Source organism: Scomber japonicus, chromosome 6 (genome assembly GCF_027409825.1).
Source record: "Scomber japonicus isolate fScoJap1 chromosome 6, fScoJap1.pri, whole genome shotgun sequence".
NCBI lineage: Eukaryota > Metazoa > Chordata > Actinopteri > Scombriformes > Scombridae > Scomber > Scomber japonicus.
The window spans coordinates 27,619,922-27,764,100 of NC_070583.1; the positions used below are offsets into that span (position 1 = coordinate 27,619,922).

Consider the following 144,179-nt stretch of genomic DNA (forward strand, 5'->3'; position numbering starts at 1 on the left):
ACAGCTGAAAAGATAATAATAGTGACCGTATTTTGTCAGGAGCCTCAGGAAGACGTCACTGCTCATATGTGGGAATCGGGCTCCATGTACAGAGCTTCGCTAGCTTGTTGAGCTACATGTCACAACCTCTTGACTTTATGTTATGTTGTAAATGTCCAAAAGAAATTCAAAACAAAGTCAAGTGGTTGTGATATGTAGCACAACAAGCTCGCCAAAGATCTGTAAATATAAACTAACAAACTAACGTGATAGTCATTTTCAGGATGAAGGAACATGTTGCCCAATGCAAGGATATGGCTCACTGTTGTGTTTTTAATCGTTTTTGGACAACAATGGAGGTTTACAGCACAGAGGAATATGATATAAGACTTTGGTCATCCATAGTCAGTGTTTAACTGATTAACTGCAGTAGGTTTGGGTCTGGTTTTAGAGAGGTAAACAGGAATCTAACAGAAGCTAAGCGATGTACTGCTATGGATGAGGCCAACAGCGAAACATATTTTATCTTTATCGAGACTATGTTGGTCTACAAGGGAACACTGGGCTTTACACTGTACCTCATTTCAGTCTGTGGCACAGTGATATAATTCATACATATCCAATGATCAGTGACTGTTGGCAGCTCAGCACGTGTTCTTGCAGGCTGAGTCATATGACATGTTAAGAAGTGTGCAAATCAGCACAGCTGCAGTTAAAAACTGAAAATGGATTCATATCAAATTTCTAATATGAAAATCTATGTCAGACAGGGCTAGTCAATGTGTTGACAAATGTAATTTCTCCTGGATTAAAAAAGGTTGGAGTGGGTAATCAACACTTACAGACAGTGTTTTATCCAGTAAAGTTTCTTGCTTTTGACTGACAAGCTTGAATTTGTGTTATCATGTCAACCGAGTCAAACTTTCAAATTTCAGCAGCATAAAAAGTCAAACTTTGATCTCAAATGTAATTACAAAAAGAATTGCAAACATTACAACACCATGATCATCTGCCATTTCTTTTTCTGTCCTCTGAAATATGGTACCAGCCTGAAGTCATCTGAAATTATTTCAGCTCCAGTTGTGAAAAAACTCCCTTGTTTTTGACTAAGAATGAAACTTGAACTTGAACTTTATTCACCCTGTAGGCAGTTCATATCAGAAAAAACATCAGATACAAAGAAAGGTTTCATTAAAGGAAAACCTATGAGATAAGTTTCACCAATCATAGAAAGTATCAAAAAGGTAGTAGATATGTGACCTTAGAGGGAAGTCACCCCCAGCTTACAAGAAAACTGATCTGCCTCGTTTCTGTGGTTTAGCTGTTCATATTTTGCCTCCGCCTAAAAAACTTTTTTCTCACCAGCTGTACAATTTGTGCTCTTAGTTTCTCTGTGCGGTGTGTATCTGTGTGTGCTTATTCATCTGTACACCACGAAAAGCCACAGCAAGACAACCTGTTCTCATGACGAATAACAAAACAGATAAACAACTGTCCAATTTCTATGTATATGTATATTATTTCATTTCATTTTAATTCAATTTTTTTAAATTACATTCAACTTACATACAAATACCTATTCTGCATGCACAGTAGTATGCATTTCCTCTAAGTGAGAATTTTCGTTTTTTAAGTGGTTTGCATGGCTTGCATTGTTTTTAAGACACATATAAAAACAAAGTTGGTTAGGAGGTAGTGGTCCGAAAGCAAGATATCACACATAAAAGTCAAGTAACCCAAAGATAATATGGAACTTTCAACCTTGATATTCAGGTTAACACATCAGTATCACTTGAATTGAATTGAATTGAATTGAATTGAACTGAATTGAATTGAATTGAATTGAATTGAATTGAATTGAATTGAATTGAATTGCATTGCATTGTCTTTATTGTCATTGCATTGAGGTCAATACAACAAAATTTTAAAAAGCTCCATCCATGATTATAGCAGCAATAGACAAACAGGGACAGATGACATACAGGCTGAAATCAAGATGGGTGCAGTGTAGGAGGGTGTCAGACGAGGTGTGCTTTCCATTACGGTGGTCACAAAAAGCAACTGCCACAAAGTTGGATGTCATTTTAAAACGCTGCTGATGGAAAACGGCGGTGGAGTCTTCTTTAAGCCAACTTTGCTGTAAATAAAGAGAGAGATAAACAAACTGATATTTCCCTTATGACCATGTAGCAATGGTATATGAGGAAATAAAGTTTTGCATTTTAAAAGCATGTGAAGAAATATCAACTTACGTAAGCACTTTGTCTTTCATTGACGGCTCTACAGAAAAGGAGACAAAAATAACATCAATGTTTATATGACAAGAGCATGGCAGATTCATCATGTTATAATCTTAATGCTGGGTGATGTTTTCCAGTATAAGCATCTTCAAGTATTTTTAAGGGTTAAGGTTAGGGTTTCTCTATGCAGCCCATTAGTTCAAGCTATTTTAGTTTCTGTCTCTTTGAGGCCCCCTTCCCTGAGGAGCCTTCTCTGTTCTGATTGGTTAGCTCCAAGACACAACCAGCACCAGAGGCTATGTAAACAAACAGTAGTAGGTTTTCACATATTTTAATGTTCTTTACTCAAAATGTAGACTTCTCAAATACTTCTGTACTTAAATCCTATCAGAAATATGAGAGTGCATGACCAATGACAATCTTTTGTTATCAAAAAGAGTAAGTAGAGGTAACTTTGCAAGCAAAGTGTTCAGAGCAGGCTGAGGCCTTGGCTTTTGACTCTCGGGGAGCATTTTCACATACGTTCATCACACGTTTTTAGTTCACCTTTGACCAAATTTAACAGAAATGAGAATTCATAATGCTATGAAAATAACAGAAAAAAGTATTTGATTTCCCCTTTAAAAAGTCAATTCACCCCAATCTCAGCCTTACAAATAGCTCCGTCTTTGAGATGTGTGCCTCAGCCGTCTTCATAAACACACTCATTTGGTGTCCATTTACTCTGCATCTGAGAAATCACTGCCAAGAGTTTTTAAAGGTAACCTTTTGTCAGATTATACCTTGTACCCAGGTCAGTCAGATGTTGCTATTGGACTTTTTCAATGTAATTTCTTCAATACTGTGTTTAACACAAATCTCTCCACATGTACTGTAATGTGGTAACAACAAAGATACACATCTCAAAACCTGAGCAGATAAACCACCTCTGATTCAATACCTCCAGAGATAAGATAGAAGGATTTTTTTTTTCAATGTGTGAGTGTTAAGTGTTAAGGGGGTAGATGGGCTGTTGAACTGACACATTAAATTTCCACCCACCCTTTTTCTTGCAGCACTTTTTGCATTTGTACTTGCAGCAGAACTGCACAATGCCAATGGTGAAGAGGATCGCCAGAATGCCAAAACCCACTGCGATCCCAACTGCCGTAGAGTTTACCCTGCTCCCTGTAAATGCAGTGAGGTAATTATATCATAGCCATAGATATACACATTATCACTGATTGCCTTACTAACATTTGAAGAGCAACAAACAAGTTGATTAAATGACAAAAAGGTAATGTTTGTATATTTCAGAGCTGGACTTAAATGATTAGCAACTGAAATAGTCTGTCTGGCTGACTGAGCCTAATTGGATCAATATCAATATGTCTGTTCATTATGAGTGAATATTCACTCTGATGGAATTAGATTGGAGAATCAATCTCCTTGGCTTCATTAGCAGTCTTTGGAGAGGTATTAGAGTGACAAGTGCAGAGAAAGTTTAAGAGACAAAAATACAGCTGGCACATAACCTGAACATTTTCTATGCTTATGCATTTTTTAACTGCACAAGCATCGGCAGCAGAACCAAAACAACTCTATACTACTGCACTTTTTAAGCTTTATTCACAGTTTCGCACTTTCCAAGCAGCAACTAAATTATGTTGTATAATGTATCATATACAGTAATGACAATCCAATATACTGGCCTTGTGGATTCAAAATAATTTAATATTTTAAAAGTTACCAGCCAAAGCTGCATGTAATTTTCAGTTCAAAGAAACCAGCAGATCTCAGGGATTGTCAAATGTACAATCAGGATCCAAACAAAACATGAAGAGATAATAGATCCAGAAAGAAAAACATTAGTTTAACATTTGTCAGCAATCAATGTTGTAAAATTACAATTCGTGTAGCAAGAAAGTTGAGTTTCAATCACAGACAGAAGAAGTGTTTGTAAGTTGCATGCGTCACAAACACTGCAAAGAGAAATGAAATTAAGTGTCTCAGCTGACTCTTACCACCATTCCCCATTGCTGACAAGCCAGGATGACAGATGTTATATCTTGTCCGTCTTCTCCTTTCCTCCCTGTCCGTTTGGTGTTGAACTCTGTCACTTACTTCCTTGACTTTACAATAAATCAGTAAAGTCTTGATTTGTCTTGGCTGTGGATAACCAAAACAGAATACTCCCTCGTCTTTGTTCTTTGCCTACATCTGCTTATCCATGTCCCCATACCAGACATTCTTTTAAACCTGCCTTACCTGTCTCCTACCTTCCTTTCAGTAGCTAAAGTTGGAACAAAGTAGATCTGACGAGCCATCGTTCTCACATGATGGACAGGTATGCTTTTTGCAGGCCATACATTTCGATTCACTCTGAAGTGCTTTGATACTGTGCTAGTCAAAAAACAACATTTCATGCTTTGTGTGACTGTATCACACAAATTAACAGGAAACACAAAGAGAAACTCAACATGAAATGCACTCCTCTTGTCCCTCATACTCCCATCACCCAGCATCTTGCAGCCTTTCTTCTCTCTCTCTCTCTCTCTCTCTCTCTCTCTCTCTCTCTCTCTCTCTCTCTCTCTCTCTCTCTCTCTCTTTTGAATAACAAATCTTTACCAGACAGCCAGGTATTAACACCTGATTCAAGTGGTTTATGATGACCCCTGTTGGATGACTATGGTATTACACTTCTACATTATCATTGAAAATAATGGTGCAAACACTTGATGAAACCTAATCTAAATTGGGTTTTGAAAAAGTGCTGAAACATCTTACTGAAGGGAAATGTTTTTGACTCATAAATGTGGTATTTAATACATTTTACACATTAACACTTTCTACTTTAAGCAATGCTTTGTCATCGTGCTGTTATATATATAGGGTTGCTGGGTTTTCCTCACCAACGCCTCTTCATACAGTTCTTGAAACTAACTCTCGCTATATTATAGAATATAGAGTGGGGAAGTACTGTTGTCATGTACTTACTGTAAATACGATTATTTATATACTGCTATGATTCCAGGATTGAATAAACCCTTGCATTCAGTTTTATATAACTCATGTTATTCTCTACATGATTGTTTTGTGATTCACTTTATACTTCTTTCATAGATTGTTATGATTGTTGGAGTGACATGTAATTAGTGTATTCAAATTGTAGTTGGTCTAATATATAACGGCCTTGTACTCTTTAAGAAAAGAAAACATACACAAGAGTAGAAATAGACATGGTGCTTAATCATAGTAACCCTAACACTTAATGAGTTGGTTTACTAGTAAGATGCATCGAAGCTCAAAGCAAACAAAAGTGTCACCGCTTATCTTTGAGATGTTATCAGTTCTTAGTGGTGGAGAGTTTCCTGTTATTTAACTTACGTGGGTGATTTACACTTTGACATCACAAGTCCAACAGCAGAAAATTATTCAGAACATGTGTATATACCTACATAGTTTATTCCATTTGCTCACATTTACCTTATCCCATGATGTGGGTGAGTAACTGCATCTTATCTTACACTGATTGATTACAACTGAACTCAAATTCCCTCTTCCATTCGTCATATTCCTTTATGTATTTATTCATTCATAAATGTACTGTTAATCCAATACTGTTTTTTTCCTCCCTTGTCTACACTTAACAAATGAGTGCAGAGGAATTGGGGCCTTTTGTCAATTACTAGATTCAAACATTCTTATTTCCTCAGTCCTCTATTATCTCTCTATTATATCTGGAAAATTAGCTAGGTCAGTTGGCCATTTTTGGAGATGGCAACATCTGTCGGTCCACCGCTTTGGTTCAGAATGAAATACTACAACTGTACAACTTATACAGTCATGATTCCTAGAGGATGAAGCCTACTGACTATAGTGATTCTAATACTTGCATAGTACCACCAGCAGGGTTACATTTATGGTATTTTTGTATTTAGTGTCTTGACCACTATTGGATGGATTGTAGTAAAAATTTAGCACATATATCCATGGTGTCAGAATTTACCAGATGGATTTTTTGGTGATTGCATAATAAGTTGCATAATAAGCATATTGTTACATTTCTCAGCAGACAGTAAAAACACTTCCTCTTACTGTAAATCCATTATTTTATATATTATCAGTCAAATGCAGTGGATAGCGTCTGACACAATAACACTATTAACAAAGGTTTTTGTATAGTATATGGCCAAATAAAGCTCTACTTTGTGTTTAGTGCTAATTAGCTAATGTTGGCATGCTAACATATTGAATATTAAGCTGCTAAACATCAGCGTTAACATTGTCATTAGCGTTGCCTGAAATCCCTCCTTGTTTACTATATAGTGCACTATATTTTTTTTAAATGTGTGTGTCCTGCGTGTGAATGCGTACACTACAGCGTCATTGCTTTTCATCATGAATTGGAGAAGCTGAGTAAGAAAGAGTGAGTAATGGAAGATGAAGAAATTAGGATATATAGAAATAGAAGTTGTTAATTGTTTGGCCCTGGCAATCTGTGAGGCAAAGATCGACAGTAGCAGAATGGAAAAGGGAAAAAAATGTTTGTCAGTAACAAACTGTGATCTGCCTGTTCTGCAATGAAAATGTTTAGTTTTGGCAGTCATGTTTGGTTCAAATGGGCTACACTTATATGTAATCCAAATTTGGTTCTATGCATGACACAATTTTTCCACATAATCGTTTGAATTTAGATTTTGCCTTTGAGACTGTATGTTTAGACTTGGCAAAAGTAAACATTATGATATGCAATATAACAACGCTATTTAGCAATAATAATGTCATCATTATGCAGATAAAACATTAAAAGATATATAAGCTATCTCAATAAAAACTGAAATTATGAACTACATAAATTATAAATAGTGGGTCAACTTATATAATTTCATACTATAATACCTTGTTTAACTTGTTTGACCTTAAATATATGTCTGTATGTGTGCACCCTCTGAGTGGTAAATAGAGAAAAACATTTTCAGGAAATCTTTTTGGCATTTGAATTTCATATTACCGTCACATCACACAGACAAGTATCACCAATCTTCCTGACAGCAATAATACAAAGCCCTTTACCTATGATGATCTCATCTACTGTATCACTGTCATGGGATGGCATTGGATGCAGGGGCTACATGTAGTTTACTGACGTTGCATAATAAGTATATTGTTACATTTCTCAGCAAACAGTAAAAGCACTTCCTCTTACTGTAAATCCATTCTTTTATATAGTAACAGTCAAATGCAGTGGATAGCATCCGACACAATAACACTATTAACAAAGGTTTTTGTCCCCACAGGAGAACAACCAGACCAGGATCACTGAATTTTTGGAATTAAACATAGTAAACATATGATTTTGGATCAAAAACCTTGTTATAACTTTTGGTGTAGCTTGAATGTCTCTTATACAGACCAGATGTATCTTTTTTTCCCCTTCTTCTTTCTTTTGTACTTCACTTTTGTGCGTCACTTTCAATAATTTTCCAAGTTTCCATTCTCAAAAACCAAACTGATTTGTATGAAAACCTGCACCATATGTGGCTGTGTAGGCATGCAATCGTTAGAGTCCAGGGAACGTGAAATGTGAAAGTGTTAATCATTTACTTTTTATCATTAATGCTGCAACCTTGCAGTACCTCCCTATACCGTTTCTCCAGCAGAGGAGTCAGGTTTCACAAAATGCACACCTGTGTGGACAAAGACAGGTGTCTGGAATGGTAGGGTGACTTTGATGGTAGTATGAGGTAACGTGTCTGTGAAAGAGAGAGAGGGAGAGAGAGAGACACACACATTGAAGTGGAGGGCAGAGAGGTGAGGTGAAGGAACTTTTGAGAGTTGTCACCTGTTGAGCGGATAAAGGACGGCTGAGAAACTCTTCAGAGAAAGAAACAGAATTTTAAGGCACCGTTCACTTTTCTCCACTAACTGACTCACCAACCCTCAGATGTTCTTTGCAACGGACTCGTCGCTACATGTCAGGTGAGGAAGAGTACAGTGGTATAAAAAATCATGTCTGCATGTGTGTACTCATGATCTGTTTTTTTTTTTATTATTACTTCCTTACTGTCATGGCACCTTGATAAGTGTTGCAAGTCATAGATGATTTTTATATAAGGGATAGGTTTCTTTGAATCATAAAAGGACTTTAGTCCATCTTTAATCAAGTTTCCACTCAACTTAAGGAAATGTTTCTTATCAGCATGTCTGATAAGAATACATGATTTTTTATAGGTGCCCTTTGAGTCCTTAATTGTATTTTATGGTATGATTGAGGCCCTCCAAAGTTCTGGAGCACAATGAAAGAAACAAAGAAAGTTTTAGTTGTTAAATTGCGATAGATTAAACAACATTACAGATTAAACTGATTAAATGAAACCAAATTTAACACCTGATACCTGATTTGTATCCTGATAGCACGTGAGCTGTTTTCCATTTTCATGTTGTTTATTTTGTTAAAAAATTTACTTTTATATGACTCAAAAAGATATTAAAAAGAATTAAAAATGCTCCAATGTGACATAACAAATCTTGGTTTCCCAGTAGTTAGCACAGCATTTAAAGCTGTTGCTGTTTTGTTTCCTTTAGTCAGCAATAGATAAACTAGTTACATTTTGCAAAGATGTTTATAAGAAAATAAATACAATAAATGTTTGAAAATGGCTCTAACTGTTTTAGTAGGTAACACAGTCTACATTGCATTGTTAATACAAAAATCAATGCAATTGGCCTGCATTCATCTGTTAATATGTAACCCATTTGGAGGACTGTTTGTGTTGCTCAGGAAGTCAACAGTGGGTTTGGTTGTATTTGAACTCTGCATGCACCAAAAAAAAAAAAAAAAAAAAGAAGAAGAAAACACCCACATCTTAGCAGCAACATGAAGAATAACAAATAAATGCATTTCATGGCTCTGATGCAGACTGTGAGTTTGGCCGTCATACTGTGATGGCTGATTACTAGAAACATGAAGCAGTTTGACTCAGCAGAACAATAAAAGCTTAGAGTCAAATGACAATAGATTCATGGGATCTTTTAACTGCTCTCATCTTCTCTTTCATAGCATATGCAAACATCTTGTCAGGCATTGTTCAACCATGTCAGACTATCAGACAGGATAAACACTGCGACTGCACATGTAGTAATCTTTGTGGGAAGTGAGCTGAATTAGTAATTAAGTGATTAATCTATATGCATATATCATACACATTATACATTTTGTAACCCATCACTATAGAAACTGGCATCTACATGAACATATTGCCTCCTCTTTGTAATGTGACTTAAATTAAGTTCTGTCAGCTACACACAATATACTGCAACACACAAAACAGGGTGTAGCCTCTAAATGTCTTTTCAACTTTATGGCAATCTGGATTACAGCAAGTTTAACAGAAGCTATTGGTTGAAAGCTTCTTTGTTCTGAAAATGTCCAGAGATCTACCTACATTAACGTATCCATCTACTTTATAGTCTGAGACCATTTCTGAGCCCATTAACCAAGTTTTCGAAGTGGTTGGGAGTGAGCGTTAAGGTTCATTGCATTTAATAGTCCAGGTCAAGCAACACAATCAGCTGCTGTTTATAACAATGGGTCTTTTTTCTTCAGCCAGCCTTATCAGTCCTTTTATCACACTCACTTGTCTGTGGTCAGTGTCCCAAAACATCGGCAGTAGTTTTATATCTAAAAGCACTGACCTACAGTAGTCACCAGAGTGGTCATTGAACGCATACTTAAGGAGTAATTTAACACTTGACTCACATATAGGACTGTAATGTGCAGCTGTATTGGTCTCTGTGGGATGATACCTACATGTATGTTGCACTTCTGGCCACAATCCATCAGAGCCATTGACATCACAGATTTACAGTAGGTCCACCAACAGTTTTGACAAGCTGTGTTTGAACACAAAGAAATTGGTCTGCACACCTGTGTAATTCTATTTTGAATTAACTTTTAATTTTCCATATAATTTGAGTATTCAAATAGGAATTTTCAGTATATGTTGCACACCTTCAGCTGTCACATTCTTGTTATGATCATTCCACGAAACGTGGCAGACCATGAGTCACAATCTGATGTCAGACAGGAATTCCTGACTGATACTGACTTCTTATTACACTCCAAACCGTGCATGAGAAAACATGTCAGCCTCCAAGCAGATTACCGCACACACACAAACCATACCACTTCTTGTCACTTTTGTATGCGTGTGTTTGTGGGTGTGTGTGTGTACTTTGTCACGTCTACATTTTTGCATTTGTTTTCATGGCTGTGTGGGTGTATGTCTGGGTAAAATTTGGGTAGCAAAGAGTCTAAGAAGTGAAGGACAAAAAAGCAATAGTGTGCTTATGCCCAGGGGGGTTTTAAAAGTTGGAGGTGGGAGGACATGTGGGAGGAGGGACAAAACTGAGGAAGTTACACAGGTAAGCAAAGGTGGAGAGAGAGAGAGAGAGAGAGAGAGAGAGAGAGAGAGAGAGATAGAGAGAGAGAGGAGGGTTGAAGTGTCAGGTTACCTAGAATTTGTTTTGTTTTGTTTTGTTAGCAGGGCTTGGTCCCTCTGAATCTGCCAAATGTTGGAAGACAACTCTACACACTAGCAGTCTTCTTCAAGCCGGATTCAGTTACACTGCCGTAGAAAGGAAAGGTGAGGGAGGGAGAGAGGAAAAGGGGGAGAGAGAAACAAAATCAAACCAGGTTGTGCAGTTGAAGCCAGTGGAGTAGGAAGCTGCGAGGAATAGAACGAGGGACTTACAGGGCACAGTGAGTTTTTGGAGAGTTCCACCTCCAGGGAGGGAGGGCTACGTTTTGCTCTGTGCTCCACTTCTGATGAGGAGTATCTGGGCCTTACTGAGAGGAACAACTGCATCATGTGGGTGAGTGAAACTGGAAGTGGAAGTGGAATCAATGGTGGTTTGCGTTGGAGGAGGCATCTGAAGAGAAGCATTACTGTATTTTCCAAGTGACCAGTTTGTTCACATTATGGTAAAAAAAAAAAAAAAACATCTCAGCAAACTAGTTAGTCTGAGTTCACTTCCTTTTGCACAACCAGCTTCTGTAATGTACACACAGCTGTTTTGCATGTTGGAAATGCCATCAGCAATTACATCTTACAGCAGTCTGTTGATGTGTTTTAGCACGTTCTTCTTCACACGTAGAATCTTTGTAAAGGTGTGTGGCAGCTTCTGTTACCTGTAGGTCAAAATATATGATTTTGTTGTTGCATTTGGTCAGCATATAAAGTCATTAGTTATTATAAGTTATTTCATATGAATGAGCGCAAATGTGTACACCTGCTCCTGTTTGAGCGCAGCCCAGAGTAACTCAAAACTAATTGAAGTGGGCACTTCTGTCCATATAAATGAATACTATCTGCTTGTTTGTGTCTCTAAATATCTAACTTTGTGCAGACTACAGTGGTCTAGATATCTGCCTTTGATTAAATTTCATCCAACATGTCATGAGTAGTTTATCAAAAGGCCTTTTGTGAACGTTTCAGTTAAGAGTAACATAACCCAACAAAGCTGAGAAGCAGCAAGGGGAACAACTCGCCTGAACAAAAGGTTTACCATGTCAAAGCTTTTATTTGTTGAGGCAGTCTCCAACTGACCTAGTTATGCTTTTTTCACTGGACCTGTTCCCACTAAAACTGGGTTAACTGTCATGAAATGGTCACAGCTGGCTAACTGGTTACTTGTTTGTTTTTGGTCTGAATCATGAAATAAATTGTATTAGTCACAGCACCAGTGATGTTTTTCCAGTGGTGTCACCTTGTTGTCTTGTTATGACAACACAGAACCTGTATTTTCAGGTATGCTTTTGTACACTCTCGGCAACATGATTTTTCTTAGCCATCTATCTGGCTTCCCAGGTTGCTTGGACCTCCCACTTTTTCTGTGCTGTGTCATTCATACTGCCTTTATTCCTCTCCAACTTATCTAACTCATATGAGGCTTTCCTTCACTCCCTATGCTGTATAGCATGAGAGAATAAAATGCTGTATTTGACGTACAATAAATATGTTATAATTAGAATAACCCTTCAATTAAAAAAAAAAAGGAATTGGGTGAAGATAGGGTGCCTTAGAGTCAATTACATCCTGTTACATAAAGGGAATAGTATATGGCTATAAACTCATTAAATCAATCAACTCTCAGGTGCTGATCACTCTGTGTTCAATATATAAATATATATGAGAGATTTGATGACACAACATATAAAATGAAGAACAAGCTGTCTGACGCACGCAGTAGACGGTTAAAAAGTCTCTCAGCAAAACAGTGTCAGCTGATTGACAGCAGGATAAAGAGAGCTGCCTTCCAAACAAAAAAGAACCTGCCCAACATCGTTTTCTCCTCTCTCTTTACGGAGAGTACAAATTGTAGTTCATCCTTGTGTTTGAAATGACTTACAAGAGCTAACTGTAGACATGAAACAGCTGCATCGGCAAATTAACTTTCATATCTCTCTCACTTCAAAGTTGATTTGAGCATGTACAGTAGAGTTGACCTGCTTGTACAGAAACATGCAAGTGAAGGGGAATTTATCTAGCACAGTAAAGCAGAAGTGAAATTAGAGAACAGTGCATATCTGTGTTCCCAATTGGCTGTTTTATATATGCAGTTATGATTCTGGCAATTTCATGTTTAGTCAAAAAAACTCTGCACTATTTATATCTGTATCGTCTAGTGCATATACTGTAAACATGTGTATAGTTCAGTGAATGAAAAGCAGTGAGTAAGAGACAAAGGAAGAACAGCAGGTAGACGTCGTTCAGACTGTCAGTCTTTATCTAAACACTGTGCCATCTGCTGAAATCCTCCAAACAGGCCACTGATGACCTCTGTTTGTGCACAAAGAAACAGGTTTACATTTGAGTAAGTTCAGCATTTTAAAATGTGATGAAATAAATCAAGTGTTAACATACTGTTAATTCATAATTTATTGTTTTGTTTTGTTTTTTAAAGAATATTGTATTTCTAGAAACTGCAATATTCTTTTTGTTTAGTCTTTTTAGTGGAAAAACAAGAATATGAGTCATGAATTTATTGTTTTAGTAATAGTAAGTAATAATCTCCACAAAGATTCTTTTTCAAGGAATTGTTCAACAATATGAAAAATACAAGCAGCCTGGCTACGTCCAAAGGTTACAAAAATCTGTATACTAACACAATAAGTAATGTCTTATATCTTGTTAGTTTAATCCATCACACAAGTCCCTACTTAAAGAGATTGCCTGCACACTGACAAAAAAACAGAAGAGCCTACCAGGATGCAAAAGAATGAAATTGCACTGTTGCTATTGGCTACACACACCCGACGGGATTTTTGGAAAGCCTGGGTTTAAAAGCATAAACCTTGTCACGGTCCTTAATCCATACAAAAACTTGTACTCAGGTTTCCAGACTTTGTGCTAACCTGAGCTAACCAGCTGCTTGCAGTAGCTTAATCTTTGTTGAACCAAAATGAGCACAGTATTGTTCTTCATCTAACTTGATTGGAGACTGGAAAGTCAGGACATACCATGTGACAACACTGTATTTACCAGGTGTTTGCGCTCAGATAGTCATTAGTAAATGGTAAATACAAGCCTTGATCTAGACAATGAAAAGCCCAGTGCACTGCTAGGGTTACCACTTTACTCGTTAACAGCAGTGTAACTTCCTCATAATGAATTTGAAAATGTTTACTTATACACAAATCAGTTATAGTCTGTGCCAGGCTAGACTATCTTCTGGGAAGAAGCCTAGTCATCATATGGTTAGGCAACCATAGGAACCTCTAAATCTGACAGACTGCAAGATGATTAACAAAAGACATATTTCTGCTAGTTTTCAGACTTTTCTGTCATCTTGTTACATTTTTCTCATTATGTATGACATATTGTCATCTCTTCAGGCCTGAAAAAGGGCATTGAGCTCAAAATGTCACTTCCTATTAAATCTACCTGCATTGGGCATTGCAGTGTGCTGACTTTTGTCTTACTTTTATACATTTGTTCTTTGGTCCAGCACCTGCTTACTCTGGATGTGTGTGTCTAATATAAACTTTTTTTTAATACAAACTCTTCAGGCCTCCAATTTTTCAAATGAAAAGAATCTGGAGAATCACACGAACTGCTCACAAATATGCACAACCTGCGTACACTTCTACCTTTGAAGGGATCAAAACAAAAAAAGTTGGGAACCACTGCTTTAGGAGATCTCAACTGCTTGTTCGGAAAAAAACTGCTGTCACTCAGTGACACACAGTCTGTAATTTTTTCGACTGCATACACAATACAACTGAACTGACTGAACTGTGCAATTATGCAACTATGACACATTATATCTTGCTCTGGGATACGTAAGCAGCTTTAGTCTGGCTCCTGTCAATAAAGGGCGGTCACCCCTCTCACTATACCACCCCGTAACATCACAGTATGTACTATCTCCACAATAGCAATTGCGCTTAAATGGGAGAATGGGTCCCAGTAGACCCAGCCACAATACACCCCACTCTACTGTACATTCAGAGTCTATCACTTTCATGGCAGGGACAGGGATAAGAGATAGTGACAACAGCATATGGGAACTGCCCGCAGCACGCAGAGGGATAGACATATCCAGGAAGGCACATATATGTAATATGACAACTTAAATCCGCACACTATGTTCCATATGTACACAATTGATAATCCTTTGTGGCTCCACCCTTGGATATGCATTGTATTAGACATCTGTTTTACACATGGTTCAAGTGTTGTAGGTTATGTAGCATTTTGGACCTAAAGATGCCACTTATTCTAATATACAGTATATTTAAACAACGTATCACCTAAACAGAGAAATCACATAAGCTCAGATAACTACACACGTATGGAAACATACACACAAAATTACCACAGTCACATAGCTACACTTCAGCGAGACACACACACACACATACGTTTCCTGTATATTTTCATTGTTGTTTTGACACCTGTGTTGACACCTTTGTGATTGTTTCCTCAGATCGCCCAGCTGCCGGAGGAAAGCACCAGACCATTGAATCCTAGACGGACTGGTAAGCTGTGTTTTGCTGACAATATTGCTGATGGAATTAATACTCAAAAATGTGAAAATGTAGTGAACAACAGTACCGAGAACTTTTAGCCCATTTAGTGCACACTTCTCTTTCCATCTTGACTTCTCTACTCCCAAACCACCATCTTTTTTCTCTCTTCCTGTTTTGCGATTTCTATTCTCTCATCTTTCTTTCCTTTTACTTCTTTTATCAATGTATGATCTTTTTTTCCTCCCTTCTTTCTAGTGGTTCCACAGCCAGGCCGCCACAGAAGGCCCATGACGGCTCCAAAGACTCAGAAAGACAAGGCGTCTAAGAGGAAGAAAGTGTTGCTTACTGTCCTAACAGTTATTGTGCTGTTAGGCATACTGGTGACAGCAGGATACTTTAGTGAGTCACAATTCAAGCAGTTTTCTTCCAAGAAGACGTGTAAAATTTGTATTAGGATTCAGTTTCATTCACTGCATATCAGATCATTCAAGCAAAATGTTATCCTAATATGACTGTGCTCTGCCCGTCTCTTTCAAACTGTCACTCCTTCATCTTCCAGTTAAGCAGCTCATTGACAGCAAATACTTCTTCTGCAAGCGTTCAGTAAAGTTCATCCCAATAGACAAAGCCTGTGATGGAAAGGATGACTGTACTGGGGGAGAAGATGAAATTACTTGTGTGTCAAGCTTTACGGTCAACACTACATTCCCAGGTAAACAAACACCTGAGTCACCAAATCTCACTTTGTCTGTGTTACCACACACACAAAAACAAAACTTGACTTCAATGACTTTCTTTCCCTCATCACAATTCCCCCCTTCAGTGCGTCTCATGTCAGGCAAGAGTGTCCTACAGGTGTACAGTCCCGGCTCAGGATGGCGGAGTGTGTGTACTGACGACTGGACTGAGCAGCACACACAGACAGCATGTAAACAGCTAGGATACACAAAGTGAGTTTATGCCATCAAGGGATGAGTCCATCACATAGATTATGTTGCCAACTTAACAACAGGACTGTAAAATGTGTTTTGCCAGTGTGAGATAAATGACCTGAAACATTTCCCCATTTCATGTCTTAACAGTAACCCTCAAAGCAGCAGCGTCCCAGTCGACACTCTAATATCTGCCATGAAAAAAGGACCATTCACAGCTGTCAGGCCTGCTACTACAACTACACCCATACATAAAGCTACCATTGACCGGTAAGAAAGGCAACACATTAGGAAGCATTTCAATGCTGCAAATTTGTTTTGACAAAAACAAGAATTAATAATGCAAAGGACAACAACTTAAAACTAATGCTAATTACTTGTAAGTTACAGTTAAAACTACTGAAGCTAAAAGTGTGAAGCTCTAAGTAATTTAAATAATTATTCATGTGCAACTGTTTTCATGGTGTGAGCTGATGTGGGTTATTAATACCTCAAACCACAATTTGCAAGCTCCACTGCTCCAAGGTGCTGCTTTCTAGTGAGAAGGAACCTAGGTTAACCAGAGAGAACTGTGTGTAAAAGGCAGATTTAAACCTGCAGTGTCTCCCCCTTCTGGCAGTAAGAGTGAACAGTTACCTGGATGCAACTCTGTGTATAAGCCAGTCCTCGTCACTACTGTTGCAGTTGTAAAACAGTGGATAGACTGTTTTGAGCAATACAACCCCAGCAAAACCACTAATTTGATCCATTTGGTCCAATAACATTTGGAAAATGTAGAAGAGCCTTACAATTAACTTATTTTATCCTTCAAGTTAGCAGAAGGATAAACCAGAAGTTATCCAGCTCAACCATTGGAGGTCCCGTGTGGGCACTCTTCAGGTCTGGCCATCCAATCATTGTTGATATAAAAGCATCACTATGGGTATACCAGCATTTTAAAACTCCAGTATGCTGTGAAATACAGAGAGATTTATCCGGTGGTGACATGATTAATCAGCATTATTAGAATTTGAATGTAACGGATGTTGATTTATACGGAAAAGTCCCACACTCCTGCTTTAAAGCCACATAAAAATATACAAGCGACTTTTGTTCACATAACCTACTATAATGTAATGCCTAATTTAAAAAATGTGTCAGTTTCTAAAACTATCTAATTTTGAATATATGAGGAGGCACCTGTTGAATCTCTGCATACACGTCTCTCTTCTTCCCCCTCTACATTCCTTTTCTATTTCGACATTTCAAATGTATGTTTGTTGGTTAAATCTTCCTTCTTTCTCTTTCAGCCTTTAACTTTTGTTCTGCTGGCTTCCCCCTCATATGCCTCTTGTACAGATGAGACAGGGTCTGTTCTCACAGTTTCTGTTCCTAAAAGAAAAATAAAATTCCACAGTTTTTGTTCCCTTTATGTTTTATTCCCCATGAAAGTGAACAAAACTGACAAAGCAGAACAGAAACAGAGAAAAAGTTCATCAGGGTGTTGAGGTTAGGTCAGGTTTAGGTAAACATTTGACATGTGCCTATTTTTTCAGTTGACTCTTTGTTTGGACATCTACGGTTTTCTCATAGCAACTACTGTAACAAAAAATATTTGATATATGTCTCTTTTTCTCCAATAGCAGTGCATGCAAATCCAGATCTGTGGTGTCTTTGACTTGTTCAGGTGGGTTTTATCTTTTGAAAATACCTCGCACATTGTTTACATGCTTTTCACAAGTCAAACTGCGGCTCATTAGTGGTAGGTGGAAGATGACATGGTTGTGTGACAAGCCCATGTTTGAAGGAAAATTTTGTTTTTTTCATTTTTTTTGTCAGACTGTGGACAGGTGGGATCCCAGGACCGTATTGTTGGGGGTACAGATGCTTTCATTGCGGACTGGCCATGGCAGGTCAGCCTACAGCAGGGTGGCCAACATACATGTGGAGGCTCGCTGGTGTCACCACGCTGGATAGTCACTGCCGCCCACTGCTTCATTGGGTGAGCATAATTTCCATGTACCATTTACACTGAATTTTCTTTGTGGTTGATATTAATAATCATACTCATGCTTCCTCTTCTCTTCATGGGTCTTGCAGTAGTAAAAAGGAGTTGACTAGGTGGAGAGTTGTGTCAGGCCGGACCTACATGGCCTCGCTGGGAGGCTCCTATGTGGACAGGGTCATAGTAAATGGTGACTATGATCCAGGACGAAATGACTATGACATAGCACTGATGAGACTCAGTAGCCCCATCAAAGTGGGAGGTTAGAGTTTAATTCATTACTCAGTAAAACACAGTCACAGATTCACACCAACACTAAACATGGTGACTTCATTACCTATTTTCTAAAAATGTCTAACAGTCAGTAAAATGACCTTGAGGAATCAACAGTTTCACCAAAGTCATGGATATTGTAATCATACAGGCTTTACTCTGCTGCCCTCTAGTGGTAAAAAAAATAATTAAACAGCAAACCATAGGTCAGCCTGTGTAATCACTTAATAATTTTCACCTGTGGCTTTAAACAGTCAAAACTATCATAAAAATAAAAACTTTTTAAGAATTATAAGACTGAATTTTCATAATGAATGCACTGTCCTTATCTTGTAGAGAGCCAAAAGCCCGTTTGTTTACCTCCAAAAGCCCTCGGCCTTGCCGCTGGCTCTTCATTGGTTGTGACTGGCTGGGGATATCTAAGGGAAGAAGGTAAACACAAACAAACACACCACCTTGTGAACATGAAAACGCATATCTCCTTGTCTTTGAGGTTGCCACAATCACTCAAATGCTGCATATCTGCTTTCCTTTTAGGAACGGTTTCCCCTTCACTTCAGAAGGCCCATATCCCTCTGATAGATCAGGCAAAATGTTCCAGCCCCACAGTTTATGGTAGTGCCATAACCCCAAGGATGATCTGTGCTGGTTTCCTGGAGGGCAAAGTGGATGCCTGCCAGGTAATGAACCACTGATCAAATCTACAGTATAAAATTTACATTAAAACTACAAAAGAAACAAACAAATACTTAATATTTGAATACATTTTTCAACTGGACTTCTTCATTTGAATCCATTGCTAATGGTACTACTTCAGGCTTTTTGTATTAGCTATCATTAGTAAATTTATCCAATATTAATATTCTTTTCTTGAAAGTGGTTTGGGTATGATAAATTGTGCTGTTTTGACCTCAGGGGGACAGCGGGGGTCCGTTGGTACACTCCACCTCGTCTCGTTGGAATCTGGTTGGAGTAGTGAGCTGGGGCGTCGGCTGTGCTAGGGAGAGAAGGCCGGGCGTCTACTGCAAAGTGGAAGAGATGCTCAACTGGATTAATACGGTCATTGAGGTAGAGTTGAAGAGAATGATCTGATTACTGTGTCTGATGAGGGGAAGGTCAAATTGATCTAAAAAAACAGTTAAGGTTGCAGTGGTTTGACAAAAGAATCAACATCCACCTACTGGCGTTTTTTCCATAGTTTCCAGCTGATTGAGTTGGGTCAGCTGAACCGCAGTTTGATGAACAGTGCAAACTTCATCTGCTGGGGAGGCTCCAGTAAAAGCTAATAAGTAGAGCTTAAGTTAACAATACTGACTGAGAACTACAGTATAGCATGGGTTTTGAGAGGAAATGACATCACAACAAAATGATTTCTACTTGAGGGCTTTAGTTCTACTTAGGCAAAAGAAAAATTACAAGTTAACAATACCTGCATTGTACAGTTACTGCTTTTAGTGTTTTGGCAAAATACAATTAATTCAATGACACAATGACAACAACTATGCATCGCTGATTTTTTTACTTTCATCCATGCAGAAAAACTCCTGATGTCCTCCATCACAATGACCAGCCAACACTAGACTCCAATCCATACTACCTTGCAGAGACTGTGAAGCTAAAATGAATCTTTTTGGGTTGTTTTTGTTTGTTTGTTATTTTTTTGAAGATGAAGATGCATCTGCAACAACATAGATGAACTGTTAAACACAGCCATAAACACTACATATGTACACAAACACACATTTCATTCAAACTTATGTCAGGTGTTGCTTGTGCCATTTCAAGTTCTTATCTCAGGGGAAAAGTATATTTATGTTGTTATCTGTCATTTGGCAGTTTGGGATCTTCATGGCAGAAAGCTGCTATTTTCAAACTAAAACTCTAAACAGACATTATTGCCTTGAGTTGTGACATTGTTTAAAACTACTAATTTTACAGATATTTGATCACTGGTGCTGACACAAGGACATAGAAACAACCATACAAACTGTTTTTAATTGGAATACAAAAGAATGACTGTTCCACCGACTCAGTGGTATTGGTTGGCAGTCGAGAAACTGTCCAAGGCACTCTGATTATAAGTTTAATAAACTGTGGATCGGTGAAGAAGGTGGATCTTACTATGTGCTATAATATATACTGTAGGTGTGCAATACATAATATGAGGTTTCATAAGGAAAACTGCTATGCAAAGAAAGGCAACAAAGCTGCGCTATATTAATGCCAACAGGAGTACTCGTGAAGCCTCAGGTTAATATCACTAATACTGTCCAGATGTTGCAGCTTGGTGCTGATTCAGTTGATCTGAAATATGTCCTAATTCAAGGGTAAATGCACCTTTTTCACAGCACAGATGATGTGCTTATGTCCTACAACAGAATGAGTTCTATGAGCACTTTACGTGGAGAGTGAGAATTACTTGACTTTACTGTATATGCCGATAATTCAAGTAGTTTGTCTTATAATGCACTGAAACTCTAATCACCCTTTATGTGTTCACGGTGCCTTTAGACTGAGATATCCAATCAGGAATTCAGCGTGCCTTAAGAAAACTTGCCATCGCTTGAAATTTAATAGTTAGTTTGTAGAATGTGTGCATTCAGGCAGTGCTATCATTATTTCTTCACTTTTCATTTAATAGTTTAATTTATGGCAAAGAATATCCGTCACAAAACAAATAAATACAATTTGGCACTTTGTGATTTAAGAAAGTAGCTAACCCTGTAATATATTGCATGATATTATAATAGCTGGATATAAATAGTATTTCTGTTAAGGTTTGTCAGGGGGCTGATAACGTGTCTGTATATATGGTATTTTTTGACATTTTCTTAATGTTTTAAATTTCTGTAAAAATGTTGTAAATATAATAAAGGTGTTGTTCATTAACTTGACTTCAGAACTTTTTTGTTAAAAAGTACTACAGAAGGTTTACCAGACAACAGTAAAAGTGTCACACAATTAACTTGATATACTATGCCAGTGCACATGCGTTGGAAACTGGATATTTTTTGTTCCATTCAATGTCTTTGTCTTCCCAAGCACACACCCTCTGACCCAAAGTTAACAAAAGGAACAATGGGGGTTGAGTAAATCATTTTATCTGTTGTGGACAAAAGATGATTTAAATTACCATTATCAGCTCAAATTTCATACTCAACATTTAGTATGACTGCTACTGCACATTGAAATGCTAAGACCTTCAGCAATGAACTTAAATCAACTGATAAATGAGAAATACCTTCAAAATTCCTAGATCATTAGAAAGATTTAGAAAGAAGTTGTCGATTTGCTTTGCTATGTTCCATCTTGACAAGATCCTAATTTTGACAACTGTGGGATACTTTAAAGTTTATCAAGTTATTTTCTGTGTGAATCACAGCATAAAAAAAATAGAAATTCTGCATTATGGTTGTATGCCTCCACCAACCAGTGAAGTTAGTTTACATCGATGTCTATCCAATATTTATAATGACAACTAAACGTGTGAATAATTTCCAGTGATAAACATGCTGTCTTCACCCAATGATGACCTTGCCACATTTAGCATATAAATTCTCGAGTTATGGCCAAAGATATGTTTTGTGAGATCACAGTGACCTTGATTTTAGACTACCAAAATATTATCAGTTCATCCTTGAATCCAAGTGGACGTGAATTGAAAAGGGGGATGCATATCATAATTCAAAGACAAAGAGAGTTTATATGAAAAAACATTTTTAATTGCACTATCAGGTAGCTATGAAAACTATAGGAAACATACAGTACAGTCTTGTCTGAAAGCAACATCCACCTTGCCCCCACCCTCATATCTATTAACCTTTATCGTTCATACAAACAGATTGATCATTGTGAAAGCTGAGTGCTGAGAAAATGTTGGAGTCCTTCAGAACAGCACCACTGCAGCTCACTTACTAATTAGCATTTACAATTATTTTTGGAAAATCAACATAATGAACAAGTGGTATAGAAATAATGCAGTTATGGTTATCTTCGCGCACGATTGCTGGGGCCTTTGAAAGGATTATCCTGGATCAAGGAAAAGGGGATGGAGATGGAAAAAAAGATTAAAACACTGACCATGAGAAAATAAAAAAGTAATCACAAATCATCAGGTTTCAATAGTTCAGTTCAGTTCAGGCAAAAATCAAAGAGATTATGTGAATAAGGATTACTACAGTATGCACCCCAGCAGTCTATATAAATGCTATATGATTTGCTCTCATCTCTTTTTACCTCATCATCATCGTCGTCACTGTCATCAAATGCAACACCTCTAGACGACTGGCTCTGGCTCTGAGAGCTGGGCTTAGAGAAGGACGAAGATGATGACGACGTTGTTCTGAGGTAAGCAAGAATAGGAGACAGGTTAAAGAGCAGGGTAAAATAATATGTTACAATTTTAAAATGTGAGGCTGTGGGTGGGAAGGGATGCCCAATAGTAGACAAGCAAACATACCTTGGAGGAGCTCGAGAAGATTTCACTATAGGGAAATCTTCATCAAAGTCGTCAATGGTAATCTGAAGATGTATGAAAATACAAAGCAAGATTGAAAGATAGTACAGTACAGTTCACATACAGATAAAAAAAAAGGAAGTGTGTGTCTTTGGTAGCTTGCAGGCATTACATCATCGTCTACGTAGGACTTGGATGCTCCAGCCCGAGAAGGTCTCTGGGATGGTGCCTGAAATGCTGAATAATAAGAATTGAAAGGATGTAAAAAGGATAAAGAGGTATTGGACAGATTCACACACTGTTAACACGTAATGAGATTTCTGTGCATTCTTTGTGATGCATTGGTCTGCCATGTAAGTGCAGTGTGTATCTACAGATCTTAACACATATACATAATTTCACACTCCCCTAACCTTGCATAATACTTCTGCTTGGGGCTGCTGCTGAGGATTTCTTGGAGCGGCCGCGACCAGATGGCTTTGGTTCAGAGGCAGCTGCACCTGGATGGTGAAAAGTTGCTAACAGTTAAACAATAGTGGGACATTTTACAACAAATATTTATGATGCAGCAAGAATAAAACAGCTTTATATACACATTTTCTTTGTTCTCCTGTATGTACAGTAATGTCAGCAATATGAAAACACTGCAATGCTAACGAATAATCCACAGATACAATGTGTGTAGCAAAGACTGGAGTGTCATGACTGCCCTCTGCTGGAATTTAAGCAGAATGTGACTGGATTAAATTGTTGTTGGCTTCAAGTGAAGCTCCAAATTAGTCACGGTTTGTTGTAAAATCCACATTTTTGGTAAATGTTACCGAACATGAATTCATGTCAGAGATTTATCAGATGACCCATTAATTAAGCTCTTATAGGCCTAGCAGATTTAAAGGATAGATTCACAATTCTTCAAATCTGTCTTAAAACAATAGGCAGATGCCCAAATGAACATGCTTATCTGAGGCTTATATGAGGTTTCAGCAGTCTGAGTTAGTCATATCAAGTGGTTATGTGCCACTTTTTAGCATAAATTTTCTCTTCATGTTCCCTCGGACAGCCTTTCCCTGTTGAGCTATGGTAGAAGGGACAAAATATTGGACTTTGGCACCAAAAAGAGTAATATTAAAGATATCAACTTGATTTTACTTATTTGGATGACTGAAGCGTCATATTAGCTTTTACCTACATTTTTGCACAGGAGGCTTGTGGGTTTTGGCTCTCATCACTTACACTTTAAATGCATTATGAAGAGATCTTCTAATGGCCAGTATAAACAGAAGGAATAATTACAGCAAGAAAAATGTAATTCAGTGTTAATCTGGGTGCCTGTTTTAGGACAGACTTGAAAATTCACAAACTCATCCTTCAAATCACCCACCGTTGCCCAGAGCTGCCCACCATGAAGATTAACATATTCTGATTGACTGATAATTTACCTTCAGTGTTTGAATGGTGATGAATTATTTGAGTTAGCTGTTATTTCCTGTGCTATTAACTAGTGTGTACAAAGAGCATTAACACTGGTGATTGTGTGTAATTCCGTTAGCCCTTACACGTAGTATAATCTGCCACTCAAGCACAGTCGCAGTCACGTACTTGAATAAACCACTTGAGTGTGTATTCACCACTGTGTACCTGTGTACGTCTGCCCTCACTCCACTTTTGTATAACGTTAAATCACAACCCACCTCTGCCCCTTCCTCGGCCACCCCTCCCCCTGCCTCCTCGCCCTCTGCCTCTCGTGGCGGGAGGGAAATCTAAGCCATCGTCAGAGTCCATAGCAACATCAGCAAGCTCGTCAGATATGCCCTGGTCATCCCCACGCTCCAGCCGATGAGCCTTGGCTCTGTTTATTGCCTGAGTGAGAGAGGAGGAGTGTATAGTCAGACGCTAACGCTACAACAAACTAAACATTTCTGGCCTGTGTGCACCCATTTCACTTACTTCTTTGATCTCATTCTCTTCCTCTGTTGTGTTCTTTTTGGAGTCTCTGAATAGCCGGACCTGAAAATGATAAAATATGCAGTCTTACATTGAAATGGCACATCATCATCATCGGCCCCACTTCCCATGCACACCCCATCTCCTCACCTCTGTATCAATATCTTGCTCTGTGGTCACTCCTCTGGCCTGGAGGTGACGCTGCGTCTTCTCTAGCTGATAAGTGATCAGCTCCTCAATGGCGTCTTTCTCATCTTTATCTACAAATTCCTGAATGGCCTTCCCCATGCCCTGCTCGGTCAGCAGAGACAGCTGCACTGTCTGTGAAGACATGCATGTGAATACACACTTAATCAAATGAATGAATAGTATAAAACAGTGGATGAAAAAAAAAGACATGATATCCTCTAAGTCATTCTATGAGTTTGTGTGATTAAAATACCTTTTCGGCTGCCTCCAAGTACTGTTTAACAAGGTCCTCCACTCTCAAACCCTCAACTGCAGTGGTTTTTACCAGCTTGCCGTAGTCAATATTGACTTCATCTAAAAAGAAAGAAAAAGAAAACAATGAATAAAGCACTTCAATTTGACAAAACATTAAGTGAAAATACAATTACTAATTGTTGCAAATATTAGTAGGATGATCTATGGGCACACAGCAGTGTATTTAGACCTTTGATGTCCTCCTTTTGCTCTCGGCGTCTGAGAAAGTGAATGATGTCTTTTGGGTTGGCCACGCGGTCCACAAACTTCTGACTGAATCGAGAAGTGTTGAATGCCTCAAAACCCCCACTGTAGTCCACCTGCGTAACGAAATGATGATTAATTTAAAATCTAGTGTTAAAAATTGTTTGTGCACATTCAGTGAGTTTGTCTATCTTACCCTGATGCGAATTAGAGGTTTCTCTGGAGTGAGCGGACAGCCCAGTCTTTCTCTCTCAGCTTCATCTAGCATCTCATTGACCTATAGAGCAAGAGAGAGGGAAAGATTGCGGATGTGTAAATATAAGAGTGTAAGAATTACAGATATAAGATTGGGACTGGCATTTTGTTACCTTGGCACAGCAGAAATTCTCCACTTTCTTTGTGACCTGGGGTGTATCTGGTGTGAAGAGGTCTTGGTAGTCAGCTAGCACCACATCCTGGATGAAGAACTGGCGCACTGTCTTTAGGGGGATCTTCTGCAGGTTCATCTTACGACCCTTCACCCTGAGCAGCCCTATGTGCCTAAATACACATAAACAGAGTGTTTGACTACTGTAGCCTTTCAAAACACAATCAGAACATATTAGTTCATCATCCATTGGGTGTATATGTACTTCTTGGCAGCCTCTCCAGGGGACAGGGATGTGGCTACCGAGCTGCCCGGCTGTGTCACGTAGAAAAGCTGCTGTTCATTTCTGGTTGGTTGTATCAAACACTCATGCTCATGACCCCACACCACCAAGTCAAGAAACTCATCCAGGAACTGCTCAGGAATATAGTTGGTGGGACCGTGCTTACTCCTGAAAAAAACCCACAGACAATAAAATGTAGAATTGAACATTTGAAAAATATAGCTGTTAATTAATATCACTATCTGGGGCTATCTTTATGAAGTACAGTACAGTAGGTAGTAAGGTTTACTAAACCAAATATATGCAGAACATGTCAAACTATGAATAAGACTGACAAGACAAACTATTCATCAAAACACTGCCACAATTTCACTGCCATTACTTCCCTCACCACAAACATCCTGCATTCTGACTTTATTGAAGATACAAAGACAAAGAGTATGGATGCTTTGATAGTTAGTAGTTATTATATGACTAAGCTCTTCACTCCAAATCGATTAGAATATCCAAAAATCTGCACACAGATGCACACACCTGTTCTGGTGGATGGTGAAGAGGTTAAACCACTCATCTTGGTCTTCTTTGGGACGGAGCATGGTCACTTGGTTGTTGACGAACATCCTGTACAGACGCTCATCTGGGATAGAACCTACACACACACACACACACACACACACACACACACAAGCATATATACTGTTTAGCAATCTGTAAACAACTTGGACAGAAAAACAAATGCCTATTTTTATCTACCAGTTTGTCAAAACACACACTTACCAAGACCATATAAGGCCAGTTTAGTGCTGCCTTTTTGCATGAGGATGGGGCTAATCTCTATCCTCTCCACTGACTGGGAGTGACCAAAGTGATTGACAAGACCAGAGGCACTTAGCAGATCCAGCGCACACAAACCTTCAGCCTTAGGGGAAACAAAATAATCATGACATAGAATCAATAAATACAGAGGAATAGCAAAACTGACAGAAATGCAAATACTTGCATGTTAAGATTGTGTATTGTGTCTGACAATTAATGTTATTGTGGAAGGAACTCACCCCAGTTGGGTCATCATGGTTACCATGAATGCTGAATACAGGAATAGAGATGTTCAGGTTTCCATCCTGATAGTTAACCCAGGGGAACCTAAACACCATCAGACATATATAAAAACATTAGTCCTTCATTCACCAACAGTGTTTGTAAAGAACGACGACATAGACGCAGAAGGACTGACTGGGTGGTGTTGAAGTTGACAGTCTGGTCACTCAGTATATTGAAGTGTATGGGCGTGTCTCCCATGCAGTACTTTCTTAGCATAGTGATGCAGTTGTGAAGGCATCGCCTTGTTGGCTTGTTCTCGTGGAACAAATCACCTCCCAGCAGGATGAAATCAACCTGCAAGCGGACAAAAAAACAAAAAGACAACAGAAGGTTCAACAGAAGACAGATAGACAGGAATGTTCATTTAAGCAGAAAAAGATATACACAAAATGATTTGATGTGGAGTCATCCCTGTGACTCTCACATCTATCACACTGCATGTACCTGATACTTTTTGGCATATTCCAGGATCTCCTCCAATGTGGTATAGGTGTCAGCACCACGGATGGCATCCTTCTCCAGGTAACCCAGGTGAACATCTGTAGCAATCAGGATTTTAAAGGTGTCCTCATCATCCCTAGAAATAGACACAGCAGGCATGAGAGTCATAACAAATACAACTCATACATTACATTATTGTGAACCTGGATATATCTGGTACCTATATGCTATATCAACACTTTTCATTGTAAGTAACCAGCACAATCAGAACATGTTTAGTTTGAGTTTTCTTCAAGAAATCATAATTTAAACAGACTCACAAGGTGCTCTCCGAAGACATGATGGTGGGTAAATAAGGGATCAGTGGACACCTGACAAGTTGCACAGAGAACAAAGTTCATTTGAGGACATGGAAATGAAACATCACTCACTAGTGAATCTCTGTTTATAATAGAGTCTCAGCACATTGCACATAACATTACAAATCATCGATATATTGTGTGATAATCAACGTTAGCCAGCTAATAATACGTTTATAAAGTAGTAGCTAACACTAACATACACGTGAACTCAATGGTAAATTAGCTTTCACTTAACATTATGCTAGAAACGCATGTGTTATTTATGCAAGTTATTTATGCGCTAGCTAACATGAACTAAGTTAAGTGCACATATTGGAAAGTCTAATCTTCAGTTAATACGTCTGTCATATGTTAAATGGATATTTGTTGTGTATACTAATACAGAAAACAACCTGAAATAAACAGTACTTGCGACCCACCTCCTTTAAGTCCTACGTCTGGCGTGTTTGCCATCAAAATCCCGGCAAGTCTTGCAAACCCTCTCCCCGCCCCCCACATGTGGCTCAGGGTTATTGTAGTTTTATTTTGAATTCATCGCCGTTCCACACTAAAGAATCTTCGCGGAGAAAGAACTACATTTCCGGTATGCGAATGTGGTGCATTTGTTTTAGTAACAGAGGTACACCGGTAATGCGGTGTGTCACTTAACCGGCTACGTGCGATCACTGCTGCTTGCCCTAACGGGACACGCTGAAATTAATATCATTCCCACCCTGTAGAAACCCTGGATTGTGTAGTTTGTCAAGTGATGTTTTTTTGTCACACTGGGAGCTGTAGAAACGGCGCGGAGCTAGCAAGCTGTCAGCCGTAATAATAAAGGGCTGGGCTTTAGTTTTACTTTAAGCCAACATTAGCGCTCTTTGCATCTTTTTTAACTCCCTGGTTCAGCAGCAGCAGCGACACAGACTGCTGGGTTGGCTTCACTTCAATGGAGAGACTGTCAAAAACATCCGCTGCTGATGCTACGCGGGAGAAGGTAGCTGTAATTTAACTTAAAAAAGAATAATAAAAGCTGGCAATATTGGCCACAGAGGTTGCTAAGACTACACAGAGAGCTACTTAGCAGCAGTTGCTACAACTCAGAATAGCTGATGTTGCACCATTAGAAAGTTGTACTGAATTATCGCCTTAATATGTTATATTTGACTTGAGCAGGAAAACTGTTTTATACTGTTACATTGAATTGTAGCATGTGACTCATACATCTATGTTACATTTGCTGATTATTACACGCAATGAGGTGGCTCCTGTCACATTTTCAGATATCAATATTGCAGATATTGATGCTTACAATATCAACAATTGTGAGTGCTGTTTAACATTTAACTATGGTCATCTGCAGGGGCTCCATCCTCTACCAAGTGGAGTTGTATCTGACAGCCTGTCACTGCCATCTTATAAGGAATATCCTGCACACCGCCCTCTCATCAACACACCTCTGCATCACACAACCCAAACGCGCACACATTACTCAAGTCGTCCATCATCACCCAGTAAGGCCTTTCCAGAGACCAACAGTGCAGGTAACATTAATTTTGTGCATCTCCTTCTCTCTCTGTGTGTGTGTGTGTGTGTGTGTGTGTGTGTGTGTGTGTGCATGTATATGTGTATGAAGTTTCCATTCCAGGTATTGTAGTGTTTCAACGCTCCATGGTTACAGCATGTGCAACATGATGCCACACTACTTGAATGTCTCATCTACACTGACATCTCCTCGTTCTTCCACATTATTCTTTCTAAGCTCCCATCCTGCAGACTTACTCTTCCATCCAAACCTTTAAATCATATCGTATAACACTGTGACTATAACCTTGCACTAAATATGTTTGAATTCTATCACTATATCCCCTTATGGATTGCATTTGTGTGTCTTGTGTGTGCATGTGCAGCAATCCTATCAGCTTTGAAGAACCTACAGGAGAAGATCAGGAGGTTGGAGTTGGAGAAAGGACGTGAGGAGCTCAGTCTGCGCAGTAAGGGGAAAGATGCGACACACAAACATTTGCAGAGTGATAAAATGAGACAGAGACTCATAAATACTCAAACGGACACAAGGAGAGAGACAAGTGACGGGTCCAACTGCAACCAAGGTGAGTATATAAATGAGGTATAATGAAACATTTCCAATTTCCTTTAATCATATTGTACTGTATCTCTTTATCCTATATTATAGTGTTCCTTTATTTCTTCCACAGTTTTGATCACCCACCTTGCGGCTGCAGAGTCTCGCTGTGTGAAACTGGAGCGACAGTTGGATTACATGAGGAGGATGTTGCGCAATGCTAAAGCAGACAGGACGAGTCTGCTCAAACAGCAGGTTAACACGTTGTTCTGTCATTTAGGCTGTAATACAGATGCTAATACTATTCCTTTAAAATATACCCTAATATCCATGCATAAATGCTGTGTTTTTGAGGAAATGGCTTGTTGGTATGCATGCAGGGCTGCAACTAATGATTATTTTTTTTATTGCTGAATATTTTCTCACAATTAATCTAATAATTGTGTCTATAAAATTTCAGAAAACAGTGAAAAACTATTTCTGAGAGCTCATAGTGACATTTTCAAATGTCTTGTTTTGTCCGATCAACAAAATCTTTGGATTGCATGACACTGAAAAGCATTAAGCCTCACATACCAGTACATATTTGTCATTTTTGCTTAAAAACTTATGTTTGCTTAACAAATAGGAAAATGATTATTCAATTATCAAAATAGTTAGCGATTCATTTCTGCCAATCAAGCAATCAACTAATCATTGCAGCTGTGTCTGTGAGTAAATTTGGATTAATTGTTCCTCATACTGTCAGGTCTCCATGGAGACAGTCAGGTCAGCTGACCAACAGCCTGGCACAGTGTCTGAGCATGCCCATTTGGAGAAGCTGGAGCGACTGGAGCAGGAGTATCTCAGACTGACACGCACACAGAATCAAGCTGAGGTACACATAAGGACACAGTCAAATGTCAGTTATAAAAATAGTGTAAGAACTCATAATAACCTTAACTACTGGGCTGCCTTTTCTTGTATTCTTGTCGCTTTCATAAGAAAGAGCATATTGTCCAGAGACCACACACACACACACACACACACAGCCTGTCTGTCTATTGTCTAAGAAACTAGGGCAGTGATTTTCACTCTGGGGGGCAGGGCACCCAATGGGGACAGATCTCACAGATCACAAGGTCAACAAAGGGATAAGGGATTTTTTTCTGTTCTTATTATTGCTTTTTCTTGTAAAATACAAAACACTTTCCACAACTCATGCCTCTACAAATCCTACCAATTAAACAATATCAGAAGAAAAAGTCACTCTTTGAACTGCTCACAACCCAACAAAGTCACTGACTGGAGGGCTATGATTTACACTTAAAATCACACATCAACACAGCAACCTAAACATCATTCTTTCATTTCAGAAATTTTACCAGGATATAGTAAAATCCTTTTACTGATGCCATACGATACAACTAATTCACCTTTTAATATTAAGTAGACAGTGACACATGAAAGTGGAATTAAAATAAAAAACAACCAAAATATAAATGTTTATTAGTATTAATACTCTTCATAATAACACTATCTGTGTTTGTGAATGTGCCAGATGAAGATTCAGGAGCTAGAGATGAAACTACAGGAGGAGGAGCATCAGAGGAAGTTGGTCCAGGATAAGGCTCACCAGGTAAACACACATTCATATTTAGTTTTTAGCTACCATTTCATCCTTGTACTCATTATTGGCAGCTTGCAATATTCCTGACAGTATTTAAAAGAAACCATTGTCTATTGCTTTATATACTATATGCTAAATGAATAAATGCATGTATGCGTCATTCTTCGCTGTGTTCCTCAGTTACAGACAGGTTTGGAGGCCAACCGGATCCTGCTGCAATCAGTGTCACCGTGCCTGTCCAGCACACAGTCCAAAGACAAGAAGTGTAATTCAAAGGTAAAGACATTCACCTGTTTGAGATTTTACTTCTGTTTGAGCAAACTGGCAATGTTTCTTTCCCCCTTGATAAGTTAACGTTCAAACACAAAAAAGAACATGTCTGGATTCAGGTGTTTTTGCACAGTGTTAGTACATCTACAGTATACAGTATATACTGTGTGTCATTGAATCAAGCAGGGATGACTTAAAATGGATTAAACTAGAATACAGTAAATACTTAACAGTTTTTGCTCAGAACAAATAGTCAATTTGAATCCATAATGTTGAGCTTTGGCAACTTATGATGGGCATTTGTCATAGTTTTTAACAGTTTATAGAGTAAAAGATCAGTTGTTGAATCAAAACATATGATAGATGAATTAGAAATAAAAACATTGCATTTTCTTGTGAATCTTATGAGTGTCCATGTTGACCTTCAAAAAAGTTTGTGGTACTGTAGACGCGCACATCAAGAGAAAGAAAGCAGGTGTTGGACCAAATAACAAAAATATAAAAGCAAGAAAAAAGTCTGCACATTGCAGCTCCCAATGTAGGTAGATTTAATAGGATGTCACCAGTGATGTTTCAAGCTCAACGCTCTTCTTCAGACTAAAAATCAACTAGATAGTCGCCATCTTTAATCCACAAAGCACAGGTCACATAATGTGCCAATCCCACTCAACACTTTTCAGGGTACATATAGGTACAGACAAAATAAAAATAAAAAAATAAATAAAATCAATAAATAAATACAAAATAATGATAAACCATATGTGATAAACAAAAGTAGAAATATTTGAATAACTATAATTGAATAGTTGTAGTAGTAGTTAGTAAATAATGTATATACATATATGCACAAAATATATATATATATATATATATATATATATATATATATATATATATATATATATATATATATATATGGGACACCCGGAGCACATAAAGCAAAGCATTGGGTCATATAGCTGTCATAATATCAATAGAGCTAGATTTAAAAACATCTTTTTTGTTCATGTTGATATTTCCAGAAGTCGTCACCACAGCAGTCATCCTACACAGAGCCACACTACAGATTGAGCCTCCGAGATGTACCTTTTGTTACTGGAACGGTAGTACCAACATTCATGTGTCTGCAGGTTTCATAATGTTTTGTAGTTTTAATGCGGCACTTTGCTCACGCTGTCTCTTTTCCACTCTCTTTCTCTTTTCCTTCCTGACTCTCAGTCAGTAGGCTGCAGCCACTCGGTCAGGGCAAACGTCCAGTCAGTTCTTTCTCTCCTAAAGCGACACCAGCCACACCTCTGCAACAAGCATGTCCTCTCTAACAACCCAGACAGCTCTGGGACGGGTTGCAGCTGCAGACATTCAGACAGCTCCTCTTCCTCCTCCTCCTCCACCAGCGGGGAGGAGCTTTCAGAGCTTCTGCAGGGACTACAGGAGGAGCTGCGACTTATGAGCTTGTGAGTGCAGTTGCTGAGCTTCATTAGGAGTGATTTGCGACAGATTTTACAAGTGGTATTAAACGTTGTCGTGTGTGTGTTGCAGAGAGCAGGATGAGCTGGTGAGGCAGCTGGAGTACAGTGTGTCTGATGAGGAAAGAAAACAAGTTCACAGAGAGCAAGAGAAGCTGCTTCTGAAAATGGAAAGGAAAGGAGAGCAGATCAGTAAACTCTACAAACACAAAACACAGGTGGGTGTTTTTCATTTCACACACAGAGCAGTCAAAATTAATGATGTTCTCTTGTGTGACTCTTTTGTGACTTCTTAACATTTTCCTGTCCATCTTCTAGATAAAGAAGTTAAGGAAAGAAGTGATGACGAGGCGGAGCAGCAGGAATGAGGTGAGAGTGACTACAACAGTGTCCACTAGAGGTCGCTCTGCTGGAGCACTCAAACTTAAACCAGGAGAGAGAAGCAGGAGGAATCTGAGGTTGCTGAGGGACATGAAAGCTCTGCAGACCTCATTACGGACCTGAAACTCACACAGCAAGTAACATTAATCTTTTTGTTGCTCAGTAACTACTTATGGTCATCATTTCAAAAGCAGCATGGTCACTGACTGACTGACACTGCAGGAAGTTGGCAGATCACTATGACTTTTGACACCATAAGTTCCCTCTTTTTTTTTTCTTTTTTTTTTACTTTATTAGGGAGACTCTAACACGTCTAAAAAATGTTTTACTTCAACTGATTTGCTCTCTACCAATCACCTATGTTATCAAAACAAAGTAAATTATGTGATATCTTTGCCCTTTGTCACCTTCATGCCAGATGAATATTCAGAATGGTCTAAAGAAAGATGAAGCTATATATACACAACAAACTATGCTTTTTGTTCATGGTGCATGTTACAGTATGTATTTATTTATTTATTTTATGTTTTTTTACTGATGTTTATCTTTTCTACCAGCAGAGGGCATGAAAGTCCATCAGCAAACATTTGCTGTCTGTGTAACTGAAGAGTACTGGGAAAGCCAGATATATTTTAGTTTTTCATGTAGTTTTACAGACATGGAAAGAAACTGTATTGGACAACCTGGACTCAGATAAGTACTAGAATATTTACCAGAAATGATGCATTCCTCAGGAGAAAAACAAATTATGCTGGATTGCTTGATATTTACAGATTGTTACATTCAAAAAGGAATTGCAATGTAAAGAAATAATGGAAATGAAAAATATTACAATAGATACATATTTCTGCAGATTGATTAACCTAATGATGTGCTGAAGGACCCATTTGGATAAAATGACTGAATCTCTCTGATTGCAGACTCTTAATGTGTGTGTGTGTACATGTTTGATGTTATAATCAGAATATTTTTAGAAGTCTACAATCACTTTCACAATTATTTCTAGGAGGAATTTGTTACTTTTTGATTATCATGATATTTTTGAGTGTGTTTTTCTCAGAAATATATTCATGTTTACATATTACTACAGTATTCCTGTTTTTTTCTGAATAAACACATACATTCACCAGCCTTATCACACAGTAGTGGGTTTCATTTTTGATGGTATTCATTCCCATGATTTAATATTCCTTTACATGTACCTTGCTGTGTTGTGTAAGAAGCGCTCCACTTTGTCACACTTGTCTCATCTACTTTCAATGCTGGTGCAACAGACCACTACCATGACGTCAGCAGACATCAGACTTCAATAAAGTCATAACAACCAGTAATCCAAACCAAATCAAAAGAAGAAGAATTTTACCTATTTACTCTGCTTTTAATCCGGTCTGATCACTCTTGGTTCCTCTGATTTGTTTTATTTTTAATACATATTTGATGAATTGTTATTAATGTAATATAATGTAATGTATAGTTTTTCATTGTTAAATATTTAGTGTTAAATCTGCCTATGCAGTTACTCACTCTGTCAGTCATTTTGATGGCTTTGTGGAAAGATTGTACTTGGGATAAAAGCTTGCAACTGTTATTAAAGAAAAGTATATAATTCCATTTTATACAATATGCCAATGAATTACACCAATAACAATAATTATGTTCAGATAACATTAACTGCATAACTATAAATGTTTGAGAAGAAATAAGTTAACATTTTGCTGTGGTTTCTATTTTGATTCCAGTCGGTAGTCCTTTATTAAATTGGTTAGTTGATATAAAAAAACATGATATATATGAATACTAATACATAGATTCATTTAAATCCATATACAGAGCGAGAATATGTGTAAGTAAAATAAAATTATGCACAAAAAACAAACTAGGCTTATACAGTCAAGTCAAATGTAAAAACGCTCTAGTAAAACAATGCTTTTTCTCTCTGGACTGAAGCAGTAGCAGTATTTCTCAGGCCTGTTGAGCTAAACACGTCTCCTGCCAAGACCGCAGGACAAATCATTGTTTTCAGCACCAGGCTGGACAGGACAGCTCCTCCAGGTCCGGACTGTCTGTGTCCATGTGTCCGACAGACTGTGACTGCAGCTCTGTAAGGGTTTCATGTCTCGCCGTCAGTGATGTGGATTTCTGGCTGGACTGTGGCGATGACTGGTGCGTGATGTGACGGAGACACTCTGACTGGAAACTGAGCTTTAAACTTGGCAGAGATATGGTATGCTGCTTTTATATCATTCTCGTTTGTCTTGTAAATGGTAGTATTTCACCTCAATTGAACGGCACTTATTTTTTTATTTATTTTTTTTTCATGAATGCATTTGTTCCTCACAGTACGGATTTATTAACACCTGTTTGAAATCGCTGGTAGTTGAAAAGTTTGGCGAGGAGACGTGGGTCAAGCTGAGGTAAAAGAAAACCTTTTTTTACAGTCTTGATTTTTTTTATTTTCAATCACTGCGGATTACTTTACGTAATAATTGGTAAATTATTAAACATCTTACGTAAAAACGCAGCATTTCTGTTCCAGTATTGCTGTTTTTCTTCTTAAAATGCCTCCAAAAAATAAGTATCATCATCCTCATGTACAGGGATGAAGCTGGGGTCCAGGACACGTTCCTGACATATGAAACCTATAAAGATGAAATTACCATGCAGTTAGTAGCAGAAGCCTGCAAGCTGCTGGGTAAATCCTGCCCTATAGTAATGATTTTTGAAATTGGACATCAATTAAAAATACCAATTTTCAAAATGTAATCATTACTGTATAGTGATTATAGTGTTTTTGTGTTTTTGGCAGGAGTGAAACCAGAAGTTGTCTTGAAGCAGTTTGGAGAATATTTCTTTGAGTTTTGTAAACGCTCTGGCTATGACCACATGCTGCGGACTCTGGGAGGAAACTTATTTGAATTCACTGAGAATTTGGATGCACTTCACAGCTACCTCGCCCTTTCCTACAAGGTGCCTGCTCCCATGCCTGTTAACTGTGTCTGTATGTCTCCTGCTTGGCCTGTATTGTTCTTGCCATGAGTAGAAAAATGTTGTATTGCTGATTGTTGGATGCCTGCAGGAGATGAATGCACCTTCATTTCGGGTGGAGAGGAACCCTGATGGTACAATGTTTCTCCACTACTACTCAGACCGCAGAGGGCTCTGCCACATTGTTCCTGGTAATACAAACATGCAGTAAAACACCACTTGTATTATTGTCATAAATACACCAGTTGAGTCAAATAACAACACTATCTCCTACAGGTATTATTGGAGCTGTTGCTAAAGACTTTTTTGACAGTGAGATAACAATGGAAATTGTTAACCAGCTGGAGGAGCTGGAAAGAACTGGGAAGAAAGAGCATGTGGTTTTTTTGGTAACACAGTGGCCAGCTACTGAAGCCAGGTCCAGCAGTAAAACTGGGAATTTTCCAAGGACCCAATCCATCCAGACTTTGGCTAACAGACGTAATGCTCTGATCTGGACGAAAGAGGTTAGAATAATAATCATAATTATAATGATCTGTGATTATTTGTATGATCGTGTAAAGCTACTTTTTTCAAGAATACATACTTGATTTAAGTGTTTTCTTTCTCTGTGAGCAATCTGTGGGAAATATAAACCATGCCAATAAACAAATCCTGATAGTCCTCTCTGTGTTTCCAGCCCCTCCATCAAAAGAGATCCAGTGTCAGCTTCTCTATTCGCAGGAGTCACTGGGAAACAATCAGAGGGCTGGTCCATCTTGGGAAAGGTACAGCTCACACACACACAACTCTCAGAGCAACAGGTTCATCCAAGAGTCAGATGCTTCATGACACATATAATCATCATAAGTCTAAAGTTTTGTGCTTTGTACACATAACAGCCAAATCCCCAAAAAATGTGTCTTTACACTATTTTTTTCACCACTCAGGCAAACTGTTGAGGGGCTTTGAGCCAGTGTATCCTGTGGCCCTTAACATTGATCTGAAGACTTTCTGCCATGCTTTCCCATTCCATATAGTCTTCGATGAGCAGGTACAAAAGATGAAATTCATATTACGAATAGTGTATTAGCAGTGCTTTGCATGTCTGTAGAAAATAATTCAGTCAAATTAACTGGAGTTATCCTGGTGGGGTCTGAGGCAGCTGGTGGTGCACCAGGCTGGAGTAAATCTCCAGAGGATCGTCCCTGTGCTCCAGAATATGAGCATCCACCTAGACCAGTACTTCAGCATAGTACATCCTGAAGTCACCTTCACCATCTCGAGCATCAGGAAGTTCATCAACAGCCACTTTGTTCTGCAGACGCGCAGAGACATGTTGCCTGCTGCGTGGAACGACAGACCAATGCTGCAATTAAGAGGTAAAGGACAAACAAACCTGACTCTACTGTCTACTGTAACCAGATGGATATACTATTCATCTTTTCTCCTCACAGGTCAGATGATCTGGATGTCCTCTCTCAACTGTATGTTCTATCAAGCCTCTCCTCTACTGAGAAGTCTTCAGGAGCTGGAGGAGCGAGACATGCACATTTCTGACATTGCCCCCCATGACGTCACCCGCGACCTCATCCTGCTCAATCAGCAGCGACTGGCTGAGATGGAGCTGTCCAGTCAGTTGGAGAGGAAAAAGGAGGAGCTCCGCCTCCTGTCTCAACACCTAGAGGAAGAGAGGAGAAAGACGGAGAACTTGCTGTACGCCATGTTGCCCAAGCATGTAGCCAACCAGTTGAAAGAGGGCAAGACAGTAGAAGCAGGTTAATGGAATACAAAGGCTAAATATTGAAATAATCAGAGAGTTTGTGTTTATAACTTTTTCTTATATGACTTCTGTGTGTCTATGTGTTTGTTTACTCTGCAGGAGAATTCAAAGAGTGCACCATCCTGTTCAGTGACGTAGTGACCTTCACTAATATTTGTTCCATGTGTGAACCCATCCAAATAGTCCTCATGCTTAACTCCATGTACCTCCGATTTGACCGACTCACAACTGTGCATAATGTTTACAAGGTATACACAATAGATTTGACCCTTTTCATGTTAAGGTAACATACATTTACACATTTGTTGTTGTTTTTATTTCAGCTACAGGAATTTTATTTTTTGAATCGTTTGATCTGACTAAACTTGTCAATCTCCTGTATAATTGGAAACCTCAAAACTGTATTTGTTTGGTGTTTCCCAGGTTGAGACAATAGGGGATGCCTACATGGTGGTAGGTGGGGTTCCCATACCAGTCTCAAGCCATGCCGAGAGGGTCGCCAACTTTGCCCTCGGTATGATTTTGGCTTCCAGAGAGGTCATTAACCCTGTGACAGGAGGGCCCATTCAGGTACTGGAGTGCTTTTGCTACATTTCTGAAGTATACTCTACCAATCAAAATTTAGAGTTAGAGCATGTCGATTTTGTGAATAGTTTAATGTCTCAATACTACTGAAATATAAGCATAGAACAAATAAATAATTGGACACAAAAAAGAAAAAGAAATCATGACACCTTTTGTTTAACGTTTAAAAAAAAATCTATACATACATTACATTACTGTATACTTTTTTAACTCTTTGTAGTAGCCACCGTTTACAGATACAAGAGCCAAATGAACACATCCTTTTTTACAAATTAAGTCAAATATTGTTCAGAAAGTCCAGCACTGTAAATTTTGCTCTCATCCTTCTGTCCAGTTTATCCCAAATTAGACACAGTCTGGAGGTACAGTATGTTTTGGATCATTATCTTGCTTGAGGATGAACCCCTGACCACCTATGCATGCATAGACTAGGCATGCTTAAATTTCAATAAAAAATGAAACCAGTAGTGTTTGTGTTGATATTTTGCAGTCTAAAAGATTGAGGCCAATTTGATATATGCTTTCATAAGTTAATTTATATGGCAATTCTATACTTCTCTTCTGCTCTTAAACAGCATCTGTTACATGGCTTCTTGTATTTAGATCCGTGTGGGTCTCCACAGTGGTCCTGTATTGGCAGGTGTAGTTGGGGAGAAGATGCCTCGCTACTGTCTGTTTGGAGACACTGTCAACACTGCCTCTCGCATGGAGAGTCACGGCCTTCCCAACAAGATCCATCTGAGCCCGACTGTCTACGAGTGAGGACATACACATTTATGCATGAAAACAAATGAATTTACACACACATTTCAACATATCCTATGAACCCTGGCATGTTGTGTTACTGGTAAACTCCTTTTATTTCCACATCCTCTCTTATCCATGTTTCTCAGTGCTCTGAAGAATAAAGGCTTTGTTATCCAGAAACGAGGTGAGATCGAGGTGAAGGGGAAGGGCAGAATGACCACTTACTTTCTTGAAAGGAACCTGGGAGTCAGCGAGCAGCAGATCATGGGTCTCTCAGATTCGGAGGGTGGGGTCGGACAGCAGAACAGCAAGATGAGGTTCCAGCCAGGAATCCAAAGACCAGGTCTGTTTGCTTACAAATCGTAATTCTATTGATTTACTCTTTGTCCTTAAACTTGGCAACATTTAACTTTTAATTTGCAATGTTGCCCAGTTTTTATCAGCTGTACATGATCCCTCTCTTTCCCTCTCTCACTCACTTGTTCCCTCTGACATAGCTTTTCAGCGGCAGCGCAGGGATGACCTTTGCTTGATCCCGATGACATATGGAGACAGCCTGAGTGAACCCCCGCCGACATCACATATGTCTGATCCCCAGACCTGCCCACCTATCAAGCCCCGGGACTCAGAAAGCTACGGAAGCCTGCACTCCGACGATCAGTTAGAAGATGCAACTCTCGACCAGTTAAAAGATGCAGACGAATTTGGCAAAACTGAGGTCATAAACACACAGGAAAATGTAGATGTGGACACTGAGGAACAACACTCAATCACTACTGCTGTGGAAACCAACTGTCATAGCAAACACACCAGAACCAGCATATGTGTGGTCTTGTGAGCTGGGAATAAGATGTATGAAAGATTTATCAACTAAGGTGCCATGCATTTAAGTGGAAAAGCTGAAAAACACTCATTGAGAACACTGTGTAATATTAGCCAGCAGAAGTATCTGCATTGTGAGTACACTGCAGTGTGTATGTCTCCTTTGTGTTAATGAGTCATGCTTTTAGTGCCGCAGTTCAAATGTTATGAAATGGATACATTTGACAGTACATATTTTGCGTATATCTGTTTCTAAATAATAAATGTGTCAATGATTTACTCCAAATAAATCGTAAGAGTTTACTTACAATGTAATCTGATTCAGTTAAGAAGTGAAGGATCATCACAATCAGCCTCCCTACCCATTCCATTTAAACCAGAAAAAAATGCAACATCCAGTTGAAGCTAAACTGGTTTGCACTCAGGGTAAAAAGTAGTCTTTTGAAGTTAATTTGCAGGCATAAGCAATTTAGCTGATGCTCTCCTTGGTGCGCAGGCTAATACAAAAACACTGAGATTGCATTAATACAGCAAATGTGAACTTCAAAAGAGGACTTTTTACTAGAGCTGCTTTTTACTAGTTGGATATGTTTCCATGATGTACAATGCAGCTGTATTATCAACACTTAAATGTCATAAATGTTACTCTTGATTTTTTACATTTTTTATTTAAATTTCCCCACAATGAGGACAACAGTGAAATATAATGATTTAAAACAAATCTTAAAATATGCCTAAACAGTTCATGAACACTGTATATATCACAGGCAATAGCTTACAATGACTGTTAAATATGCCTTACTTTAATATTCACAGTAGTATGCAAACACTGGTTTATTTATAAGGGGCCTTTGATAAATTAAAGCAAATTATTCAATTTTTAAAAAAATACACTCTTTAGGAATACTGTCAAGAAACAAGTAATGTGTTTAAACACACACACCAGCCACATTTCAGTTTACAATGAGAAAAAGAACAACGATGAATAAATGATGAGCCTAACGTTGCTCACGAGGCCTGAGTCAGTGACCACAATTGTCCATAAAAGGGCCGTCACCTGCAGGTGTTTGTCTCGCTACAAAACAACACCCCAGGTTGAGAGAGGAGTTCAGACACCTGATCCTCCCTGCAGAGGGGCCTGCGTCTCATCACTGTTGACCAGGGGCCTGGATTGCCATGGCTGTATGAAAACAACACCTGTAACCAGAGTCTTCTGTTTGTGTGGTCAGGTGTGATAAAATCGGTCTCCTGGCTCACTCACTAAGAGCCCAATCTATACTGACCTAGATGAAGAGGCAAACCTGTTTCAGGCCACAAGTGCCTCAGTTTGTGTTTTGTCTCGTGGCCACAACCAGAGCTTTTAAATGTCCTTCCTCTGCTTCTCTCAAGAATCGGTTTCAGTGATGGATGCCAGCTCAGTGATTTTAAGCTCCTCCTGGGGCTTAGTGAGAACTGGCCGGTTGGTGTAAATGTCATCCACAGGTAAAAGGAATGTGACAGTTTTTACCTTGGCCCTGTAGGGTTACAGAAATCAGAAGAGTGTTATAACCTCAAAGGTCAAAGGTCAAGCTTAACATTAACAATGCTTACATATCAAACATGCATATTAGGCCTGTCTGTACCTGTTTTTGTGTACATATTCCTGCAGGGAATGCCTGTTGGTAACCTTTCCCACTTCTCCTTTGGCGGAGTTAGCAAAGATGCCATTCCCATGCCGGATTTCTTCATGTAATCTTCCCCATCCAGACTCAGTGTACCGCGCTCTATCAGTCATTCCTTCTTTCACGGTTACCCCAGACAGGTTGGAGCTTATAGAGTACCTTCGGACAGTCATGACGGTGTTCTCTGTGAAATAACAATGAAATGACACATTGGAAAGCAGTTTTAAATAGAAATAGAAGGAAAACTCTAAGATTTTCTATATATGCTAACGTTCACTGAGCGTTGTCTTCTTGTCCTTTCTCATATTTTGTTGCTGAGATGTGAGTTTCTGTTAAAACACTGTGTCAAACATTAAAGGGGCACTCTACCAATTTTATACATGGAGCTTAGTTTACTTTGCCTGTGAAAACTCACTTGAGATTTCAAATTTCTCACAGAAAGCCTATAAAACAAACTGGGGATACTGAAGGAATTTAAAAGTTGCATGCAATTCAACTGGCAGTGAGGGCTTGAGAAATAGAGGGATCTAGTGGTTTTTGGACTTGATCTATATTTGGTATTAAAAAGTATTGCTGCTACTCCTGCTTTTATATTTTCACCATTTTAAGTGTCTCTTGTGTGCCCCTATAACCTCATGAATGCTGTTTTAATAGTGTAGTGGGAAAATCAATTACTTTTTTCCCCTTCTTTCTTTCTTTTTTTGAGTGAGATGGTTTTTTTACAGCCATCTCACTTTAAAGCAGACAGTAGCCAATGCAATAAATCTCTTTCACAGGTGCTGCAGGAATGTGTCTTAAAACTTTCATGATGTCCAATAAAATGGTAAAAACCACAAACTTGAACGCAACCACCTTTCCATCTTACCCTTGTACTGTCTCTCCAGGACTGGCGCAGACGCATTTCGTCTCAGGTTCACATAAGGGTTTTCCTCCGTTCCCGGTCGCTGCTCTGCTCCTGAAGACCCCGTGCTTGCCTCCCCTGACTCGGCCCCGTATGACCGCCGACCGTCGTCTCCGCGTAGTTCTCGGTTCTCCGCCTCCAGCTTCTTGATCTCGTCGCGCATCTCCATGATGACCTGCGCCAGGCTGCGGGTGCTCTCCATGGTGCTGCTGCTCCGTTGCCAGTACCACGGCTTCCCAAAAACTGGCAGGGAGTTGTGTAGCATGAGCTCGCTGTGCCTCTGGGGTTTTAACATGTTTCCTCCAGGGTCTTTTTGAGGTCCTCCTTCTGTGTGTGTGTGTCTGTCTGTGTTGTTTGTGGCTCTCAATCTCAGTCCAGATCTTGTTCTGGGGAGATTATGTCGCCTTTCACCACTTATACAGCTGAAAGGGCTCCGGTGATCAGCCAGCAGCACACAAAGGATGTTTTATTAATCAGCTCTGGCGTCCAGTTTCAGGAAAACTAAGCAGGGGTCGGAAATGAAATGTGCACTGCACCTAAGCTTGGATGGCATGAGACCTACTAAACCTGCATGATCACTAAAATATAAGGTTTTTTACAGTTTTTCTGGCCCTACAACAAGTGTAACAACTTCAAGTTTTAGCTCAAGAAAATATAAAGGGCAATCAGATTTGTTTTGACACCTAATTCCTCTTCCTGTAATGTACATGTCTCTGTTGGGATTACAATATCCTCCCTCTAAAATATTCATTCAATCTGTCAGCAAAGGTAAATCTAGGAAGGAGACTGAAAAAGGCCATCTTCCAGTATTTATTTCTCTTCTGGTTGTGATACAGGGGATCATTTATATAAGGTAGATCATTAAAAAGAAGGTCAAATTGTATCAAATGTGTATTAGCCAGAGATGGAGAGACGTGGGTTGGTTGGCCTCTATTTTCAGCCTATTAAAGATCTGTGTTTTGAATATGCATGTTGCTTCATCAAGACAGTGGTCAGGAGGTCAGCCCAATGATGACAGACAGTCTTTGGAATAAAAAAACAACATGAAAACAAAACAGGCGTTTGATAAATAATAACAGAAGGAATCACTGCTATAGACATCAAATGCAGGCGGGAGGCACACAAAGGAGAAAATTACAGATAATTACACTCATTTGGGCTTCCACAGCTGGAATTGTATGGTCAGGTGCTGCGATGGAGCTCGTGTGGCCACAGGTTGTACCCGTTATGAATGGACCAGACAATCATTGAGTGCACCTGTAGCTAAGCTGCTCTGACTCCAACATGAAATGAGGTATAACACTGAACACATACTATACAGTAATACAAACAAAGTCATACATATTGTACATTTGAGATATTGTAGCTACAGCGTAACCAGGTTTTGTCGTCTGTGACCTGGACTGAATGCTGCTGGCTCAAAGCAACCTGACCCCCCTAATATAAAGTCTAGGCCACTGTGAGGGAGACAGGCACATATAAGCCGGTCTGTAGAGGAGAGAAACCCAATCAGCCCCCTCTTTCTGCTTCACAAAATACAGGGAGGGAGGGGTGGAGATGAGAGAGATGAGACTGATGTAGAGAGAAATACTGATGGGCAGGAAGGAAAAAGGAGTTTGTTATGGAAGAGATAGGAGGTCAGTGAAACTCAATCTGTGCCTCAGGTGTGCAACCACTGACAGAGAGAGAGAGAGAGTGGAGAGACAGAGATATAAATGTGTCAAGCTGTCATGTGTCAGGCAGAGATGAAGTCTGACAAGTCACAGAGACAAAGGACTGCATGCTGTCTTTTACCACCAGCTGTGTGTTCAGGGCCACTTAACCTGCTTTATGTGCAGTGCCCCAACCTCAGGCTTAGCATCAATAAGTAAACAACCACTCTGTCGCTCTCTCTCAGCATGGACAGTAATTATACTTAACTATTGGAAAATACTGACACAGGATCCCATGGAAAACTGCTGCATGTCGGAGCATGTGCTACATTGTAATGTCATTTCACTTTTAGTCACTTAAGGCATTCTCAATTTTTATTATGAACATTTCTGTCTGTATGAATGATTTCATCTGCTGTGGTCATTACATGCACACTTTCTGGGTTTCTTTTCTGATAAAGCAGACAGACCAGTAAGATGCCATCATATTCAGTTTTGAAATGTTTCATGCTGAAGCACTGATGGAGGGACTTCAAGGCAATCCCAATTATAAAGTTACAGTGGAAAACAGGCCATGAACATTGACACTCCAAAACAACCTACAACCAAGAGTTATTTTAGGTATAGCAGCTACACACAACACACTACATGTAAAGTCTCCCTCCACTCAAGAATGTGTGTTGCTTATTTTCTTCAAATGGATATTTGAGCTGCACTGTGCAGAATTACACTTACAGCATATGCAGAGTTTTACACTAGAAGGAGGTTTTCACATTCATCTACTGAAGGCAGAAAGTTTCTCTAAGTTCACATTAAATCTGAGTAATAAGTGGACGTATGAGCATGATTTGTGACATCCCTACTTGTGTGGATGCCATTTGTGGTCCAATATGCAGATCAGAGAAATCTAGTGTGAAAACTTGAAAATGTTCTTGTATGCAGCAATTAAAACTTTGAAATTATTTATATTTGCATGCATTTTTTCAATAAGGGAAATAATTAGATGACATTTTGAGAATTTTTTAAAATGTAATTTTGTGGCTAAAAAACATTAAACAAACTATATGCATTTAAACATGTGTAGAGGGGATCTTTAACAAACTTTTATTGATATGTACAGATGTTGATGCGACACATGCCCATACACTAACAAAATAGTAAAAGATCTATTGTCATTATAGTGAAATCCTGAGTCAAAATGAAAACACAAAGCACTAAAGAGTAAACACAACAATCAGAAACAGACGGACCAACCTACAGACAGACAGCAAAGTCAGCGTAAGAGCCTCTGGGCTCCATCACACACACAGCTGCCCCCCTCCAGTTTGAAAAATAAATCAATGATCCAAAACAAAGCATTAAGCATTCAGAGTCTTTCAGTAGTAGTTCTGCCTAAATTATAAAAGACTGGAAATATGTTGAAAGCTACAATACTGTACTTTTATTTGTCTGGCATTCATCCACTGCTTGAAAATCTAGCAAAAAAATGAAGATTTCAAGGTAGAAACATAACAGCACTGCACCTGTGACATATGGAAAAGGGAGATAATATGACAGGTTGACCTATAGCCAGGCAGCTTTCTTCTGGTCAGAAACAGCCATGACCTCTTTCATGTGGCTGCTTTGAAGGATCAGAGTCTTTTCATCTTTTCGACTGGCCTTTTTTAAGGAAAGGATCCTTGTATATATTAAGTAAATCAAGGGACATTTACTCGTCGATGAAAATATGATAGCAGACGATCTTAAGTACAACTTAGGACTTGCACTGTCCTGGATTGGTTCCATACATGACAAATGGTGGTTTACTCTGTATTAGCCTTCTGTCATAAAACTGTTAAAGTCTTTAAATGGTGTAAAGAAGGGAAACAATACAGTTTATATTGGAAGCTGACAAATTTAAAATCCACACAGCCATTGTGCATCATCGTCTGCACCATGAACCAAGGCTAAATGGATTTTCTTATTCATTGTTTCAGTCTCAGCTTTGCTCATTACACATTTCTATTTCACACATTTCCATCTACTGTGCAATAAGAAGGACCTCACAATTACCCATAATTAGCTGCTGTCTAGTCTCAGGCTCAGTGAATAGACAGGATATGAAGGGTTGGAGAGCACAGCTGCAGCCAAGGCACAGTTTCATTTCAAAAAGCTATTTCACTTCTTCAGCATGATTAGAAACGTGGGCTAATATGATTAGCATTCTGATCGAAATGTAGAAAGGAAAGTGTCAATGAACAAGTGTATAGCTATAGTAAGAGGATATGTGATCTGAAGCTAAGGTGCAAAGTCTAACAATGATGATGCAGGTGAGAAGATGTCGAGGTACAGTCTGGAGTAGTACAGTAAAGAGGAAACTATTAATAAAATGCAATCATGACTTTTGGACATTAACAAATTTTTATTTAAATGTTATACATAAAACTTTAGTTTTTGTTCTTTTTTTGAATTCAGCTAAACAAATATTTATATATTGTATATTTTATAAAAAGAAACATTTCAAACATTTTAAATATTAATATTTCTTATTTACAATTCGAAAAAAAACAGTACAGGAAATAATAACAGTAACAATGCAATTTCAATCATAAAAATGTTACAAAACATATTTTTTTGTTTCCATTTGAAAATCGGCAAGCTGATATTTCCAGAATGTTAGCAAGGATACAAAGTAGCAATGTGGAGCTGCTCTACATTCAAACAGGAACTAGAGGTGCGTTCAACTCTTCAGATGCTCGCTTCGTTAAGACCTGTAATCCAAATCTCTTTTTTTTTCACATTAGTCAGTTTACAAGATCTCTTCAGAAAGTTTGAAGAACAATGATATTCCACAGAAAAAAAGTTTGAAAATTGTCATCAAAATGCACCAGAAAGTTACAGATAAAGTATTACATGTAGAGCTGAACGCACCTCAAGCTCGGTAAGGTCACTGTTCTCTAAAGGGACAGGGTTTGTGGAGAGAAGGCGCATGTTGTGTGTTTGTGTGCTGGGCTGTATGAACATATGCACCGTATGTATTTGTTTGTGAGTGAGTTGTGTGTCAGTGTGTAAGCTGATGAATCAGTTGGCAGGGCAGGGGAATCCATACTACACATGGATTGAGTCTCTAAAACCAAAACAAACAGTTGCTAACAGTCCAGCAGCCTGGCCTCTACTGCAGATAGTCAACGTTCAACGACAGGACTACAGACTACCACGACCACAGTCTACACACTTCTTCCCTTGTTTTCTCTACACTCGCCATCAGTCACAGTTCCACAAGTCTGCCGCTCAATGCAGCAGAAAGCAACTACAGTCAGAAACAAGCAAAAGAGCCGCTTTGAGGCTCAAACTGGCACTCTAAAGCCATTTATGGGGAAAAAAAAGTCCTCCCTGGCAACAAAGAATCTCCTGTGAGTCTACTGGCCATTCAGTAGGCGCTGTGCCGTTCCGTTCCTGGTTGTCTTGTGTGAGGAATCTGGACAAGAGCAAGAATAAAAAAAAGCTGGCGTTGGCATAGGAAAATACAGATGCTGAGCAGTATCAAAACTAGCAGTTTGGCACTTGGATTGACTGGGATTAGCTTAGATATAGGCAGAAAGGTGGAGCAGGGAAAGCAGGCAACAAGGTGACAGATAATGTCTTTCATGAGGGAAGTTTAATGACATGACATACCAGTCTTAGAAAGAGTGGAAAGAGAGCTGTTAGAGAGAGAGGAGGTACTGGAGGCAAGAACACTTTTTTGTAGCTGCAATTAGAGCACAAGTTGGGAAAGAAGTGAAGCGATAAAAGAAGTGATAACAAAAAAACTGATGTCTGAGAAAAAACAAAATGTACATGAGAACATGATGCTCATTATGCCATGTAAATAAACAGTGAAAATGGCAACAGTGTAGAAATAGCATTAGTCTGGACACTCATCAATTATTGCTTAGTGAGACCTGTTCGTTCATGATGCCAGACAACTCGGTCAGCATGTCCCGGTAGTGAGCTCTCATCTCCTCCTGGTACTCCAGCTGGTCCTCCTTGATCAGACGCTCATTGACATCCAGTGCCTGACCACAGGCTTCTGCAAACTGCCTGCATGGGGCAAATGAAGTTGACTAATTGATTATCAGTGCTGCAAATGACTGCATTAGTGCTGTGAATGCCATTCAACTTGACCATTATTCACTGGGGATATTTAGATGTTTTCCTAACTACTACTATTGTAAAAAATATTATGCATCTAACAAATCTTGCCTGTGATTAAACATAAACGTGCTTGCCTGCCCAATGCCTAACAGGCATGAACCTTAAACATTGTCATGGTGGAGTTTATAGTTTGGAGAAGATTGTTGCATTTATAACCAAATACTGAGATGATAGAAGACCAAAAATCTAAATCACTTTATGAAGGTCTTCTTGTGTTTTGTTTTTAAAACATTTTCAATCATTTCATTTATACATATTTATTGCTTTTGTCTAAAGTGACTTAAAAAAATGCATTCAAACTCCATAGAATCACGTTTGTCTCAAAGCTCTATACAGATTGATTGGCTTTGTTTTTAAATGCATTTCAGACATTTAATGCTATAGAAATTACAGCAATTAAGGTTACAGTGAAATCCTACCTGAAGATCTCCTTGAGCAGTTTGACCTGGTTGTCTGGGTATTTCTTGGCATTCTTCTCCTCCAAAAATGCCCTGGCATAAGCCATAGGCCCTGCATTCACCTGGAAGGGAGAAGATCAGGTGAGACTAACCAAAGCACCTAGATTCAAATATGTATGTCTTAATGTCAAAGAAATCCACACCTTGACGCTGACACTGCCCTGCAGTTTCAGCTGCAGCCGGATCATGTCCACCTCCTCCATGTTGCAGAGCTGGTTGAGCTCAGAGACTTTACGTGACATCTCATCTATGGCTACCTCAATCGGATTCATTTCTGTGCTCTGCTGCTCCACCACCTGGATGCGCTTCTTTAGGTAGGGGAAGCTGGAACTCGCTGAGGAGACAGAAATAACAGTTTGCTGTATGAACTGAAATTTCTATTAGCAGACATCTTGTTTGTTTACAGTGGGCAGTGTTTCTATACTGTATATCAGGGACATGCAGTATGAGATTCATCATCCAGGCACAGAAGCAAATACACATATACTCACTTGTCAATATGGTGCGTCTCTTGCACTGCTCCTCCACATCTCCGTGTTTCTTCCCTGACAGAGTGAACGGCGTCTCAAACACAAATCGGTTGATGTTGTGATGCCTCTCAAAATCTGTCCTTTTTTCTTGTTGTTCTTTCTCGTCAAAGTAGGGCACCACATATGTCACCTGGATGTAGGCAAACTTGGGGTCCAGGTCTTTGGGATTTACCTGTTGTCACAAAATGTTAAGCAAGGAATAGTGAATGTGCTTGTGAAGTTACAATAGCTAGACAAAGACTGAAACTCTTATAAACAAGACAAAACTCTCTAATATTAGTTACCTTATTGGAGTCCTGGATCATCTTGACGTTATCGGCTCCAAACTTGTCTGAGTAGAGTTTAAGTAATCTCTGGGAGATTTCCGACAGACCCGTCAGCTTTGGCTCTTTATAGATGAACTCCTTGCTCTCCTCTTCCTCAAAGAAACCCTACCAGAACACACACACAAACACCTACTAATTAGCAAATGAAGGGGGTAGACGCTTGTGTGTAAGCAAATCAAGTTTAATATTTAGATGATGTTGCTTTTGCTCTCACAACAGGCTGAATGTATGTCAGTCTGATTTTGCCCTCTAGTGGTCTCTTGAGACACCGGTTGTACAACATACAGGCCACAAAACAGTTTGCCATTTTGTTAGAGCAACTCAGCACTAACAGGGTGTCAGTGTTAAGTGCTGAATGGGATATATCAGAGGTAATTTTCCAAAGCACCACTGGAAACAGAGGTCAAAGGTGAATGAGGTTTATTAGATAATATCTTCCTGTCCGCAGCAGCTGTTTGCACTTCTTTATGTTTTGAGGAGGAAACAAATTCATAGTTGGAAATGAAAGGAAGTCAAGACCACAGCAAGCTTGAGACAAACCTTTCAAAAGGGTAAGAGCGGCACGTGTTAATAGTGGTAGAAGGAGAGGAGAGGTAAGAGTGGTTAGCACAGAGGAAAATGGAAAATCAAGGATCACACAAAACTTACCGCAATCTTGAAATAGAATATAATAAAAAAGAAGAAAAGAGCAGACAGAGAAATTAAGGATACTGACTCAGTAAAAAAAATCTGGTCTCATTATCTGTCCAACTACATGCTTTACTAACATGAAGTACTATCTTCCTCCTCTCTCTGTCATTAGTTAGAGAATTTCACATTCTCATAATCAACTGTTTAAGCTGTCGTCACTTCAGAGCTCTCTAATACCTGAAGATAAATATGATCTCCTCAGTAACATACAGGAAACTGTGCCAAGGATGCGGAGCAAGCTTAAACCACACAATGCTTCCTGATAGCCAGGGATTCAAAGATAAACCAGGATACAATTTACCTGCATCTGTCTGCATCTATCTATCTGATAGTTACAATAGTGATAAAAGGCATTTGATTTAGCAGGACATAAGTTTGCAGATGTCGTGGCTTCCTATGACATGTAATATTTTACTTTTAGCACCTATAAGTTTATGTCTTGTTCAGTCATCTACTGTACCACCTATAGGATTAAAATGACTATTGTTTTGCTGTAGTATTAACAAGAGGCTGCAAATGTCTTAGAGGTTTGTATAAGTTTATCCATGTAAATGTGTACTTTCAGCAATAACTACAGTAGTGTCCCTCACCTGTCCATAGAAAGCTACACGGTAGTAGCGACCGAAGAGACGCTTTTCTGAGTTCACCACCTCAGTCACCTTCAGATAGGAGCGATGGATGTCATAGTATAGCTCCGACAGCCTCTGTGGGGACACACAGCAGATTAAGTTCAGCTCCTAATGCGCATGAAGGCAACAAGACACACACACACACACACACACACACACACACACACACACACACAGACACACACAGACACACACAGAGATAAAACAAAACTTACCTTAAAATCTCGCCTCTTTTCAAAGACAACAATCACGGGTTTGTTGATGTCAGCGATGAGCTCGTGTCTTTCAGATTTCCACAGGTAGTCTACACACAGCTCCAGCTGCTCTACCAGGGTGTCCTACACGGTACAGTGAGATCACGAAGGACACAGAATTAAAGAGAAAGCAATCCCATTTACTGCCTTGCCACTATCACATCACACCAAATCCTCTCAAACCATCAGCAATAATTATGCTAATAAAATGTTAATTCATAGTGCAAAACAATGGTAATTTCTGCAGGCTAACACTGACCTCAGTATAGGGTGTATCTTGTGTACCAGTGTCTTCCTTCATGGCACCTTCCTCCTTGACATTAGGACTGATGCACATAAACGCTGCCCAGCCCATAGAGAACGACGCTAGGGTTTCAAAGTGAAATGACATCAGAGCAAGTTAGCAAGCAGTTTAAAAAATCCACAGTCAGGCAATATTACTAAGTGTATATTCAGCTTTTAAACATATACAACACAAAGATTCTTGTATTAAAATACAAGATATTGTACACTTTGCCAGTCAAGCATTCGTTGTAACTCACACCATTTTTGCAGACACAAAACAAAATTAAAAACATCAAATGTGAGCGTGCTTCATATCAAACCCCAGTGACACTGAACTTCTTTTCCAGTGAGACTCCAGTGAACAGTGAGGATCAACCAGTGAAAACGATCAGTGACATACTGATACAATCTCATATCATATCATTAAGGCAAGAACAGTGGTCCTGAAAGCATTACATAACATACAATGTGGAAAATATTACCCAACAATGGAGGTTAAGATTTGAACTGTCAGCTGACATCCTGATGTCTCCTGAATCCAAACCATGTCCACCTCTCAGTATCAACACTGTCCACAACAATTGCGAGAGGTATTAACATGTCAGTACACACCCTCTTCCTCCCACAGTCCCTTGTCTCTCCATCCCAGTGTTACCAACTCCCAAACCACACCACCCAGTAGGCCCCAGGCGCACACACTCACTGTCTTGATCTCGGGAGGTAGTTAGTAAGGAGCTACAGTTAAAGATGGGGCTTTCTTCAGGGGAAACACTGGACATCCGGGCCTTGTCAGCTCTCCAGTAGCCTGTTTGGTAGGAGGGGAGGAGGAGGAGGTTTACAACTTTATGTCCACTTGCTTTTGCCTTTTAATCTCAAGGACAAGGCTGTTGAGAGACGCACCAAGCAGCCAAGCGGCTGGCATGCTACGCTAGCTATTGGCACGCAGGCTCAGTGCGTACAGTGCATGCAGAAAGATGTCAGGCACACACAGCAATAGATAGACACGTGATGTGGTCTATATGAGGAAGCATGCACACGTAAGAGCAAAGAGATCTGTTGATAGAGAGACATGCTGCATAGCAAAACGTGTGGAAGTCAGTAATAAATAGGAAAGGTAGACGGATACAAAGACAGATGGCAGATAGAGATTCAATCTTCCTTCCCCATGGCTTTCTTCCTTATGTTCACCATTCAAAGACAAACTCAAGTCACTTTCAAACATACAAATTCACCCCCATGATGATATGAGAGAATGATGCCTGAAAGCTGCCCATGTTAGCAGAGAGAGAAAGGTTGGTTAATTGATTGACAGATGGATGTGATTGGATTTTCTCATCAGATGATACCAAGTCTGCAAAGATGCACACACTATAGCACTACATATGCACAGGTATTTGTGCATATGTATACGCACACACACACACACACACCATGCTGCTATACAGCTTGCAAAGTAAAAGCAGCAGCACATGTGCACTGACCTCTCCTCTTCAGCGATTCCGCGATCAGGGCTGAGATGTGGATGTAGCACATGGCAGCCTGAGGGAAAGACACCATCAAATTAAATTAATGCTTCACTCTAAAAGCCATTTGTGACACTTTTCTGACCCCATCCTGAAACCTGCAGTAAGTGCACTCTAAAAAATGTAAATTTTTTAACCTCAGAGAGATCGCCGTTGCGCACATGGACCTTAGCCATGCTCTCCAGCCAAGTGCGGCGAAGCTCAGGAGTGCTGGCGTAGGAGTTGGCCAGACTGTACTGCAGATCCACCAGCATCTCTGGATCCTTCTCATGCTCCTTCATTTGGGCTGTGGCCATCAGGACTGTCCTGATCCGCTTGGTCAGATCTTTCACCTCAGCTGGAAATGAAGTGTTCTGTGGAAAAGTATTACAAACATTAATTTTGTTAAGTACCCTGACAATGTGTATGCACATGTAAATAGTTGCAATATGACACTAGCTTTGACCCGCTTTACCTTGAGTGGTGCATCTCCGTTGGCAAAGTTATTGATGATGGCCAGAGACTGCTGAAATCTCGAGCCTCCAATGCCAGCATCAGCTATCAGCTGGCTCACTGCTTTGATAACCTGAGTGGAGAGGAGTAGGGGATGAGGTGAATGTTGCTCTGAAAACACTATTCACAAAGCACACAATACAGAAATTATATATTTGTCGACATGGTGTCACTAACCTGCAGATGTGAGCGGACTATAGACTTGCCCTTAGTAAACTCAAAGTTTTTTCTCATGAAAAAATACAGCAGGGCAGCAGCCTCCGTCTGGGTGGAGCTTGATCGATGGTTACAGCACTTGAGGATCTCATAGCACAGACAGCCACACAGGTCTGCCTTACCCTGGAAGAATGCACTGGGGAACTACAGAAGGAGAAAAAGATGCAACTATACATAAGAGAAACTTAGATATTCATTATTTCTTGTGAACAACTGTGCGTGTATTCGATGTGATGTATTCATATGTATGCTTATATAAAGGACCTTTTGTACGAAGAGTCTTAGCGAAGCAAAGACATGCCGTAGAGTGGCGGTTGACTGGTTGATCTGAAAGAAGAGTAAGTAGGTGTCCAGCACCTTCTTCATCAATGCATTCTGGCCATCGTCTTGCAACAGCTGCTTCTGTAGGCAGGGTGAAGAAAAACAGAACATATATTTAACTGTGACAGGCAACTTTTTTCCTAAGTGAAGTGAAGTTAGAAGCTTAAAATTGCTTAAAATTAAATGTTTTAAAAAATCAGACATTTTTCCTGCCACCAGGTGGCAGTAGAGTATAATTGCCATCACATGTATGAGATGTGTAAATGGTTTATGTCACATTTAGTGTTGGAGCCATCACAGCTACAAACATTTAATTTGTTCTCAAATTATGTTTCTTGTTTTATCAAGATGCTGGGATAAAAATATGATTTAAAATATGATATGTTATTTGATTTTTACAGGTAAAATATCTACCAAAAAAACCTGGCAAAGCCAAAGCAAGGCTTCACATATTTCACATATACAGTATGTAGATACAGCATACAACATGAAAAGGACTAGATTCTTCTTAAAAATAACAAAACGTATGACACATGCAGTATGTGTGTTTTGTGGAGCTTGTAAACTGTAAAAAGACCACAGACCTTGTGATGGTGAACAAAGAGCTCTAGTACATCCAGTACTGTGAGGGAGACTTCAGTGGACAAGTTTGCCTCGATATCAGTAGGACTCAATGTGTCCCCATCCTGAATATTTCCATCTGGAAACAGAGTCAAATATGACTAATCAATAACTCAATCCATCACACAAACTCTTAAGTCGTATTTAGAGGGAATGTGTGTATGTCACCTGTCTCCATCATCTGCAGCAGCTTGGGATTGGTGAGAGCATTCTTGCCCCTGATGATGGGCATTGTTTGGGAGCGGGCCTGTCTGTGACCTTCACCTCCAGATGCCATCCTGGTGGTAACAGCAGGGATCAGCAGCTAGTATCAATCACCAGTACTCACACGTTTTTTCTAAAATACTTGATTATCCTGCAGCAAATATACTACTAAACGCCTGAATTAATACATTGAAATTCATTTTGTACATTTGAGCAAGCAAGTAAATATAAATCGGATCCATGTCTGAAGGATTTGCTGTTATTGGAAGTCTACAAACACATGGGAGTACAGAGACAACGACTGGCATAATCGCACAAAACACTGCAGGTATGAGGAGGGACATGCTGAGATCACAGTTACAGTGTATAACATGGAAAACACACAGAGGACACATCAATGGTGGATATACACAAGACAAGTATGTATTTATCTAAAAGTGTTTAGCTGTAAGGACAATTTCAGTAACCAGAGACTCAGTATCTTTAAACATCATGGCTGAGGTGTGGTCTGTTTTCCTGGAGGAGGGTGATTACCATTGTGGGAAGAGACTTGAGGGTTGAGAGGACTGGGAGGGGTGGTTAGAGCCCTTCAGGGTGCCATTGGCCTGGGTAGACTGGGCCAGCTTTAGTGCCGCTGCTAGCTTCCTGTTCACGAGCCAATCACATCAAAGCTAACATTAGTTAGTTTCGTTAAGACCATCATTGTTTTAGTGTTATTGTGTCCAACAGTATTAGTTGGTTATATTAACTGCATGTGGCATGGCAGCATTTGCCTGAGCCTGCAATCAATAAAAAAATGTAAATGTAAACACTATGCAATGCAGCAGTTCTTTTTGCACTTATGTGACCTTGTTACATATTTATAGCAACAAGGTCACATTGTATTCCAGCAAGGCTAAAAGCGCACAGGAAAAGTCCAATTTGACCTTGGTGTAATGCGTGCAGATAGGGTCAAAGAGAAAGATCAAACTGCTTATATAGAGAGGAAATATGAGCTGACACGCAAACTCACAGCCAGATGGAAAGGTTAGTGGCATAGCAGAGTCGATGGTTTTAGTTTGCCATTAGTATAATATTGTGTAAAAATTTGTATTTACTGATGACTAGAGGCTTGAGGTCAGCATTAATGTATAACATTGGACAGCATGGAGATTAAGATGTAAAGATGTAATGAAGCCAAATGCCTGTTAAGCTGCAGCACAAATCAGCTTAGTAACTGGATCTCGACAAACAGATGTTTAAACATGTCATCTTTTGATGCCTAAATGAAGCTAGATCAGAATCTGCTGTCATAAAGCAAATGACGCTTTTGCCAGGCAAAAGAAAGAAGACGCAACTACTATCAGCCAATCAACACAACCGCCTCAAAGCCAAATAAAGGAACTGAGACAAGCCAAGCAGCAGGTGGAGTCCAGCCAGGCAGGCTGAGGCAGGATGTGGAGACAGAGGGCTACAAGGTCGACGTGCAACATTGATGAGGTGAATGTGGTAGGATGTCAAGAGCAAACAAAACTAACATACTGCACCAGCATAAATGTCTGTTTATTTATCATGTATGTCAATACAGAAAGGGTTACGTGATGCAACAGGACATCAATACATGTGCAGTTAGACTGACAATCCATTAACAGCAGCATGCACATGGGGGAGGGTACAGTATGAGGCATGCAATGCAGTGGAGACTACAACAGCAAGGTCGAACATGGAGAAAACATTACAGTTTAGTTGTTATTTGTCTATTGTCACTACAGTATATTGTGCATGTGGATGTGCCTGAAGGTGTGTGTATGTGATCTTGAAAATCTGGTAAAAGTTAAGGAAATGAGGCTCCCTGAACTAACAGAAACAGGATATGTAAGAGAGATGTCTGGGATTAAACCGCAGCATCCCTGCCTAACTTAATGACTGATTTGTTTTCTGATAGGCCGTCTGACTGTCTCCTGAGCTTGCTGGCTGGCTACACCCTGCTAGTGTAATTCATCGCCTCTGAACTTCAATGGGTACCCACACTGATTCAGCCAGGCATCAAAGAGCCAACAGAGAGACACACTGAGACAGACACAGGCGTAAGACTGTGAATCCCCCATGGCCTGGTATTACAGACGAATGTTAAGTAGCTAGCAGCCCCAGACAGGCTCAGCTACGTCTGAGAGTGCAAGCTAGGCTTCGAGCTATCTTTATTCTGTTAATGCTTTCACACACAGTAAAGCAGTGTGTTCTCCCAGCCTTTTGTTGGCTTACATCTCAGCATCTTATTGCTGAAAGGAAAAAGAGGGCTAATTTAATTAGCTGGGAGGAACCAGTAGATGGATGATTCTAGCAGTGCCAATGGCTCAGCTCCAGTAAGAGCAAAGGCACACACACACATACATGATAGCAACCCCCATCCTGTGCTTGCCAACTACTACAGTACAATATCCAGCAGTGCTTTGCTCTCAACAGCAAAATCCAGGAGTTTCACCTCCCCCCTCTCTCCTTTTCTTCCCTCCTTTACCTCTTTCCTCTTGAAGCTCATCCCTGAGTGTGAACACGCATACAGAACACATATTAGTATTTCTGCCTGACTGTGTCTCACTCATTTGTTTGTGTGTGTTTATACGTGTGTGTGTGGCTGCATTTGCACATGTGTGCATTCATGTGTGCGCATGATTATATGAATTATGTATCAGTGGGTGGGGGTGTTACAACCTTTGGCTGTAGCATGTATGTCGAGTTAATAAGCTGTTTCCATATACGCAGCATTACTATAAATGCATCTAAATGAGACCTGGTCCACCGGTCCATCAGAAAGCGATGTACAGCACACACTTACCTGGCTATGTGGCGCTTTCCCAGAAACCTGAAGTGCTGAAGACACAGCCTAAAGAAAAAAGAAAATGCAAAAATGCTTGTGTTTCTGTGAAAGTTAACAGAGGATAAATGCAGCGCATGTGATAGAACTGAGTTGTAACAGTACACTCTAGATGCTGACACAAACAGGAAACAGAAAGTTAATTTACTGCACTGTTCAGTGGATAGGGAGCTCTCTTTGGAATTACAGTCTGTTTTTCTTCTCTCTCTCTCTCTCGCTGTGTCATTACTTTCATCTGTTCCCTTTTGGCTACAGTCTCCTTTTTTCTCTTCTCATGCGCCTGTCCCCAACTCAGCCTGTCTCAATGCTTTTTCCTCTGTGTTCACAGTATAACAAGTCAGCCTAAAAGGCGCTGTGGTGATATTCTGCAATGAAGACAGAGGAGTACTTACTCCAGGATGTTAAAGAAGTCTGAGATCTCTTGGTGAATGGCCCGATGCCAGTAGGACACTAGCACATCTGGAAACAGGTGGCAAAAAAAAACATATTATACAATAGAAGATTTCTAGAGAGCATCAGAAGTTTTACACTAACTACTGAACTGACTGAAAAAGACAAAGAGTTACCAATAAATAAGCTGTGTAAAGGACACATGAACAAGAGTCCCTTTATGAGTACAGTTCAGTCAATAAAGAAAACCCTCTTGACCTATATTTATCTTTTGTATGTGGGAAACCCAAACAAGCAGCAGGACAAATCCTAAAAGAAGCATCTCTTTGAAAAGGGTCTCGAATACACTATGTAAATCCTGTGCATGTGTATGACTGTTTGTAGAACGTCATTTCTTACCCTCAGATATGGTTTTCATGATGTGCAGGAAACACATGAGGAGGCTGCGGGTCTCTGCCTGGTCCAGCTTGTCACAGCGAGAACCGTAGCCTATCAGGGACTGGGGCCGAGCAAACTGAGGACAAACATCCAAACAGAAATTTAGTAAAAGATGTCCAGTTGGTATCAGGGTCAAAGCAGCCAGGGAGGACACTGATGTCATGTCCTCTGTATTTTGGATGTTAGGTTTTTTGGGTTTTATCAACATGGTTACCAATTCAAAACTTACAAAGAATGTGTATTTCAAAAGAAGATGCAGTACTATTTTAGACTAAATCTATTTGACTACTTTTAAGCCAACACATAATAAATTAATAAAGATTTCATAAATTCTACACCAGATTTGTATTCCAGCCAGTCTGGAGAACATCTGGAAACACCAATAGATATTTATATTGGGAAATATTTACAGAAAATATAACTGAACATTTAAGTGAATAAATAAAATATGAGAAATGAAATCACTGAAAAATTAATAGACCCTCTTTTTGGTGTCTAGTAAAAATGTTTGGTGTCTGGTATTTTTAAGTACTTTTGGCTGTTTTTTAGCTTTTATTACACAGTAGACAATAGAAAGGTGATTTGTAGCCCACCAGAAGGCATAATCCTCTTCTAGAAATCCATATGTAATGTAGTAAGCATCAATGACTCAGCAATAGAAAGATTACAGAACATATGAGATATACAGCCAATGTGTATAAATAATTTAACTGCTACTAAAAGATGTGTTTGCTACTCCTCTGCCACAGCCAGAAATAAAGAACCATATGTGACTTGTCATAATAACACACCCTTTTCTTTTCTCACCTTCTCACATCCGTCCATCTTCTCACTGTTCCTGTCACTGTTGCTAGGGTTGGAGTCCACACTGATGAGAGAGCCCCGAGAATCAGCCTGGTTACCCGTAGCAACTGCCAAGGATGAGAAAGCTGGTGGTGGTGGAGGGAGGGAGGGGGTCAGCTTTAATGTCCTCATCTCATTCACACCTTTTTGCATAGAAATAGACAGACAGCTATACACATGCTACTACCTGTGATGGAGTTGAGTACTTCTTTGGAAAAGGAGGCATCCACAGAGTTGCCATGGCGAGTGACAGGAATCACTCCTCCAGCCATTCCTCCGCCAACACTGAGGTCGTCTCGCGAACCCTGGTAGTGAAGCAGATAGGCCAAAATATTATTTTTATTAGTTTTTTTTTGTTCAAACTGAGTCTTTTTATTTTACAGTTCAGGCAATCAACATGTTACTCATGTGACAGTTTTACATTTATTTAAAACAACCTTATGCTAAATTTAAACAGTGACAGTATTAATCAGTATTTGCAGTTTTGTTAATGTGGAAATCAAATTGAAGAGGACGAATAGCAAAATGTACAGCGTCCAGCAAGACTGCATAATTTGGGTCATATTCCCAAAGTCAGTGCAAACCTATACCAACTATAAAGGAGAAACTCTGCTGCAAAACTGAGGCCAGTTGACCATAGAATAGATGTTCAAGTACAGTAAATGCAATGCAGCACTGTAGGTAAGTAACATGTTAACATAACCAACAACAATGAAAGCCAAGCCCACCAACAACCAAGGCTTAAGAAATGTCTTCACTGCAGGAATATTTAAGACAGTTCAAAGCTGATCAATCAATCATCCATTTTTCAACTTGATTCTTACTTGGTCACTAGAGGTGAAGTAGATGGGGAAGAGGTCCCTGAGGAAGAATCGAGGCATGTTGTCCAAGATCAGGCCGTACAAAGGCAGGTAGAGAGATGCAATTCTTGCCTGCTTGTCCTGTAAAGACAGACAATTAAAAGTCATATAAGTGTCATAAAAAGATTTGTTTGTATTTCTGTAGTCAGTGACATTATTTTGTAATAATATATGAATATATAATATATGAACCAAATCTTTGATATAGAGAGCTAAAAATGTGTTCTTTCTCAAATGGAAAGTGTTAATTAATTTTTTATTTAAGATGCTTTATTTGATTGTTCATTTCTCTAGGAGTCCATCATAGAAAAATAGCAGTACACTTTCATATATCCTGACAGTACAATGTTTTGGTCTTTAACCAAACCAGATTTTCTCTGTAGTGGTTTCTATTTAGTTTCAACACACATTTGGTTTTTGACTGAGGCTCTACCAGAGCCAGTCTTGGTCCTGACTATGGTCCTGCTGTTGTGTTGTGGTTGGCAGTGTTTGGTGCTGTTTAACAGAGGGCAGATTACTGACTCAGTGTGATTTGGACACTTCCCAACATTCATCAAGGAATCTTTTCTGCTGCCTGCAGCTGCTATGAACTATCACATGTCAGTCTGTATATGTTTGTGTGACTCACATAGGAAGAATTTCTACTGTGAGCTCATGACTCATTGTTCATGCTCTTTAGTTTTACACCCATGTAAACATGTATTTTGTCTACCTTGGTGGCATAGCGTGCATCCAGAGAGTGTTTGGCCATGAGGGTCTTCAGGGTGGCCAAAGCGAGGTGTCTCAGGTCCTGCTCGTCCTGGAGAGCCAGACCCAGTTCCCGTAGTAACAGACCGGTCAGGAAGTGCTTCCTGCAGAACTCTCCTGTCAGGTTGTACTCAGGCACCGACACTAAGGGAAAAAGAACAAAAGCAGTCCACATTTTAAATTGAAATTAAATGAACAGCATGTGATTCAAATAATGCTCATGCCAATATTTGTTTTCCATCAGGGAGTTAATTAATCCATTTCTAAATAAAAATGTGGTTACAGAGAGTCAATAATGTGACAGGCCAATTTTCAATGAATTTCATTATCATTATACCACTGTAGCACACACACTGTAGTAACAATATACACATGCAACATTACAAAGGAATGAGTGCACATATTTACCATGAGTGCTTTGTGGCTCTGGGGATGCATGGTCTGATATGGACAAATAAAGTGAGAAGAAATGACAGAAGAAGACAGAGAGAGAGAGAGAGAGAGTGTTAATAGACAAATGAGAGTGAGTGACGACTCGATGTATGATTGAGTTAACAACATCAACACTACACCACACTACAGAGTGTGGACTGGCACAGGGCTTCTTTCCTGTCTTTGTTCGAGAGCATCGTCTTTCAATTTGAGAGAAGGATTTTGTTAATTTCTCCTAAGATAAGATTGTAATGTTTTACCTGTCTGCTCTTAGATTTGCTCTACTTCTGCTCAAACTGTATGCTTGCACTCAGAGGTATTGTTGCTCCAGCTTCAGCCCTGCAATCAGGCTGCTTATGCGCTCCTGTGATGTTTGCAATCACATTTCAGCTCTGCTCTCTGGTTTTCTGTGCAACAACCCCATTAAAATTCACAACCAGTTGAAACCCAGGCAGCTGTACAGCACACCAGTACAGTACAGCATACTACTATATATATTAACCGTCCTTTTAATCCAAAAGTCGTATATAAAGCAAGGAGAAGTATGTTTAATAAAGTCCTGGAGGGTGGGAGTAGATGAACCCAGTTAAAGAGTAACTGCTTATACAGGACTCTCTAAGTGAAGGCGGCAGAGGTACTTTCATTGGTCAACACTACAACTAGCATTCTATTGTTGGGGGAATTTCGACATGGTTGTTGCACAAAAAATCCAAGAACAGGGCATAAGTCTGAGAGCAGATGTTTTACAAGCACATAGAAGCAGCCTGAGTGTGAGGAAAAGAGTTGAAAGTGGAACAGGAAATCTGTGCAAGCAACAATACATGTGAGTGAAGGCATACTGTTTGAGCAAAAGCAGAGCAAATCTAAACACAGGCAGGGGTCATTTGAGTGCGAGGGCAGGGTTTGAGAGAAGGAATTACAAAAACTGAAAATGAAATCAATAAATCATGTTCTCAAATTGAAAAAACCACTCTCTTGAATAAAGACTGGAAAAAGGTCCCATTGATTGGGGGCGCTTACCTGTGATGCGAGCAGAGGGCAGGGGCAGGCTGAGAGGAATGTAGTGTTCGTGGTTACACACCTCTCTCAAGAACTCAAATTTCAGCTCACACAAGACCTATTAGACACAAGAAATATTTGATGAAGGATGTTTCAATTAATTATACACTTTATTTTTTTACTAAACACTGTTTATTCCATTTAAGTTTTTACCTTGCTGTCAGTAGCAGTGATCATGTTAATATAGTTGCTGATCAGTTTGAAGGTGAAGCCTCTGTCCATCAAAGTAAAGCAGCGCTGCAGAAACACACACACACACACACACACACACACACACACACACACACACACACACACACACACACACACACACACACACACACACACACACACACACACACACACACACACACACACACACACACACACACACACACACACACACACACAATTAGATACTGAGAAAGCCAGAGACAGATCATTTAACACAGATGGGAGAATCAATAGGTAAAATGGCAAAGAGAGAGAGAACCATTATCTTTATGTGTTGGTATTGATCCATCTCATTGCAATATAAGCTGTATGTACAGTAACTTTCACAGTTTAAAAAGGCAGCCACAGTCACAATACCTCCAACAACAACTCCCTTGTTAAAGATGTTTCATTAAATTTTAAATGTATATCCATTGTCTCTCACACAGAAATAAAGAAACAAATCATGAATATTTTACCCATACCTTTACAAAGGCTGCTACAGCTAAATTGGCACTGCGTGTCTCTTCTGCCAGGTCTTTGTTTTTCCAGAAGATGTGTTCGGACACTGTTTCCACCAGAGTCTCCACACGGCTCTGGTAGGATGAGGGGAAACGCTGGGGCCTGGGAAGCTGCAGTAAACACAGAACACAGAGTTTGCAAAAGACAATCAAACACTATGTTCAGAGTCATATTATACATGTGCAAAGAATCAATTGTGACCCATGTATGTTTCCTGGTATAGCAGGTAGTAGAGTATGCCACCCTACCTTTAATTTGTCACAGTCAACCAAATGTTGGGCCATGGACTTGACAATCAGCTCAAAGAAGAACCAGGAGAACTGAAAGAGACAGAGTTCAAAGAAAGGTCATTTCTCACTCACAATATTTTCTGTCTTTACTCCAGCATGAAACTTAGAGGCAAGAACAACAATTATATTTTAACTTTGGCAAAAGTCTAATAAATGGATAGAAGAGAAGGTATGAAACTAACCTTGAGAACATTCCTGACTGCTGCCTGCTCATTGCTCTTCAGGTCAAAGGTCATGCCCTTTGCCAACTCCTCATGGACTGTCCTAAAGCCATGGGCCTCTGACTTGAACACATACTACACACACGCACACAAAAGGAAAAAGGTGTCAGCGGTATACAATATATAATACACACAAACACAGTGAAATATTAAATAATATAAATACAAGTGAACAAATACACAACATTTATACAACAACATTAGAATAATAAGACAAAGAAAATGTTTTCCGAACTGGATTAAAAAAACTAAAGACAACATGAGTATGGTTTGATTGAAATGATTCTGCTGCCCACTATTCAATTTGTGCTACAGTAAATTGAACCCCCCCCCCCCCCCACACACACACACACACGCACACTGAACACATATATGCGCATGCACACACACACACATACACGCACACACAGCAGTTCAAATTGGGCACCACTAGTCCTGAACATCATGCCAATCTGTTACTATGGCAACGCTAGTTCCATTAGCTTTGCTGGTCCTCTCCTTTTACTTCCCGCCATTCGTCTCTGCCACAACCTCTTCAAACGCTGCAGTTTTCCTTCATTGTAGCCAACATGAAACAGGTCTTGTGGTTTTTCCTGCTCTCTTTCCTAATTCTCTCTCTGATTTTCTCCCCCCCAAAACAAACACGCCTTGTGTTTCTGATTGAGCAGGCTGAATGTCCTAGTTTGCCTCCCACTCAATTGCCCTCTCTTCTTCTACTTCTTCTTCTTCCCTCCCTCCTTCTCTGTGTGTGTTTGCACAGTGATCTGGGCATGCGGCCCTAGCCAAAGTCCTGCTGGCCCCAAACACACACACACACACACACACACACACACACACACACACACACACACACACACACACACACACACACACACACACACACACACACACACACACACACACACACACACACACACACAAAAATATATTCACATACAAACACAAAAAGCCCCCTTTCTTTTTTTTTCTCAACAAATTAAATTGTCTGTGCAGTCATTCCACTACATCATGGAAAACAACAACCTTTATACTAATTGTATGATCTTCTCAAGCACACACACAAACCATCTCATACCTTGATATAGGAGTGCAGGTAATGATCCAGGTTTTCTTCGTGGCACTTTGCAACAATGTGGACCAGCACTCTGCAAACAGAACAATAGCAACAGAGAGTTAATTTACTGCAGCTTGGCTGTACCCTTAAAAAAACGACAGAAAACATCAGACACTTTTCCCTCTCTATTGTTTCTGGCAGATAATGGTTTAATAAAACATTCTTTTAAAAAAGTCATAAATAAACATAAAAAGAAGGAGAAGGTGTTTAAAAGTGTATTTTTAAACACTGTATGCATTTCTTATTGTGTTCTTTACCACGTCCACTCATCCATAAAACCCTGACGTCAACATAACTGATATGGAGCCTGTAGTGCCTCTACTCACCTGGTGGTGGCAGTGGTGACCTCATCGTTGTCATTCTGAGTCAGGACCTTGAACAGCTGGTTGAAGAGCACTGGCAAGAATCGGATGATCACTGGGATTCTCTCCATGCTGAGAAGACCCTGGAGGAGGGCGGAAAAGACATGTAGGAGCAGAGGGTGGACAAGATGGAAAATAAGGGGGGGTATAATAAGTGAAAATAAGTTGTTTTTTTTAAACCAAGTTTTAAACAGTGCTCACTCATTAGACATGGAACAGTTTGTAGTTTTCAAGTCTCTGATTTTTGTCTCTTAAGTTAAATTTGAAGGGATAAAAGCTTTTTCTCTGACCTTCAGGCAGTTGAGGAAGTCGGAGGTAGGAGGTTGCGAGAGGTCCAGCTCTCTCTTCTGGCACTGCTGGAAGAATCGGTTCAGGTGGGGGTCCTGGCACGGAAAGGAGAGTACATGAATACTAGATGAAGGAAGCTGGAATAATACTTAGTGCACTTTTTAAGTCATTCCTAAAATGAAAACTTCTGCATTTCACCACTATGTCAGTCAAAATTTCAGTCAGTGGTTCAGTCTCAGTCTTTGCTCAGACAACTGTTGATTATTTTGGACGATTCACAAAGTATATATTTAACCAATAAGGTTTTTGTAACAAGTATTTAAGTGCTTGGAATAAGCACTGTTATTTTAGTGGAAAGACCAAGACAGAAAGACTCAGACACGATATGACATGTTCATTTAAAAACCAATCTTGCAATCCATATATTTTCCTGTGTTATTATGACAACGTGGATGGTCATTTATTGTCTTTATTTCTCATTGGTTTTCTGTGCAATATGCTGATTGTATTTTTACATTTAGAAAAACTTGTAATTTTCTTATCAGTATTTTAGTCTTTTATTGACCTGATTGCATTTCTAACTTATCTGTGAATGCAGTTTTTGTTTTTAAATGTCACATGTATTGATTCGACTTGTGCATAGTGCTGCAAATGAAAGTGAAACATACAGTAGGAAAATCTAATTTGCAAGCAAATCACAAGATTGCTGTGCACCTCTCCAAACATCCTGTACAAGCAAACTGTAAACAAACTCAGTGCTCTTCCTTGTTTCATGTGCTACACACTATCTACTGTACACAATCTAGCACAAGGCTGATTGCATTTTGGGCTCTCATTGCATTTGCTTGGCTACAAAGTATAAAAGAAATTTAGGTACCTCGATAATGGTGAATGTATATCTATTGTGGAGTTCTTCACATAAAAGTTTTCTTGTCAGAGAAGGCTCACAACAGTCCAGATAATGATAACGGCTACCATTTCCATTTTTGGAGTGAAGTATTTTTTTAAAAGCTAAATCTGACACGGCATGTCTTCATTCTGGATTATTTCAGTTGAAAACAATATGTACAAAGCCATCCATCCCTCAATTTCCTATATCACTTATCCCAGTCAGGGTCATTTGAGACTGTAATCTATCCTATGCAGTACCTTGGACACATCGCCAGTCTATCACAGGGACAGTAAACCAGCAAAAACAAACAACGTAAAGCAAAGAGAAACCCAGATGTTCTTACCTGAGTGTATACTGTGGAGACGACATTGGTGGACACTTTGAAGATGGTTTTTGCCCCATCAACCCATTTCACATCTGCTCCGTTCTGTAACGTAAAGAGGAGATTGTCCATGTCCCATCTCTTCAAACAGTCCATTTATCACAGGATGTAATTTGTAATACTCATTTTCTCCCACAAAATGAATGCTTTTATTATTCATCAGTATTTCTTATATTCGTACATCCTGTGCCCTCCCTCCCACCTTGGTGTTGCTGGTTTCCTTGATGGCCAGATATCCATTTGGCAGGTTACAGGAGACAGGGATGTTGAACTCCTGAGATGACAGACGACCTTCTTTGAGGAGTGGCAGCCAAGAGTACCCCACTAGAAAATGATGCAGACAGATGCAAAGCAAAGGATACTCAATAGCGGAATAGAAAATCATAACACAACATCATAAATGTTTTACTAAATTAAAGCTCCAGATCTATCACTAGCTCACCTGGGTTCTCCAGGGCTTCTTTCCTCTTAGCATTTGTTTTAGCATTGATGTCACAGGTGACATGGTAAAAGGAGAAAAGAAGATGGTGCTTTTCATGAAGTTGGGTGGGAAGCTCAATCTTCACCTGTGGACACAGCGGCATATAAAAGGTTAAATTACATACTGTAATAGATGCTGTGGATTAGCTGTAAACATGTTCTTGCTAAAGGCTGCTGAAGCTGAAGTCAATCCACTTACTGATACCCATCCTATCATTTTCCGACTATTGTCCTCACCTCATCGTAGAAGTCAGGGTTCTGAGAGTGATGCAGGACTGTTGAACAGGCGGCTGTGGTGAAGACTGGGCCTCCAGGCTTGCCATAGATGCACTAGACAAATACCAATAGTAGAATTAGCAAAAAAAAGTCATGTTCAGCTTTTTTCCCATGAAACAAATGATCAAACTGGAAAAGACAGAGTCATATAGAACCCAATAAAAATGTCCCATCAGCATGTTTTTGAATAGCTTGCTACCTTTAAAGGTTTGGCAATCTCGTCATCTGAGCTGCGGAACTCCACTTGGACTGCAAGGTTACGAGCCTGCAAACAAGAAGACCATTGTAATATTAATAATTGCACATATGGCAAAAACAGTCAGCAATAAAAATATATGAAGAGATGAACTGATGCCAAAAACAAGAGTTATGTTGTAACCTTGTTACAACATTAGCTCAAGCTCCTCTGATATGATGTTTTCTTAGTATAATATCTATGCTATACCTTAGCAAAGCTCTTCTGACTGTCATATTTGAGATGTTTAGGGTAGACATAGATGTGGTTTCTGTAGACTTTGTGCGGTTGGGTGAACTTGGTGGTGTCCTGAACAAACTCCTCCACTTCCACAGTAGGCTGGTGTTTGCTCAGTTCCTCAAAGGGCTTCACTGGTACACAAGAGGATGTTACACAGTCTAAAAGCACAGAGAAGAAAGTGTTTCAAACACATGAGAAAATACAGAACGGGGCATAAAAACAGACAGAGATGAAAAGGTCATACTAGGATGTTCCATTGGAATATAGTCAACTGCAATGTCCAGAGTTCCAGGAATAGTCTGCAGTTTACTGGTCTTCTCAGCCCTGCATACACAAAGGTTAAAATAAAATGTTTTAAGAACGTTTTATCCTGTGTTGGAAAGTTCTACTGACCTACTTTTCTGGTGAAGCCTCCACAATGTCTTACCTTCTGAACTCAGTCACCAGCTTAATCAGGTCATCTGTGGAAATCTTGTTGCTTTCCTGTTTGAAGAGGGGTGAGAAGCGAGACTCTCGGTCCAGTGCCCCATGGTTGTCCTTAAACACTGACCTATAATAGACAGAGACACACATGAGCTTCCAGTTGTTTTATTTCGTCATTAAGTGCCATGAGGATAACTGCATCAACAAAGATGTAGAAAACAGAGCTTCTCATCAGAGGCACTGACCTGACGGACCAGGCAAACGGCATTCGGTACTTTCCCAGTTTACTACAGAACTGTTTGTTGGATTTCAAAATCTTCTGAACAGTCTGTATGAAACAGAGGACAATGAACAGAAGGAAATGTTAGAGTATAGCCACACTGATATTTTAAAAATGAAACGAGATTTGATTAGCTCTAATTCTAGAGTGACAGACTAAATCAGAGTTTGTTTAATACAGTAACCCTGGCAACAGGTTGGATGTCTGGTGATTCACTTAGCCATTTGAACAAGGACCACATGAAGCACAGCCAGTGGGGAAACCAGGAAATATCTTGGATAGGATCTAGGAAAAACCGTATTGCCAAACTCTCTGACCCAACTGGCATTCAGTGGTGAAGATAAACTCTGGCCTTACAGGAAAACCATTTTGTAAATGTCATGCATTAAACTGTTAGACTAGATTAAACCATTTCCCTTACAGTAAACGTCTAACATCATGTCTGGAGAGCCATTATTCCCAGCTTGCTCCAAGAAATAAGGAAATATACAGTAAAAGAGTTTGCTCTGTAATTAGTTAATGACCAAAAAAGAAAAAAATCCAGACCTTGTATCATACTAAGTTGATGCTAAACTGACAGTGAAAATGACAAAGCAATGAAAAATAACTTTCTGACCTTGCTGGAGTCTGTGTTTTTGATATATGGTTCAGTCCCACAAGCAATGTTTCCCATCAGCACCTTTTCCACTCTGGCCACCATCACTATGTCAGTATGGGGGTTGGTCACTGAGAAAATGGCCTGCATGGATAGCATTGGAAAGTCATGTTAATATTCTTCTATGTGGTATTTTTTGCTTTGATCCAACACTGTGTTCAAATATCCCAAAATTATTCCACATCAAGAAAAATTGTGATGCGTGTCTTACCTGTTTGGGAAAGCGTAGCCAGTGGTCCAGCTCCAGGCTGAGGTAACAGTCTCCTGGCTTCTTCTCTGCAGGAGAGCACAGGCCATTCTCCTGACCTCCAACCCCCGTCCCTGGACCGCCTGTCCCGTTACCGCAACCTCCGAGCATCTGATGCACTGCCTCGTGGTTAAGGTCTACATGAAAATCTGCAGATACCTTTCGCCCCTCTCGTACATCCAGCAGAGCCAACGAGACAAAGAAGGGCTCGATCTGGTGGAACATATTAAACTCAGTCATTCGTTCATGTACATTAACAGTAACTCAAGAAGCAGTTACTCAAACCACTACTCAGCAAAATACCTTATCTGACAGGCTTTCTGAACATTAAATTACCTCCTTTCTCTCCTGCCTTTGATGTAAAATTACTGCAGAAGGGCTATTCTTATATTTCACAGGAAAGTGATCTTAAGAATGGATGTGTAAAGAAAAAAAGCTTTTAGCAGCTAAAGATGTGTGATGCAGATTTGAGAGTCATCACCACATAATTCCCACACATATTAATGCAAAAGTTAAGCATGTTTGAATAAATGTCTTAAAGTGTAAAAGGTATATGTTGTATTTAATGCTCACATTAGTGACTGGTCCAGTTTCACTCTCGTTGATGCAGCCCTGCAGCATGAGGTTAAGGGAGCGGCAGGTTATCATAAACCTTCTGCCCAGCTTCTCCTCAAACGGGCGCACCGGTGCGTTTTCAGCTGATGAATTTTCTGTCCGTGGACTCCTCAGAACCTGTGGTTGGTAAAACACAGTTTGCTAGTTGGAGGCATGCTGTACTTTATTTTATTCTAGCGCGGCAGAATTATTGGGAAGAACGAGATCTTGTCACTAACACGAACTGAAGAGTGCAAGTACAACAATGCATGAAGTCAAAACATTAATCTTTCTTTATACTCACAGGAGTGTCGGGGTCGAGCGAGAACAGATTTAACCTCTCCTCTCTCCTGGCAGAGCGAATTCCCTCATCTGTCTCTGAAATATACTGCAGAGGGAGAGACAACATGAAAAATAGGCTGTTATAAATTATATGACTAAAAAGGCCAACGACAGTTTCCAGTTTTGTTTTTTAACAATAGAGAATTTGAATAGTTACATGTTTGAGTTTTCAAATCAGTATAAGTCTTAAACAGATGGCTTGGACCTAAGCTTCACTGTGGAGTTCTTTTGAAATCAAAAACTATTAGACAATGTGTGTTTTTTTAAACCACAATGCATTGTGCATAGTTTTGAGGCCATCCTCGTGCATGTACCAGTAAAGCAAACAATATGGGGACCTGCTCATCAAAACTTTGCTCCATAGTGACACCAGTTGCCAAAAACTCCACATGGTACCTTAAAGTACACACTCATAGTTATTCATTATGAAAAGCCTCAGGGAGCAGCGGGAGAGTTATATTATTATTTAAAAAAGAAGAACTGCAAGTGTAGCCAACCTTTGCTAACTCTGGATTGATGCCTTTCTCTGTTGTATCTTCGTTCTCCTGCAAACAGCCGTCACTCAACGACAGGTCAAACACATCTGGAGGAAGAACAAACACAATCAAGACTCCAGAGAATGACTTCTGTTTATAAATGATAACTGCCATCACTGACTAGATGAGAAAGCTTATCTAAGCAGTAAATTTTCCCCATAAGTTAAAGGTCATAAAACATTTTCGAAAATAGGTTCAGCAGTATACTAAAAGCGCACTAACTGGAGTCACTGGACATATATCCATTGCAGAATAAAATATGACTCCATCTGTGGTATTTATGGATAATAAGGCAGGCAAGCATCTGCGGAAATATAACCTTCATTTGCCTGGAGCAATTCTTCCCAAAGGCCACGCTGAACAGAATGGCTCATTAATGGTAGGTCACCATGCACTCGCAGCCTGATTTACAGGCATGCTAACAGACCACAGAGCCATGACAGCTGAGACTATTACATCATTCCGTCACATTTCACTGGGGCCAATTCTCAGAGCTCCGTCAGTGTGTGTTATGTTACAGGCTGTGGTTCTCACAGACTATTATGGATTTTGCTTCCATGTCAAGTTTTTTTAATAACAATGTATGATGTACTAAACCAAGGTGGAGTCCATGATTGGGGTCAGGTCTCATTTCCTGATGGTGATGTTATGGATCGAGCCCAACCCAGTAGAAATTCCCAATGGCAGAAATTATTTACTTAAGTAGTTGAAGTCAGAAAGGGAAGAAATTGTTACAATTTTGAGGAAACTAAGCATGAACTAATTTATCCATGTTTTGGAATTATGCTAAAATGTTCTTTTTTTGAATTTCCCCTTTTTCCTCAATATTACCATTTATGCATCCATCCACTTTGCTCTCTCCAGCTATTTTTCACTTTCCTCTGTTTATATCCATTAGGAACAGAACCACTCTCACCCTGGCGATGGTCGGTGAGGTCTACACTCTTGCGGTCCGGAGCAGGCCCGTCATGTGGACTGATCTGTAAGATGCGGTTTAGGGTGCTGATCCACTCTTCCATGTCCTGTTCACTCTCCGCGGCCAGCACGAAGTACGTAACCTCGTTCATCTTCAGCTCAAAGGCGTGCTTCCTTAGGCGGTTATTCTTTAGGGGGATAAATGGATGGATAGATGGGATAATGTGGTTACTTGACAAAACCAGAGCTTGGTTCAGTTTGTGGAAAATCAGACTATTTTCCCATCTTAGACATGCAGTTTTTGAAAGCATAATGAATTGTAAGCTTAACCAAACTTAGCTGAGTTTTGGGAAGTTTATTGAATCAATTAAGCTCAAAAACATAACAATAATATTATGGTTTGGAATTTATTACGAAATCACAGTGGGTACTTGTAAACAGGAAGTTGCATGCAAGTTTGATATAATGTCACTAACTCAAATCTAACTTCTTCTTTTTTTTAATGTGCCCTCCATGTTTAGATGACTTTTAACCTTGTGTGTTCCCTGCCGTCCCCTTGAGAAAAGTCTAGCTTGGTCTCACATACATCCAGCTATAAAGTTAAGGCAGACAAACATCTTCAAATGTATACGCATATGAACATAAACTGCAGAATGATATCAGAGTAAGAAGGACATCCATATGTTTGTCACTAGGTAGGTTACATTTGCTCAAACTACCACTGAAAGGCAGACCTGCAATATCTTGACCTGGGTGTGTGATGTCATCATGCTGTACAATTATATACTACATTGTCTCCTCATACAAGATCAGAAATATTCAGCTACAGTGTAATTTGTCTTCATTTTACTTTGTCCTGCTACTGAAGTCTGCAACTTGGCTAGCTTGGATCTTTGTGTCTGTCTCCTAATATACATATAAAATCTATATATGCTTAAAATGCAGTTTATAAAAGATTTTTTTCTAACAGGTAGTCTGTGGCAAAAAAGCATGGAATGTGTGTTATGTGTTTGTTTGCTCTTGCTCATATGACTGCTTTAAAACCCACCTGCACCACGCCAGTACACGAGTCAAGGAAGATGCACCCTTTAGGTTCCTTGGAGATCTTCTCATCTTTGTAGAAGTTCATGATGTAAGAGTTGTCTGTCAGCTGGGTGAGCTGAAAGTATCTCCTCTTGAATGACTGTGTGCAGACAAGAGATACAATTCAAATATTTGAATCTGGTTTTGGGATAAAGTCATAGGTGACTAATCATTTCATAAAATGTGATTTTTATGAAAACATAAAAAGTAATTGTTCCTCAATTATTGTTGGTATGTTTCCAGTAACATAATAGGAGAAATGAAACATTTCAGGTGAGAACAGAGAGAGAGATCTCATGATAATGGTGAAGAGGCAAAACAGAAAAGGTGTGTGTGTGTGTGTGTGTGTGCATGTGCATGAAAGGGGAGAGCATCAGACATTTTCCTACCCGCACAGTGATACTATTGTTGACAGTGCTGTTAAAGTTCCCTTTGTATAACCAGCCTGACCGAAACACACCGATCCCTCCCCCTCCTCCTCCACCACCACCTCCCCCACCTCCTTTGGACGACGAAAGGGAGGTAGTGTCCTGTAAAAACACAAATAAGGTAAGTTACAGATACATTACCAGATGATCAATAGAGAAAAGGGGATTTTCTAGACTCTCTCTACCCAACAACGACCATTTGTCAGTTAAATGATGTTCATAAACAATGTCCCACTGACCTGTAATGAGCTAACTGCTCTTTCAGAGTATATTATAACAGCTTTAAGGCTACCATAAACTAATTTAAACATGAGACCCAGGATGTATCCTGTATGTAATGCATTCACTCTAAGAAGCATTTGTCAGAAGATGGTCATTACTGACCTCATCCTTGTCCATGTCCTCATAGTCAATCTCAAAAGAATGGGATGGCAGCTTCTCTGCTTTGTACAGTTTCCTGTAAAGGGGAAAGGAGAAGAAGATATTGAGAGAAATGTGGATCTCTTGAAATGAAATACACGTATGGACAGAAAAAATGATTTCAGGAATTTAATTAATCTACTCTATTTGACTTATGCAAGTAACTGTGGGTGGCTGACTCTGCCTCATCATTCCCTGTCAGGAGTCAACAATAGACGGCCCTCGTTCAATCCTGCTCCACTGATTTCACAGGCTGACCCGTCTTTGTGTGCTAGCCATGGGATAAAATGCCTTTGTGCGTGTGCCATGAGCTGGAGACAACCAGGCTGCAGTTTGTGCAGGATAACACTGGAACCACCCTTTGCTAAAAGTCACACAGTCGTAAAAGCTGTCTGAAATAATCTCTTAAGGGGACTATGTTTAGAAGATTTCAAGTGATTGTGGGCTGGCCGTGGACACAGGAATGCTTATACTGGCCTGCAGAGATGAGGATTGCTCCACTCAAATAATAGCAGTAACAATCACATGTATATAATAGCTGCAGATCCCCATTGTAATATGCTTTCTCTTGTGTAATTCTCTTGAACATGTTTCAAAAATCTGTGAGCATATAGTTAATGCTTGGTTAGCTAGTTGTTTGCTTGATAAACAAGTGATGTTAAGGCTAAAAATGTCAGAGGATAGATTAATTTTACGGAATAGTATCTTAGCAGGATTGTGCTCCAACTTGTGCTTAAGGCCTTACTTTAAAGCACATCCTGGACGTCAGTTCATAGATCATGTGAACTGACTGAATGAGTACAGTGGCAACCCATGGGACAGAAGAAGGACATTCCTGTGGTTGAGAGCAGTGACTGCAGGGCTGCTCTGGGTCAGTCTCACTGGGACAGACAAAACTCTGGTTGACTGACAGCCTGATGACTGAATGACTGACTGACTGAACTCTGATTAAATGACTTTTAAAAAGGAGATTGAGGGAGCTTTGAAAAGTTGACTTTTGTTGGAGTGGAATGTCCTCCTTCTAGTCTTTTACTCAACACCAGCCACCATCTTGTTCTTGTTAATGACCCACCTCCCACCTCAGTGTAACAAATTGTGGTTCTGCTTGATGATAGCTGCTACTTCTGGGTCTAGTTGTTTATGAGGAAAAAATCTAGCATGTCTTTAATCAAGTCAGAAAGTTAAACAATTCCGAATCCACATTTGTTTTTACATTTCCGTATCATCATACATCAAAAAATAATATAGACAATAATACATATCTACATGGACCCAAAGCCATGCTTTAAGGCAGTTAAAGGAAACACCTATAAGAGCCTAGCTGGCATTTGCATTACCAATACTGAGTTTTGAGGTACTTTTTCAATATCTTATAACCATAAACATGTTTTTCACTATTTTTGGTGGCAAAAGAATAAAAAAAAGTTTGCAAAAGTAGTCTCAAACTGGCAATAACAAACACTAAAGGGCAACTTTTGGGTTTTGAAAGCTTTAGATAATCTATGACTCATTTCAGCTGGCTCAGTTTAGATCTTAATCGACAACAGAAACTGTAAACAGTTTATTTTTCAAAAGTGTATTACCTAGGCAGCAGGCGGTAGTCTCCAGCGTAGTCGTCATACTTGAACAGGACCACATTTTGTTCAGAGTTGTAATACTTGCAGGCCTGGAGGAGAAGGTGGAGATTAAGATGAATATGATTTAATATTAAGTTTCCAAAATAATGTCTGTCTCTGTGGAAAACCTTGACCTGAGATAGCTGAAATATCTACACTCATTGAAGAAAGTGATATTACAGTAGAAACAGGGAGTATACAGTCAGACTCTCCTGAGGTTTTGCTACTAATCTGCTGGCTGGGATTAATAATTAAATCATTTAAATTATGAAAGGAACTGAATTAAGACTTGGCCCCCGAGGAATCTGCAAAAAAGATATCTTTACGCCTATAGATTACTTGTCTGTCTTATGGAGTGCAAGTTGTCACAGTTTCTCCCTCTCAGACATACACACACACACACACACACACACCTACACTAGACAAGAAGTCAACGAGGCAGTTTCATATCCTCTTCTCTGTCTGCTTGTTCAATGGCGTGTCGCAATTCTCTTTTATCCATTTGTTTAGAGAGTTCGTCATCTTTTGTTAACAATGTCTCAAAATATAAACAGACCAAACATATTATGAGCCGCAATATCAACCTGAGACAGGCCAGCACACACACACACACACACACACACACACACACACACACACACACACACACACACACACAGAGTCCAGCACACACTAGTCTCCAGTGAGCTGTGACAGTACTGTCTGGAGAGTTTCCGTCTACACGGATATTATTTCTCCACTGAGCCTTTGAAATTATGGCTGGTCGATCTGAAATGAGCCCTGATAGACCTAGCCTACACACAAACACACATTTAGATATGCACGCACATCTGGTTTATTTCAGAGGCATGACAGAGGCATGGTGAAACCGCTCCACCGGTATCAGGATGTCCTATATTAAGAACTGCTTAAACTGACAAACCTCACCACCAACCAACACCAACTGAATCTGTCTCACTCCAAACCTCAGTGGTTCAAGTCCTGTGCACTCTCTCCTACACATGGACACACACACATACTGTACACACACACATACTGTACACACACACACACACACACACACACACACACACACAGAGTACACCTCACCTGTCTGACCAGCAGACACTCAGTCTGTACCTCTGCCCCCTCAGGAACTGTTGACTTGAGAGTCCGTCTCTCCTGAGGCACCGTGGACACCTGCAGGAATAAAAGGAATAGAAGAGATCTGTTAACATGAAAGCAAAAACACACACAATGCTTTTTATATGTTTTATAGCAGAGATGGGACCTAACCTAAAACAAAAAGCATCCATATAAAAAATAATACATAAAATCAAAGTATAACCTTTTGATTACAAGAGCAACAGTGTCAAGTGGTCAGCTCCTAGGAACTTGAGACAGCCTGCATGACAATGGTAACACTGCTTTAACAATATGAGAGAAACCCACATTTGTCATCAGACTCCTGATACTGAGATTTTCAAGAGACAACTTATAAACTCACTTGTATTCGTCACCCTTCAGCTGTGCCTAAATTAACCACCTTATTGGATTATTGGTTTATTTGCACATTTGTAAAATGAAAGTAAGAGAAAAATAGTAAAATGAGGTAGGTCTTAAAACCTCACCTATAAGAGATAATACACAATAATAATGCAAAGTGAAATAACAAAAATAAACATAAATATGATGTACCTAAATAATATTGCGTACAAACAATGCAAAACAAAAGAAAAAACTGTATTAGAATCTTTTGTCATCAGAACACTTTTAAGTTTCATGCTAAATGCAAATGTCTATTCCATAATTGGGCTCCACGGTATCTTATTGAAAACTCCTCGAGACCTAAGGTACATTGATATGTATAAGTTATTGATTTGTCTAGTTGAATATTCATCATTATCATCATCATCATCATCATTATCATCATCATCATCATCATCATCATCATCCTTCTTCTTCTCCTTCGTCTTCTTCTTATTAGTAGTAGCATTAGTATTGTTATTATCTTCACATTATGTTTGTGTCTCCATTATTGTGTTTTGCTTTGTTTCCATCTGTGTGCTGTAATGCACTTGGAACCAACTGTGATGTGTTTAAAGTGCTGTCCAAATAAAGTTGAGTTGATACAGAAAGGGATGTGGCTCCACCTTGTCCACTTTTCAGTTACTGTTATGTATCATTAGCTTAATGAGCTAAGCTAATGAATGACTGGAAATTGAAGCACAGAAATACTAAGTAAGGAAATCTTATCCAAAATATGAATTTATATCATTAGTGTTGACTTTTTAAACTCTCAACTATCAATAGTGGCATTAAGAAAAAGTTGTATAGCTTGGACTCTTATATCAACACCTCATGCACAATGATTTGGGTGGAAATACAAAAAGTTATCCAGAATATGAATGTAATATTCATCAATTCCTTCTTCTCAACATTGTTTCTGGCCCACTTTATTGCAGTGAAGATGAATAATTCAGGTCCAGTCTTTTAATATGTGGTACTTTCCTTTGTACTGATTAGACCTACAACTGAAACATGAAGCTTTAATTCTAAAGTATATTTAATTCTAAAGTATAATCTTTATTGTGGACATTCATATGTTCAGAAAGAAATGGAGAACCATTTTCTAAGTGATGCAGTCAGTAATAAAGATTTGTGTATGTGTGAACAGTGACAGAATTTGACAAATCAGCAGGCGAAAACACTGGGCTCACTAACCAACTGGCAAAGACGCAGATCTAGTAAATGCCTTTGGTTCAATAGCACTCCTCTGCCAAGCCACTGTCACTTACAATTATGGAAATTGACTGTAGACTAGAGAGAGACAGAAAATCAGAGGAGACTGTGTCTTGTAGCCAGACAGAGTTTGAAACCAGTAGAGTCGTGCACTTAAACTACAACAAAACAGATGATTCCCTTTACCACAAGTCGCCAATTAGGTCATCTTATGTGCAATGGATATGCATCTGCAGAAACACATTAGTAAAGTAATGAAGGTACTAATGAGCAAAGAGCTACAGGCAATTGCAGAGAAGAAACAGTTGACTGCAATGAAAAGTCTGCAATGCTCAACATGCACGATGAGTGTGAATAAGTGTGTCATGGTGGAGCAACGAGGAGGCGTCATGTGTTGCATTGCAAACATCAACATATTGTTTAATTAACAACAATTTGCAATCATTACGTAAGCAAATGTTAGCAGCATATTTGACAGCGGTTGGTTATTAGCAATGGAGGAAAAGTGAATGTTTGCACTTTGGCACTGGTGGCCCTTTATTACTTGATATATTATATTTGTAATTTTTCAATAAAGATTTTTATGTAGTTATTGGGTCAGGGAAAGTTTATGGGCACAGTTCATGTAAACTCATGTACAGACATTTTATCCTGTGTTTGAATATTATTAGACACATTTGGTGGAAAACGGAGATTCATAACAGTAATAGTCTTTTTACAATTCTTGCCAGAGCTTCAGTGCAAGTCATTGAAAGTACAGTAGTCCAATTAAGCCAGTTATCAAATATCTGTTTTATCAATTATGTCTCTTGTGAATAATGAAAACAGGACTGGACAAGATATATGTTGCTCTTCGAAATATGTTAGACATACAAATTAAGTTTTATATTTCATTTGTAATGCATGTGGCTAGTTTATCAGAGCACTATATCAGCACTAGGCATGGTATAAAGTAAAACCTTCTATTTTTGTGTATTACAAACAAAGCACAGAACTGTTTCCTCTCCACATTTGAGTAACTATTATGGAGATATTACCAGGTCTACAGAAGATATGTCTGAAACATAAAATATTTAACACAAATTTTATTGATGGCAAAATCATTTTAATGGGCCGCTATTTTCAAGGACATGCCAGTTTTATTATTAATGCTATCACTTCTGAAAATGAAGACTTCCTGTAAACGTCTGTGTTTCCTCTCACACTGAGAATCGTTGTGTTCTCATTTACTAAACATGATGATGATGATTTTTTTGTGATTGTTTTGTTCAATTTTCCCCTTTTCTTCCTCAATTTGGGATATCTGATTCTCTTGCACTGTACTGTTAACTTCCACTGTTGGGAGGAGCCTTTCCATGTTTATGTCATGAAGTAATCTGTATCTGGACTACAAAGTAATCCTGCTGATAAAGCCACACTGTAAAGGCAGACAGAGACTGGCAATCTGCAGTGGTCTTATTCCTACTTAGGGTCAAAGGGGCATGCCTGCAAGAATGGCATGAAAACAACAATGAAACAGTGTGCAATGGTCAATGCAACTGAAATGAGGCAACTTAATGCATTTATCATGTACAACTGCCAAGAAAATGCGATTTACAGTTTCATAAATGTGACAATTTGCTCTTTGTCTTTGTCACAAGTTGTTAACTGAATATCTTATTTACACTTACTGAGAAATCATTGTCAGGAAATAGGAGCAGATCTCTGAGAGGGTCTTCCTTCAACTCGTCCCCCAGTTCAGAGATGACGGCCTCATAGTCGAGTGGATCAATCAGCTTAGGCTTCTCTTGCTGCGAATAGACACACATAGATAAATGATCAGTATTTATCCATTTGTCTGTTTAATTATACAATAAGATACGACACAAATGTTTGAAAAAAATGTCATTGAGAATAACAGCGGACAAATTGAGTGGTCTTTTACTGAAGTAGATTAATGCTATGACTTGCAGGCTCCATGACAGATAGTCTCCTAAAAAATGTGTGATTTCAAGATGGAAACAGTCACAGTAAATTAGCCACAGACAACACACAATCACACCATTCTGGAAAAAAACACATAATGACCATGACACTTCCTGTGTTTTGCCATGACATAATTAGGACCTAAAAAAAATGATCACGGAAGTAGTAGAACAGCTACAACAGCTGTGACACGCCCCACAGGACAATACATCTGTGAGCTTGTTTTAAATGAACTGGAACATAAAAGCACTAGGTAACACATTACAGACATAGTGAGACAACTTAGCTTAACTTTATCTACAGCCAGATATGGTTTGGATTTCCTTTGAACACTTCCCGTACTGACATTAAAACCACATGAAAATACCTCATCCAACTAAAGGAATCCAACGCCCTCACACCTTCCTGACTACTTTTTATATGCTCTATATAAACCACAAAACGATAATGCACCTCTGACATACTCCATTTCTTTTTCTCCAAGATGTTCAAAAAGTTTAAATGAAGTATTATGCAAGTAAGTCAATGAGTCACACAAACACAACATTTTCAACATGTGCTCAACAGATTAAGGACGGTGGTAAAGCACTTCTGCCGTTCAGAAAATAGCAGCACAGCAGCAACAGAAGCAACGACGAGAGCTGAAGCAGTCTGTGGTCAGGACGATGGAGGAAGTTAATGATCTCTGGTTTGGTTCACACGTATACAGTGCACAACCGGGGGAATCTTTCCAGCCACCTTAACAGTCAGAACCAGACCTCAGTACTTAAGTGAGAAAGAGCATGGAGGGGGGTGTGGTGGGGGAGGGGGGCAAATGAGGCGATGCAGCCTTCTACCTCACTACTTTCTATACCATCCATATATTGTTCACTGTTATATTAACATTCATGCACTTTTAAAGCTAAGTATGCTGCTTTATATACTGTCTAAACCTACAGTGTGTTTACCTAGATTTGTATCTTAGTTGTTTTTCCTTGTATTGTATTGCACACATACTGTACACACATGATTCAATAATAAATACTGCTTCAATGACCATGGTTAATCAATTACCAAAATCAACTGACAACAATTAAAATCACTAATTCATCTTTTGAATCAATTCAATTAATAGGACAGTAATAATAATAATAGGATCAGACTCAATAATTAGTTAATTAATTGAAACAATAGTCAACAGAGGTATTGATAATGGAAATAATATATAGTTATAATAGCTCCGATGATTAATAAGTAAATCTTGCTTTTCTGAGAAACAAACACAAGCATATAAATGATAGAAAAGTGATAAGCAAGCATGTTGGTTAAACTTGAGACTTTCAGTGCCTCTACTCGGACCCATGTGACGTCAGTGTTTGAGGGGAAAGTCTGGTGCTCCCCACACAAGATGATATCTGTCAGAAACTATAGCAACTGTAGAGTTACGCTCGGTACGCATCAATGATACATACATCATTTAATCTGTCAACTTCAAAGTATTATCCTCTAGCTGACTCTTCCTGTCACAGAGCTTGATTCAATGAACTGTAACACACCAATCTTGAAAAAGAAGTAGAAATGAAGAACGCGATAATCATCATAAAACACTGTTTAGAGGATGAAGATAATGACCACAGGTAAAAATGCATAAATCAAACAATTATTGACAGCAGGCGGATATACATGAGGCACTGATAGTAAATCTACAGTCAACAAGTACTAGAACTGATGAGTGTAAGCAATGTGAAAGTGACAGTGACAAAAAGAGACACACACATACATACAATACTCAGCCGGGTGTAAGTCGATCGCACTCGTTTGCTCTTTATTTTCTTCCTGAAGGTGATTTTACTCCTGAAGCTCATTGCCAACAGATTTAAATAAAGTTACAGTATTAAAACACAACGGCTTCTACTAACAATGAGGAGGGGAAAAAAAAAACGATCACAGCTATATCCAAAGAGAACTACACAAAACACACACGGTAGGCATGTGCTCTATCAGAAGCAGAACTAGCACTGGGTGAGGTTTTGGTTTGCGTGTCAGCACACGTGGATGTTGAGGAAGTTGATGCTTGATGTCCAATACACTCAACAACACAGCATACAAAACCACATACACACACATGAAGACAGAGAGAGAGAAAATCCCCCGCGAAACAGAAATCAACCAACCAAGTGCTTCAGTTTCTATACATCATATTCTGTTTGACTGTCAGCATCTTTCCCTTTAAGACTTAATTGTGTGAGACAAATTCAGACATTGCTGTCTGAGCTGAACAAATCAAGGGTTTAAAATGAGAGAAGACCCTTTATCCTTACACTCCATACTACAAACAGCCAAAATAAGGGGCTACTCCCCTCTCTACAGTTAAACACTATCATGCATTCACACACACACCCAGCATCTTATCTGCTTTCGTCCAAATTTAACAATAGCACACCCCCGACCCACATATGCTCATACGTGCATGTACCTCACCAACACGCAAACCATCAGCTTCCTGCTCTAAAGCTATTCTGTCCTCTTCACTGTTTATGAGCCTGTAGTGTATATTGACTGACAACACCCATAAACAATGTGCACAAAATCAAAAAATAAGACAATTCTTCACTCGTGTTGGTTCTCGTTGTCATACATGAATACGTTAGACTCATGAATTTAGAATGACATTAACATTTGTTTGCCTGAACACACACAGACACTCACTTCCCCCAGATTAAACCTCATAGCAGAACAGAGATCTGTAGAAGAGGAAACTATTTCTGACCCTGCCCTACCTGTTGCTGATACATTACATAAAATGGCCTAAGTAGACTATTCAGTGGAAATCATGCAATGAATGATGCATAAAAAATGAATGTTCGTCATTTGAATGGGCCAAATTACTTATGTACGGTGGCATACAGATAGATTTGGTTTTAATTCATGTCTATATTTTTAAATGAGATGTGCCCACCTCAAATTAATGGAGGTTAATGTAATGTGTGGCGCTCACAAATTGTATTTCAAAAACTCTTACCATTTAATTTGAGATAATCCACAGTAACAGTTAACAGTTTTCAAAGAACACCATTGAGTTCCTATGCTGCTATAATAGGTGTTTACAGTGAGACCTGTTGGTTATCCACAAACTGTACAGAGTGTAAAAACTTTTTTTTAATGCACAAATCAAAAGGTGTAGGATTTGTGTAATATTTAGTTAAAAGGTGTAGGATTTGTGTAATATTTAGTGGCATCTAGTCATGAAGTTGAAGACTGCAAACAACAGTCTACCTCTCACACCCTAACCCCCACCTTCCAAGTCTGAAAAACACAAAAGATCCTCTCTAGAGCCAGTGTTTGGTTTGATGGTTTGAGGTGGAGGCAACAAAAAAACCCAAAAAGATGTGGGTGAGAAATATAATAGTTTGTTTTTCTAACTTGGGTGAACTGACCCTTTAAAGCACTTGTGATGAATTACACATGGAAATGTAGAATTGGACAATGTAAACAACCGGAAATAGAAAATAACTTCACACTCTTGGGTCAGTTAACAGTGGTTAGTTTCGGTTAAGCATTGTTAGGTTAAGTGTTGTTAGGGTGCAAAAACAGTTTTATAGGTGTGAAGGAAACTGATGGCAACCTTTATCAGATACAAAGGTGTGAAGAAAAAAGGTTTCTATGTTGCTGTGTGTTATAGCCTCTTTCTATTTATGAGTTTGTATGATTCAACAAGGATGAATAAGAAAGGATCATCTATCAACATGTCTCATGATTGTAACTCAGCAGAGTGCTCATGGCCCTGCAAGTCTACCAGGACAAGTAATGCATTACTCTTAATCTACTGTATGCTGCCCTAATTTAATAGCCGCTAATAAGTCTTTGATGTTTTGCAAGTGAAATAGTGGTTCATAAATAACTCTCAGCACCGCACTCCTTCAAGCCTAGTTAACATCTGCAGCAATATGCAGCAGTTCAACATCCCTTTTCTTCCACTGACTCCTCCCTCCATCCTTCCTCTGTTCTGCACCAGCTGCCTCAGCTAGCTCCATCCCTCCATCTCTCCCCTCTCTCTTCCCCTCCTCTATCGCTTCCACATCTCATCAAACATCCTCAGTGCACTCCTTTATTTCTTCTTCCTTTGATTCTCTCTTCATCTCCTCTCTGCTCCCTTGTTCTCACCCTATTAAACATCCCTTTTAACATCTCTCCTTCAGCCCTCCGCCCCTGTTTCTCACTCCCTCCCTCTTAGCAGGGGTGAGGTAGAGTGGGTGTTGATGTTGGTAAACTACAGCTGTGAGTAGGGCACAAATAGAGCACTAGACTGGTGGCTCACAGCATGGCTTTCCTCCAAAACGACTGTGAACAAGGGAGCGAGACAGAGGGAGAGAAGGGGGGAGTATTCCATATAACTCAGGAGGGGAAAGAAGAACAGAATAAATCTAATTTGAGAAACAATTAACATTAAGAGCCAAAAAAGACAAAAGATGGAGAGAAATCACAGGGTTCACCTTTTCGCACATCATGCGCACAAACTGACCTGTATCATTTATAGTGCAGATTTACGGCTTATCATCTCGTTATGGGAAAAGATGTGAGGAGAGTGTGAAAAAATAGAAGGATGGGGGAGTGTGAAAGATTGATAGGGAGTAAGAGACTGTAAGGGAGAAAGAGAGAGGGACAGAGACAGCTGAGACAGCAGAGAACAGAAGAAACCAGACAGAAGCCATCTGCTTTACATCATTAGAGCAATATAGGGTCTGGAGAAAGACACTGTGGAGCTCATGGGGATTTATACTTCTAAAAAGAAGTCATTCCACTGATGAAAAACACTTTTTCAGGCTCAATTTGATGTGTTGAGTTTGTGATATAAAGCCCATTTACCTTTTACTAACTTTCTTGCCTTGTTCCAAAACACACAGTTTTTTGCTGGCTGTCTACTGAACACATCTATTTCAGTCTGTGCATTTAGCTTGGTGTCAGTCTCTCTGCAGAAACTAACCAGCCCTGGTTTCACAGTGCATGGACAAATATCTCTCAAATTAAAACTATAACTTTATAACATTATGTTGGCAACTAATTAACCAACAAGTCCAACATCCAGTTATCCAGTCAGTGTCACTCAAGAGGTCAACACCAAGGAGGAGTGATGGTGGTTAGGGAGTGACAGGAGGATTTGCATTCTTACCGTGACCACAGTGTCAGTGACAGAGTGAGGAAAGGGCAGAAAGACTGGACTTTTCTTTGTCGCATACCGTTCTACCAGTATGCCTGACAACCAGTGATGTATCATGTGTTAGACCCTGGCCTGTCAAAGTGAAGCACTACTGTATCTTAGAGAGTCCAAGTTGGAAGCCATGATCACATTCAAATGCCTTAAAGATGTATTAAGAACTTGTTCACTGGTTCAATGGTACTGATCTCACTAACTTTAAAACTTCATTTTGTGCAGAAATAACATATCATTTCATTGTCAATACAGTTGGCAATTCATTTTCTGTCAACTGATTAATTGATTGACTAATTGTGGAAGCTCTCCATCCCTTGATTAACAACTACTATCTAATTTTAAAAAACTTAACCATAGTTCTTGAAGAATTTAGCTTCTTATGACAACAGTTTTAAGGTTTTAAGAACCTAAAAGACATTTTTGAGTAAACTGAATGTGGCCACAGTATGTTTTAAGCTCTAAAAGGTTATCAATGGATATTTACCATTGGTTGTCCTCTGTTTAGTGCAAACTGCATTTGACTTTTGGAGTTCCCCAAAAGTTCAACACTTGGGACATTCTATATTTGTAAGCTGCCACTCATTTAAGGCAGTTAAATGTTTTCACGCAGATGACACACAGTTGTATTTTTCTCTTGACCCACTTCATATCCAGCAGCTTGACTCTCAGTATGACAGCGTAAATGATGATTCAACTGGATGTCAAAAGCCTTTTGGAGAGACACACTGACATATCTGGCCCTCACACTGATTAATTATATTGTTCTTATTTAACTGAACTGCTCTACAGAAACCAGCTGTTATTAATGATCTGGTGTCATGGTCTTTTTTGACTCATTTTTATGAATTCTGATTCTATTTTAGACATAGCTGTGACATTTTATTTACTAAAAGTTGATCAGATTTCTCCAAATCCATCTTTCTTTACAGCCTAGATTCCCCTCTGTCCTCCAGCTGGCTGTTTCAGAAGCTATTTATATAAAACTGAAAATTCATTTCAGCTATCCTGATATTAATTTCCATTCTGTGGAATGCTTTAAAGACTTTTTTCTGCTGGACAACTAACAACACCAGTGCCCTGCTTTGCTCATCATCTGGCTGCAAAATCCAACCACGGAAGTTACAGCAGGTGTGGGTTCATGTGGCATAGTTTATTTGACTTTCTGGTTTAATGTTGTAACAAGTTGTACCTCAACACTTGAGCCACAAATTTCAAAATTTCAAGTATAAGACAGAGGACACAGAATTGAGTCATTTCAAAGCACAGGAGGGCCCTCACCATCACCCTACTCTTCACTTTTCTTGTATTCCACAATACCAGCCCTTTAAGAAAAGTCCCATCTTTGTTTTTAAAAAGATGACTTGAGGTTTTTTTCCAACGTGACTACAGTTTGGAATAAATTGTTTCAACTGTGAATGTTTCAGGCAGACGTTATTGGGAGTCATGGCTCTCTTACTAATTACTAACTGAGCGTCGTCTGAATAGCCACACTCATGCTCTTATACTTTCGATAATCTGCAGGCTAACATGATTTTGCAGCGTAAACTATCATGACTCCAGTTTGCCATCGAAACTAAAAGAAGGGTCTCCAGAAAAGACAAAAGGTTTATGGAAGGAAGGAAAGAAAGAACGAAAGGAAAGAAAGAGAAACAGAAGAGATGACTGTAAAGGTCACACACTGCCAAAAGTGTAACATTTTTTCCACCGGGCTTACAGCAACCAGGGTCTTTCTGGGAATGAAAAAAAAAACAACACACTGGCCAACACTTGTGGATACAGACACCAAACAGATGGTTGACACGCAGAATTGTGCTGTAAAAAATTGAAGCACCCAGTTTTATGCAATTCATTCACTGATTTTTTTTTTATCCCCGTCATTCATTCTTCCATGCGTTCATTCACTTCGCAAAACATTTCAAACCCACCATGTTATTCACGCTTTTTGTGTGAATAGCTATTTTTATCATCTTCTCCGTGGACCATATGCAGAGAAAGCAGATTTTTCCCACAGAAACTAGATTCCTCATGTATGACCCCACCATCCCCCTCTAATTCTCCTCCCTTCATTTCCGTCCTTCTGTTAAGGGAAACAACCAGGCCCCACTCGTTGATCATACGTCAACCTCAGCAACAGAGAGAAAGAGGCAGAGTAAGAAAGAGAACATTTAGCAAGGGACTACAGAGACGCAGTAAAACAACAGAAACACAGAAAGCCAGAGAAATGAGTTCATGCCTGCTTCAGTCTAGCAAAACTGAAACTGAAAACTACAACAGAACTTTTTCCTCTGACTCCATACATATCTCCATCATTGATTGACACAGAATAACATGCAGGTCCAAATATGATGCACACCACTAGTCCTCACCCACTTACTGTACTGCAGTCCCCTCTACCTTCCCACGCATGCATTAGGTAGAAAAGCAGAGTTAATGGGGAGTAGTGCTGGTTACCATTACAATGATGGTCAGAGGTGAGGTGGTAGTGGTGTAACCCTCTAAAGTGGGCGTGGCAGCATCCAGTGACATTTGGTCCTGTCGTGAACACATGTGGCCGCAGTCTGCCCCGCCCACTGAGCGTAGGAGCAGGACCACACTGGCTGAACAACCCATAATCCTCTGCTGTTGACTTCCAGTCCAGCCTAATCCCGTCCAGCAGTATGTGAGGTTTCTTGTCTATCCCAGCCGACCAATGACCAAAGTTCAGTCCAATTGCCCAGCGCCCCCCTGGTCCAGCCAGCGGTGCTGTGCTCTGTTCAAGCCCTGACGGTTAACAGACACTCCATCGTACCCTCCCCTGTCCTACTTTACCTTCCCCTCCAGCTTCTCTGCTACCAGTCCTGCTTCACAAGCTTTTCTGTCTCTTCCCTGTACTGCACTGCTCCAGTCTCCTGCTCCTAATGTTGCTCTTGCTCAGCATACACACTGGCAGCCTTACATGACTCGCTCTCTCTCTCTCTCTCTCTCTGTCCCTCTAATACACACACACTGACTGCAGCTGTGCACGGTTCAGCCCAGCCCAGCTCACCAAGCAAATCACAGTCTGCAAGAGTTGTCAGCTGACCAGAACCAGCTGCTGCACGCACACACACACACACACACACACACACACACACACACACACACGCACTAACACGCGTACACACACACACACACACACACACACACACACACACACACACATGCACAACTACATAATTTCTCCTGATTTTCATTCTGCAGCTCTTTCCTTCTCAATTTTTCTCCCAATCACACCAGTCCTTTCATGTCTGAGTTTGCAATGTTTGTGCATCTGTGGTTTGTGCACACATGATTTCCCACACTCAAGACTTGATTTAGTCAAATAAACTGTTGCTTTTTGTAGAGACTGCAGTGTGTGTTTTTGCATATGTATGAATTTGCACCCTAAATTCAGCTTAATGCTCCAGAGTTCGAGTGTGTGTGTGTGAGGCTCTGTGGAAAGCGCTGGGGAGTGGGTGAGCTAGTGCTATTGAACAGAAAGTGGATGGAAAGTGGGGAGTGGGTGGCTTTACACATGAGGCGTGCATGTGGAGTTTTAGGATTGCAGAGCTAGCATGTTAAATGCCCTGTAAGTCTACTTCAGAACACAAATAGGTAATAGGACACAGACTGAATTAGGTTTGGTATTCAGCTCCATGGCATCACTTCTGATGTCCCTGAGAGTAAACATCACTTTTACCTCTCTTAATTTTCTCTCATGTCACTGTAACATCTGGTCTTGCTTTATTTTTCATGTTCCATTTTTCACTCTGTGTGGCCAAAGCAAAGGGAAAAAAAGTGGATTCTCTGAACAAAATGGTTTTCATATGTTTCAAATTCTTCATATTATAGAATTCCACTTGATTTTTCTATGCCAGTCATAATTGTTGGACCAGTAGTTGTCCAAATCATAGATTGTAGAAAAATGTGGACAAAGATTCTAGATGGGGGGAGTTTGCAGCCTGGATTTTTTTATTGTAGATAGAACATTTTTATTTGGTTGAGGGGGAGGAGGTAAAGTGAACGAGCGTAGCCAACTGCATGTGACAGAGACATCTGTCAATCAATCAAAACATCAAGTAACTCTCAGTGGGAGTTGAAAGTCAGGTCAGGGCTACATGTTGTACACATTGGGGCAGAGCTAGATATTTTATAGCACCGCCCTCCATGCAAAAAATAACTTATGAATTAAGTTAATGCTATAGGCAGTAGATTTATAATTTCATGTGTCTGCTGGAATTTAACATTATTTCATTAAAAAATTTTTGCCTCATCAGCAATTTAGTTTTATTGAGAATAAATAAAATGTTACAACTAACAGATTATTTTGTTTGTTTATAATCATTCATTTACAGATTTTACATTCGGTCTACAAGAAGTCTAAAGTCATTTCAAAGCTGTGATGGTGTGATACCACTGCATGGAAAACACAGTGAGGTGCTCAGAAGTTATACTTATGGTGTGGAAATATTGGCCCTTATTAAGTTGCGGTCCTTTTCTCAGTTGTTCTCATTGTTGGCTAGCTTAAGTTAACATTTTATATATCTACAATAAAACTAAGTTGCTGATTGAGGAAAACCTGCTGAAATAAATAATGTTAACCTGTAACTGATGACTAGCAATATTACACCTAGCTAGCAAACACATTAAGTTAGATAAAGTTCTGCTGCCATAACGCCATCTACAGATAAGAGAGTACTGCTGTTGTTGTTGCTATGTATAAACTTTGTGTGTGAATGACACACCCGTCACACACAAAGGCTTCTCCAAAACATACTTACATCTTACTTCTCCCTTAATTATTTAAATGTCGTCAGGGGAACAATGATTCTCAAAATTACACAGTAGAGGAACTGAAAGTAAAGTCGGAAGATTTTCCGCTGAATTTAATAGAGTCTGATTTGATTTTTTTTCCATAGTCAGCATCCAGCGACAACTAGAGAAACTTCACAGTATCTTCAAGGTCCGCACAAGCAATTTTGTTATTCAGATTTTTCTTCTTTCTTTTTTTTTTTACATTCAATTTCTTATCTGGAAAATTAAGTCAGGGAATTGCTTTTGAATGGAATAAGTTTCCAAAGTTAGTGTGGAGAGAAGTGAATAAATAAATATTAATATTCCATTATATGGTATCATGCTCAACCACGTAAATATAGCTCTCAATGCAGCCTAAGAAATGTGAAGACATACAACTAGTTACCAACACTTGGGGTGATATTATGCACTGTTTGCAGAGGCCGACAGCAGATCTATAATCAAGTGACACATAATGTACTGTATAGGTCCACACATTTGCTCGCTGTAAGCTTCCTGCAGAGAGTAGGAGGTAACTATGGTGATGTTGTTAGGTCATGATTAAGGTCATTAGACACCATGTTACTGTGACAGAAAATCCCACCCACCACCCACATAAACGCTCATTATTATAATGCTTTACGTAGCTAAATATAAACAGCGCAACACACAGAGAGACATGTACAGAAGCATGTGCACAATTGCAGAATTGCAATTCCTCTCCCACACAGTGTACAAATATTAACGTGTCCCACGCAGTAGGAGATGACAGTGCATATGTCCAGTGGTCTGTACAAACCAAAAGAGAAAGAGAAAGAGGGAGAGGGACAGAGAGAGAGAGAGAGAGAGAGAGAGAGAGAGAGAGAGAGAGAGAGAGAGAGAGAGAGAGAGAGAGAGAGAGAGAGAGAGAGACGGAGAAAGAGACAGAGACAGAGACAGAGACAGAGAGAGAGAGAGAGAGAGAGAGAGAGAGAGAGAGAGAGAGAGAGAGAGAGAAAGAGAGAGAGAGAGAGAGAGAGAGAGAGAGAGAGAGACATTCGCCCACTACTGCCACCCCTGTCCCCAAGGCCTCCCTGCTTCCAAAAACCATTGCCTCCTCACACTAAAGGCTCCTCAGTGAGACCCGCCTGATAGCAGCAGCTAAAACACACAAAAGCGACAGAGATGGCTTTTGTTTGGATGCCAGGCCTTCACAATGGTCCGATCATACAAATATGCCCACACAAACATGCCAGCAAAGTTCCCATGTTACATTAGTTAGCTTGTGTTGAGCTCTCATTTACTATGCCCGCATGCCGACACAGTTTCAAAACAGAGAGGATATCACCATGCTGGTTTTTGTAAGTATGTTTTGACCCAAATGTTTCAAATTTTAAAGAACTGCATGTTTCCAGTAAAACTAATGCAATGCAGATGTTCTCAGGAGAGGCTGACAACATAACAATTAAACAATTAAAAGAGCATCTATAACTAAATAAACTAGTGGAATTTCACTGATGCTGAGATGGTATTCATGTTTTTTTTCTTCACAGTCATAATGTCTGTGCTTAAAGCTTCTAGTGGAAGGCAAATTATAATTAGACCAGCAACAATTAGTCCATTACTCAATTAGTCAAAAACCAGAAAATGTAGCACCAATTAATTAATTAATGGTTTTCATTTTTAAAGAAATTGAATATTCTGACAGAAAACAAAGCAATAAATTTGAGCTTGCACCTTCATTTTTGGGAAACAGTGATCAACTCATCATTTTCTGACATTTTATAGGCCAAACGACCAATAGATAAATCAGCACATTAACTGATAATGGAAATAATATTTAGTTGAACGCCTAGTCACAATGGTTGGGAATAACATCCCGATGCTGTGTCTACATTGTTGGAATTAAAACAAGAACAGGAGAAAGCAGGAGCAAGCCATGCTATTCATATTCAAAAATCACTTTCAGCCTTAATTTCATATTCTCTTTATCCCACTTTTTATGATTCAGCCAAGTGTTAACATTTAATGTACAAATGAAAAAACGTGCATATAATTACTCAAATGGAAACATACTTTCATCACTTAAATCAAAATGTTTTCCATGAGAAAAACCTGCAGACAGTGCAGAGGGTTAATTGGGGAAAGCTTCAATAGTGTCTTCACTGCATTTTGTTTGTTTTGCTGTAGCCCCTTTTTTCAATGTTTCTCGTTACCTCCTTTTAAAAGAAAAGCTGTGGGGGGAGAGATGAAATTAAAGCAAAATACCTGAGGGAATTTTCACTGAATGAGGTGGTGAATGCTGAATAAGTGATGAGGAGCTTATACTTCCCTGGAAGGGAACAGGGAAACTGACACAACCGACGTAGTTGAAGATGCAGACACTGAGATTATACAGCAGCACACTTCCCAGGAAGCATGTCCTTGAGTTACAGCTGGTTGGGCGAATAAATAAATTACACAATGAAATGGGAGAAAATAACCATACAAGACAATATCACATCCCTGGACACAACCACAAACTGCTTAACAACTATTCATATGATGATTTTAGTTCGCCATTATGTCCCTCTCTTTTTGTTCTCTTTCCCACTCCCTGATTAATATCATGTTCATGTTATGTATCCACTCATTCATCATGTTTCTGAACTCTTAGATGTATACGCTATGATAGAAGTATCTTTGTATTTTAGAAAGTACCTGATGTGTCACTGTTATTTCATTGTAAATTCCCACCCTGGAAAGTCCAATGTATTTTTGGGCTATTTATTTAAGACAGGAATTAGGAGGAAGTGGAGTACTTGGTAAAACACCCACTCCTTTTGATTGTGATTTAAGGAGAGAGAATGATGAAACAGTAGTGAAAGTCCAGATGAAATGGCATTTTGAGTGCATCTAACTTCTGTATCGTGACATAATTCAGAGTGATACATTAAAGACATGCGGGACATAATGTTGGAAAGAATTTGATTTGAACATTGAAAGTGGGTGCATCATAATGAATCTTTACTTTGTGTCGCTAAAGATTGAAGAATGATTGATGGGTGAATGTCATGGTGTTAATGGTTGAAATAAGTTGGTTCACACCTATGTAAGCACATGTCATAGTTTGTTATACAGAAAGAAAATGTGATAAAATATTATTTTCAATGGAGTGTCAGTGTACATTTGTGAGTGTGCATGTGAACCTAGTTGTACCTATATGCATAAGTACATGTGTCCTTGCATATGCTTGCTTGTAGTTCCATGTGTGACTGGGGTTAAACTGCATGCAAATCTGAACCTCTGTGTAGGATGACATCATTGGGGTGTATAGGGCAGTGTGCCGCCATCATTTGTGGAGTTAATGTTTTCCAGCTGTACAGCCTTACAGTCTCTGTAATCCCTCTGTTGCAGGCAGGACTGTTACCCTGCTGAACAATGCTGAAGGCGACAAAGTAGTGGTTTGCAGATTTGAGGAAGTTTGATGCGCATGTGTGTGTGCATGCTGCATATGCATGTAGGCTAAATATTTAAACAAAAGACAAACATGAGCCATTTTACTGACTTCAAACGCCTCAGCCAACTAGGCCGAGTAGGAAACCACAGTCCATTAAAACTCTTGCACACTGCCCTGTAAGCAGTTAGCTCTGCTATAGTTAGGTTCCCTGTAGAGCTGGAGGCTGACTCATGGCAGCGCTGTTTGATGTGGTGCATAGCTCTGCGGAGTTTACTTGGGAAAACACTCTCTTGTTCCCATGGTGACCACAACAGGAAGGATGCTGTCACTCAAGTGTGCTGGTTTCGTAGCAAACTACAGCTTGGCCCCTGGCACTCACAGGGTAACGAGAGGGACACAGGGTCAACCTCTTTCTGGCTGTACTACCCTCCTTTTCTCACACAGCCCACACACACACACACACACACACACACACACACACACACACATGGAGAGAGCACTGTATTGTCTGTACTGGGGGAAAAAAAGACTCAAAGAACTTAACATATCTGAAGAAAACACAATTAGGAGGAGCACTCTGAACAGCTACAAACTGTCAGATAAAGTAAACCTTTGATCATTTACTTAACTGCAGATCATGATACAGTATGTGGACAGTAAAGTATATATATATATATAGACAGTACAGCACATTTACAGCTCAAGATACTGCTATGTATATTTGATGACGGTTATGTGTAACATTCAAATTTTGTTAACTTTGTCTTATACTCGTCACGTTCTTTTCTCAGTAAAACCTCAGCTTGCGGATACACCACCACACACAGTCTCTTGCACAAACAGGAAGACAGATGAGGTCTAAACACAGATCAGTTTTTACCTGATGCACTAAGGTTCTTTCAACTCCATCTCTGCATGATCCAAGATAAAACAATGATTAAAGAGTTAAGATTTGATGTCACTATTCTTGGAGAAAACATTTCTACGAAGCACAGATGTTTTTGTGGTCTGGTAGTTTTCATGACCTTTGTTCCATCAACTGCATTTTTGTGATGGTATTTCAGGTAGTTTTGCACATTTATGCAAGACTTTCTACATTTAAGCTCATTTTCATTAGAAATCGAGGGATTTCCTTCAATTCTGACTAATTTTGGTCTTGGATCTGTTGTTACTCCAGAGCTTTCTGTTTGACTTTTTACGTTTCTCTCTCTGTGTCACACATGTTAGATTTACTTTTGTTTCCTGTCTGTCATGTGATGCACAGCAGCTCTGTCATTTGTTGAGACAACCTAACGGTGGAAATTAAGACCACTCGGTTTGATGCAATGGAGAAACCTATTGTTTTACAAATACTGCAGAATGACTTCCATATGACTGCTCCAAAGTATGAATCACAATAATGATGCAATGATTCTAAAAGCCTACTGTAATACAGTCATATGGATTAGGTTGTGTAATATGACATGAGGAGAGAATGTGTGTAATGTCTGACAGAGTTGGAACAGGAGGAAGTGAGTTGAAAGCTACAGAACACTGCCAATGCCATCTAGTGCTGAGAACGTAACACAGCAGGCTTTTTGGACAATGAAAGAGTGTCTGACTCTGTGACAGCCTCCACACACTTGTGTCTAACAGCTGCCTTGTTTTAAAAATGGCCTCTAGGAGGCGCTCTGTGCCAGAGATATTATCTCTTCCCCTGGCTGCTGGTTTGTTTAGAAAAGGAAGCTATTAAAATGTCTTTAACTGAGAACTAAAGCCTTTAGGCGGGAGGGATGTTCAGGCGGAGGGAGCAGGAGAGGGGGTATGAGGTGGAGAATATGGTAGAGGGGAAGTTGGTGAGGAGCAACTGCTGGGGAAAAAGGGGTACATTGGTAAAAATTTCCATTCTCCTTGGACTCGCCTCCTTTAAATTCAGCACCCCACCCCCAACAACAATGAACCTCACCTTTCTTTTCAGTCCATCTATCACCCTTACCCTCTAATGCACTGCTAAACTCCTTTCTTTCTTTACAGTATTACCATGTTTTCCAGACAAACACAAAACACTGCTTGGTTCATGAGAAATTTAGATCCATGGCATTTGAAAGAACCAGCTTTATCATAAGAGACAAGCAGTGTATAAGAGAAAGATTGACATAGTCTGACAGCGGAGCACCTTTAAAGGTAAGGAATCAATGGGAAAGTAACTTGAGATGTTATTTCATCCTCAACATGCTTAAATTAAGATGTCAGCTGTAGACTGTATTTTTCTCCTTTTTCTCTGTTTATTGCATAATTGTGTGATCAAAAATGACTGTGATACAGTTACGTCTGCAGGGCTTCTTCCAAGAAACTGTTTCAGGTGGGGTGGCTCATCTCCAATATACAATACAGAGCTAGCCTTTAACATTTTGATGCTTTAAGTACAATATTGTCCCTATTGTCCTATTAATTTGATTTAATGGACATAACCAGGACAATAATAACACTACCCCTTATACCTTTCTACCTGCCTGTCTCTGTCTAAAAATGACTCCCTGACTTACATAGACATAAACATTCATCATAAGAAAACATCGAGACTGTGAGATATGAAAAGCAGCAGGAGTAACTGTGTAGCAGTAAAAGCAGCAGAAAGACACACAGCTACTGTCACAGAGCTGGTGCCTCATTAATTCACTCTCCCACGTGGCATCTCTCCACATCTCCTTGCTGTTCTCTCTCCTCCCCCCGCCCCCCTGCCCCCCGCCCCCCTCTTGTCCCGTCCCAGGCCTCGGCAGTCATGCACAGACGGCTGAGGTCACCGGCTTCTTATGTACTCTGCAATAAATACTTGTAATGATACCTACCTTTCTTTCTTTAAAGTTTTTTTTTTGTGTGTGTGTGTTCGTGTGGTACCTAGGGTTATACTTTTAAACCATAATTCAGGGGCTTTTATGTTGCTATTGATGGTTTTTAAATGAGATAAAGTATAAGCCCACACTACAGGGGAGGTTTAAAGTAAAAGCACTGAGCAGAGCAAAAAAAGAGTGGCTCCTTTTAATGGCGGTTTTCCATCTGAGAGAGAGAGAGAACAGTAATTAGAAACAGAAAAAGGCATGAAGGTTCAGTCTACCCTTCGCTGCCGAGAAGGGAGGTTTCACCAGTATCAATCTGTTCATCAAAACCTGATATTACTGGAAAGAGTGCTGCAGCAACATAATAAATAAAAGTAGAGCCCGACTGATATTGGCTTATCCCAGCTATATCGGCATTGGCAAAAATGATATCCGAAATACGCCAATATTTTTAAAAGTCATATACGCAGCATTTTATATAGGTCTGATCCATTTCCTTAATTCAAGTTTAATACATACTGTATGTCTATTTTTATTATTTATGATAATGAAATGACCGATGAAGTGTGTTTGTAAAGAATTTCGGCCGATACATTGATGTCAGATTTTCTTTACTCACTATTATTACATATCAAGCTCCAAAAATTCAATATCAGTCAGGCTCTACATACCAGTCCAGTACAGTAGCCATGATTCCGCTCTCAGGGCTGCCATCTCTCCATCGTTTCTCTGATCTTATCTGAGCCATTTACACAGCTGTTAGGCCTATCCTGTTTCCTGTCCAGGTGATATAGTATCCAACCAATAAGACAGTTCACTGACTTTTTCACCATAGCCAAATCAAACTCTGAAATATGCAAACTTCCACTCTACTTCCACTGTATGTCGGGGCCACTGACACTAGGAAATCGCAGCTATTCCTTAAGCAATTACCCATAATGATTTCTGTTTCCTGTTTCCTCTGTTAGCTCAAAAAACGTGTCCTCACTCTGAACCTGCCATATTCATCTTAAATCAGACCCAAGCCAGTATTTACTTTTATGCAGTCAGGCCAAAAACACATACCAGCACAATGGATACTATGGTTATGAGATATATGGTCAGGAACATCAGTCTCGTTCCAACCAGATCAGTGAAAATTAATCATAATGCTTGATGCCAACCCCCAATCTACATACTCACAGTAAAGAAAAAGCCCACCATCATTCGTAATAAATCATTCAGTCATGCCGCCTACATATGGCACCTACACAAAGCCTACTTGTAACCTCTGTATAACCTCTACACCAGCGCTAACTATCTACCAGACGCCCACTCAGCATTGCTCCTTCTCCCTGAGGTCCCAGTTTAGACGGAGGACGCAGCTGTTCTGAAGACTTTTCCTCCTGCGTTTTTATACACAGTGTATTATCCTTCCTTACCCCCCCCCCCCATCCCCACCCCTGCCTTATGGACTTAAAATCCCTCCTCTGTCTCCCCCTCTCCCCCTCTCCCCCACGCTTTTTTCCTCCTTTATTTCTTTTGCAGATCACCTTTCAGCTCTCTGGCTGAATACAGCAAGACATGCAAAACTGAGCATCTTTATGACTCTCAGCTATTGAGACTTTCTGGCTGGGTTTCCTCTTAGACACGTATCAGCAAGTCACATCTTTGTGTCAGACAGAAGAAACAGCGATGAGTGGAAATAGAATCTTTGAGTCAAATGAGTTTCAACCAGATAACAACCACATGACCTTTTAAAGACTTTTCATCTTCAAGAGTTTTAATAACTAAGATAAAAAAGTATATATATATATTAAATACAAAATCAACATTTTCTATACATCAGTGTATGGAGACTTTTCTCTTGTTGACACACTTCTGAAATGTTTGTCTTAGTTTTTTTAAATTTTCAGTGCTGACATCCTGTCAATTATTTTGTCAATCAATAGTTATTTGGTCTATAAATGCCAGAAAATTGGGCAAAATGTTGATCAGTGTTTCACTGAACCCAGGGTGGCAACTAAAATGTTTTATTTTGTCCTGGACCACAGTCCACAACCCAAAGATATACAGAAAACATTCACTTTTAAGTGAAAATATATCTGCTGTTACTGAGCACAGTGGATGATGCTGTGATAAATATGCTTACTCTGAGAAGGATTTTAAAATGCATGGGGCTATGCGAAGGGTCGGATTCATTCATCCAGCTGTATTCTGCTTTGCCTGAGACCAACTATGACTTTCACCTTATAACGTGATAAGTTTCATGTTGCTAGCTGAACAAAATCAGTTGTGTCAAATGCATCCACATCTGTATTGTCCCCCACCTCCACGGTGACATAGCTTTTGGGGAACCATCCCTGTTATAATGTGATAGACTGATGTGTTTTTCTTTTTCTTTATCCTTTTTTGGCCAGTTTCCTTGTGCTATGACAGCAAGTTATGACAGCTATGTCTTCCAGGACTTTACTACTGTCAGTAAAAAATGATCCTCTCTGTTTCAAACAGCAGCACAGGAACTGCAGACATAATAATCTGCATGCATGCACTTTTATCTTGTATGTAACTGGAGTGGGTGCCAGCGGTTAAACATTAATAATGGCTGCTTGTGTCCGTTTCTTTTTTTTTATACCTACTGCCACCGGGGCCAAGAGGACAGACACGGTCAGACATGATTATCGGCTGGTCGGGCGAGTTGATCAAAGCCAACAGGGAGCAGTTAGACAGGCAGAGCAGGGAGGGACAAAAAGATCTTAAAGAGTGTTAAAGGATTTGACCACGTAACAAAAATACGGTTCTGTTATAAGATTTATAGACTTTGAGGGCAGCTTTTATCATCTGACACACACAATTTCTTTACATCCTGCCAATTTGTTGCCTAATAAGATCACTCTTCTTTTTGTATTATCCTGCCAGACACTGGATGCAGATAATGAGGGAAAGTCCACATCACGTACAAGTGTGAGAGTGTGTGTTGTGTGTGTGTGTGTGTGTGTGTGTGTGTGTGTGTGTGTGTGTGTGTGTGCGCGAGTGTGTATGTGTGAGTGTGTGTGTGTGGACACAACAGGGCAAGGGCAGCAGGGCATGGGGGTCGGACAGTAATGGCAGTAGCATATTCAGGCCTCCTACTCTGGAATGCAGAGTGAGGGAGAGACACAACACTGCAATTCACTCCCAGAGAGGCAGGGAACTATTCTTAGTCCAGTATGTGAAGTGGACCCCCCCCCCCCCCCCCTTCTCTCTCTCTCCTCTCTCCTCTCTCCTTCTCCCCCTCCCTGGGGGCCGTGAAAAGAGTCTGGATAGACGGATGGATGGTGGTGTCTATTAAGGTAGGGGCAGGATAGTGAGGCTGGATGGAGAGCTTTAGAGAAAGAGAGGGAGAGAGGATAAAAGTTAAGCTTCACTGAGGCAAAGCCTGGTCAGCTAGGTCTGAATGGAGCAGTTCACTAGCTGTGAAGCCTCTCCAAAGAGCCTATTGTAAACTTACGTTGGCACAATGCATGGAGCCCTGGGGACCTCTCTCTCTCTCCTCCTCTCATGTGACCTCTCACAAACACTGACATACAGACAGACACATACTTCTTCTCAATCCAGTTTCTCTACCTAGACTAAACACACTTTTTGTTCTTCTTCTACAATTTAACAACAGGCGGTCTGACAGTACAAGGCTTTTGCAGGGGGAGAGAAAAAAAAAAAATTCCTTCGCTCACAACCAGCTATAAAATTCACACATGCACGACTGAGATCACTGTGTAGCATCACGCAGAGTTCAAACAGTGGGGGAATTCAGCAGCAGACAGTGTCACCAGTGACAGTGACAGGCTCAAAAATGTTTTTCTCTTTTCCTCTCTTCGCTTTTATTTCTCTGTCCTCTCTGAATGAGTCACTGAGAAGATGCACACCAAGGCCTGGCAGTGCACGGTCCTACTGTTATCGGGAAAATACGGCTAAGTCATCTGCAGCTCAGTCATAACAAATGTCAAAGAGCTATTCATCTCCTCTAATCCCTTTCTCTATTCTCTTTTCTGCATGTACACTCACACTCACACACACACACACACACACACACACACACACACACACCGGTGACACTAGACACATTCACTCATAATATAAGTGTGTGAAGTGTTAGAAGTGAAGAAGTGAGTGAATGTAATCTAGTTTATTTTGAGAAAGAATAAGGAGGGGAAGGCAATTAGGGAATTCATGTAGAGATGGAAAAGGCAAAATGAGAAAAAAAAAGAAAGAGGTAGAGAGGGAGTGGAGGAGGTAAGAAGTGAAAAAATATAAGAGAAGGAAAGGCGCTGAGGTTATGCGCCACCCTGCTGAGGAAATCTCTAAAGTGATACGAACACACATTTAGGTTGCACCACATGACAAAGGCGCCATGAAGAACTGCACAGCATGGCCTCTAAGAAAAGCTGCATTGTCAGTTGTTCACAGACACAAAATGCACGGTGTGAGAGAAGAGACGGGGCGAGCATGACATCCTGTTCCACACTGTCAGAGCATGTACTAGCACAATGTAGCAGGTGACACTTTAAAAAACTGGTTTGACACATATAGAGAGTAAGATATGACATACACAAAAACCAGAAGTGGAGAGCTGTACAGACTGTGCGGCGCCTCTTTGATGATGAGTATGTCACTCTTCATATACATCGGCAAGAATAAAACTGAGGGCCAAAGAGGTGACACAGAGAGAAAATGAATGATATACAGATTTAAAATGGAACAATTCTGAAAGTTTGCCATTCAGGAAGCATTAGTTCAGTATATCTCTATTATATCTCTAGTATTTGCAACTCAGCCCTTTTTCCATAAAGGTGAACATTATATGCAATAAAAGTTATAAATATCTTGATTCATCTTTATTCAAGCATGTGTTTTACATTGTGAGCTGACATGGTCTTAATTCTATGTAAGGTCACTCCCGGCCACTATAAAACACTGTGGGAAACTCTGATAATCATTCAAGTTTTACTTTAATAGTTCCATTGTGATGTTAAGGGCCAAATATTCCTTTCTTGATTGTTCTTGCTGGAAGAGTCTCCTCTCTCTCACAGTCATATTTATATGGTTATACATTCCAACTGCAGTATGACTTCCAAAATCCTGACTTATGTAAGAGAATAACTGCATTGGCAGGGAAGGAAATGTCTCTGTTGATTTGTAAAGGAGCTTTATATCTGACTCTATGGGAATAAAGACAACAGCACTGCATTTCTAATTCCAGTCCTGGAGTGTTGGGAAGTTTCTTCAAAAACTGGAGCAATTGCATGAATGTCCACAGGGAACTGAAAGTTGCTAGTGTGCAAACTTATGAATATAGCACACTCAAACATGAGCCTATACTCACACCGATGAGACGCTCAGACATGTACAAATGTTGTCTATAAAAGCTTGCAGAGATCAATAAAATTGGATACCAGGTAAGACACAAACACATACATACAAATTCAAACACAAACACTGGACAAAGTGTTTATGAGAGGACAAATCATCTGCAGCCAAACCTCAGCATAAACTCCTCTGGGAGGGGAGGCAGATCTACTGAATCTCTCCCTTCTCTCTCTCACCCTTCCTCCCTGAATTTCTCTCTGGTTTTCCCCTCTTTATGGCCCGACTCTCTAAAATGATAAGCCGGTTGAAGTCTGATCCAATTATAAGCCCGATTCTGGCTCCAGAGCCACTCTTGTTCTGTCCTACCTTGCCCTGTCCAGATGTAATAAGAGACATGTGACATAAATATCTGGATCAGTACAGATCTGTGTCGACAAATACAGCAAGTAACTGTCTTAACTTCAAGGAGAAAGAGGTAAAGAAAGAGAAAAAAAACATCAAATTGATTTCTTAGACATCTTGTTAAGATGTAGATGAGAAAGCATGTGAACAGAGGAGCGACAGATGAGATGAAATAAGATATACTGTACTAGATGGGAAATATGCAAGGAGTGATAGGAGTGCTTCCTGTTAGAATTCCATCCTAATTGACCTTTCTCTGTTGCCGTGGTAACAGCAGCATGGCTGTGGGAGAGTAATTACTGGTAATCTAACTGGTTTCTGTCCTCTGGGACAATTGATTTTCAGCATTATCAGTTTGACTAACTCGCATGAGACGAGCATATTAGTCGGTGTTGCATGCCGCCGGCGACTATTTAGCGTGACACTGACGACTCTCTTTTTGAAACAGAGCAGCCCGCTGTGGTCAAATCAAGATAAAACCACACTGACACAGATCTAAAGCGGCTAAAACCCAAATGTGTGCTCCAACATTTTTAAGTGGTTGGATTTTCCCAATAATCACAAGTACCCTCACATTTACAGACATGCGTGCCACTATGCATGTTTGCTGGACAAACAGGCAGGTCAGCAGTCTGCACAATGCACCCCAGGCAGACGACATGATGTGTCATGAGGGGAGAGCAGAGTCAGACTGACAGCATGTCCCCCGACGACCGCAAACACCAGCAATATATCACTGAGGCACATCTACCCGCAGTGCCCCCCACCAACAAATGACTGTTCCACACTGTCTGACACACATTTTAACTCCAGACAGACAGACAAGCCCAGCAGTGGTATTTTAGAGAGAGGAGATGAGAGGAGAGGAGAAGAGAGGAGAGGAGAGGAGAGGAGAGGAGAGGAGAGGAGAGGAGGGGAGGGGAGGGGAGAAGAGAGGAGAGGAGAGGAGAGGAGAGGAAAGGAGAGGAGAGGAGAGGAGAGGAGAGGAGAGATCAAATCCTTAACAAATGTTCAAAGTCATGCCTCATTTTTCATTCTCTGGAAATAAAATGAGATGAGTCAGATAATGGAGGGACAAAGACTAGCTAGAAGGGAGGTCAATGACATATGGACACGTTTTACAGTATCTAACATCTACTACAGTATGTGTTTTATGTCATGTATATATAGTGCAGAATAGAGGAAGGAAACACAACTTTAACCACAAATGCGTGACCACCTCTCCATACTTCATATTACTTTATTGCAGTATGAGTGTGTGGGTGTACTTTTGCCCTTTAGTCCTAAAGCCAAAGAACACATGCAACTCTCTGATGATTAGTTGAGGAGAACAAGAGCAGGCACAAGAGAGAACCGGTAAACCACACTGCAGGGAAGCATGTTTGTGTAAATTAACTACAAATCACTTCTATTTTACATCACTGTCAGATGGTTTCCACAGTCTTAGGTCAACAGTCTTCAGTTTTTCTTATGGAAGTTCATGCTTACAGATTATTGTACGATGCTTAGGTAAGAAAGTACTTGCTGTTGTGGTGGCCTCCCATTCACTGATGCCAGTGTAGTGCTGAAATGATTAGCTGATTAATAATTATTTCTGTGACCAACAGAAAATTAACCAACAACAGTTTTTATAATCAATTAATTAATAGATTAGAGTCTGTCATTAATCAACAAAAGAAGAAGGTTCACATAGTAACTGTATCACAAATATGAGAATTTGCTGCTTTTCAGGTTTTATATCTATGTAGATGATATCTTAATTGTGAATTGCATACTTTTGGGCTTTGGAGTGTTGATCAGACTCAACAAGTAAATTCAAGACTTGAAATGGGCATTTTTTTTTACATTTTATTGACATTTTAGATTTTAATCAGATGAATATGTAATGGAAATAATAGTTAACTGCAGTCCTAGCCAGTATGATATGAAAATCCATTGCACTGATTGGAAACTTGCTTAAAATAGGTTATCAATTGCAGTAAATAATTAGTCATGTTTATGTATAGTTTGCTTTGGAAAATGATCATGTAGAATGTATCAGTGGTTTGTAGCTAATGAACTAAATCAGGAAAAACACTGGTACAATAAATATAAGAGTTAGGTATCTTAATAATGATGGTGAACAGAATTACAGGGTAATCTCTATGACAACACAACAAATTGGAAAGTTTTTGGCAAATACCTAGAGACTGGGCACCAAAAATAGTCAATATGAGTTCAGGCATGAAGCTCCACTTGTGGTACCATAAGGGCCGTGTGGGTGCCAAGGGTAAGGAGTGGCATTGTGTGATGCCAAAGGGAAGGCATGACCATGGCGTTTTAACACCAAACACTAGGATACCACGTGGAAAGGCATGAGCATGCATATGGCCCCAAAGCAAGGAAAGATGGCGATTGCATACAAGCAACCCTGTTCTACTGGGCAAACAAACTCTGAGCTACAGCAGTATGCCAGGGTGGGCATGCTGGCTCCAATCACTGGCTGTGTGGTTAGCGTGGTTGGCATCCAGGAGGCATGGTATGACATGTGGTTCATCCCAGCAGGCAGCCAGAGTCACAACAAGAATGACACTTGTGTCTACACTACTATGCTGCTCACTTTCACTGAAAGTCACAGTAAACAGTCTCTCAGTGTACCAACAGATACCAGCAATGGGTCTAAAATATGGATGACTTTTTGTACTTCACGTTTGATATAAAATGCATCATTACTATCATAAAAAAATATATTTAGCCTATCTATTTCATTATTTTATTTCATTGTTATTTGGCATATATCAGCTCACTGCCAGATAGAGACCAGAAAAGATGTAATGGAAACGATCATTGGAGCAAAATATTGTATGCTTTTCTTTTGAAACATTCAACCACCATTAAATCCTTCCGTCTTGTATCTATCTACCCTTCCATGCTCCCTTCACACAAGATGGGTGGGCTGACCACGAAGAGAAACAGAGAAGTCAGTCAGAAAGCAGTGATCGTTTTCACAGAGCAGAAGAAAACTCAGCATGCACCAGGAGGGACTTACCCAGTATCATGTATGCTGTACTCTCTTTAATACACACATGCATTCACAAAGAAAGTGATCTAACCTGACCAGGGACCCATGCAGAGCAATGGGACAGTGAAAAACACAGAGGAAAAACTCAAATATAGAGGTATGTTAAACAGTGAAGCCATGGAGAGATGCAGAGGAGAGGGCATGGAGAGGGGTGGAGGGGGGGGGGTGGCATTAAGTGAATGACGAAAAACTGGTTACTATGAAAAAAGGGAGAGGGAGGTCAGCGAGAGAGAAAAAGAGGCTCACGCTTCATTGAATGTTATGCCATAGGGCCTGATTCTGCTGACCTGGTTTCTTTCACCAACAAAGGCCATGCATTAACACACTAGCAAAAATGTCTGCACACATGCACACACAACGCCTGTGGACATTTACACACCCACTTAACCTAAGCCTGCACACACAAGTCGTATACCTACACATTCACACAGATGCTTACTCTTACATGTACCATAGCTTCCCTGTCTCATTCTCTCCACATTCCTGCATCCTATCTGTACAGTGAATGACCTCAAGCAATTATTTATGGATCTTTTTTTATTTATTTATAGAGTTTGTCAGTTTAGAGCTGTGGATGGGGTCAGTGCTGGTGGGCAGTGATCAAGTGACCATCACGCAGCTATTCAGGAGCTTTTTCAAGCTTTCGGACAGAATTTTGACAAACCAGTCACTCAACCTTGCACAGGGGGATGACATAGACAAAAAACAACAACAAAAAAACAGCACAGCACAGCAGACCACAGTGTTAGTTATGGTTTCTATTTCAGTTCCCACCTTTAAAAAAAACACCCCTTTTTTTACCAAATGGCTAGGTGTTCTAGTAAATACTGCAGAGGTGCAAATGTGGGTGATGAAAAAAACCAAAAAAACCCATGAGATGATATAAATGTGTCAACTGTCAGATGTTTTGCAATGGTATCTATCTCTTTAATACATCTGGATGTATTTGATTATTATATGCAATGTTGCAAATCAATGAGTGGAAGTGCTTTATGGCAATTTGGGATATTCATTTGATTTTTAAAAATATATTTATTTAAAAATACCTTGATTTGTTGTGTATTTAACAGAGGGTTTTATCCACCCCTAATTTGTGTCTTATCCACTGAAAACACTGCATTTTTCAAATCATAATTTTTTAAGGACGCAAAACCCCTGAGCACTTGTGGTCAATAACAGGAACCGTGAACTGGTCTCTGCAAACATCTGGTTATGTCTATAAAAGAATGTGTTTTTTAAATGAAAACGTGTATCGATATTGACGTGATAACAAATGCTGTTTTCAGGACTTGCAAGAAAGCAGTTTTTTTCTGTTTCACACACAGCTCAAACTATCAGATAGAATGCACCAATCTGAATACAGATGGTGTGCTCACTGATACATAGGCAACAATGTGGAATGTGAACTACTGGATAGTTGTGCAGTAACATCACAGTCTGTAATGGACTGAAGCTTTAATGAAGAATACAAATATGCTGACATACATTTACTACATGACTTAATTAGCATAACTTCACCTTTAATAATGTAAATAGTGGAGATAATATCCCCACTATTTACATCAAGCAGCTCAATTTCCTTTGATTTCAGGCTGAGATACAGTATGTTCTCACTCAGTTATATCTCTCTGTTCCCTGTATCTCTCCCATTTCCTCTCCTTAGCTTGTCACTTGTGTGCAGTATCTTCACTTGAAACCCACAGACTTGCTGTCACTTCAGCTGCAGTGCCTTGAGGCAAGGCAGTGAAGTCCCACAGTGTGGTAACAGCATACCGCAATGCACTGCTATATTTTGTCCCAAATTATACTAACCCAAATTGACTCACCAGTCAAATTATACATCCAATAGGGAATCAATAAGCTAATCAATAAACGCAATTTACTCCATTTGGGGATACTACGATAAATGCATACGACAGGTAAATCTCACAACAGTTGTATTCTGTTGATTTTCAACTGACCCAGTGAAAGGTAACATCTGGAATATGGAAAGAGATTGATCAATTTTCACTCAGTACACTCTGAAAGCCTCATCTATTGTGCTTCTATGTCATTTTACTTCCATTTTTAATCCTGTCTTCTGCTGTGCACCACATTTAGAAAGGTTTACTATTGCATTTTCCCTCTTTATTCAAATCAATTCTGTGCTCAGCTCTGCCGTGTCCCACTGACACACTAACACAACAGTGAAGAGGATGAAGAGTAGAAGCAGAGAGGCTGGAGTGGAGTGACCTTTCCCTATGCTAATCTCTAACAGAATGGACACACACACACAGGCACACACAGGAATACACATGCAAAACGTAAGGTACAGGATTTGTCCTCATCTGTCTGATGAATCGAAAGGACATCATCAAAACACAAATCCTCCTCCTAGTGTGTAGTGTGGATGTTTTTTTTTTCTTGGATTACCCCTCCTCCCACTATCTTTATGTGTCAATCAGAGCCTCCAGTTATAAGGCGTGACACACCCACTGGAGTATACATTTCACATTTCATCATATTAAAATAGCCTGATAATATAATTAGTCGTGAATCAAAGCACTGTTTTCGCATTCATCTCCCTTCCATATCCCTCCCTCCATCTTCTCTGGTGTTTCTGTGCACCGCTGGGCAGATGTAAACCGCTGCCTGTGTCATGCCGCATCCCACTAACCTACTACCAAACCGCTATTACTGCATTTTTCATTCACTTCAGCCAGCCACACTGGAATAAACTACAAACCCATGGGGGGATACGATAGGTTCGACGACTTTATAGCCACATTACCAGCCAATACGCGGCTTCTTTCCCAATAGTGGAAAGAAATGTGGCGATTCTTGCGCCTGCTGAGCTTTACTCATTCAAAAACGTATTGAATTGTTCCCCCCCTGCAGGTTCCATAGACAGAGGCTGAGCAGCGTTGCCACTGCATAGAAAGATGCAACATGAATGTCAATGCCACAGCCACGGTGCAGTGGTGCGGGTCTGTCAGATGCTGGGGGACAGATGATGAGGATGATGATGATGATGATGATGATAATGCCTACATTTAATTCCAGTTATAAAGCTTTAGCTCACATCCGTCAAAGCCAGGATCAGAAGAAGAAGAAGAAGAGAAAAAAAGCTTTGGGCCCACAGGTGGTGATGCATTTTCCACTACCACCATGTTTTTGTAATTGACTCGGGTCTACTCACCACCACTGCGGAGTGTCTGACTGCGTTGCACGCCGTCTGCCGTATCTCCGCGGCGCTCCCCGGTTTCAGCAGGTTCTTGGTGAATCTCCGGGTCGATTCGGCTGCCATCTCCTCATCTGAGCGGCCACCGAGCACAAGTCAACCTGGTGGGATCTGCGGCAGTCAGAGCTGGCCCTCCTCGCTCCTACCATGAGCCGACTGAGCTGTGTTTACACACACAGGAGACACACACACACATACACACACACATACACACATACACGCCTCTTCAGTCACACTGTGCAGAGGATGCGTGCCTGCGCGCCGCTGAGATTGGAGCCAAGCCGGACTGAATCAGGGACAATACTTCCGGTTATGCCTTTCAAATTACCTTTTCTAAACCCAACTACAATGAATACTTGACGTAAAGTATTGCATTTACTTTGAAAGACACAACCACCAAATGCCGTGTAAATCTTCCATCTTATATTTAACCAATTTAACATGTAAAGGAACATTCTTACAGAAGCCCACTGCAGCCAGTTTCATGTTCAACTTAACAGAAATAGCATATAGGCTTTAAAGATGTCTTTCAAAAAATATCTTAGAAGTGAATAGGTTAATCAGAAGTAGGTTGTAGGAAATTCACTCAACATGCAATAGTAGCCTAACAGGCTCTGCTTAACTTGATTTGTGCAGGGTTAACACTGTACACATCATGCATCTCAAGGGGAGCTCTCAAATGTCAGCAACTCATCAGCAGTCCAGTCACGACCAAGGAAGCAGCAGCATTTACAGTAGAGGTTAGAGTATGTGGGAGACATATGTGGCCAACAGCGACACCTGGCGGAACCGCATGCTCAATTCATTTTCAAATGGCCAGAAATACTCTCTGCTTTTCAATTAGTTGTTACAGTAAAATTAGGCACTTTAGACAGGAGCGAGGATAAAAAGCATGCAGGTTTAATGTATAGCCTGTTTAAATGTGATAGTGTAAATTACAAGCACAAGGAAGATCCTGGTTTACAGTTGCTTCACACAGGTCCTTAATTGAGACCAACAAATGGGTATTAATAATAATATTATCTTCATCTAAGCTTCTATCTTACGAACACAATTTCACTCTTTAATCAGTGTTATGCCTCCATCTAGTGTTTACAAGCAGTACTGCAGTGTTCATGGGATGTATGAGGCAGTGTGGATTCACAGCTACAAAAAGCTACAAATACATTGCACTTAGTGTTGTCTATTTGAAGATCATTTTGGTTTTATTTGCAGATATTTGAAGATATCTGAAGCTGAGGTTTTCCCTTTACTGTTAAGTTTCCACCACCTGACATGAGAGCAAATCTCCTTAGGTCTTTCTAAAACTATTTATTTATCAGTGGCAGGGTTTTTTTTTAAAGAAATGTATAATTATCAGTGCTTTCCATAATTATGACAAGTATACTGTCGAAATGATTAAATAAAATCAGCATCTGCTAAAGAAATTTGAAAATGACCCAAATTCAAGAACCCAGTAGCATGATGTCTCTCAAGAGAGTGTCTTGCATAACCAGCAGACCCAGCAGACATTAATGTGGACCATTGATTGACTATGAAATGGTGGGGACCCCCATGGAATGCCCCATCTACCATAAATTGTAGTGGGTCGTTGTTGGGGTTTTTTACAGAGAAAAAGACAAACCACGACTTCCTCATTATATTATTATAACATTAGTGAGACAGCGCCCCTCTTGTTCGTAACGCATATTGAGTGTTATCCAATCTGTGTGGTCAAAGTTGGTATTGCACTTAAACAGTCGAGTCAATGAATCATGTCGAGCTCATTAAGAGGAAGCTAGGTAAAGCAAACAAACAGGTGCGGCCATGCCAAACAATGCTTTTAGACTTTGTGAAACAACGTGTATAGTTTTCTGAAAAGTAATACTGAAGTGAACAGTGAAGCCAGTTACACTCACAACAAACACACTGAAAAAGCTAAATGCAATAAACTAACCTTATCTAGTGTTGCTAACGCTATCATTTAGGTTACCATGCTAGCAGTATTAAAGAGAATAAGTTTTGTCAACAAACAAAAAGACAACAACAAGTCTCAACAAATCTCAACAACAAGTGCTGTGGGATATTTCATGACATGGATACTTCTTCACCAGGGAAAAGAAAATCGACCTCAACAAATGTGAGTCATACATTACTTATCTTGTCCTTGTGTTTGTTTGCTTGTTGGTGTCTTTCTTAAACAATGAATGTATCTCCACGGTAGGCTAGGTTATTTTGTTAAAATATGCACTGCACTGGATAATTAAGTTGCTGTGGCGTAGCTGCTGTCTGCAATGACACAGGGCCTCATCTGTCTGAGTGGGAATTTCTCAGGTTTTGAGTCATTTGGTGACCTGTTGACTGATTTGTGAATGAGCCTGTTTGTGCAGAAGGTCTTTTACCTCTTTTTAGTTGCTTGAGATAATTTCTACATCCTTGAGTAGCTAGTTTTTAAGCAGTGCTGTTCTACTGTAATAACTAACTACAATACAGGAGGCTTTTGTAGGTTGTGCAAGTGTTGTGTTTAATACATGCATTCTAAAAAGTATCACTGTTGACATGAACTTTTTTTTAGTATTCAATTTCTACAATATTAAACACTTTTCTCAACCTGTATCAGAGCTTTTGTAACACTGTAGACTAGGCATGGGCCGGTATGAGATTCTGGCGGTATGATAACCATAAGCAAAAATATCACGGTTTCATGATATGGCGGTATTGTGATTACAGCTCTAAAATGTTCCTAAAAGGAAGAAAAATAAAGACAGACATGTTAATTTAACCTGAATATAAACTGTAATGACAGTGTGAGGGGTTGTGATACTCTACGCTGCAGCTGCCCCACCTGAGGGGTTTCTGACCTGCACTTCCTGTCTTTGACCAGACTATAAACAGCTCATACCTTAGGAACGGTATGACAGAAAATGTGGCGGTTACGGTTATCGTGGCTTTTTCAAATCGCGGTATACCTTGAACACGGTTATCATCCCATGCCTACTGTAGACCCATGCAAGTCATCCAAGACAGTTTTCCCCAAACATTTTCAAAGACCCCTAGACTGACACAAATTAGACCATAGACCTCCATTTGATACGATTTTGTCCCAGGATGCTCCTTCTGATAAGATTCTTGCTTGTAGATGTTTTATTTTAGAAGTTGTATGAAACCCATGACCAAAATAGTCATTGTTTTACTCATGTGTGGAATTATAGTGATTATAAATTATTCCCCTTTTTGATGGGAACCCCCTTGAAACCCCTCAAGGATTCCTGGGGGGTTCCCAGAGCCAACTTTTAGAATACAGGAGGCTTCTTTATGTTACATGTCTTGTTTCTAATTCACTCCACTGCTAAAATAGGCTTAATTTGAGAGTTGATTCAAGGGTCCCTTTCTGGGCCCTGTGGCTTTAGTGGGCGAGAACGGAGTGCAGATTCCCAATTACACTCCCTAGTCCTACATAGCTAGCTTCCACCCAACGCCCCAAATCATGTGGATGTCATGATGATGGCATTTTTGTAGCCTATAAAATGGTCAAGGATATTGTCTGACTCCTTCAACTCAAAAATGTTAACAGTAGCAATGAACAGTCACTTTACAAAGACCCATTGGTTCTGTGTTACTGTTCCCCTTTTTTTTCTCCTTGTGTTCCTTTTCATCATTTTTATATGATCAACCACATATTTATAGGAAGATATATGTGGGGTTGAGAGTATGATCATATATATGGTGACTTGAATGTGAAATCAGAATTACTGGGAAAGATAAATGTCATGTACCAAATTTGATCTCTGGGTGGCAGTATGACATCATGCATTCATCCAGATAAAGCTTGTTCACTTTAGAGCAGAACAAACCTTTTAATGAGGTTATTAGCACCAATGTAGTATTATTGACCCATGAGTATATTCATCAACAACTTTCTCTTTTTGTGTCTGTGATCAAAAATACACTGTGTATCCAAGAGTGAATGACAACACATACTGGTTTTCTTCAGACCTGTAATCTGATTTAAGTGATTGTAGTTTATCACATGGATTGAGATGTTCAGTTACTGTTTGACTAAAAGCTAACAAGTTTTAAGTGTTGTAGTGATGTATCATAGTTTATTGTAATCATTGGTGTGTGTGATACCTCAAGTATACAAACTGTTTGATCCAGATGTGATGTTTTCTCTAATGCATGTAGTTGCCAATTTTGGCCAAGGTACTCTTGAAATATAGTTTTTTGTTTGTTTTTTTTAATCTGTGTGAGGCTGAACATAAAATACAGAATTACTTTGCAGAGGCTGCTGCAATAAACTAAACAGGTGATGAGTGACCACATAAACACTGAAAAAATAGACTCCAGATATCTGAAGCAAGCCATGCACCAATCCTCAATAGTCCAACTAAGCACTGCCAAGATCAGTCTATTATATCAGTCTATTATATAATTTTCATTTGATTATGATATACAACAGGCTTCTTTTATAGGGTACCATTTGAGCAGATAATCAGTCTAGCTCAGGTATCATTCCATTAGCACTCAGTTTACCCACCCAAGGAAGCACATATAAACCTTGAAGATAGGCCCAGTAACATGAGAATTACTGTAGCGTAATCTACTGACCTCACTCTCCAAATCTTGCTCATAAATGGACCTCGCAGGAAGCTATTATGTATCAAGTTCCTAGGAAACATTTCTTACCCTCTGTCAAATCTGTGCCACGAAGAATACAGTCTCCTCCAGTGTTAGGTAGTAATGCAATGCACTGTGGCATTTTTCAGAAATGTGTTACTTAATAGTGTAAGGGATTTCAAAAGTGTAGCAAAGTATTACACATGAACCCAGTGCTCACACACATTTAGATGTGGACCCAGCCTTCATCCTAACATCAACCTGTCACCTCTGCAATGTCTCACTACCTAACATAAGCCCAAAGAACAAGAAGAAACAGACTTTGACATAAGACATCTTGTCGTGGCTGAAAGTCCTTATCAAGTCACAGAAACTGATGGGTCACAGTTTATGCTTTTACACCTGTTAAATCAATTAAGTTTCTGTACATTCATCTTAGTATATGTAGTGTACAGAAAGCAGAGGCTGAATGTGCCCTTTGTTGACTCCAAAGTTTTCTTATGTGTTCTTAGCTGGCTAGCCACTGTTACATTCATGGATCATCTGGTTATTGTTCAGAATTTGTAGGTTGTGTGAAGCTTCACTTTTAGAACGGGACTTGTGAAGTGATGTATGGAGTCGGCATGGCGTAAGCTAGCTGTTCCTAGACAGTGAAGATCCAAGGACAGGCTGGCTCCTCTACTGTAAAAATACAGAAAATGCAACATGTGTGTATGATGGCTTTGGAGCCTCTGATGCAACATTATTGGAAGCAGTGAGTGATACATTACATTTTCTAAGTAACTTAACCATCATTGCAGGTCTGTGTGCGAATCAGTCCTCCATAGTACAAGTATGTGAAACTAATAAAGTGGCCATAGATTGTAGAGATGCCATTTGGACACATGACAGAATCTTGTGGGGTCTGAGAGACATCCAGGCTCACCTCAGAGCTACAGACAGAGGCAGCCAGATAGGGAGGGGTTGGATATAAAAGAGGGAATAGAGGCAGAAGAGCATAAATGAAGAAGACAAGTAAAGTAGCCAAGAAAGAAGTGCGGGTGCACTGGTAAATGATAAATTAATCTCATAATGCATTAGCCAGACAGTTATGAATGCACTGTGAATTCTACCCTAATCCCAGTTCTGTATGGCTGACAGTAAAGGTTAACAAAGAGGTGAAAGTGAAATGCAGTATATGGGGGGAAAAAAAGAAAAGAAAATTGTTCGTCCAAGACAGAAAAAAGGGAGTGAAGAGGGTTGGTGAAATGCTGGATCTCTCCAGGCAGGGGTTGGACATAGTGCAGCTTTAGGCAGCCTATTTTTCTTGTCAAGTCCTCAGATTCAATAACAAGATAGCACTCTCCGGCATCCACAGGTTCCTCGATTCAAGACTATCACGAGGACAGAGGAAAGAAAAATACTATTTGAAGCCTTTTGGGAGAGCGGCGGGATCACATTACTGCAGGCCAGGCTCTGCCCCAGTGTCTAATTCTAATTTCCTCTTTCACAAGCTAACACAAAAGGAGTGTATGTCCATCTGCAACAGGGTCCCCCAAAGGAAGAGAAAGAGAAAAATGGTGTGTGTGTGAGTCAGGGTCTGATGTGTGTGTGTGTGTGTGTGTCTGTCTGTCTGTGTGTGTGTGCAAGTGTGTGTCTGTCTCTGTGTGTGTGTGTGTGTGTGTGTGTGTGTGCAAGTGTGTGTCTGTCTGTGTGTGTGTGTGTGTGCAAGTGTGCAAGTGTGCAAATGTGTGAGTGAGGGAAAGATGGTTTAAAAGATGTGGATACAATGTGCAGGAGAGTAAGTTACTGGACTTGTGTAAGATTGAGAGAGTATGGGGAATGGGAGCTTTTGCCAGGAGAGGACAAGCTGACGGTGGATATACAACCACAGAGAGAGACTTAGATGAAGGGAGAAATGCAGTGATATTAAAAAAAGGAGGTGGAAAGGCAAAAACGAAGGAGAATGAAAACAGAACTCTAGCAAATAACATATGGGGAGTAGTGGTTTTCAAACATATGGACCTCCAACTGTGAAGGACAAGTGAATGTCAAGGAGAAAATCCAACGTATAACTGAAGTTGCATTTTTCAAATATGTTATCATATACATATTAATGTATATGGTACACACAAATTACGTGTTAATCTCCCAGTATTTTTTTGTTAAGCATTTAGTCTTTGGCATGCCACAAATGCTCATCACAATTTCCCAGGCCCCAGTTTGATGTCTTCAGATTACTTCTTTTGTCCAACTTAAAGAATAAATACTAAATGCTATTTTGGTACCCACTGAAACATGTGCATAGCACTGACTATTGAATAATTACAAGTACTAGCTAATAAGTTTTCACTGCTTGGTCTTATTGTAACTTTTCTTTAAAAAAAAATTAATAACATTTTTTTAGATTTTGGACTGTATTTAACAGTTAATGCTCTTGGACAATAACATCCAATGTAACGAATTTGGCTTTATTTTGTAAAAAATATTTCTCAAAGCAAGGTTTTCAAAAATACATTACACTCACACTCAGGTATTGTATTAATTTCCTTTTTGTGGCATTTTTGTGACTTTACTACAGTAGAGCAATGACAATAAATGAGGAAGAGAGGAATGCAACATGAGCTGAACTCAAACTGGGAACATTGCCGTTCATGGTTGGCGAATCAACCCCAAAGCTCCAGGGCACTGTTAACTTTTATTTTCATTGTCAGTTTACCTGCTGATATTGTTTTTATTTTTAATGAATTGATTATTGTTAAGTCTATAAAATCTTCTAACCAACTGTAAATTGTTACATTTAAAACTAGGACTTGAAAATGACTTAGATTAGCAGATACTGTAGATCAGGCAATTATTTTTACATTGATCATCTAATCGATTGACTAATTGTTTCACCTCTGCTATAATGCTAAATATCAGATCAGACGTGTGATGAATCCTGATACCAAAGGAATGTTGTGCATATTGCCTTCACATTGATCCTCTGCTGTAAGTGTGTATGCTTACATCACATACATTTATAAGTATGGACAGCTACTTTTTTTTTTCTTTCTTCACACTGAAGTTTTACAAAGTCCACTAAATATGTTAAATATTGTCACTCTGACAGATAAGAGGTAACATGCTCTTCTTAATTTATTTTCTACTCTTTCTAGCTTTTCTTTGTGTTCTTTAATAAGTGAATAATGTTCATCCTCTCTCATGCCTCTCACATTCACTCACTCTCTGTATGTGTGTGTGTCTGTGTCTCTCTCTGTGTGTGTGTGTGTGTGTGTGTGTGTGTGTGTGTGGAGAAGAGTGTCTGGTGCCTGGGGTGAAATCAGGCAGATAAAAGGCAGTGATGAGGTCTGGATCCTCAGCATCCTGACAGCTGTAGATTAAATTAAAGAACTTCTGACAAATCAAACAGATTTCTCTCTCTCTCTATTTCTCCCTCTCTGTCCCTCCATCTCTCTCTCTCTCTCCCTCCTCACCCCTTGAGCCCTCATCAGGCAAGCTGGGTGCGGAACTTGAAACAAAATGGATTTCATCTTTAAGGGCTCGGGCAGGCTTTGAAACAGCACCAGCTGCCGGGCCTGCTTGTCTCTCTTTCTTTCTCTTTTGGACTCGTCGACGTGCCTTTTTTTTCTCCAGATACTTCAACAAACTTGAGCCATATTGTGACAGATAAAGGTAGAACATCAGTACTTCAAACCCTGACAGTAATTGAGAGATGAAACAGACACATTTTCCAGGTTCTGAGAGGCCCGCTCCGATTGGCACATCAAACCCTCCCACTCGGGATTCCAGAGAATGGCAGAGAGCGGCGCTCCGCTCCCACTGGATCTAAATGTCGCAGTAATAAGATGTTAGTACTTTCTAATGTGGTCTATTGGCAGTTAAACCCACTCTGATATGAAAATGCGCGTCAAATAGGCCCACTGCTGATCTTAGTGAAGCACACACATACACACACCGCCATCATGAAAATGTGTCTGTCATTGAAATATTGCCCCCTAATGTTTTACCCTCATGTGAATGCCAGTCTGACATTACATGGATTTATAATGGAAGCTTAATTCAGACACATGCTGCCTCACAAAGGGAGTAACTGACAACTGAGTCAATTTTTTTTCTTGATAATGCCTGAGCGCACTGTTATCAATCTTTCCTATTAGGGCTGCAACTAACAATTATTTTCATCACTGATGGGTCTGGCAATTATTCTCTACATTATTAGATTAATTATTTGGTCTATAAAATGTCATAAAAGCTCAAGATACAAACTAAAATGTTTTCTTTTGTCCCAACCAACAGTCTAAAACAAAAAGATATTCAGTGTACTATCATAAAAGACTAAAGATAAACAAAAGATATTCACAATGAAAAAGCAGGAACAAGAGAATTAAAAAAAACAAGCAAACCTCAAAATGATCAATTATCAAAATAGTGATACATTTTTTGTCAATTGACTAAGTGATTAATCGTTGCAGCTCTATTCTTAATCTACTATAGCTTCATCTTTGCATTATTTTTAACAGTAATGTCATCAGTCCAACATGGTTTTTCATTATTTCCATTAGTTAAATGTGATTTGAAATGATAAATGATTATTCATTTTATACAGTTTGCATCTTGATCAGTAATGATTATGGCAATGGTATTTTCAAATTTTTCGCTTTTACTGTTTGTCCGATTATGGGCAGAGAAAAATTACAAAATTATCCTGTAAACAAACTAACGTGGAAGAATATAGGAGGTTCAGGGACTCCTAACTTTAAATGTATAAAAACTATTTGTGAAGTATTTTGTAAGTTTTATGAATTCATAATGTACATCACTACATTGCTGCTCCCAGCAGACCCAAACAACTACAGACTGATCCACCGACTGAACGGCTCACATACACTTGACACTTTGCCTCATTGCCTCTCTCCTAACACTGTCTGCACTTTATTCTTGCACATATAACCTATAGCAGACATGCACTTTTTATTTTATTTTTACTACATTATTTGTTTGATTCTATATTATGATATGTCTCTTTCTGTGTTAATTTATTAATTGAGACTCTTGCTCAGGGACTGTAATTTAAATTGCCCCCATGGGAATCAATAACTTGTTATGTTATCTTAATTGGTGTAGAATTGTAAAGCAGCAAAAGGAGTAATTTGTTTCCTTTATTTTCCCCTGAGGAGGCAGCATAGAAGATTACACCCCAAAATTACTCTACTACACACATGAAATTAGACAAAAAAATAGACCACAGAACATCCCCAAGAATCTTTCCAGTCACTAGAGAGCAGTATTGGGCAGCGATGAGAGTAGAGATGCCAGTTGTGTGTGTGCCCCTGTGTGTGTTTGTGTGTGTGTGGGGAGGAAGGGAGGGAAAGATAGAAAACGTTAAAGAGTGTGTGGACTCAAAAAGCCCAAGCTTCAGCAGCTGGCCAAACAGACTGAGCAGGGGTTCAGACGGGGGCTGAGTGTGTATGTGAATGTAAGTGTGTGTGTGTGGGTGAGAGAGAGAGAAAGAGAGAGAGAGAGAGAGAAGGAGCGGTGCAGACTGCTGAAGAGAGGCCTTCTTCTTACCCGACTCCTCGGCCCTGCTGCTCAAACCAACAGAATTAATAGGCTCGTTTGCCAAGAAAAACACTCTAATCAGTGGGTTTCCTCTCATTAAAAGTTAATTAGTTTGACACGAGTTTCCTGCAGAAGAAAGTATTGGCCACTTAGAACTCATTAGAGCCAAAGGAAAACATCATACTGAGGAAAGCTGGAGGAGAGGAGAGAAAAGAGGAATGGCACACACACACACACACACACACACACACACACACGGACTTACACACTTTAACATACAGTACACACTGAAAGACTCATGCTAGCTGGCATATCCAGGGATATGTGCATTACTTTGTTATTCCTAAATGCTGGTGACATATATAAACACGCATGCCAGCTCACATATACATACGGATATACATAAAGACATGCTTGAGCACTCACACATATGTGCACACACGTGGATATACAATACGGTAACCTTATTTAAAAACTGTCACCAGTCCTAACTTTCATTATGTCATGGCGTCAGTAACAGAAAGGAACAGTTACTCTGGGATTTATGTGTTTATACATAAAGTGTGTCTGTAATCTTTGCTCCAGTTCAAACTCCAATTGTATTAGACTTCTTACATTTGAGTTTTTACATTTGAGTTTTTGTTGTTGATAGCTAAACACTGTTCTTAAAAATATATGAAAAAAAATGTTTTTTTCAGTTGTTTTGAAGTAGCTTATTAACATACAATGCATTAGTGACACCCCAGCTGCTAGTGTTAATTGTGATAAACCTACAATCTACTGACAGTGAAGTGGTACATAGAAATATCAAAGGAGGCGTTTAGAGCTACAACTAATTAATTATTTTCATTATCAATTAATACGACAATTATTTTCTCAATGAATTGTCAGAAAATTATGAAACATATCAATCACTGTTTTCCAAAGTCTAAGATGCAACCTAAAATGTATAAATTTTTCCTGATCAATATTCACATTTAAGAACTTGGAAGGTGAGAATTTTGGCATTTTATCTTAGAAAAAAGACTCAAAACAATTAACTGATTATCCAAATAGTTGGCGATAAATTTTCTGTCAATCAGCTAATTGACATGAGTAACTTATACAGTAACTTTTTCCAAGCCATGTGTTGGGAATACCTGACACTGATCACTTTACCTGGCATCATCACTTTGTCATGAGGCAAACAAAGATCCACATACTGCCAGTTCACATAATGACCTCTAGCTGTCATTCAATGTCCTTCAGACTGTGGACATTGATAGTAACTTTTGTGATTATAGAACCTACATTCAGATTAAATTTAATGTCTTTTAGCAACCTTAGCAGGACAACTTACAATTACCAGGTAGGCTGACTGATGACTTTCCATCAAGTCTTATTAAGATGTATTCAAAACTGTCTTCAAAACACTAAATACAACCTGAATCTGACACATACAGTCTGACATTATGTGAAAGCATTTGCAAGTGGCAGTTAACAGATAGGTGTGACACATTTTCAAGTCTGTGTTAAAATTATATTGAGGTACCCAAATTTCTACTGAGAGAGGTTTTGCTCATTAATGTTCATACTTGCCATTATGAGCTCCTTTCCAAATGCACTTACAATGAAAGTGATGAGACAAAATCTACAGTCCTCGTTTTGTGCAAAAATGATTTCAGAAGTTAATCTGACAGTTATATTGTATGAGGCTTCAGCCATCAGAGTCAGTCAAATCAGGTGGATACCTTCCAGCGTTACAGACTTTTTAGTATAACAGTGTTTCTTTGTTTAGCTGTGGTGGAAGGACAGGAACTAAAAAGACAGTAACTTTGAAAGATATTCTCTTGATTTGACTAATATGGTTGAGGTTTTTTTATTTTATTTTGGAGACAATCTTGCTTCTGTTATTGGCAAATGGATGTTTACCACCTACTGCTTAACAAGACTCGGTATGCTGCAGAATTTTCAACTTTTTCATTTTCAATCCATAGAGGGAGATTTACAACATTGTTTCTTTCTGTTATCCTACTAAACATCTGTGCTAAAGCTAAGCTAGCAACCACTATGCAAATTACTTTTACTTTATGAGGAAACTTAGGCACGATTTTACTTTTTGAAACATCAGATTTTTTCCTTTCCCATTCATGATCAGACTCTGGTTCATAGATAGCCATATAATGTCTTCCGTCTCCAACTGCAGCCATTACACCAGGTAAAGATGCTGCATAAGGGGGCTTGCATTATTCATTAGGTTGTATTTGGATTAACTGGGGATAAAGTAAGAGGCCACAACTCCAGCCAATCTGAGTAGTTGGTCATTAATAATGCTAATTTAATGTAATTAACTTTAACTTTATAATAACGGAAATACCCTGCTGGAGGACAGAGGGGCATCCAAGCTACAAATAAAATGTCAAAAATATTTACAGAAATAGATAGACTCAGTATTCACAATAAATGGGGAAAAAAAAGGGCCATAATACAAGATCTTTAAGATATACTTGAAAAATTGGGACCCTATCCTTTAAACCACATTTCAGCAACGGTTGAAAACTTACTGTATAAACTAGAATTCCCTATTATTTAACACATGTACTTTCATCATTTATACAAAAAACCCAAATAAATGTACTTTAATGGGCCTTTGCAACAATACAATGTTTTGCCTCCATGACTTTTTTAGGCATACCATATCCAAAGCAGGCCTGGATGGTTTCTCAGCACTCACTTCAATATTTCATTCAACACATTTGGTAGAGGAAATTACAAGACTCACACCGGAGACAGAGAGGACAGAAGTCACAGTAGACCTGAGGGAGGGTTGTCAGGGGGGAGAAATGAAGATGCAAGAATGTCTGCTCTCAAAAGTCAAAAAGAATATTACCTATTGTACTCAAGCAAACCATTTACCACTTTAGTGCAGAGAATTATTACCAAAATTACACCTGGCTGATCCCAGTCTCCCAGACTGAATATTGGCTCTCTTTAAATAAAGTTAGACACACATACATTCACAGAGACACACACACTCCCACACCCTCCCCCATTTCCTCCTTCGCTCCATCTCTCCACTGCTCTCCAGCCTCACTGATCTGTCCAGTCTGCTCAGACTTCCTCTTCTTAATGAATCATGAAGTTTGACTTTTACTCCTTAATAAGCAGTGTTTTGCAGAGAGCGGGTGGAAAGCTCAGAGTTTGTTTTCCTTTAATTAGCCCGGCAGGTTCCCTGGGCACGGGGCTGAGCGAGTGAAAAGACCTGAGCCTACTGAGCAGCATCAGACGAGGAAATGCTGAGAGGCAGACCGCATTGCCAGGTGGCCGTAAGACGAATGGGCGCGGGCACAGACTGAGACGGAGCAGGAAACATAGAGGCATGGTGCTGCAAACTCAAGAACAATGATAGGAAATGTCCTGGAGAAAACACACCAGCCAGTGATGAGAGAAGGTTGGAAAGAAGGAGGGAGAAGAGGGAAAGAAAGACGAGGCGGGAGGAAAGGAGAGAAACGGCGAACAAAAGACGAAAGAAGGAAAGAATGTTAGGATGTTGAAACATGCACAGAATAAGAAACGATGAAAAGAAGATAGCAGGATAAACACTAGACAGCAGTGGTAGAAAGTAGCTTACGAAGGAGCCTACGTTCAGTGTACTTAAATATAGTTTTCAGGTACTTGTTCTTTGTACTTTTACTACATTTCATATGGGGAAATTATACTTCTTACCCCACTTAATCTGACATCTTCAGATACGTTCCAGTTTAACGGCGGCCTGGTCACACCAGCATTTTAAAATGGTGTGACACTGTGTTAAAACTTTTTGTGATGAGTTTAACTTTGGCTTTGACTTTAGCATGTGACGTCTGCATCACAATACTGACCTTTTAGGGAGCACTGAGCCAGAGAGTCCCAAATGGAGAACACTATGGTAGCTTTTTAGCAATGTTACACCATCTACTTTTATTTTATTCTCCTCTGTTTAATCTGCTTCACAAAAACAATGTTTTATAGACCACTATGATTAAGGAGTCACACACCTGTAAATGGAACCCATTATTCTGTTAGTGACCAAGCTAACAAGGTGCTAACTAAGTTATATTCTGAGAGATTGTTTAGAGCATTTTCCTCCTTCAGTAACTTGAAATTGAACTATGAAAATGAATTATGTACAATCCTCAGAACAAAATGCCAGGGGGGAGTAAACTTCCCAATACAAAGAAATGGAAATATATTTTGACTAGTGTTAGCATGTTTCCAACTGGCTAGCAAGTATACAGTTAGCTTGCCAACTGTAGTTTAACAGCTAATGTGAGCATTCATACATCACCAAGTATGCCATAAAAATCTGAATACAGAGTTTTCTTTAAAAAAAAAACAAAAAACAGATTGGTCTTTGTACTTCAACTTAAGTCAGTGCTGAATACTTTTTCAGCACTGGGCACTGCTCTTTTAAAGAAAGATCATAAGGAAGAAGAGTTTTAAATCTGGCAATGACACAGCACAACAGACATGCTGCATCTCTATCGAGCTACAGTAAGATAAGTGTCAGTCCACAGCGTAATAACACAGTATGTTGTCAGGATGGATATAGAAGTTTCTAAAGTGCTGCTGTTAGCTGAAAGCAGGAAATACTTTAAGCAAATTGAATTGTTACAACTGAATACACACCAGAGGAAAATCATCTTTTGCTTACTCTGGGCCCTCAGGCTATTTATTATACTCAAGTATTGCTGTAATAAATTCAAAGTAATCCTCTGAGCAACATTATGATTTGAATTGCATATCTCATTGTGATTGTGTTTGTATGTGTGTGTTTGTGTGTCTGTGTGTGTGTGTGTGGGTGCATGTGTGTGTGTGTTCACACCATAGAGACTTTGGGATCACAGGTATTAGACTCTCATACCTTTTTGTAGAGTCAATATCAGAGGCTTCACCTCAGAGCCTGACCTTTCCAGGCTGTCCCCTCTCTATAAGACCTCCTCACACCCTCCCGTGCACACACACTCATAAACACACGGGGACGCACACACACACACATGCATTGTACGCCCCACGATCAATCTTCCCCCGGTCACTACGACAGCAAAGCACAAAGCCAATCACATCAACACGGCTGGGATGCCACACTCACCCTCTGACGAAATGTCACTGGAGAGGCTATGTCAGGAGACCTTGGGCCTGTTAAGAGTCTGCTGGGTGTGTGAGCGCGCGCGTGTGTGTGTGTGAGCGCGCGCGTGTGTGTGTGTGAGCGCGCGCGTGTGTGTGTGTGTGTGAGTGTGTGTGTGTGTGTGTGTGTATATATGTGTGTGTGTGTGTGTAGCATAGCATAGCAGGAGAACTAGAAGATTCTGGATGTAGTTGAATAGAGAGTACATGTGCATTTATGTGTCTGTGTGTGTGTGTAGATGCAGTAAGAAAGCTAAGTTATTCACGTACACTCTGACCCTTTAACTAATTTAGAAACAGATGATAGACTAATCTTATTATGAGCTGGTATTTTAGCAACTTTTGTATTATGAAGCAACTGAATTGGGCTTTGTGTATTGAGATAACCCGAGAGGCTGCGAAGATAATGCCATCTTGTCATACTTCAATAAAAGGGCAGAAGTTGATTAAGAGACCATCAACTAGCAGTAACATAATACAATAAAGCTATAATATACTTTCGATAATTCATCAGAAAATCAATTTAGATCCTGCAGACTTGGGTCTTACCCTGAATGATAATGCTTCACATGCACTAATTAAACAATGAGTGATCAGGCTTTTTCTACTGTATATTACAAAAAAAGGATTGTGGCCAGTCACACACACACACGATGGAGCAGGGCCAATGCTGTGTACTGTATATTATTGCCTTACTGGGTTACATTGTGTATCTGTGTGAAGTGGGGTGCCAAGACGAAGCTTCAGAGCCCATCTGAGTCTCACGTCCTACAGACAGCCGCCTGCGTTCTCCTGCCAAGCTCACCTGGACTTGCTTCACCTGTGCTCGTTACCCAGTGGTGCAGCGCAGCTCTGTATGTGTCGAGCTGTTGCCTGAATCAAAGAAAAGCGTGTGTGTGTATCACTGGTATGTAAGAAAAAGGTTAGTAAGGTGCAGGACTTACATTCATACAATGAGGGATGATCAGCTGTGCCAAATGGTGGTTCTTTGGCGAGCTTTTTGGTGTAATACAGAAACTCTTTCTTGTAGTGACATATAGCCTCACTACAGAACGTCATTACACATTAAAACAAGTCTTTGTTGTTATCTAGAAATAGCCAACATAGAAACGATGTAAAGCAATTCTACTGCAAATTCAAGTGAGCGTAGTTTCTATTTGTTGGGTTTCATATTTGATTAGTATGAAGAGAATCAAACTAAAGTTACTGAGTTAAATAATGTTCACTCAATAAAACCATAAACTAATTTCAGTACAATGAAGAGCTGTCTATAGATGTGCGATAGGACATTTTCTACTCAATGGGAAAAGCATGTTACCAATAACATTAACAATGGCTCCATTATATTCAAGTCTCAGCAAGCCATGATATTATGACACACACAGGACCCTGAATCTGAAGAAGCTACATTACATTTAGCCATCATTCATTTATTATTTTCACCTGTGCTTTTCCTACTGCAATATGTCTTAATGTCCTCTATGAAAAAAGCTTTGATGACAGTTTTTTCCTTTTCTGTGTTGAGCACTGTTGAAACATAGCAGTGGACAAATTGACGCAATTAATATGACTGTACTGATTATACAATTAGCTTTTTGAATGCAGTCAAAAGGTTCTGTCACTTTCTTAATTTAAATAGTGTAAGTTTGTGCTTTACTTTGTAAGTAATGTCTAATAAGACATTACAAAAGTCCATATTATGTTTTTTTTTTCATTTTATGCAATTCTGTTGGATTCAGTATAATTTTTCAGTACATTTGTTTTGGGTTCTGACCTGTAACAATTAATAAGAATAATTGTAAAATACTTATATTTAAATTATATTTTCACACAATACAATACTCAGAATCAGTCATATTTTTACATGAATTAAGAAACTACTGCACTATCCATCTGTAATTAAATCTCAGCAAGGGAAGTAAAAAATATAGTAAGGAAAATATTGTTAAAGTAATCTGTATGAAGAGAACTCCACTTACAATTGGTTTGGTTGAGAATAGCTCTAAGGACTATGGGATGGGATCAATGCTGGCTGGCAGCACCCACATTTCAGACATCAGAAACATTTGCATTGTTTGATTGTGGAAAACCAAGTTTAGACATAAGAGTATTAGCCCTAAGGTTTGTCTTCTGCTTTATGTTTTTTAAATATATATTTATTTGTTTAGGGCAAAAAGTGGGGTTATATTTGGAGAGATTGATATTCTCTATTTACAGAATGAATTATATTAACCAAACAAGAGGTCACCGGCTCTGGCTAGCATGTTGGGGCTAAGGGAGTGTCTGGAGTTGAACAATATCAGCGTAACCTCTGCTTTAACCCCACATATGAGCACTATTGATTCATTCACTTTGAAGAGGTCCTTGAAATTGTTTCGATGAGGAACTATCGTGGCAGTCTATTGGGGCATCCAAGGCACTGGTCCAAATGAGAATGTCTCCAAGCAGGAGACAGATAGACAGACAAAATCACAAAGGCTGTGGAAGAAAAAAAAGACAGACAGACAGACGCAGACAAAAATGAAAAAAAGGGGGAAAAAGAGTAAAGAACTATAAAAAAAAAACAACAGAGAACCGCTTGTTTCAGAAACAATGACTTTCCTGCCGATAGAAAGCGATGCCTGAGCTGTTGCAATATCCATGTCTCTGACAGAACTCAGGGCGTATCAGGCTTATTGCATTACCTGAAAAAAAGGGAAAGGGTAGAAATAATCAAAAATGCATCAGAAATAATGCACTTTTCAGACTCTATCCATCATTGTTTCGGCACCCTCGATCCTTTACGAGAAGTGAGTGAGTGGAGGGAGGGGGGCGAGACGCTTGCTCCCGCTCCCACAGCCAAAGAGGAGGATGGGTAATTAAATTGTGTGTCGCTCTCTAAGAACTAAAATGAATGAAATAGATGAATGCTATTGCATTATGCCACAATCGTGACCTGCAGAAAACTAATAGCGGAATAATAGTTTTAGGTACTGGCTCTATTTCTCTTATGCAGACAGCCACTTGAGTGAATATGCAACCGTTCTTGCAACGTCAAAATGGTTTGTCCTCCACCTTGACTATGTAATGCTGTATCTGTCTTTCTGTCTGCAGTGTTGGTCTTCTCATAGATAGTCAGTCTGTTGGCCAGTTTTCTCTCACTTCTCTCACAGCTGCCTCGTCATCCATCCGTTCACCCATTCATCCATCCACACACCTTTCCCTCCCAAGCTGTCACGCTCGCATCAACCTATTTACCAGGCCAACACAGAGTCCAAAGTGGCTGAACTGATGTAGTTTTTTGTTTCTGAAGCAAGCAGCCAAACCAGTCTTTTTCTCTATTCAACATGCCTCCCAGAGACAGGGGCCCTGCTTTGTAGTTTGTTGACTGAAGAGCTGGGAAAATTGTCCTGAAATCCTGAGCAAAAAGGAGTGTAAATAAAAGATCAAACCAGGCCTGTGAGCAGAACCAGCGGCCTGGTACTCAGTGCAATAACTCACTACGCGTCACCACGTATTAGCTTGACGCGTTCAGCTGGGGTGGAGAGAGGTAGCCAGGAGCTTTTTTCCAGCTGCTCTGTAGTCCTCTACAATCACCTGAGGAGATACAGCATATTCCACTGTAAAGAAATACAGCTTATTGAAGCTTTGAAGTGTTCTAAGTCGCTCACCATGAATCGCCTGTTACACAGAGATTAAAGAATCAGCTCAAGTTTTGGAGGTGTTTTCTGTTTGAAGAAGGAAGGGAGAGAAGTCTTTAAACATGATTTTAAGCTGCAACAAATATGAGATTTGATGAATGATGTTATGTGGCTGAAAGGTCTGCAGAATCGACTTCATTGGTGTAATACTCTGTGATTGTTAAAACAGCCAAGTACCTATGGAGTTTAATATAGAAAAAAAAAAGTTACTCTTCCCTGCCAGAGGATTTCGCCCACCTCCTGTGGCGCCTGGCCAGAAGATGGCAGCACCCAGCTATGCTATGGCCCCCTCTGATCTCCATTGTGTCCACCTTTATGTTCGTGGATATGCTACATCCAATGATGGATAGAGATGTTTTGTGGCTGTGCTCGCTAACACAGTGTAGGTCACTGGGCTGATTGGGGGCTTGGTCCTCACCGCTGCTCTCTACATTTAAACACGCTGAACCAGTTAACCGCGGCATTCCTGGATCGGCCCACGAATCAACAGCTGATCAACAGAATCACTCATGACACATCCTGGCAGTGAATACTAAACATAACTTAACAAATAGCCGTCTGGGGAAATGAAAGAGAAGATGCCAGCCGTCTCGGAATACACAAGTAGACAAATATACACAAACATTTAAATGACTGCTCAAACTTTGCAATAGCCTTGAAGTAAAAGTTGTTGTCCTATTGTTAGATATAGACAGCCGAGGTTTATTTCTGTTTGTATATGCTGGAGGGGGTTGTAGCTCTGCTCCTGTTGGCCCTGTTATTTGATTTCCTCTTTTACAAAGGCCACAGTCAGAGCTCATGTCAAAAGAATGCATGCAATAACAAAACAAGCTTGACTGATAAACACCCTGTGTTCACCGTGTGTGTGTGTGTGTCTGTGTGTGCATTTAAATGTGTGTGTGTGTCTTCAGGGCTGTGCTGTGAGTGATCTTCCTAGAGTGCGTCTGTCAGAAACAGTCTTACACACACAAAACCAAAGCAGCTTGAGACTCTTCCAACCCTCTAATGATGTTTAATGATACCTATCAGTGATGGAATACACACACACACACACACACACACACACACACACACACACACACACACACACACACGCACGCACACTCTCACACCCTTCAAACCCCTCCAGGAGTAGCAGCACCTTGCCGACTGTGGAATTACAGACAGGCGATAATCAGGTCAGCCCACAGGTCCTCGGGGATTGGAGGTGTTCATAAACATTCCTGCTGTTCTTTTGTGTTACTTCCTGCGGTAAAACAGCAAGGCGCTCCAGTCGAGCCGACACAGGCTAGCTTGTGCGTCGGCTCGCCCCTGGGTGCACCATCCCCGTCTCTATGTGGAGGTAGACGTGCACACACACCTTCTCTGGGATATTAAAACACACTCAGGCTTCATGTAGACATATCATCAGAATATTAACCATCTTGTTAGCATAAAGAACCCTCCTAGTCATCTACATCTGATTTGACATTTGGCATTGAAATCAGTACCTCGACTTAAAATAATATCTAACAGCGTTATACATTTCTTTTAAAGACTGGAAAAATGTGTGTGTGTGTGTGTGTGTGCCTGTATGTGTGTGTGATATTACTTGAGGTTGATACTGAGCGCCAACTACCTCCTCCTCCATGTACGAACCTTCTACAAACAAAGACCAAAAGAATACAAAGGCGTGGGTTCAGTGCATTATTTTTTTATTTTTTTTATTTTTTTTTTAAGAATGTCAGCCTCTGCTTTTCAAAGATTTGACTTTTGCTCTGCAGTCAAACAAAAACCTTTTGGTAAATTGATTAGGCACTCTAAACTTTTCAGGTTTTTGATGCAACTCAATGTGAAAAGTTCAATACTGCTCTCGCTCGCACTGGAAAATTCACAAACATGTCTTTTTGTCTCTCTTTTTTTCCCGTCAGTGACCCGGGGCCTTCTGCTATAGAGCAGGTGCAGAGGGGGCTGTTGACTTTCTCAAACGGGGGTCTTTTACTGTTGAGGAAAAGAGGAGATGCCTGTGTGACAGTTCCAGCTGTATGTTCTTTATCAGGAATTTAACTTTTTGTAACTTTTTGGGGTCATACATGTAGCATGGTGTTTATTTTCAGGCAAGCGAAAAAAAAACTGTTGAAGACATTATTCCTGAAAGTAAGATCAGAGAAAGTGAGATGATCTTCCTGGTTTGGATTGACCATATTTTACTTCACTTACATGAACTCATTTATATACCCACTGTTAGGCCAAAATGACTTGAAAACAACTTGTGAGGGAAACTTAGTGTTTTGCTTTGGATGTAAGTAGCTCTCATACTGAGGGCCAAAACAATACACATTTTAGCTAGTGAGTTCATTTGGGGTTGAGAAAATGTGTGGCATTCCAGTCTATTGAGGGTACCGTCAGTCAAGACTGTCCTGACACCAAAATATTAGTGCTTTAGCATGATTGAACTTGTTTCTAGACTATGCCAAACTGCAAAATTGGCCAACAAATACAAAACATATCTAGCCGCTGCTATTAACAGTATAAAAGTTATTTTTCTTCCTTTAAAACCATATAATAATCAAATTTTCCCTCATTTCCTTATTCTTCCTGTCCTCTGCCCAACCTTTTTTTTTTTTTTTTACCCGTTTTCTCTGCCCTTGTTGACCTGTCCTACCCAACTAACATCTAAATACTGTCCAGACCTTGAGAGCAGCTCCACTCTTCATCTCAGCTCTCCTCATTGTCAACATGTCTCAAGCAGAGCTATGTAAACAGCTCAGCCACAGCACAGGGCCCACTGTCAGAGCCTGATTACCCCAAAAACAGCCCCCAATCAAATGTAAATATGAAATAAATCACAAGTGACTAGCTCTGCTTCGAGGGTTGGCATGGGTTCGCTGTTGTGGCCAAATCTGAGGGTCAGGTTTAATGCATCAAAATAAACAAGTCAGACCAGCTTTGTTTGTTGTGTGCACCAGACTACACAAGAAATATTTCGCTTTTTCTTCTGTTTTGATGATGAATCAGAGAGAAGAGATTTTAGTGATGAAGAGGCTCCGAGGGAACAAGTCTTAAGTTACTTTACTAGCGTCAAAGTAGCGTTACAACTAAAAGTATCAAAAGTATATTGGTTTATTGTAATATTATTACTAGTTATAGGTAGTAAGAGTTAATAATAATGAGAGATAATAATTTGTTTCCCAAAATTGTCTTAATGCCACAATTTGTTTTAATATCACTAACACAGAGTCTATTATGGATTTTTTTTATTGTTGAAGTATGTTGTTTGATCTGCAATCGGAGTGGAAGGTGGCAGTAATGCTCCAATATACTAGCCTGGCTATACCCATGCTCTCATTCGAGCAAAATCCTTCTTTGCTCAGAAAGTTAGCATGGCCACCAAGACAAAATTTTTGCCTGAGATAGGGAACCAGTCACAGAATGGGGAGGCGTAGAGCGACTCTGTTTACACCCAGCATGGAGGCCACGGAGGTGCAGCAACCACAAGTTCACTTTGAAAATAGAACAAAAACTTGCTCTGAATACGTCATTGTGTATCGTTGATATGATTGGCTGTAAGTTTGTCCAGTAGCGTACAGAAGCATTTGATCGACAGTTGTTGATCCCACCTCAAATGCGAGGAAATTAACGGCTCTTCGCCAGACCCTACCTCAATCTCACGTGAGATTGAGATGCGGTGTGGTGTTAGCCAGGCTACCAACATACTGGATTTCAACTGCCATGAAACAAAAACGGGAAGAAGAATCAGAAGAATTTTCTGTTATGATGACCCCCTTGTCTCACATGTAGTTTAGCCCTAAGCTCTAAGTCAGATGGTAACTAGCAAGCAACAAAGGATAAAGAAAAAGGTATTTTAAATGGAAAGTTCAGCTTCAAAGTCCTGTCAGATGGATCTGTCAACAAGACCAAGGTTATTTTTGTAGTTACTTTCAGTGTGAACTGAGTTTACCTCTTGAGTACATCTAGTTTTAAAGGACCAGTGTGTAGGATTTAGTGGCATCTAGTGGTGACTTTGGAACCAAAAATATCCCCCCTCTCAATCGCTCCCCTTCCAAGCATGTAGGAGAACCCACACTTAGATGGGGAAACTTGCAAAAAACTTGAAAGGCCCTCTCTAGAGCCGGTGTTTGGTGTGTCCATTCTGTAGAAACGTGGCAGTGCAACATAGTGGCTTTTGAAGAGGAGCCACTCCCTATGTAGATATAAACGGCTCATTCTATGCTAACGAGAACAACCATTTAAACTAATTTAAACATATTTATGAGTATTATATTACAGTTCTCCCAATAGATCTCCCTAAATCTTATACACTAGCCCTTTAAAAACCATTTGCTAGAGGAGCTCACAGCTAATGCTAATGCAGGCAGCCTTGTTAGCCCTGAACCATCCCATTTGGTTGATAGCATGCCAGGGGAAACCCATGGCCAAACCTACAAGCAGCAGTCTTTCAACAGCAATAGCTGAATGGATGGCTACAGCATGTAGGCCAATTAACATTTTGGAGGACGAGGGTCTGCGAGAAATAATTCAGGTCGCATCCAAAGACTGTACTTGAATTTAGAGCCACCAGCATAACGAGGACACACAACCTGTATGATGAGCGAAGAGTGAAAGTAATTTTCTTTCTTTTACCCCTTTCCACTGTTTCCTGCTCACTTTATTGTTTGTTTTATTTTGTATTATCCTGTTATTATCCCATAGCACTAGGGGATGTTTTTGTGAGCCTTTATTTTTCCCATGTGAGGTTGGACACAATTACATTGTGTGATTTGCTTTTGAAGTGAGGGATCCACAAAGTGATATTTAATCAGTACTGAAGTAATGGAAAATTTAGCTGGCCAATGTGCCCATCTGTTGCTGGTTGAGCTTTAGTTTGCCACAAGTTATGATTTGAAATTTTTAAAAAGCTAAATGCTTTAACTGTGAGTAGTGCAGAATTGAACGATACAGCTAAACATGTTATTACGATATGATTTTTTTATATTGATCCATGTTGATAATTATCATGATATGCATTTAATGATAATAATTAATGATCAATTTACAGTTTTAAGAGTATTCTCCTTAGGTCAGAACCCCAAAAGAGACCAAAAGGTTAATTATGGTTCATAATGTAAATATTTATTGTCAGAATGAATACGTGACAAACATTCAATAGATCCAACACGGCTTTACATTAAACAAAGGAATACGTTGAACACACAATCGCCACCCTGTTGTACTGGAAACTGGAAGTATGCATTAACCACATGTTTCTTGGCTGTACTTTTGACTGTTACTGTTTGTAGATAGAGGAAAACAAACTCAAAAATAACTCTATCGAAAATAAATCTTAGAAATGTATTATTGTTATTGTGGAACATTTTGGCGTGGAAATGATCAAGATCGTTTCATCGCCCAACCCTACCAATGAGGGCTTCTGACTAACTTTGTTTTGTGTTGTTTATTGATTTCCAATAATAAATTCATGCATTTGCATAAAGCAATCATAATAATAATAATACATTTTATTTATAATGCGCTTTTACAAGTGCTTAAAGACGCTTTGAGACGCATATCTTGTCTACTTCAATGTTGATAAGAGTATTAACACTTGAAAAAAAACTGTTTATGGTAAATTTTGAACAGTTCAAAAATGTGTGATTAATTAGCATTTTATCACGATTAACCACACACAGTCATGGGATTTATTATGATTACATTTTTAATTGGTTTAAATATCATAGTCTGTCATGTAATTAGTAACTATAACTTTCTGTCAAAAAAATATACATAAATAAATAACTACCTGGATCATATTTGCCTACAGTGTGGGAACTTTCCAAGTCCCTTTCAATCACTGAGTAATGAAGTTTAAAAAGAAGAAATACATAAGAAGAAAGAAGGAAGAAAGTGCATGTGAAAGTGGGAAACAAAAGGCCAAATGAGTAGGATTAAGCCCTAAATCTGATATAGCCTACTGTCTGTGTGGGACCGAGGCAGTGGTTGTGGTGTTAACATGATGCTGTAAGTGTGATAGCCCTGTAATAGCATGTCATTAAACTGTTATGGTTACACAGCTCGGTGGAACAGAACAGTGGGTGTATAACCTTGAACAAGGCAAGGCTCTTCAAGCTTCAGCCCAGCAACAATCTATAGGGCAGAGGGTAGTGTGTGTGTGCGTGTGCGTGTGTGTGTGTGTGTGTGTGTGTGTGTGTGTGTGTGTCTGTGTCTGTGTCTGTGTCTGTGCGTGTGTGTGTGTGCCTCACCACAGCACCCATCTGATTTGTGTATTCAACATTACAGTTAAAATAAGCACAGAGTACTTGTGCCACTTTTCAGGCATTTGATCAAAATCCAATATATCTAAGTGAAGCAGGGCTATGGCCCGTTACCCAAAGAAAATACACTGACAAACTGTGTTTCAGCTTCAAGACTTTACACAGAAGGTAAAAAACGAGAGCGAGGAAAAGAGATGTTGGAGATTGTAAAAAAAAATACAAAATAAAATGGGGGGAATTTCTGATTTTCCCGTGCACAGTTGTTTTTGTGGGTTATATTTTCTAGCTGTAGCTGAATGTTTACTGTCATGACTCAAACCGCTTTTATTATTTTACCTCAAATGACCACTGAAAACATGAAGACATGCACAAACGGTTGACTGAGCCTAGTACGTATAACAAAAGTCTAGCATCCTGATTTGAAGAGTGTTTATAGAGCATGACCTTGCAGGCCCCGGTCTCATCTCAGTCCAAATGTGGTTACACCTCTCTCCTCAGTGCCAGCATCTGTCTCTTTTCTGACTGTTTCTCCCTTCGCCACAGCTGGGTTTGTTTGTTAAAAAAAACATCTAAATTAAAAATCTCTGTCCTGACCGATGTTATTACAATCTTTAACATGCCAGTAAACATTGATGAAGGCGAGCAGTAATGTGACCTGCATGTGGATTTATGCAGCCTTGTGAAGGTTGGCGAGCTGCTGGGTGGGTCGGTGGGATGGTGCTGTGAGACTGGGCTGTTGTCAGCCTCAACACTGGCCCTCTGATCTGTGTCTTTCTCTGCCTCTTTCTCCTCTGCTAACAAGCCCTTTCATTTCCTTTCTGGAAAATCTGTTCTTCATAATATCACACACACACACTCACACACACTCACACACTCACACACAGAGCTGGAGTGGGAAAATGGGAAGACGCCAAGGCAAGGCAGAGGGAGTAAAATTCAGGAAAATTTCCAGACAAATAGACTTGATTCCTACCATATTTCCATTCCATGTGGATGGGGCTGGGTTCCAGTGATGAGGACTGGCTGTGTGTGTTGGTCAAAGATATAATTGAAGGTTCACTAACTGCCTGCTGATGAAGCGATGCTAAACAGTACCGACAAAGATGAGATTATAGACACAGAAGCTGCAGGATATGGATGAGCTTTGTGCTGCACCACCAGAACCATGAAACATACACCAAAGAGGAATCCATGCCTGAAACATCATGATCTCAAATTAAAAGAACACTTGCTCATGTTTGACATGCTGAAACTGAAAGTACCATCCATTACCATCACAGTGCTGAGGTATATTATATAAAGGTGGGTCTCAATGTGTTCCCAGGGAATCTAAAATGACAAAAAACAAACAAAAAAAAGTAAATTCTGATTAAGTAGTGAAGTAAGTGAATACATTTGAATTGCAACAAGTCCACACACCTAAATAACAAAATGTTGTTTATGAGTGTCGTCCACATAAGAAAAGTCCTCAAAATTAAATGACCAAATACGTTGTTTGACCATTTAGGAGCAAGACATCATTTGTGAAAAATCACTGTTAAAAATAATAATGTGTTATGATGTGATATTGCTATGATTAATGTCTGGTTTGGTTTAGGGAAAGATGGTTTGGGCTTCAAACAAATGTCCCTTAAGGTTAGAGAAACGTATGGTTTGGCTGAAAGTTACTATTACATTCATCCTCATGTCTCCAATAATAACCACAGGGTTAAGTAAGTCATTAAGTAACTTTACTTATAATGTACCTTTCGAAAGCAGAGATGTCACAAAATACATAAACATACATACAGACATAAAATGTAAAAAAAAAATAGAATTGAATAGAAAATATAAAAATTACATAAAAGCAAGTCTCAACAAATGGGTCTTAAGATCTGTGTTCTCTGCCTCAAACCCAAAACGGAGAGAGTTTCAAAGTTTAACAACCTCAAAAGCTCAGTCTCTTTTAGTTTTAAGCTTAGATCAAGGAACAACCAGTAATCCCTGATCAGATGACCTCAGAGACCTGCTGGTGACGTAAGGCTGCAATAGATCTCTAATGTAGACAGGTGCCTGACCATGCAGAGCTCTATTATAGGTGATCACATGAACTTTGAATTGGATTCTGAATTTTATGGGGAGCCAGTGAAGATCAATCAGAATCTGTATCACACGAGACCTTTTGGAGGACTAGGTCTCGAGTTTAGCAGCAGTATTTTTGGCCACTTGTAAATGATCCAGGAATGATTTATCTGAGGCAAGTGAAAATGGCGTTATACTTGTCAAGACAGGATGATATAAGTGCATGAATTAACATTTCCATTATTGCCTAAGACACAACAACCCTGAGCTTTGCAATGTTTCTAAACTGGAAAAAACAAGAGCTAATCAGACACGTGACATATTGGTCCAGAGTCAGAGCCTGGTCCAGAGTCAGAGCCTGGTCCATAGTGACACCTAGATTTCATATATGCAGGATTTAACCAACAAGGTCAGAGATCCAAGATCATCTCTTATCTCATTTAGCTGTAACAATCTTTCTGCCCATCTGTTTTTTGTAGCATTTAGGCAGTTATTTAAAAACTACCTGGTTAAGCTTAGAGAAGTGCACTCTGGTTAAAAGCAGTCAGCATTGACAGTTTGATACAAACTTTGGCCTCTGGTAACAACATCACATGCACTGTTGAACCAACTTTACACCCACACCTCCCCAACAACAGGATTTATCGTGGTAAAACAACATCAAACCTCTTCCACCAACCACCCTCGCTTCTAAGAGAGGACATTTGCACGGCCACAAGATGTCACTTGCCATCAAAACACAATCATAGGTTCTTTTAAAATGGTCATTGTTTATTTTATGGCTACTTGGGGTATGGGGTACAATCCATTGACTTGTAATCCAACTATAAAGTTGCTACATCTTAATTAATCATTCTCTGTTGGTTCTTTACTACAATGGCCCCTTTACCATTATACATAGTGATTTGATTTGATTCATTCAGCTTCACAGATTTTCTTTACAAATTACTAAAGCTCTAATTTTTCTGGTGGGAACAATGTCATGGTTTTTTTTTAGTGGCTTTGAACAAGTTGTGCTGAGTAACTGTATGTTTGACTTTGGGGAGAAAACAAACACAGTAAGAATGCATCAGCTGAAAGAAGAAGAAGGCCAGATTAACGATGAGATGAATGACAAGCTTTGTGATGGCAGGAGGCAGCAGTAACTCAGCGTAGAGACCAGCATTCAGTTTGACCCTCACTGATCTCTGCTGTCTATAGCACTCAGAGCCAAAGAAAGCTGATTCACTTTCAAAAAACACATCACTTGTCAAAAGCTGCTGTCAGACACTAAGGTAGGAAGGCACTTCAATTATAAGATACAAAAGTAAGCCCCTTATCCTGGATGTGACGTTTCTGTTGATCTGGCATTTTCCTCTGAAAAGAACAGAGAGAGAGAGACTAGAGGAAATAAAGCAGAGACAGGGAAAAGAGGTAGAGAAAGCAGGGTAAAAGGTAGCTGAGGATATGAGTTAAAATACCATACAAATTATTTATTGCCATACAATTTACAAAGCCCACCAAATTCATTTAGGTTAATTTCCTACATTGCACACAACCTTTGTCTCTTGATTTAACTCTTCAGACATTCCCCACTATTATAACTTTGACCAAAAAAAAGTCATTTTTTCATGTCCACAAGTCAATGTTTGTCAGACTGAGATAAATGGAAACCAATGACCCTCCCAAATTCAGGAAATCAATGTAAGTATGACATGTTATGAACAATAGTCAACAGTAATGTGTGTGATTTGCAGCAATCTGGCTAAAACAAGCAAATCTGTTGGCATACATCAGTTGTTTAAGCCTAAGAACTGTCTGACAGGAGAAGGGCAAACTATGTAATTTATGGGGGGGAAAAAATCTGTGTTCTTTCCTCCCCACTTCTTCCTATGCATCATATCTATGGTGTCTCTCCCCTCACTCTTGTTTTGATCGCTCCTCTCCGCTCCTCTCCCTTGAGTTCTGCGTTGAGAGCACAACAGCAGAATTTGTTTTGCTGCCGCTCATCAGATTAGTGTTGATTTTTCTGCCGCCAAGCCGCAGTTCAGCAGAGTGGATGAACTTCTTTAACTGTTTATCAGAGACGCGTTTACACTGCACCGCTCAACAGCCCTGCGGTCGGTTTGTTACTCGCCATTTACTGTGAAATAAAAATCGATGGATGCTGAAATGCGATTTTATGGCCCGCCGTTACTGAGACCAATGATCATTTCCTGCTTAACAGGATATGGAATGTCAGTCCCACTAGTGCGCTGTTTTAACAGCAGAACGGGGTCTACTAAAGTACTTGTGTTACAACAGTAGTTTTCAAAAACTCTGCCTGGCATTTGTATTCAAGAAACTCTTCAAGAGTGCAAAGGTTTTTGGGTCTGGATGGTTGCCTGCGCCGATAGGCAGCAGGTCAGAGTTCAGTATCAAATCATCTGTTGTTGCAGCTTGAATCAAACATCTTGTGATGACTGTGCTGCACTCATTACTCCCCTCACACTCTGTCATTTACCAAACTACAAGGGATTCTGGGCTGCCCACAATAAAAACAGTAGTTAACTTGAAGCCTCTTCACTCGAGTAGAGTTGTGAGCCAGACAATGATGACACAGTGTCCTGTCAGAGCAGTAATGACTGAGATTTACACTCTATTATTAGAGCTGGGCCCCTGTGAGCTGCCCTTGGAGACCCCATCCTCTCTCATCCAGATCCAGGCAAGAGAGAGGACAGAGACAGAGAACAGATCACAGTTCATGCGCTGAATCACCGACCACAGGATAACGTGCTGATAAGAGGTCAAATTAAAGCATTTGCATAAGTGTGTACGTGTGCATCCTCGTCCCTCCTGTTCTTTTACTGTAAGAAGCACAAAGTAAAATGCCAGATTACAACATGTGATTTTAATCATTCCTGCAAAAGACAGAGTGTGATTGTGCACACATAACCGCAGACAAGATGACCCAGTCTGCATGTTCAACTCATAAACTCCTGCAGTCCAGTCATAAATACACACCTAGCAGCTGTGTAGTAGAACAAGAGGAGGAGAGCAGAGAGGAGCGAGGAAACGGGATTTAGTCAGCACAATGTTCCAACGCTGTTATTTATATTGCTCCTTCTAATTACCTATCTGTGTCTGTGCTCAACATGAAGATACTTGACAGGTTAGCATCTGATCACCGCTTATTCGTAAACCTGAAACAGTACTGGCAGGCAACAAGAGGCTTGATTAAGGCTGGAGCTTGAAGGTTTTGTTCAGTCTTTGCTCTTTTTGGTTAAAAAAAAAAAACATTTTTAAAAAAGTGTGTTTTTTGTTGGGGTTTTTTCTTCTCTCTGTTAACCCTCCCATAACGTTGTACACAGCAGGTCTCCTAATCAGACTGCGGTAGTTGTTACTGGTGAACTTGTGTTTTCTTGGTAATTGAATATGTTAACACAGACATGAAAAGCATCAAGGGAACCAGGACCCGTTGATGCAACTGTTGGGCTACTTGGTCTGTAAAACTCAAAGTACATAATCTGCTTGCCTTCTCACTAGAATTCGTCCTTCTGTTGGTTTCTATTTGATCTTCGCGTGATTGTCTTTTCCAGTAAACAGAGTGTAGATAAAACATCTCTGTCAGATGTTTTGCCATCTCCAGACCCTCACTAATGAGGTCATATTCCACCTGAAACACAAATATACAACTCACACAAAATACAAACAATTTCTGCCTCTGTTCTCCCCTCTTTGGTGACAATAAGAACCATATTACATATACAGGCACATAGACAAATAGATACATAGGCAGTCAGACACACTGAGCAAGAGCATTCCCCATCTGTCATAAATGTGCATGTTTGCAAACACACACATTTATGTGCACGCCCTCAAGCAGTTGTAAGCTGCGGGGAGGGTGGGCTGCTGCCAAAGGAGGAGCAAACGGGAGGCAAAGGGATGGACAAAGAGGAAGTCAGAGGGAAGAGCAGGGTGAGAGGAGGAGAGGAAAAGGGTCCACTATCTCGGCAGGCGGTTCAGAGGTGCCCGGCAATGTCACCATGTCATCACCATGGGAACACAGAGCCTGCAGACTCTTTTGGACTAATAGGCAGTTGTCAAGGCAATGATAAGATAAATGCTGTGTTTGATGGAAACATAGAGCGATGGGCCTGATAGGCACCAAGAAGCCCAAACAATCAGCAGAGAGCTGCTGAGAGGGGAGAACCAGAGGGGCGGAGGTGGAGGCGGCAGGCGGCAGGCGGCAGAGGGGGTGGTGTGCAAGGCAGGGGGTGGAGAGCGAGGGAGACAGAGAGGGGGAGAAAGGGTGAGGGAGGAAACCGAGGATGGACTCCCGCAGGACAAGCAACGTCAAACCTCTTTCTCTCCCTCTGTCTCTGCCAGTGTCTCTCTTTGTCTGAAGGGCCTGGTGGCTTTTTTCTCTTGATTTCTGCCTCGTTCCAAATCTCGCTATGTGACCTGCACACCAACACTTGACTGTAGAAACAATCTAAACCTGCTATGTGTGTGATATGTTCGTAGACACACACACACACACACACACACACACACACACACACACACACACACACACACACACACGTGTAGAGGGGAGGGGTATGTGCTTATCTAATGTTGAGGATTGAATTCAGTTAGCCCCACTGGGATTGGGTTAGGAGATGTCAGAAAGATAGATGGGCATCATGCTGCGACACCCCAGCCCCCCTACGCCCCTCAAATTGTTTTGCATGCATGTGTGTTTATCATACGTGTGTGTGTGTTCACATAACTCATCCGCCTACATGTGAATCCAAAACATTTTATTGGTCAAATTTGTTTTTAACACTGCAATTACACAGATAGGTGTACTATGACTGTGTGGTTGCCGTATGCTATGAGGAATTTCATATCTTTTGCATGTAAAATGGGGAATTACATTACAAATTAGTATCTGAAGCAAGTTTCATACACATATAATACAAGATTCATACTTACACCAATTGCACATATACCAAGATTGCATGTAACAATTCTGAGGATGGTGACTTTCTCTCACAGGCCAGTCCTGGATGATTGATGCATCCTGGGACTCTTGTTGCTGTCAAGCGCTGTCTCACTGATCTTCGTTCTGGAGGAGAGTCTGTGTCCGTGTGCTCCAAGGATCTCCACTCCTGATGAAAACTAAAGGTAGATCCATCTGTAATATAAAGTTTAATCAAATCCAGATGAGAACAGAGAAAGAAACACCACCAATGCAAGCAACATGGTTTTACTGTAGCTCTCAGTATAAATGTGTGTATGTAAGTGTTTAAGCTGTACCTCCAGCCTTTGGCCTCTGATTGGGTTTTCCTGTCAGTGTTGTGGTCATGTATTGATTTGCCGACAGTTGTACAACAACACAGTCTTGACTTCTCTTTCTCGGTTTTCTTTCTGCTTGTGTTTCGTATGCTTGTGTAAATCCACACATACGGAGTCATTTGATCCAGATCAAACAAGTGATTCTAACTCCAAATAAGATCACAATCCATGTTCAAATGCTGCCGATCTTATGTGCCTTTATAGTGTGTAGATACAAATTTCTTGTCTGTCTTATGTCACACAAATGCATGCTCACACCCATATAGACACACACTATCTATATGGGTGTGTACGGGCCCGTATGATCTTTTCTCCAGAGAGTCTGATGGAGTCTGATGCCCTGCAGTAATGGCTACCCATACCTGGCCATTGCTGCTTTCTCTTGGCCTCGGGCAACTGCTTAGCAATTCCACTCTGAATACAATGGGCTGCAGGCTTGTACACACACACACACACACACACACACACACACACACACACACACACACACACACACACACACACACACACACACACACACACAGACACACACACACACACACACACACACACACACAGACAGACAGAAACCCATACACACACACACATACACACACAGACAGAAGCCTATACACATCCAACAGACCTCTTTCAAAGCTCCTGTCCAGTAATGAATTTCCAGACCTTGGAAAGCTCCTTCTGATACACTTCAAACAGGTACTAACAAAAAAAGACAGACTACTCCTTCATCTTGCTCTACCTCCACCGTCTGCGTCTCTATCGCCTCATGAAACCCAGACAAAGTGCATTTATGGCTCAAGACCACCAAAACCAACAGCGTGTACCCAAATGTATCCTTCATATCAATATTAGAGACGTGAATCTGAAACATGAACCCCTGTTCCCTTTGTGATTTAGTATCTGCATATTCTGCCTCTTTAGTCCCTCTCTCCCTGTCGCATACTGTGGGATGGATTTATTTTTTTACTCATTTGTTGTTTGACACTGGCTAGTCGTACAAAGGAGCGAGTCACAGGAAGAACAGGATCCACATATGAAGACATGCCAATCACAGGCTCGGAGAAGGCAGAGGAGAGAGACGATGCGAGAGGCGCTACGGCAGCCTCTCCAAACCAGCGTTTGAAAAGCGAATACATTTCTGTCACACTCACTTCTCGTCTGCCGGATCAGCCTGTTTGAGTCGGGGATAGGAGACACAAACACAGACACTTGGATACACAGACTAGGCATCTCATGAAGATGGTAGGCCCAGTCGCCTGCTGTGAAATGACACAACACAGTAGGGATGGGTGATTTCTTACCGCACGAGACTGTACTGGTATGGAGAGTTGAATATTGGTAACAAGGGCGTGTGTCTGTGTGTGTGAGCCTTTTTCTGTGTAAGTGAGTGCAGGGTGATGTAGAGTAGTGTAAATATAAAACCCTGACTTCCTGCTGTCTCCTCCATTATGGCAGCCACAGAAACTTAATCTGCCTGAGCACTACAGCTGCCTGCCAGCCTTCTTCACTACTGTCTCCCTCTGCTCCCCACCACTTCTTTCCTGCTGCTGTCCTCCAGCAGTTTCCTTTCTCTTTCAGCATATCCCGTAAACTTACACTTCATATCATACACTGTACAGTATATTCCTCTCTCGAAGTGTACTCTGAGCCTGCTTAAGTTTCCTGTCTGACTCTCTTACGCTCCCTGTTGGGGGAAAACGACAGGACGGCAGATTGAGGGAGAGGGGAGGAGATAGAGGAACATGAGTGAAGGACAGGACAGAGAGGGTAAGACATCAGTGCTGTAGGTGGCGGCCATATTTATTTTCAATTGTAAGTGTGGTGGCCCTATATGTGGTTATCTAAGTTCCTCTTTTTTTTCTTTTTCTTTTTTTTTTTTACCTTGACCTTGCGCGTGGAGGGTATTTTCCAGTCAGCAGAACGCTTTATCTCTGAGAGCAACAATCAATAAGGATAATTAATGATGCCCGCTGCAATGATAGCCTCAGCAGTCATTACCAGGCATTAATCCATGCAGTCAGAGGAGGGTCAAGGCCGGCCGCATCGCTCACCTAGGGGCGGGGCGCAAATTAAAATAATCTACACACTGGCCGCTCTGTCAGGCCTTTTCTGATGCATTCACCTCCGTCGGACCGTAATTAAAGATGGCCCATTGCTAGGTGGTGGGGCTCCAGGGTGACAATCCACTGCGATGTCTCTTTAATATACAACACTTAGCCCGGAGGATGACACTAACAGCAATCTGCAGGAACTCATCTCACCTGCAAGCGTGGGAGGGTGGGTGTTTTTTTTTTTTTTCTTCTTCTTCTTCTTCTTCTTCTAGACGTACTGGGACATAAATCAAACGCACAA

At 39.8% G+C, this 144,179-nt stretch overlaps 5 protein-coding genes and 1 long non-coding RNA gene across 9 annotated transcripts; 3 read left to right on the forward strand and 3 right to left on the reverse strand.

Annotated features, from left to right (window-relative positions):
- Positions 1 to 2,090: 2,090 nt before the first annotated feature.
- On the reverse strand, positions 2,091 to 4,318 carry LOC128360903 (uncharacterized). The gene is made up of 4 exons (XR_008321526.1): positions 4,223 to 4,318; positions 3,261 to 3,386; positions 2,232 to 2,259; positions 2,091 to 2,116 (listed from the first exon to the last, which is right to left on the reverse strand). It is a non-coding gene; the product is annotated as an uncharacterized LOC128360903 (long non-coding RNA).
- Positions 4,319 to 7,914: 3,596 nt separating this feature from the next.
- On the forward strand, positions 7,915 to 21,312 carry tmprss4a (transmembrane serine protease 4a). 3 transcript variants are annotated; one of them, XM_053320816.1, is made up of 13 exons: positions 7,915 to 8,180; positions 15,192 to 15,243; positions 15,490 to 15,633; positions 15,794 to 15,946; positions 16,058 to 16,184; positions 16,317 to 16,436; positions 17,789 to 17,832; positions 17,985 to 18,147; positions 18,246 to 18,412; positions 18,760 to 18,855; positions 18,961 to 19,103; positions 19,339 to 19,491; positions 19,960 to 21,312. In XM_053320816.1, the coding sequence occupies exons 3-13, from the start codon at positions 15,522 to 15,524 to the stop codon at positions 19,969 to 19,971; spliced, it is 1,290 nt and encodes a 429-aa protein (XP_053176791.1). In that variant the 5' UTR covers positions 7,915 to 8,180; positions 15,192 to 15,243; positions 15,490 to 15,521; the 3' UTR covers positions 19,972 to 21,312. The 3 variants fall into 3 exon arrangements, with proteins under 3 accessions (XP_053176791.1, XP_053176789.1, XP_053176790.1); XM_053320814.1 differs by lacking the exon at positions 19,960 to 21,312 and having other exon boundaries at positions 19,339 to 19,598; XM_053320815.1 differs by lacking the exon at positions 19,960 to 21,312 and having other exon boundaries at positions 18,249 to 18,412; positions 19,339 to 19,598.
- A 937-nt stretch (positions 21,313 to 22,249) lies between these two features.
- mre11a (MRE11 homolog A, double strand break repair nuclease) lies at positions 22,250 to 28,522 on the reverse strand. Its single transcript, XM_053320708.1, has 20 exons — positions 28,484 to 28,522; positions 28,023 to 28,073; positions 27,706 to 27,838; positions 27,395 to 27,555; positions 27,216 to 27,303; positions 26,938 to 27,079; positions 26,695 to 26,809; positions 26,143 to 26,328; positions 25,879 to 26,050; positions 25,707 to 25,787; positions 25,497 to 25,626; positions 25,266 to 25,366; positions 24,974 to 25,144; positions 24,827 to 24,886; positions 24,571 to 24,739; positions 23,293 to 23,379; positions 23,052 to 23,116; positions 22,883 to 22,944; positions 22,660 to 22,765; positions 22,250 to 22,452 (listed from the first exon to the last, which is right to left on the reverse strand). Exons 2-20 carry the CDS (start codon positions 28,040 to 28,042, stop codon positions 22,411 to 22,413), a joined length of 2,091 nt encoding a protein of 696 aa, XP_053176683.1. The 5' UTR covers positions 28,043 to 28,073; positions 28,484 to 28,522; the 3' UTR covers positions 22,250 to 22,410.
- A 470-nt stretch (positions 28,523 to 28,992) lies between these two features.
- On the forward strand, positions 28,993 to 34,421 carry cep57 (centrosomal protein 57). Its single transcript, XM_053320709.1, is given in 11 exon segments — positions 28,993 to 29,046; positions 29,407 to 29,587; positions 29,954 to 30,154; positions 30,260 to 30,381; positions 30,842 to 31,003; positions 31,667 to 31,744; positions 31,916 to 32,011; positions 33,028 to 33,108; positions 33,224 to 33,459; positions 33,545 to 33,689; positions 33,790 to 34,421. Coding segments are annotated over 11 exon segments (1,542 nt in total). The 3' UTR covers positions 33,976 to 34,421.
- A 1,502-nt stretch (positions 34,422 to 35,923) lies between these two features.
- LOC128359937 (guanylate cyclase soluble subunit beta-2-like) lies at positions 35,924 to 40,769 on the forward strand. The gene is made up of 15 exons (XM_053320248.1): positions 35,924 to 35,953; positions 36,193 to 36,266; positions 36,450 to 36,544; positions 36,659 to 36,819; positions 36,929 to 37,028; positions 37,114 to 37,343; positions 37,517 to 37,604; positions 37,767 to 37,870; positions 37,982 to 38,198; positions 38,274 to 38,594; positions 38,699 to 38,847; positions 39,023 to 39,169; positions 39,788 to 39,942; positions 40,078 to 40,274; positions 40,429 to 40,769. Exons 1-15 carry the CDS (start codon positions 35,924 to 35,926, stop codon positions 40,767 to 40,769), a joined length of 2,409 nt encoding a protein of 802 aa, XP_053176223.1.
- Positions 40,770 to 47,422: 6,653 nt separating this feature from the next.
- On the reverse strand, positions 47,423 to 88,829 carry dock10 (dedicator of cytokinesis 10). 2 transcript variants are annotated; one of them, XM_053320496.1, is made up of 56 exons: positions 88,671 to 88,829; positions 80,734 to 80,853; positions 77,432 to 77,521; positions 76,310 to 76,392; positions 74,691 to 74,763; positions 74,268 to 74,408; positions 73,844 to 73,978; positions 72,797 to 72,983; positions 71,842 to 71,927; positions 71,307 to 71,390; positions 70,982 to 71,140; positions 70,373 to 70,621; positions 70,123 to 70,245; positions 69,472 to 69,554; positions 69,231 to 69,353; positions 69,048 to 69,127; positions 68,774 to 68,961; positions 68,528 to 68,593; positions 68,290 to 68,382; positions 68,015 to 68,138; positions 67,775 to 67,896; positions 67,534 to 67,617; positions 66,301 to 66,393; positions 65,975 to 66,093; positions 65,610 to 65,679; positions 64,496 to 64,609; positions 64,272 to 64,343; positions 63,987 to 64,133; positions 63,463 to 63,546; positions 63,271 to 63,367; positions 62,227 to 62,259; positions 61,784 to 61,962; positions 61,036 to 61,152; positions 60,399 to 60,516; positions 60,176 to 60,297; positions 59,330 to 59,444; positions 58,933 to 58,999; positions 58,502 to 58,549; positions 56,224 to 56,334; positions 55,654 to 55,763; positions 55,449 to 55,564; positions 54,808 to 54,945; positions 54,505 to 54,687; positions 54,290 to 54,400; positions 53,973 to 54,188; positions 53,794 to 53,851; positions 53,016 to 53,117; positions 52,287 to 52,393; positions 51,989 to 52,111; positions 51,735 to 51,848; positions 50,413 to 50,559; positions 50,090 to 50,300; positions 49,742 to 49,932; positions 49,560 to 49,660; positions 48,888 to 49,026; positions 47,423 to 48,424 (listed from the first exon to the last, which is right to left on the reverse strand). In XM_053320496.1, the coding sequence occupies exons 1-56, from the start codon at positions 88,827 to 88,829 to the stop codon at positions 48,377 to 48,379; spliced, it is 6,573 nt and encodes a 2,190-aa protein (XP_053176471.1). In that variant the 3' UTR covers positions 47,423 to 48,376. The 2 variants fall into 2 exon arrangements, with proteins under 2 accessions (XP_053176471.1, XP_053176470.1); XM_053320495.1 differs by lacking the exons at positions 62,227 to 62,259; positions 74,691 to 74,763; positions 76,310 to 76,392; ... (1 more) ...; positions 80,734 to 80,853; positions 88,671 to 88,829 and having other exon boundaries at positions 74,268 to 74,327.
- Positions 88,830 to 144,179: the final 55,350 nt, after the last annotated feature.

Excerpts from the sequence above, each read along its gene's own strand:
- tmprss4a (XM_053320814.1), top strand. The coding sequence starts at position 15,522 with ATGACGGCTCCAAAGACTCAGAAAGACAAGGCGTCTAAGAGGAAGAAA. Across the intron at positions 18,413-18,759 it reads TAGCCCCATCAAAGTGGGAG|AGAGCCAAAAGCCCGTTTGT; the intron begins GTTAGAGTTTAA and ends CTTATCTTGTAG. Across the intron at positions 18,856-18,960 it reads GGGATATCTAAGGGAAGAAG|GAACGGTTTCCCCTTCACTT; the intron begins GTAAACACAAAC and ends CTTTCCTTTTAG.
- mre11a (XM_053320708.1), bottom strand. The coding sequence starts at position 28,042 with ATGTCTTCGGAGAGCACCTT. Across the intron at positions 27,304-27,394 it reads GTCAACTTCAACACCACCCA|GTTCCCCTGGGTTAACTATC; the intron begins GTCAGTCCTTCT and ends GATGGTGTTTAG. Across the intron at positions 22,945-23,051 it reads AGTCCTACGTAGACGATGAT|ATTACCATTGACGACTTTGA; the intron begins GTAATGCCTGCA and ends ATACATCTTCAG.
- LOC128359937 (XM_053320248.1), top strand. The coding sequence starts at position 35,924 with ATGTGTCCGACAGACTGTGACTGCAGCTCT. Across the intron at positions 38,848-39,022 it reads CTGTGCATAATGTTTACAAG|GTTGAGACAATAGGGGATGC; the intron begins GTATACACAATA and ends GGTGTTTCCCAG. Across the intron at positions 39,170-39,787 it reads TGACAGGAGGGCCCATTCAG|ATCCGTGTGGGTCTCCACAG; the intron begins GTACTGGAGTGC and ends TCTTGTATTTAG.
- dock10 (XM_053320496.1), bottom strand. The coding sequence starts at position 88,829 with ATGGGTTGTTCAGCCAGTGTGGTCCTGCTCCTACGCTCAGTGGGCGGG. Across the intron at positions 54,401-54,504 it reads TAGTCCGCTCACATCTGCAG|GTTATCAAAGCAGTGAGCCA; the intron begins GTTAGTGACACC and ends CTCTCCACTCAG. Across the intron at positions 53,118-53,793 it reads GGAATCGCTGAAGAGGAGAG|GCTACTGGAGAGCTGACAAG; the intron begins GTCAGTGCACAT and ends CCTACCAAACAG.